Source organism: Equus caballus, chromosome 5 (genome assembly GCF_041296265.1).
Source record: "Equus caballus isolate H_3958 breed thoroughbred chromosome 5, TB-T2T, whole genome shotgun sequence".
Lineage (NCBI taxonomy): Eukaryota > Metazoa > Chordata > Mammalia > Perissodactyla > Equidae > Equus > Equus caballus.
Genome location: NC_091688.1, coordinates 38042535 through 38186713, shown reverse-complemented (window position 1 = coordinate 38186713; position 144179 = coordinate 38042535). Strand labels below are relative to the sequence as shown.

At 38.0% G+C, this 144179-nt stretch overlaps 3 protein-coding genes, 1 long non-coding RNA gene and 2 pseudogenes across 6 annotated transcripts; 4 read left to right on the top strand and 2 right to left on the bottom strand.

The window, feature by feature from the left end:
- The first annotated feature begins 1452 nt into the window (after positions 1 to 1452).
- On the top strand, positions 1453 to 4910 carry LOC100054950 (T-cell surface glycoprotein CD1a-like). Its single transcript, XM_070269014.1, has 6 exons — positions 1453 to 1640; positions 1998 to 2264; positions 2971 to 3249; positions 3462 to 3740; positions 4079 to 4169; positions 4336 to 4910. The coding sequence occupies exons 2-6, from the start codon at positions 2177 to 2179 to the stop codon at positions 4376 to 4378; spliced, it is 780 nt and encodes a 259-aa protein (XP_070125115.1). The 5' UTR covers positions 1453 to 1640; positions 1998 to 2176; the 3' UTR covers positions 4379 to 4910.
- Positions 4911 to 46882: 41972 nt separating this feature from the next.
- On the top strand, positions 46883 to 55372 carry CD1A2 (CD1a2 molecule). 2 transcript variants are annotated; one of them, XM_023640255.2, is made up of 6 exons: positions 46883 to 47081; positions 51657 to 51923; positions 52619 to 52897; positions 53115 to 53393; positions 53727 to 53817; positions 53988 to 55372. In XM_023640255.2, the coding sequence occupies exons 2-6, from the start codon at positions 51836 to 51838 to the stop codon at positions 54028 to 54030; spliced, it is 780 nt and encodes a 259-aa protein (XP_023496023.1). In that variant the 5' UTR covers positions 46883 to 47081; positions 51657 to 51835; the 3' UTR covers positions 54031 to 55372. The 2 variants fall into 2 exon arrangements, with proteins under 2 accessions (XP_023496023.1, NP_001239236.1); NM_001252307.1 differs by lacking the exon at positions 46883 to 47081 and adding an exon at positions 51261 to 51321 and having other exon boundaries at positions 53988 to 54030.
- Positions 55373 to 58639: 3267 nt separating this feature from the next.
- On the bottom strand, positions 58640 to 124131 carry LOC111773504 (uncharacterized). 2 transcript variants are annotated; one of them, XR_011438663.1, is made up of 4 exons: positions 123998 to 124127; positions 104996 to 105253; positions 92486 to 92634; positions 58640 to 60732 (listed from the first exon to the last, which is right to left on the bottom strand). It is a non-coding gene; the product is annotated as an uncharacterized lncRNA (long non-coding RNA). The 2 variants fall into 2 exon arrangements; XR_011438664.1 differs by lacking the exon at positions 104996 to 105253 and having other exon boundaries at positions 123998 to 124131.
- On the top strand, positions 85621 to 88249 carry LOC100055080 (T-cell surface glycoprotein CD1a-like; annotated as a pseudogene).
- On the bottom strand, positions 114903 to 115374 carry LOC100055174 (deoxycytidylate deaminase pseudogene; annotated as a pseudogene).
- A 12923-nt stretch (positions 124132 to 137054) lies between the features above and the next one.
- On the top strand, positions 137055 to 139879 carry CD1A3 (CD1a3 molecule). Its single transcript, NM_001252306.1, is given in 6 exon segments — positions 137055 to 137115; positions 137484 to 137750; positions 138460 to 138738; positions 138956 to 139234; positions 139576 to 139666; positions 139837 to 139879. Coding segments are annotated over 6 exon segments (1020 nt in total).
- The last annotated feature ends 4300 nt before the right edge of the window (positions 139880 to 144179 follow it).

Genomic DNA, 144179 nt, shown 5'->3' with positions numbered 1-144179 from the left:
AACAGTCCAAATGCATTTATCCAGATGATACAAAGCACAGAAAAATATTTAAGAGCCTTTAAATAGTTATAAACACAATGAAAGAGGAAGGTCAGCATGTCCAGCAGAGACCAGCTTATGAAAAGACAAGCACAGAACATCCAAGCAGGACCAATAAGAAGGGAATTTGGATAAATGACTCTAGAATACTTTATTAACTTCACTTCCCACCAGTTCTCACTAGTTTCTTGTCATAAGGAATAGATTTACAGCAGGGTCCTCTGTGTAAACTCCATGTTTGTTAGCGTATGATTTCATCCGAATTAAAACTGAATAAGATTCTAATTTCACCAAATAGGGTTGCAAATAATGCTTTTTGATGTCTTCAAAAATTTTTATGTTTAGGATCCTCATAATTCTAAAAAATAATTGGATGCCTGAACTGAATTTATTCAGTCGTTCAAAGCTATTCATTGAGCACCTACTGCTTGCCAGGCACTCTCTTAGACGTTGGGGATCCAGTACACTAGGAGTATTGATCTAACACCCCCAGACAACCACTTAAGTCAAGAATCTGAGTGGACAAACTTCGGTTAAGGGTCACCACTTTAGAAAGTATTGCTTCAAGTAGGCAGTCTTTCTCTAGAGAGTGTAAACATTATGAGAAAACTCAGCAAACCAAGATTTATAATTCTCAGTTTAAGTGTTTTTCTTCCCAAGTAGACTAAAAGCTCTTTGGATAAAGTGATCGCATTGTCAATGACCACATGGTCATGACTATAGCAAGAAGGTTGGATCCAGCAGGTGCTAAGTGAATGACTGGTGAGTGAATATATATTACTGCAAGTCAAACGGAGGGTTTTTTTTCTTCATGTTTTTCAATGTTCCTGTTGTCTCTGTGGTGGCTACTGGTTCTTCCCTAAGAAGAATGGAGAATTGGTGGTACTTTATATTGTTTCACAGGGCAATCATATGGATTCTGACAAAGAAAATAAAACAACATATGAGAAGTCAGAAAAGCAAATGGGGTGGGGTGGGAGTGCCACAGGGGAAGAAAATATTTGGGGAGTATTCAAAAGGGCAGGAGAAGGACAGAGGGACAGAAATGAGCAGGAGCATGAGAAGATGAGGTAGGTGCTGGGAAGCAACTTAGTTTTATGCTTTTATTGTATGAGTGAGAAAAAAAGCCCTAGAAGTAAAGCGACTTTTCAATGCCACACAAGACTTGTTTCACAGAGTTGATTTGGGGGAAGGTGAACATGATGGAAGCTCTTGTCTCTTCTTGAGAGAAGCTGGAAGCCAGAGAGGAGAGTCAGAATTATAGGGGGAGTGAGTCTGAGTAGGCAGTCCACAGAACTGGGAGGACAAATGAGATTCTGAGTAGGTGGTCCAGAGAACTTAAAGGGGAAATGAGAGTCTGAATGAGTGGCCCAGGTTTTAGGGAAGGAGTAGATTTTCTTCATTGCAGACAACGATTCAAGGAAAGGTTTCTCTGTTGGTAGGAGAAGGAAGTCATAATAGAGGTATTGCAGGGTAGGCTTGTTTAGAACAGAAATCAAAGACCAACTTTTTTGAGAGAAACAAATAACATCTGCAAGTAAAATATGTTCCTGCAACTTCCATTGCTAGCAGTTCTCCTCTCAGATGTTGACAGTAAAATGGTAAGAACTCTGGCAACTGCCCATTTGGGTGCAAGAGGGTCTGTGTGTATGTGTGTGTGTGTGTGTGTGTGTGTATGTATTCATGTGTTTATATGTAGTAGATTTTCCCCAGCATATACCTGGAGAGTGAGAATGTCAGTTTTGTTCCATTCTAAGTGTCCCTGACCAGGTCCCTGTGCTCTTCTAAAGGTTGAATATAAAGTGTGGGGCCCTAGGGTATGAAAATGTCTCCTGAGATCACTATGTCTTCCTTTTCCTTCAGATTCTGAGTTTTCTTCTCTGTTACCTTGTTTTCTCCATTCTCTCTCCTTCCCAATGTCTGTTTTTGCCCTCATTTTTTCTGTTCCTTTTCCACAGACTTCCAGGAGCCAGTCTCCTTCCAAATCATCCAGACTTCATCCTTTTACAACCGTTCCTCAGTACAAAAACTGGGCTCAGGTTGGTTGAGTGACTTGCAAACTCATGGATGGGATGGCAACTCTGGCACTATTATTTTCCTGTGGCCCTGGTCCAAGGGCAACTTCAGCAATGAAGAGATGATGGAAGTGGAAAAGTTATGCCATATGTTCTCTGTTCGAGTAATTCAGGCAGTTCACAACCATGCCAATCAATGGAAGCTTGCATGTGAGTTAGGTTCCCTCCATGAGGAGTGGGGATATGAGTGGGAGGTGTGTGTGTCTTAATGAGATTTTTATTCCTCTTATTCCCCTCTATTCTGAAGCATACAACTCCCCTTCATAAAACTGCAATTATATGCTTTTGGGCAGGAGGTATAACCCAGACCCTGATGCTTCAAAAGCTTCAAGTCTCCTGCTGCTTACAAACTCCTCTCTCATTGACTGCAGGCTGGTGCCTTATATTTTCTATTAGCAGTCTCTTGTGACCATGCCTTTCCCTGGCCTTCAACCAGGTACTCTCAGCTTCTTCACTTTTTGATTGATTCCTTAAAGTGTGATTTTTCTCCCCCATTCCATCTCTTCAGCAATTTTTGTTGATATATTCATTGTAACCTATTGCATTCCATTCATTCTAGATTATTATAATGCCAACTCTCTCACACTCAGTCCTACCTTATTCTCTTACCTACCCTGTCTATGTTGCCTTCTTTGAACAATTTGGCCACTTCTTCATGGAAGTCATTTGTCTTTTGTCTCTTCCTCTATCTCCAGCTACCACTAATTCCTCTTTGTCTGAGCCTCTGCTAAAACTAAACTTTGCTCCATTCCCTCAAATCTTCTAAACTTCTCCCTTCTGCTCATATCATCTTTTACTTCCATTCCTTTCATTTTTCACTTCCTCTTTCCACTAATTCTCAACCCCTCTTCCCCAGATCCTTTTGAGGTACAGACAGCAGCAGGTTGTGAGCTGAGCTTTCAAGAAGCCTCAATAGGCTTCATGCAGGTTGCTTATCAAGGATCAGATTTCATGAGCTTCCAGAACAAGTCATGGTTGCCATCTCCAAAGGGTGGAAGTAGGGCTCAGGATGTCGGCAGACTATTCAATTCACATAAAGTTGACCTGCAAATAACAGACAGATTCCTCAGTGACACCTGCCCACGTCTCCTTCTGGGAATTCTTGGTGCGGGGAAGGCAGATCTCCAGCGACAAGGTCAGTCCTGTGCCGTTCCTCCAAGGCTTCTTTATTCTGAAATCATACTTTTTCATCATTCCCTTCCCAAGAAGGTGCCAAGAGGGAAAGGGAATAATGGATGACAGATTCCTAGGGGTGGGAAAGATGTGTCTGTCTAAACTGATGTGAAGATCTGAACCTCTAAATCTGTGTTAGAGTTCTCATCTGAATATCTTTCCTGTCCTCTGCAGTAAAACCAGAGGCCTGGCTGTCCACTGGCCCCAGTCCTGGTCCTGGCCATGTGATGCTGGTTTGTCACATCTCTGGCTTCCACCCAAAGCCCATTTGGGTGATGTGGATGCAGGGTGAGCAGGAGTATCCGGGCACTCAGCAAAGTGACACCTTGCCCAATGCTGATGGAACATGGTATCTTCAGAAGTCCTTGGATGTGGAAGCCGTTGAGACAGCTGGCCTGTCTTGCCATGTGAGACACAGCAGTCTAGGAGGCCAGGACATCATCATCTACTGGGGTAAGAAAGAACTGGGGCCCAAGCTGTGGATGGGAGTAGGTGGTCTTCAAATAGAGCAGGAGAACCAGATGAAAAATTTGGGATTCTAGGGACTTCAGACCCAAAAGAAATAAAAACAAGTTATCCCAGAAATATAAAAGTGGAAAATGAGGGACCTGCTGATGTAGGAGGACATTGAAGGTTAAATGAAGGATTCATCTCTGAAAAGGGATGAGTGAAGAGATAGGAAGAAAGGAGACTGGTGGGGATGACACACAAATGAACAAAGGAAGGTAAGGGAAATGCAGTAAAATGGGGTGGATTTGAAATGACACCCTTGTATGCTTCTAAATCCACAGAACATCACAACTCCTTGGGCTGGATCTTCTTGGGAGTGATAGTGTCCCTGGTACTTCTGACGGGTCTTGCATTTTGGCTTAGGAAGCGCTGGTAAGTTCTTTGTATCCCTCCTTCCTGCCCTTTGCCCCACTCCCTGCCTGTCTTCTCATCTTTTTGTTTTCTTTCTCCTTAGTCTCCCTCCCAGTCCCCTTCCTTCTTACTGCTCACTTCTCACCTCCACCTTCTGCACAGTGACTTCCATATCTGTTGTTGTCAGGACACACTGTGAACCTCCAAGCAATCTTATCCTTTTGGAATGAGATCCCTGCAGCCCAGGTGCTCAGGATGTACTTAAATCTGACAAGGTGATGACATCCGCTCAACTCTTCCTATACAACATTTTTTGTTCCTTTTTATTTCTGCTTAATGATCAGTTGTCAGTATAAGCTAGATGTAATTTTGCAGGATTTGTTTTTCTGACCTGGGTTCTGGGACTTAAAATTCATATTATAATTGTGAATGGATAAGATCTCAGCAACACCTGCATATTCAAATATTAGTGGGTCCTCAGGCCCATTTCAGATGCCACTTCCTCCAGAGGGCCTTCCCTGATGCATAAGTGTAAGTAGTCTCTGCCTTGTCTGATCTCCCAGTGCACTTGAACTGTACTTTGCCAAATCTAATCCTCACTTCCTGCCCTTTGTTGCAGGTATTTAAATCCCTTTGCCCCTTATAATTTTGAAGCTTTTTGAGAGCAAAGTCCATGTCTTTTTAGTATTTATATCCTTGGCCAGTTGTCTTATTTGCATGAAATATGTTCTCAATAAAAATCTGTGTTGAATTTACAGAAAATTTGCAGTCTTTTCTTATTCTTTCATTCCTGACATGTCAGTAGTAGTTAAGACATTTGATAGTTTTGTTAAAAGTCTTCTCACTTGGCCAAAGGAATCAGACTTTCCTTATTCCTTAGTGACTTCCTTGAGGCCCTGAGGAGAAACACAAAGTTGCCTTTGACCATTCTTACTATTTAACTATAGAGACCTATTGGAGTGAAACAATTGGTCCCAATATTCTAAACAAAAAGAAGAAAGCAGGCTGTAAGTCCTTGCTATTCAGTGTGGTTCAGGGACATGCAGCAGAGTTATCATCTTCCAGCTTCTTAGAAATATAGAATATTTGGTCTCAGACCTACTGAATCAAGGTTTACATTTATCAAAATCAACAGGGGATTCATAAGTGCATTAAAATTTGAGAAACACTGATATAGGTGATGCCTGAGAGGTAGTAGTGCAAGTGTCTCATGGAAGAAACACAAAAAAGATTAAGAAAAGAGGACAAGAACTTGTCAGCTTTGCATAGAACCCACGTGATTTTTGATTGGATAACTCCATCCTTATTTGTAGTCCTGGACTCTGACCAACCTAAAGCAATCATGAGAAAACATCTTTGACAGTGTAGCAGGCTAAAGAATGAACAGGTAACCAATAATTGAAGTCAAATTATGATATAGATCCCACTTGTCATTGCTCAGAATGATGGCTCAGGACTAGGCACCAGCTCTAAGGTGGCACAGTTTATATGAAGCCTGATTCTTGTGTTTGATGGTAGAGGAAAGAGATGCTCTATCTTGTCCTGGATGTTATGGTCTGGGGTATAAGCTATGAAATGACACGGCAATTAAGTAATCCAAATTAAACAATTAAATTATCCAAATGCAAGACTTATTCTGTGAATTTCCTCTTGACACAATAAGTTTGTTCATTCATTCATTCATCTCATGTTCACTGTTTCTTATTGGTATGGTAAACATATTCACTGACACTGATTTCAAATATATGAGAAGCAGCTGTGTTTGCAGGTGTTTAAAATACAATGAATAATTTCTCCTTCCATGCTTGATCCTTTTTTGATGTCTATATTTAATCACCCAGAGTCAAACCTCAGAGATCTTCATAGCCTTTCTTTCCCAGCTTTTCTGTTTTCCTTGTTGTTCTCTGTAAAATCTCTGAAAATTATTTCTTCCTTTCCCTATTGGTAAGTTTAACAACCTCAGCATAGGATAAATATAGAGCTTTCCTCTCTTCTAGCATACATTACTGTTGGTTTCCTAAACAAACACTCTCCCTCAGCCACAGTGGGAATGGTTAGGGGATAGAAGTTTCTGCTCCTGAGAATCTCCTCAAGAAAGGATCAAGACCCTGGTATAAAATGTGAAGTAGGTTTGTTATTAGACTTGAAGAAAACAGGAAATATAAGCTTCCTGGGATTTTGCAATTAGAAGGAATTGACTGTATTATCAGAATTAGTCCAGGGAAGTTTAGCACCAAGAAACCAGTTCTACAAGAAATGCTGAAGGGACTAATTTAAGTGGGAAAGAGAAACCACAAATAGGGATACAAAAATTATCAAAAATAATTTTTAAAAAACCAGGCAATAAAATCACTGGTAAAGGCAAAAATATAATGAAGGTAGCAGATCAACTACCTGTGAAGATAATATGAAGACTAAAAGACAAAAATACTAAAATTAGCTATTTCAATGATAAGAGGGTAATGGATAGATAGACACAAAACAAGAGATTAGATATGACATGAAAAACATAAAATGTGGGAGGAGGGGAGTAAAAGAGTAGAACTTTTAGAAAGAGGTCAAGCTAAAGAGACTATGAACTCAATAAATATTACTATATACATAGAATATTATATAGGAACTTCATGATAATCACAAACCAGAAACCTATAATAAGTAAACAAATAAATAAGAGGAAAGAAATATTACTAAAGAAAGCCATCAAACCATAAGGGAAGAGAGCATGAGAAGAAGAAAGGAACAGAGAAGAACTACTAAAACACCCAGAAAAAAAGTAACAAAGTGGCAATAAATACATATTTATTAATAGTTACAATGAATGTTAATGGATTAAATGCTCCAATCAAAAGGCACAGGGTGGCTGATTGAATGAAAAAACAAGATCCATATATATGCTGCATACAAGAGACACTCTTCAGACCTAAAGACACTCACAAACTGAAAGTGAAAAGATGGAAAAATATACTCCATGCAAATAACAAAGAAAAGAAAGTGGGTGTAGCAATACTATATCAGGCAAAATATTCTTTCAAACAAAAAGAGGTAACAACTGACAAAGAAGGGCACTACATAATGATAAAGGGAACAATCCAACGAGAAGATATAACACTTGTAAATATCTATGCACCCAACAGAGAAGCACCTAAATATATAAAGCATTCACTAACAGACATAAAAGGAGAAATAGACAGTAACAGAATAATAGTAGGAGACTTTAACACTTGACTTACTCCAATGGATAGATCATCCAAACATAAGATCAATAAGGAAACACTGGCCTTAAAGGACACATTAGACCAGATGCACTTAGTGGATATATATAGAGCATTCCATCCAAAAATTGGAGATTACCCATTCTTTTCAAATATGCATGGAACATTCTCCAGAATTGATCACATATTAGGCCACAAAACATGTCTCAATAAATTTAGGAAGATAGAAATAATACCATGCATCTTTTCTGACCACAAAGGTATGAAACTAGAAATCAACTACAGGAAGAAAACCAGAAAAGCCATAAATATGTGGAGATTAAACAAAATGCTACTGAACAATGATTGAGTCAATGAAGAAATCAAAGGAGAAATCAAAAAATATCTGGAGACTAAAGAAAATGAAAATACTACATGCCAGAATCTATGGCATACAGTAAAAGTGGTTGTAAGAAGGAGGTTTATAGCAATTCAGGCCCACCTCAACAAATAAGAAAAATCCCAAATAAACAATCTAAAAGTGCATCTAAGGGTACTGGAAAAAGAAGGACAAACAAAGCTCCAAATGAGCAGAAGGAAGGAAATAATAAAAGTCAGAGTAGAGATAAACAAAATAGAGACAAAAACAATAGAAAAAATTAATGAAACCAAGAGCTGATTCATTGAAAAGATACACAAAATTGACAAACCTTTAGCTAGGCTCACCAAGAAAAAAAGAGAGAGGGCTCAAATAAATAAAATCAGAAATGAAAGAGGAGAAATTACAATGGACACCTCAGAAATACAAAAGGTTATAAGAGAATACTATGAAAAGCTATAAGCCAAGAAAATTGGATAATCCAGATGAAATGCATCAATTCTTAGAATCATACAACATTCCAAAACTGGACCAAGAAGAAGTAGAGAATTTGAATAGACCAATCACCAGTAAGGAGATCAAAGCTGTAATAAAAAACCTTCCAAAACATAAAAGTCCAGGACCAGAAGGCTTCTGCTGTGAATTCTACCAAACATTCAAAGATGACTTAATACCTATTCTTCTCAAACTCTTCCAAAAAATTGAAGAGCAAGGGAAACTTCCTAACTCATTCTACAAAGCCAACATTATCCTGACACCAAAACCAGACAAAAACAACACAAAAAAGAAAATTACAGGCCAATATCACTGATGAACATTGATGCAAAAATCATCAACAAAATACTAGTAAGTTGAATACAACAATACGCTAAAAAGATCATACATCATGATCAAATGAGTATTATTCCAGGGGTGCAGGGATGGCTCAACATCTGCAAATAATCAATGTGATACATCACATTACCAAAGTGAAGAATAAAAATCACATGATCATCTCAATAGATGCAGAGAAAGCATTTGATAAGATACAGCATTGATTTATGATAAAAAAAACTTCTAAATAAAATGGGTATAGAAGGAAAATACCTTAAGATAATAAAGGCCATATGTGACAAACCCACAGTTAATATAATTCTCAATGGAGAAAAATTGAAAGCTACACCTCTAAGAGCAGGAACCAGAAAAGGATACCCACTTTCACCACTCTTAGTTAACACAGTATGGAAGACTTAGCCAGAGCAATAAGGCAAGAAAAAGAAATAAAAGGGATCCAAATTGGAAAAGAAGAAGTGAAGCTGTCACTATTTGCAGATGACATGATGTTATATATAGAAAACCCCAAAGAATCCACAAAAAAAACTTCTGGAAATAATAAATGAATACAGTCAAGTCTCAGGATACAAAATCAACAGACAAAAAACAGTTGTGTTTCTATGCACTAACAATGAAGTAGCAGAAATAGAAATTAAAAATACAATCCTGTTTACAACTGCAACAAAAGGAATAAAATACCTAGGAATAAACTTAACCAAAGAAGTGAAAGATCTGTACACTGAAAATTATAAAACATTGTGGAAAGAAAGTGAAGATGACACAAAGAAATGGAAAGATATTCAGTGCTCTTGGATTGGAAGAATTAACATAGTTAAAATGTCCATACTTCCTAAAGCAATCTACAGATTCAATGCAATCTCTATTTAAATTCCAACAACTGTTTTCACAGAAGTAGGAAAAAGAATCCTAAAATTTATATGGAGCAACAAAAAACCCTGAATAGCCAAAGAAATCCTGATGAAAGAACAAAGTTGAAGTTATCACACTCTCTGATTCCAAAATATACTACAAAGCTATAGTAACCAAAACAGCATGGTACTAACACAAAAATGGACACACAGATCAATGGAACAGAATCAAGAGCCCAGAAATAAATGCACACATTTATGTACAGCTAATTTTCGACAGGGATCCAACAACATATGATGGAGAAAGAACAATGGAGAAAGGAGAGTCTCTTCAATAAATGGTGTTGGGACAACTGGACAGCCACATGCAAAAGAATGAAAATAGACTATTATCTTACACCATGCACAAAAATCAACTCAAAATGGATTAAAGACTTGAATATAAGACCTGAAACCATGAAACTTCTAGAAGAAAACATAGACAGTACACTCTTTAACATTGGTCTTGCACACATATTTTCATACACCTGTGTCCCATCTCCTGATTACTTGATATAAAGATAACGTGATCAAGTCAAAAGATGAGAATTTTTAAAATATGAAATTGTGTTGAATAGTAAAAATGTGTAACTTAGTATTTGACATTTTTATAACTTAATTAGTTTTTGTTGTTCTAAACTTTTTAATGGAATGTAAGATTTTTCTGTTTAAGGAAATTTGGACATGTGACCAGAAGGCTACAGTCAGCTTTGTAAATGAGAGATTTAACACATCATTGCATCATCACCTTTATAAATATGTTCATTATTTATAATCATGACATTATGAATTCTTTACTTTTTAATTATTATAATTGTTCATAGTGATCTTTAAAATAAACCTTTTTCTTATTCACACATAAGAAGTTTAACCAACTAAGCCTACAGCAAGCTGGAAGTATATAGGAAGCTTCTCAGTTCTAGGAAGAAGGATTAAAAGAGAATTTGTAAGCGCAGGGATGCATCAATCCAGTGAAAACCAAGGGAAGGGAAATTTCTTCTTAAAAGAGATCTGGCCACATCAACAAACAAACCTATGTTCATCACAGGCATGAGTAAGAGATTAAAAGTAATTTTAGCAAGAATAAAGGAAAAACCAATCAACATCATGTGTCAAGAAAATTAGTGTCAGCCATTTTCTTTAAAATTCGTGTTCTCTGTGATGTTAGTTTGGGGGCTAGCAAGAGTCACTGGTGAATTTGATAATTGATGTGGTTTATAAGTTTCAGAAATAATTTATTTGTGCTTTGTTCGATTTTCTGTGGTGATCTGTAAATTCGTTACCTCAGGATTTAAAATGGGAAGAAGACATGGACTATGAACAAAGTGTGTATATGCACTCACACACTTCTGCTTTCTGCTTTCCTTTAATTTTAATTATTCTGAGATTTTTAAACAACGATCACTAAGGATTAATTTTTGCAATCTTATTATCATGCATTATCTTTACATAGGTGAGCACACAATCTCTTTTTGTGGTCCATAAATGATTCTAAAGTAACACGTACAGGAGAATTTAGAGGTTTAAATCATTTATTTGTAAACAAGACAGACTAAAAACATAAGAGCTAAGATTTTAATTTAAGAAGCTAGAAAAACAACAACAAAATCAATGAAAATTTAGAAGTTAGAAAGTTAATTTGAAAGCACTAAAATTTAAAATAAAAAGCAAAGCAAAAAATTTATAAGAGTGACTGACAACACTACAGGCAAACTTTTGAAGAAAATCTATAAAAATATAAAAACCTCTCTCAGAAGTGATCAAAAGACTCATATTATTAGAAAAAGAGATATAGATAAGCAATATACAGATTAAAATAAGAGAATGGTATATATAATTAACATAAACACATCTGTTATAGATAAAAAAAATTAAAGAATCATAGGTGAGGAAGAAATTCTGAATATCTAACTAATTGTTGAGGGAAATGAAGAAGTAGTCAATTTTACTAGTTACACAAGGTCCCAGGTGTAGATTACATGGAGCAGCAGATAATCATATTTCATATGCATTGTTCCAGGTACAGAAAAAGCTAGAAAAGAATCCCAACTAATTTTATGAGGCAAAATTTTCATCACACCCTAGCCAGCAACAACTCTTCAAGAAAAAGCAAAACAAAAATTAAAATAATAGCTATCAGCTAATCTCATTTATGTATATTTACTCAGAAATTAAGTATATAGACTCAAATAAAATATTTACAAACAAAATCCAGCACCAAATGAAGTGAGATTTCTCCATAGACTGCAAAGATTGTCTACCACTAGAAATCTCTTGGGACCGGACTGGTGGTGCAGCGGTTAAGTTCTCACGTTCTACTTCTGTGGCCCAGGGTTGGCCAGTTCAGGTCCTGAGTGCGGACCTATGCACCACTTGTCAAGCTATGCTGTGGCAGTTGTCCCACATACAAAGTAGAGGAAGATGGGCATGGATATTATCTCAGGGCCAGTCTTCCTCAGCAAAAAGAGGAGGATTGGTGGCAGATGTTAGCTCAGGGCTAATCTTCCTCAAAAAAATAAAATTTCTTAAGAAAATTACTTCTTTTGACAGATTCAAGAAATAAAATCTTATAACCATCTCTAGAGTTACAGAAAAAGAATTTGACACATATAAATGTTTATTCTGACAAAACATTACCAATTCGGAATAGAAGAAAACTCCCACTGTATGGTCAAATGTGGCGACAAACAACCTACAAGACATGTGGTTAATTCTGAAGCTTTAAAGTATTCCAGTGAAAATCAAGAACAAGATGTCTGACTACTGTAGTCATCACTATTCAATAGAATACAAAAAGTCCTAGTTAATCCAGTAAGGCCAGAAAAATAAGGAGGTATGAAAATAGATACTAAAGAAAAAGTTATCATTCTTTGCAGCTTTTATGATTGTATACAAGAAAATTTTTGTTTTTAAAGATTTTATGATGTCCTTTTTCTCCCCAACGCCCCCCGGTACATAGTTGTATATTCTTCGTTGTGGATTCTTCTAGTTGTGGTATGTGGGACGCTGCCTCAGCGTGGTTTGATGAGCAGTGCCATGTCGGCGCCCAGGATTCGAACCAACGAAACACTGGGCCGCCTGCAGCGGAGCGCACGAACTTAACCACTTGGTCACGGGGCCAGCCCCTGTATACAAGAAAATTTTAAAAATTAACAAAATATTGGGAATAATAAAAGAGCTCAGGAATTTATCTAGTTATAAATTTAACATATAAATAAAACTATAAGATTTCAAGGGAATAGATATTTTTTTCAGATGATAGGATTTCGGCATAGAAAACTGATAGAATAAAAAGCAGGGGGCTGGCCCCATGGCCAAGTGATTAAGTTCACGTGCTCCACTTCAGTGGCCCAGGGTTTTGCAGGTTCAGATCCTGGGCACAGACATGGCACCGCTCATCAAGCCATGCTGAGGCAGTGTCCCACATAGCACAACTAGAAGGACCTACAACTGGAATATACAACTATCTACTGAGGGTTTTGGGGAGAAGAAGAAAAACAAAAGAAAAGTAGATTAGCAACAGATGTTAGCTCAGGTGCCAATCATGGAAAAAAAAAAATAGAGGTACCAAGAAAATTTAGCAAATTATCTAGACACAAACTGAATATGAAAAAATCAACAACCCTGTTTTATACAAGTAATGAACAAAAAAATCAGATATTATTTATAATAGCAACAAAGCCTTTAAAATAGCTAAAGAAAGAATATACAAGAATTCTATAGAGAAATTCTAAGTACTGTTAAAGATCATAAAACTATTTCTGATGAATTGGAGTTGTATGGAGGAGTTATAAAAAAATTATAATTTTAAAACACTTCTATAATTTCAGTAAACTCCTATTTGAAATTCTAGCTGGATTTTGGAGGTACTTAGTAAACTTATGTTTTATATTATGTGGAAAAATAAATGACTATGAATATCTAAACCATTTTTGAAAGAGACAAGCAAAGGTTTATTCACAATAGAATAAAGTCCTAAATGCAAAAGATGATGTTACAAAGTCAGTAGCACAGAATATAGCAGAATATCTTTATAACCTATTACTGGGGACTTATTTCTTCAACTAAATTCCCAAATTGAAAGCTCTGGAGCCGGGGGGCAGCATAGACTGTTCTAATGTTTTGCATAACGTTTCTGAATCACAAACTGTATGAAATTGATTTTCTTTGCAAAAAAATAATTCAATTAAATCAAAAGTAAAAATTATTGAATTTCATTTTATAAAATTAAGGCTTTCTCTTCAATAAAGCATACACTGAGCAAAATTAATGGGCAAAAATTTGAGAGAAATACTTGAAATTCTAAAAATAAAATGCATATGTGTATTTTATACATATATACACAGAATAATAATGGAAAATTTTAAAGTGTGCTGAATAAAATACATTAACAAATGAAGCATACATATAATACCTACTTCTGAAATTAAAGTTGTATCAAACTCACTGGTAATTAGCAAAATGTAAATTTAGACCAGATCTCATTTTACATCCATAAATCAGCAAAATCAGAAAGCTGCAGAAGCCCAGTGTTTGCAGGAATGTGGAATAGGTGGAAATCCCCCTGCATTGAGGGTGGTGAAAGATTCTGGAGAGTTTATGGCAGCATCTTGTCAGATGATGTACATGTTGAGCCTGCAATCCCAGTGCTCAATATGCATAACAGTAAATATTCACCCAGCTCCAGAGGGAACATGTATAAAGATGTCTATCACAGCATTTTTATGGTAGTGAGACATTGGAAGAATGCTAGATGTTCATCCCTATGGCAATCCATAAGTAAAATGCGGTAGATGCCCACTATCAGCACAAATAATCAATAATCAATCTATAAATCAAAACCCAGTGGCCGGCCCTGTCAGGCCACGTTGAGGCGGTGTCCCATATGCCACAACTAGAATGACCTGCAACTAAGATATACAACTATGTACCAGGGGGGATTTGGGGAGATAAAGCATAAAAAAAAAAAAAAAAAGGATTGGCTACAGTTGTTAGCTTAGGTGCCATTCTAAAAAAAAAAGATCAAAACCCAGGTGAGTTTATTATATGAGCAAATCTGACAGCCATATAGTTTAGGGGAATGACCTTCCCTAGGGAAGAAAGCACTCAGGAGAAGAGAGGGGTACAGTATGGTTATACAGCATTTTGGAAGATGGAACATACATCAAGTATGACTGGATATCTCATTTTCCTATACTCACAAGATGTTTTGCTAGCACAGCAGATCAATGGTCACAAGATGAACACAGCAGGTCAGTTTGACTCCTAGTTTCTTGGAAGAAATGCTTATCTTTAAAGAGATGATGATATGGGGGGAGGCATATGTCCCTATCAATAAAGCCATCATTCTTTGCTTTGGGATATTGTAAATGTTTAAAGCATATGTACAATGCATGCTCGAGGGGCCACGTCAGGTCATTCAGGAAAAACAAGTTCAGATTAAATTAGTTTTAACCCAAATGACTTCCTCATATACCTCAATATATATACCCTTCTTTTAGCTTTTCTTTTATTCATCAACACTATGGGATTCTATGCGGCAGGTAGAAACAATAGATTAGACATGGAGTACTATGAAAGGCTTTTAAAAGAGTGCTGAATGAGATACATTAATAGATGAAGCATACAATATAATACCTATGGTGGAAAGTAAGTGTACACATCAAACAACACTACATTTTATAAGAACACATAGAATCAGAAGGATAGGATAAATTTTTATATTTTAGCACTGGGTGACAGTAGAGATTGAAACAAAGTTTCAGCATTCTAGTTATTACTAAAAAATTAGAAATCCCCCAAATCATCAAGCAGTTTACAAAACCATCCTTAAATTCACAATAACTTGTTACCTCGAAAAATAACTGAAAATTACTTACAAAAACATGCACATAATATTAAAAATATATCAGTTATAACCAGGAATATAATCCAAGGGAATATATGGTTGGCAAAATATGATGAAGCTAAGAATGGAGTAAATTAAAAAGAGTGTTATGATACCCTATACACTGGCTATATGTGGGTTGCAAATTATTAGAGGAATATAAGATGATTAAGACAGGATAAATTACATAGTCACAGTGTCTAGAAGATATAGACAAATAAGCATTTCAGAAAATGTATATCTATTCCTGGTCTTGAGGATACAGAGAAATTTGTCCCAACAGTTTTTTTTTTTTATTAAAGATATTTTTATTTGTCTATTTTTAGTAAATAGTTATACTTGAATATCACTATTTATTAATATTTTGTTACTTCCCATATACATTATTGCTTGTTTTTTTTTTTATTAATGTTATGATAGATTACAACCTTGTGAGATTTCAGTTGTACATTTTTGTTAGTCATGTTGTGGGTACACCACTTCCCCCTTTGTGCCCTCCCCCCACCCCCCCTTTTCCCTGGTAACCACCGATCAGATCTCCATATCAATATACTAATTTCCACCTATGAGTGGAGTCATATAGAGTTCGTCTTTCTCTGACTGGCTTATTTCGCTTAACATAATACCCTCGAGGTCCATCCACGTTGTTGTGAATGGGTCAATTTTGTCTTTTTTTATGGCTGAGTAGTATTCCATTGTGTATATATACCACATCTTCTTTATCCAATCATCAGTTTCTGGGCATGTAGGTTGGTTCCACGTCTTGGCTATTGTAAATAATGCTGCAATGAACATAGGGGTGCAACGGACTCTTGAGATTTCTGATATCAGGTTCTTAGGATAGATACCCAGTAATGGGATGGCTGGGTCATAGGGTATTTCTATTTTTAACTTTTTGAGAAATCTCCATACTGTTTTCCATAGTGGCTGTACCAGTTTGCATTCCCACCAACAGTGTATGAGGGTTCCTTTTTCTCCACAACCTCTCCATCATTTGTCACTCTTGGTTTTGGATGTTTTTGCCAATCTAATGGGTGTAAGGTGATATCTTAGTGTAGTTTTGATTTGCATTTCCCTGATGATTAGCGATGATGAACATCTTTTCATGTGTCTATTGGCCATATTCATATCTTCTTTTGAGAAATGTCTGTTCATGTCCTCTGCCCATTTTTTGATCGGGTTGTTTGTTTTTTTGTTGTTAAGCAGTGTGAGTTCTTTGTATATTATGGAGATTAACCCTTTGTCGGATAAGTGGCTTGTGAATATTTTTTCCCAATTAGTGAGCTGTTTTTTTGTTTCAATTCTGTTTTCCCTTGCCTTGAAGAAGCTCTTTAGTCTGATGAAGTCCCATTTGTTTATTCTTTCTATTGTTTCCCTCAACTGAGGAGTTACAGTGTCCGAAAAGATTCTTTTGAAACTGATGTCAAAGAGTGTACTGCCTATATTCTCTTCCAAAAGACTTATTGTCTCAGGCCTAATCTTTAGGTCTTTGATCCATTTTGAGTTTATTTTGGTGTGTGGTGAAAAAGAATGGTCAATTTTCAATCTTTTGCATGTGGCTGTCCAGTTTTCCCAGCACCATTTGTTGAAGAGACTTTCTTTTCTCCATTGTAGGCCCTCTGCTCCTTTGTCGAAGATTAGCTGTCCATAGATGTGTGGTTTTATCTCTGGGCTTTCAATTCTGTTCCATTGATCTGTGGACCTGTTTTTGTACCAGTACCATGCTGTTTTGATCACTGTAGCTTTGTAGTATGTTTTGAAATCGGGGATTGTGATTCCGCCGGCTTTGTTTTTCTTGCTCAGGATTGCTTTAGCAATTCGCGGTCTTTTGTTGCCCCATATGAATTTTAGGATTGTTTGTTCAATATCTGTGAAGAATGTTCTTGGGATTCTGATTGGGATAGCATTGAATCTGTAGATTGCTTTAGGTAGTATGGACATTTTAACTATGTTTATTCTTCCAATCCATGTGCAAGGAATGTCTTTCCATCTCTTTATGTCATCGTCAATTTCTTTCAAGAAAGTCTTGTAGTTTTCATTGTATAGATCCTTCACTTCCTTGGTTAAGTTTATCCCAAGGTATTTTATTCTTTTCTTTGTGATTGTGAATGGGATTGAGTTCTTGAGTTCTTTTTCTGTTAGTTCATTGTTAGTGTATAGAAATGCTACCGATTTATGCACGTTAATTTTATACCCTGCTACTTTGCTGTAGTTGTTGATTATTTCTAATAGTTTTTCTGTGGATTCTTTGAGGTTTTCTATATATAAGATCATGTCATCTGCAAACAACGAGAGTTTTACTTCTTGGTTACCTATTTGGATTCCTTTTATTTCTTTTTCCTGCCGAATTGCTCTGGCCAGCACCTCCAGTACTATGTTGAATAGGAGTGGTGAAAGTGGGCACCCTTGTCTTGTTCCTGTCCTCAGAGGGATGGCTTTCAGTTTTTGTCCATTGACTATCATGTTGGCTGTGGGTCTATCATATATGGCCTTTATTATGTTGAGGTACTTTCCTTCTATACCCATTTTACTGAGGGTTTTTATCATAAATGGGTGTTGGATCTTGTCAAATGCTTTCTCTGCATCTATTGAGATGATCATGTGGTTTTTGTTTTTCATTTTGTTGATGTAGTGTATCACGTTGATTGACTTGCGGATGTTGAACCATCCCTGTGTCCCTGGTATAAATCCCACTTGATCATGGTGTATAATCTTTTTGATGTATTGCTGTAATCGGTTTGCCAAAATTTTGTTGAGGATTTTTGCATCTATGTTCATCAGTGATATCGGCCTGTAGTTCTCCTTCTTTGTGTTGTCCTTGTCAGGTTTGGGGATCAGGGTGATGTTGGCTTCATAGAATGTGTTAGGCAGTTCTCCATCTTTCTCAATTTTCTGGAACAGTTTGAGGAGAATAGGTATTAAGTCTTCTTTGAATGTTTGGTAGAATTCTCCAGAGAAGCCGTCTGGTCCTGGACTCTTATTTTTGGGGAGGTTTTTGATTACCGTTTCTATTTCCTTACTTGTGATTGGCCTATTCAGATTCTCCATTTCTTCCTGATTCAGTTTGGGGAGATTGTAGGTGTCTAGGAATTTGTCCATTTCTTCCAGGTTGTTCAATTTGTTGGCATATAGTTTTTCATAGTATTCTCTTATGATCTCTTGTATTTCATTGGTATCTGTTGTGATTTCTCCTCTGTCATTCCTAATTTTATTAATTTGCGATTTCTCTCTTCTTTTCTTGGTGAGTCTGGCTAGGGGTTTGTCAATTTTGTTAATTCTTTCGAAGAACCAACTCTTTGTTTCATTGATCCTTTCTATTGTCTTTTTTGTTTCAATATCGTTTATTTCTGCTCTTATTTTTATTATTTCCCTCCTTCTACTGACTCTGGGCTTTGTTTGTTCTTCTTTTTCTAGTTCTGTTAGGTGTCGTTTGACGTTGCTTATGTGAGCTTTTTCTTGTTTAGTGAGGTGAGCCTGTATTGCGATGAATTTCCCTCTTAGGACTGCTTTTGCTGCATCCCAAATGATTCGGTATGTCGTGTTCTCATTTTCATTAGTCTCCAGATAAAATTTGATTTCTTCTTTAATTTCTTCAATGATCCATTGTTTGTTGAGAAGCATGTTGTTTAGTCTCCACATTTTTGCACCTTTCTCTGCTTTTTTCTTGTAGTTGATTTCTAGTTTAATCGCATTATGATCAGAAAAGATGCTTGATATTATTTCAACTCTCTTGTATTTATTGATGTTTGCTTTGGTTCCCAAAATATGGTCAATCCTTGAGAATGTTCCATGTGCACTTGAGAAGAATGTGTAACCTGCTGTTTTTGGATGAAGTGTTCTATATATATCTATTAAGTCCATCTGGTCTAATTTTTCATTTAATTCTATTATTTCCTTGTTGATTTTCTGTCTGGATGTTCTGTCCATTGGTGTTAATGGTGTGTTGAGGTCCCCTACTATTATTGTATTGTTGTTGATGTCTTCTTTTAGTTCTATTAAGAGTTGCTTTACAAATTTTGGTGCTCCTGTGTTGGGTGCGTATATATTTATAAGTGTTAAGTCTTCTTGGTGGAGAGTCCCTTTTATCATTATATACTGTCCCTCTTTATCTTTCTTTATCTGTTTTGCTTTGAAATCTACCTTGTCTGATATTAGTATAGCGACACCTGCTTTCTTTTGTTCATTATTAGCTTGGAGTATTGTTCTCCATCCCTTCACTCTGAGTCTGTGTTTGTCTTTGGGGCTGAGGTGTGTTTCCTGGAGGCAGCATATTGTTGGATCTTGTTCTTTGATCCATCCTGCCACTCTGTGTCTTTTGATTGGGGAGTTCAATCCATTTACATTTAGAGTGATTATTGAGATGTGGGGGCCTACCACTACCATTTTGTGTCTTGTTTTCCAGTTTTCTTCAATTTCCTTTGTTTCTCATCCCATGGTTTAATCTGTTCTGATGTAGAGCTGCTACGCTCTGTTGTTGACCTTCTACTTATCTCCTCTGCTCTTGGTTTTGTAGCCCCTTTCCTTTTTTGGATTTTTCAGGAATGAGGGTTTTCCTGAGGATTTCCTGAAGAGGAGGTTTTGTGGCAATGAACTCCCTTAATTTTTGTCTATCTGTGAAAGTTTTTATTTCTCCATCGTATTTGAAGGATATTTTTGCTGGGTAGAGAATTCTCGGCTGTAGATTTTTGTCCTTCAGATTTTTGAATATATCATTCCACTCTCTTCTCGCCTGTAAAGTTTCTGCTGAGAAATCTGCTGATAGCCTGATGGGGGTTCCTTTGTAGGTTAGTTTCTTTTGCCTGGCTGTCCTTAGTATTTTCTCCTTGTCGTTGACTTTTGCTAGCTTCACTACTATATGGCGTGGAGTTGGTCTTCTTGCATTGATAAAGTTTGGAGATCTATTGGCTTCTGTCACCTGAAGATCCATCTCCCTCACCAGATTTGGGAAGTTCTCAGCCATTATTTCTTTGAATAGGCTTTCTGCCCCTTTCTCCTTCTCTTCTCCCTCTGGTATAACTATAATCCTTACGTTGCATCTCCTAATTGTGTCTGATAATTCTCAGAGAGTTTCTTCATTTCTTTTTAGTCTTGCTTCTCTCTCCTCCTCTGCTTGCAGCAATTCTATATTGCCATCTTCCAAATTGCTAATTCTTTCCTCCATATTATCGGCCCTACTGTTCAGAGCATCTAGATTTTTCTTAATCTCCTCTATTGTGTTCTTCATTTCCAATATTTCTGTTTGGTTCTTCTTTATCGTATCAAACTCTTTTGTGACATAGCTCCTCGACTCGTTGAGTTGTCGGTCAGAATTCTCTCTTAACTCATTGAGAATTTTAATGATGGCTGTTTTGAAGTCATCATCATTTAGGTTATATATCTCATTTTCTTTGGGATTGTTTTCTGTGTATTTGTTACTTTCTTTCTGTTCTGGAGATTTAATGTATTTTTTCATATTGCTTGATGTTGTTGATTTGTGCCTCCGCATGGAGATAGAGTTTAGTTGCTCCTTTCACTTGTTTCAGCTGCTGCGGTGGGGGAGCAGCTGTTTATACTGCACCAACCAGGAACCCTGTCCGCAGTTGCTAACTGGGCCTGGGCCCCTCCTCGTAGCCACAGTGGTCCTTTGGATTCCCTCCTCTGCCGTGGGGGCTGTCACAGGGGGGCTTCAGGCTGCTGGTGCCTACTGTTGCAGCCCACCTAGATGTGCTCTCTCCTTGGGGTCTGCAATGGTGTTATGGGCTTTTCCAGCGGCCAGGGGTGGGATCACTTATATTTGTTGCTCCGTTGCTGTCGGCACCCACAAAATCTCACTTGTCCTCTATGGGTCGCAGGAGAGCTATTGGCATCTTCTACAGTCTGTGGTTAGTTCACCTAGCTATGCTGCTTTTGCCCTGGGGTCTTCCAGCCTTGTGGCTGGCGGCTGGGTGCCTTCTACTGGTGCTGTGCAGAGGCTTTCCCTAAGGCTGCTGTGAGCCTGTAGGGTTTCCCCCTAGGCTACGAAGCTGGGTCTCTGGAACTCCCCCCAGCCCCAGTCCTCTCCGAGATCTCCGGCTATCCCTAGTCCCACGGGGTGGGCAACGGCAGCTGGGGGTCGCCCCGCCCTCTGGGATTCTCTCTGGGCCTCTCCCGGAGCCGTGAATGCTGGGCGTGGCCCCTCTGCTAATGGCAGACAGAGAGTTTTGTCTGCTGCCCGGGCGGAACTCCCGCGCTTCCCGTCCGGGTCGCAGAGCCGGCCTTTGAAACTTCCCCCAGCCCCGGTCCTCTCCGAGATCTCTGGCAATCCCTACTTCCACAGGGCAGGCAACGGCAGCTGGGAGACCTCTGTACCCTCAGCGACTCTCTCTGGGACCCTCCGGGCGCCGTGAACACCAGGCGGGGTCTCCCCGCCAATGGCGGGGAGAGACTCTCCCCACGGGTTCAGGTGTGCAACTCCAAAGTTTCCCTCTGCGTTTAGGAGTAATTGCGGGGGGTTTAGGTAGGGTTCTGGTCACCTGTTTCCACCGTCACTCCTCTGTTGTGTGCTCGCTCCTGCCCTGGATGTGTGTAGATCCTCTGGGGGCGTCCGTTGGAAGAAAGCCGCTTGCGGGTACTAGGCTGCTCGTCGGGATCGGGGAGTTTTCACCTATTTCCACATCCTCCTGGAGGAAAGTCCGTCCGCCTTCCGATGTATAGTCACGTGGGTATCTCAGACGTCCTGAGATGCTGTCTGGATATCCTTTGTCAAGTGATAAGTGTCCAAATAAAAATCTTGTCCCAACAGTTTTTATAAAAAAGAAACTAGGGGCCAGCCCGTGGCCTAATGGTTAAGTTTGCATGCTCTGCTTTGCACTGTCCGGGTTTCGCCAGTTTGGATCATGGGCACGGACATGGCACCATTCATCAAGCCACGCTGAGGTGGCATCCCACATAGCAGAACTAGAAGGACCTAAAACTAGAATATACAGCTGTGTACTGAGGAGCTTTGGGGAGAAGAAGAAAAAGAAGGAAAAAAAAGAAGATTGGTAACAAGTGCCAATCTTTAAAAAAAATTAAGAAACTATTTGGTTCAGTGAACAATGTTTTTCTGGAAGTTCATTCAGTAAATTTTACCAGGTTCACAGGCCTGTTTGTTTTAAGTCTCTTTTTTCTCTTTTAGGCAATTTTTTTTAAGATTTTATTTTTTTCCTTTTTCTTCCCAAAGCCCCCCAGTACATAGTTGTATATTCTTCATTGTGGGTCCTTCTAGTTGTGGCATGTGGGACGCTGCCTCAGTGTGGTTTGATGAGCAGTGCCACGTCCGTGCCCAGGATCTGAACCAACGAAACACTGGACCGCCTGCAGCAGAGCACGCAAACTTAACCACTCGGCCGCGGGGGCAGCCCCCTGTTTGTTTTAAGTCTCGTAAAGTAAGGTGATTACATCAGCCTAAAGTAAAAAATGACGAAAATAACTATGCAACACAACATGATCTGGTCCCATGGGCAGCTCTCTGATGTTCTGGCAAACTCAAGGGGAGAATTTACATTATCTATAGGAATGAATAGACTCTAAGTCTCCCATAAATATTGCTTATATAGAACTAACATAATTCATTTGGAACTGCAGCAACTTTTCCATTATGAATTCTAACATACACCTTATACACAAAAATTTTATATTATCTGTTCAATGCAGAGCAGTAACTTTAAAAATCAGTTGACCTGTGGGTGGAATTGGCAATTGAAAATTTCCTGTGGCTTTTGGAAATCTGCTCAAGAACTCTTGCTTGAATCTCAGGTTTGCTCCCAGGAGGCTGATAACACCCATAGAAAGTACCAAGATTCTTCTTGAGATATAATTTTGATTCTGTTCTTGGACAGAGGCACTTGTTGGCCTAAGTACAAATCTTTCCATACCTAATAGACAATCAATTCTACCTCAGAGAGAATGTCAGATAAGACTTTAGACAGGAAAACATTTCAAACAAGTATGAGCCCTAATTTGGGTACAAAGTGTCCTGAGAAAACCACCTATGTCTTTGAGTTTTAAACAATGTCATTTCCAGATTAAACATTCAAGTGAGACTGGTTACCAACTATACACCGATATACCGAAATGGATAGAAAAATTGCCAAATGCGGTTATACCCCTGGGTATCCCCCAAAATCTATTGTACACTTCCTCTAGAACAAATCAACCCTACAATTACTAGCTGTGCATAATAAAAGCTACATCTTATTTTTAGCTGATTGTGGTTATGTGACTGCAGTCTGACCAATGGAGTATATGATTTCTGGGAAGTGGATCTGAAACAGTGGGAGGTGGAAAATAGAAATACCGTACAATCCAGCTATCCCACTACTGGGTATTTGTCCAAAGAATATGAAATCAACAATTGAAAGAGATTTATGCATCCCTATGTTCATCACAGTATTATTCATAATAGCCAAGACATGGAAGCAACCCAAGTGCCCATTAACAAATGAATGGATAAAGAAGGTATGATATATGTATATACTATGGAATATTACTCAGCCACAAAAAAAGACAGAATTGTGCCATTTGTGACAACATAGATGGACCTCTAAGGAGAACAGATTAGTGGTTACCAGAGGAGAAGGGAGTTGGGAGATCACAAAAGGGAAAAAGGGGTTCAGGTATATGTTGATGGATAAATCTAGACTATTGGTGGTGAACATGATACATTCTATACAGAAACTGAAATATAATAATACACACCTGAAATTTACACAATGCAATAACCCAATATGACCTCAATAAAAAAATACTCCCTTCTAGACTTTTCATTTTAATTTTTCTTGGCCAATTCCCTCCTTCTATTACTACTCATGTAAAAGTTCACATGGATTTATTATTGGAATACAAGGAGACAACACAAGCACACACTTTGCTGTCTGTGCATGGAGCAGAATAACAGTCACTGACAATCTTTGAAAGAAGTGATGTGATTGGTCACTGATGTCATTGATTATTGACTGCACATTTGTTATTTCCTTAGTGATTCATGGAATGAAGAGCTATTAGTAAAGCTTGCACTTTATTCAATTACCAACATTTAATACACCTGGTAACTGAAATTATTTAAATAAACCGTGGTAACTGAAATTTGTGTACATTGAAATTTTGCAAAGCAAGAACTACTTATATTAGAAAAAAGAAGACTGCATTGATTGTGGATCCCTAGGAATCAGTTTTATGTTTGCTTCTGCCAAGTAATGGCTTGGAACCACTTTTTTCCCTAATTGTAAGATATTTGACATTTAAAAGACATGACAGAAATGACAATAAATTTAAAATTTAAAAAGCAGACAAACTACTGGAAAGACCCTATCATTCAGAAAATAAAGTAATTTTTAAATCATCTGGCTGTCATTATTCTAAAATATTTTTCCCGTATATATTTATCTTCATGCTTTACGATGGTTTCTTTATGTGATAATGATTTTGTAACGTCATTTTCTCTGGAGAACATGAAAAGATAATTCATACTCCAGCACGTGTTGATCAAAATTATCTTTTTATTGATGGCTTAGGAAAACTTTTTTGGGTTTTACAATTTAGAACTACTGTCAAATTAATAGTCAGAAACTTCATTACATTGGAGTCAGGAGGCCGAAAGGGGGAGCTCTCACACCCAAAGTGATAGTGGAGACCAACAAAAAGAACGACTTCCTCTTCTTGATTGGTAAGAAGCTCGGTCAATGAAAAGTCATTATACATCAAAATCTCAATTCCTCCAGTGGACGCTTTGTTTACAATAGCACTCCCAACTCCCTCTTACTTTCTATAAAAGAGTTTCTTTTTTCTTGCAGCTGAGGGACTTGCACATGGCTCCCCATGGTCGCAGTGCTCAAACTGCAGTTCTCTGCTAATTATGAATAAATCTATTTTTGCCAGAAAATTAACTGGCTGGCTGTTTGCGTAGGTCAGCACTATCAATGTAAATTATTTATTATTTTATTGAATTATAATTTTTTAATTTCATTGAGGTTACATTGGCTTATAACATTATGTAAATTTCAGGTGTACATCATTTTATTTCAGCTTCTGTATAGACTGTGTCCTGTTCACTACCAAAAGTCTGTTTTCCATCCATCACCATACATATGTGCTCCTTTGCTCCTTTTGCCCTCCCCCTACTCCCTTCCCCTCTGATGACCAACAATCTGTTCTCCATAACTACGTATTTATTTGTTTATCTTCCACATATGAGTGAAATCATATGGTATTTGTTTTCCTCTGCTTGACATTTCACTTAGCATAATACCCTCAAGGTCCATCCACCTTGTTGCAAATGGCACAATTTCATCTTTTTTATGGTTTAGTACAATTCCATTGTACACATGTATACCACATCTTTATCCATTCATCCATTGATGGGCACTTCAATTGCTTCCACATCTTGCCTATTGTATATAACGCTGCAATAAACATAGGGATGTAAATATCTTTCTGAATTAGTGTTTTCATGTTTTTGGGATAAATACCCAGAAGTGGAATAGCTGTATCTTATGGTATTTCCATTTTTAATTTTTGGGGAAATCTCCATACTGTTTTCCATAGCAGCTGCACCAGTTTGCATTCCCATGAGCAGTGCATGAGGGGTCCCTTTTATCCACATCCTCTCCAACCCTTGTTGTTTCTTGTCTTGTTAATTATAGCTATTCTGATGCGTGTGAGGTGATATCACATTAAAGTTTTGATTTGCATTTCCAGAATAGTTAGTGATGTTGAACCTCATTTCATGTGGCTGTTGGCCATCTATATATCTTCTTTGGAAAAATGTCTCTTCATATCTTCTGCCAATTTTTTGATTAGGTTGTTCATTTTGTTGTTGTTGAATTGTATGAGTTTTTTCTATATTTTTGAAACTAGCTCCTTGTAGGATATATGGCTTGCAAATACTTTCTCCCTTTTGGCGAGTTGTCTTTTTGTTTTGTTTATGGTTTCTTTTGCCATGCAGAAGCTTTTTATTTCGATGTAGTCCAATTTGTTTATTTTCTCTTTTGTTTCCCTTGCCTAAGGAGACATGATATTCAAAAAGATACTGCTAAGACTGATGTCAAAGAGTGTACTGCCTGTCTTTTCTTCTAGGTGTATTATGGTTTCCCATCTTACGTTCAAGTCTTTAATTTATTTTGAGTCAATTTTTGTGTATGGTGTAAAATAATGGTCTACTTTTATTTTTTTGCATGTGGCTGTCCAGTTTTCCCAACACCACTCATCGAAGTACTTTTCTTTCTCCATTGTATGTTCTTGCTTCCTTTGTCAAAATTAGCTGTCCATAAAGGTATGGTTTTATTTCTGGCCTTTCAGTTCTGTTTCTTTGATCTGTTTGTCTGTTTTTCTGTCAGTACCATGCTGTTTTGGTTACTGTAGCTTTGTAGTACCTTTCAAAATCAGGGAGTATGATACCTTCACTTTTGTTTTCTCAGTGTTGCTTTGGCTACTCATTATCATTTTTGGTTGCATGTAAATGTTAGGATCTCCTTAGTATCTTGTGAGATCAGTGTACGCATTTATAAATAATTTTTTAAAACTATAGGTTCCCTGTATATCTATGTTTTTGTAGTATGTTTTTCTTATGTCTTAGCTTCTATCTAGCAAAAATCATCTTACCCGTTTTCATATATTTATGCACAGAGATCAAAGGGTCATGTGATAAGGCAATGCTTTAGGTTTCGATACTTAGCCAAGGCGGTGAGCAGTGCTCTGAATGAATGGATAAGGAGATTAGGTAGGAGTGATGATGAGATAGACAGGAGGCCCTGGGAACTCAGATCAAGGGTAAGTAGAGAACCATATGGAGACATACAAAAGTAAAAAATGAGGCCCAGAAAACAGAGAAAGAAAAGACTATGTAAATAATGATGAATGTGAACACACACCACATCAAAAAATATTAAAAGTGAAGAACTTGAGAATATCAAGTTTTTTCAATCCAATCATTTCACAGTGGGGGAAATGGAAACCTAGAGTGGTAATCAATGTATTCTAGTAAATAGTCCATCTAGCAATGTATCCTAACCTTCAGAATGGGACCCTTTCTAGAGTTGTAGATGTAAGAGGGAAGGAGGACACAGAATAGAGGCAGGCACTGCTGCTGGAAGCCAGAAAGGGGAGAGAAAAACTGGGAGAATCGCTGACTGGGAAATGAAAGGCCCAGTAAAAAGTGTGTGATTGTGGGAAGCAGTGGGGTTTCTTAAATAGAGAAGTGAGCAGATGGTGAGGTTTCTGCTGTCAGAGAGGGGGATGATGAAGTGTGAAACTGTGTGGGGTGGGGACATGACATCAGAGATCTGAGGAGGGCTCTCTCTCTCTAAGGGGAAAAAATCACCCACTGAGGTGAACTTGGGGGAGTGATAAGAGCCTAGGCAAAGGTGAACATGAGGATACCCTTGACCTGAGCACCAATGGGGCAAAGAGAGGGAGCTGGAGAAGGCTGGTGACAGAGGAAGAGCACTGGCCTCGCCCAGGATACCCAGGACCCATTACTCAGACTGGATTCTAGTCATAGGATGTCCTACCCATCTCACATTAATTTTTGGGGATTGTGTGTTTCTAGATGGCATATATAAACATCTCCTTCTCTCCCCATTGTGTTTTATATAAATTTCAGATTCTTGGATCTATATTCATAAGCATTCACTAGTACAAATAGTTTGTCAATTTCCCTTCTCATGGAACCTATTCCATTCTATCTCCCCTACCCGTTTTGTTGGGGATTGAGATATATGAGCCAATAAAACTGACTTCCTTAGGATTTTGGTTTATTTTTCATGGAAGTAAGTGAAATATTTTAGTCACAATCTTGACACAGTCAGGTTTACATTTTAGTATCAACTCTGCAGCAGAGTGTTGAATAGATAAGGAGAGGATTTGAATTGTGATGTACTGCTAAAGGATTGTGGCAGTAATCTAGGTCACACATGGTGAAAGCAGAACTATGTCACTGAGGTAAGAGGAAGAGGCACATTTTACAAGTTATGGAGAGAAATGTCATGGTGACATGGCGACATGCATTTTCTGACTACCATAATCCAATACAGTTGTTCACTACACAGAAATTTAGCCATCAGATTGAAAAACATGCTGCTCTTTCAAGACTTCAAATTATGGACACCCCAGGAGTTAGACAGTCAACATGCCTCCCTAAAGAATATTGTTCTGAACAGGTTTGTCTCTGGACGCTGTATTCTCGACACTGAAATGGCAATTATCACAACACATTTTAATTCTTGGCTTAAATACACTTCTTCTGTAGTTTAAAGCTCCTTGATAGAAGTGAAAACATTGTCAGTCTCTCTACGTACCTACTAAGATCCTTAGTACTAAGTGCGAAATGTGAAACATAACGGGAGGACTAAAGTCTTTAAAACAGAGCCCGAATTTCATAAGGAAATGAAACGTCTGTATTTCCTGATTGGGCAGAGCATCAACATTTGAACTGAGTCAAGACATAAATATTTTGAGAATACTCCAAGAAAGTTGCAACTCATTACAGTGTCAAACTTTTGTCCCCCTCTAGCTAGCCTTAGCAACCACTTATGTTTGGCCAAGATTAGCTCTCTCAAGCCAACCACAATTAACATTTTTTGTAATGCAAACCTCTCTCTTTTGCCTTTAAAGACCCCTGCCCCTTACTCCCTAGCAGGACACTATTTGGGTTGCTATGGAATGGGTGTATCCCAAATTACAATTTGTTAATCCCAAATTAAATGTCTCCCTGTCTCTTATCTTGACTCTTTATTTTTAAGTTAACATACATGGTGCCAGAAGCAAGACCTGATTTGATCTCACCTTTGTGGACTGGTGTCCCCTGAAACCTTGTACTATACCTACCTGAGACTGTTACACTCACCATTTCCATGGATTGCTGTCTCTTTTGATCACGAGCCCTCTCAGGCTCTGATCTTTCTCCATTTGGTCAAAGTCAGTGCCTTTTTTTTGGAATTTGGGGTGACTGCACAGCAAACCATTGCCTCAGTGACCACGGCTTTTTCAGCTCAAGGTCATTGTTGTAAGAAGGGCTTCCCTTGACAGGGAGATTTTCCCTGATTAGTGAGTACTCTGACATAATTAAAGAGTTCCCCTATTATCATTCTTATTGTCTTTTATATTTGTGTGGATGATAAGTTTAGCACATTCATTACATGGGAAGGAGGCAACATATATAGTACAACATTTTATACTTGCTGAATTTCTGTTCATGATGGTGTTCAGTTTGGCATGGCACATGTAAGGGCACTTGATCTGGCTTATTCTCCACTGTCCTCTAAGGGAATAGGTCATCACTGTACCCATTTGGCATTCTGTTTTACCCAGTCACTACAATCATGTTTTGTGCATTCACGATTCAGGCTCTGATCTTTTGGATCTTAGCTTCTCTGTGCTGATAAGAAGGCTACTGCCATGATATACTCAGGTCATTTTAGTTACCCCCATTTTTGCAGGAATTCACTCATGCTGGGTTCACTCAGCTCGCTCCCTTCTGACCTCCACCTTGGGTCCGTGAACCTGCAGGCACCCACTGGACCCCACCACTGCTGCCAAAGTGAACCCAAGCCATTCAATGATATCTGAATTTAGCCATTTAGCTAACTAACTTTCAGTGTTTATTTGTTCCAATATAAATATTTTAAAGTCTACAGATTTCTCTTGAAACACCAATTCATGCAAAAATAAAGGGAATTTCAAGAGGGATTTCAATACAATTCTTGCAAATATTAGTAAGTCCAGTACCAAAATATCAATGTAGATATAAAGATTTCAGCAACAAAATAAAAATATTAATCTAGTTAAACTATATGGAATATTTTATTGTTATTCAATCCTAAATTCTTATAAATTTTCCGTATAATTTCTCCTTTGACTAATGAATTCCTAAGAAGTATGTTTTTAAATCAAGTATATGGAGATTTAAATATTTATCTTTTTCTCTGGTGACGTGCTTTGATTCCTTTCTCTTTATCTTTTCTGTATCTACTATTGTTTTCTTTTGTAGTTATCATGAGGCTTACATAAAACCCGCTTAGAGTTGTAACAGTCTATGCAGAATAATCTGCTCATAATCTTATCAGGATTTCTGTGTATTTAACAAATTGCTTTTCTTTTGCTTATTTTCAGATTCTCTCCTTGTCTTATCTTTTGACAATTTAATAACAATGTATTTTGGTGTAGGTCCCATTTGATAATCTCTTTGTGCTTCCTGGATCTAGATGTCTGTTTCTTTCCCCAGGTTAAGGAAGTTTTTTGTTATTATTTCTTTCAAAAAGCTTTCTGCCCCCTTTTCTCTCTCTTCTCCTTTTGGGACCCCTATAATGCATATATTGCTCTGCTTGATTATATCCCATAAGTGTCTTAAGCTATCTTAGCTCTTTTTCATTCTGTTTCTCTCCATGTCTCTTATCTTCTCTTTTAAAGTTTTCTATTTTGTTTCTCTTTATTGTATTCTGGAAAAATGCCTCAGAAATATTTTCCTTTTCTCTAAATCACTCTTCAACTATCTCTGTTATGTATTCAATGCCCTTGTGGAGTTTATTATGTAATCAACTTATTTTTAATTTATAGATGTCCATTTCTGGTAGTTTCTTTTTGTACAGTTGTCTTTGTAGTTGCATCCTTAATTTATTTAAAATTCCACATAACTATTACACACGGTCTCTCCCACAGTCACATTTTAGTCCTAGTTAATCTATATATGTTGTTTCTCATCTTTTCTGGCATAATGGTTTGGTAATCTTTATTTGAAATCATAATTGTTTTGAATCTATGTGAGTTTAGTTGGCCTAATTTGGCAAAGATTTTTCTAAAGAGAATTTGCTTTGGCTCTGACCTCTGTAGAGGTGTACACTCAGAGTGTGTGTTTAACACTTGGCTTTACACTTCCTTGTTGTTTCGAGGACTAATATGCCCATAACAAAGTTCCAGTTGAAATTAGTCTCAGGGCAGCCATGCCCTGCTCTGCTCCTGCATCTCTCGGCTGGCTCCCTTATATTCTTGATTCCCTACTCATCCAGTTCTAACTCACCTGGCATTAGCACTGACTTCTTTGGCTTGAACTCTATGTCCCTAAGGCCAAGTCCCTAGCAACTCACTTGCTGTCTCCCATACTCTTCCTCTGCAGCAGCTCCAAGCTCAGTTCTCGTTGGATTTTTATTTGTTACACGTTTTGTTTGTTTGATTTTGAAGAAATGGAGTTAGAGGTATCTTAGCTTTTCTGAGTCATAGCCCCAAGGGACATGTTTCATCTGTGTTCTATTTGTAAACTAGGAGCTCCTACTTTCATGATAGTAAAATGGAATGCTAGATTCCATGCTGAGTTTTAAGATAACCACATTTTTTCCTTCTTTCTTTTCTTTTTACCCAGCAGTAGATAATTATGAGAAGAAACAAATCAGTTATAAACAAAATGAAGAAACCATGATCTTATTTGCAATTCGGCTACAATTCAACAACTATAAACAACTTTCTGGCTGGGCTATAAAAGAATGTAGAAGATCTTTGTTCTCATGGTAACACCGAGAATATCCGATATTATAAAACTTGTACTTATTTATGAAACCATTGAAGAGAGGTAGATGCAAGAAAACCCCAGATGGACTGATTTTTAAGAGAGAAGCCTTGTATACATGACTATTAAGCGGTTGTAGTTACTGGAGGAAACAGTGGAGAAAAAAGCCTGCCGAGCCTGAGAAGATGAAAGATTGGCAATGGTGGGGACAGGCTGGAGAGATTGGAATGTAGAAGACACCCAAATGCAGGAATAATTTACTTGGCCTAACAGTTCTCCCTGGCTTCCCACTCCATTTTGCTGAGAAAACTGCAGTGATAGATGAGAATGAATTATTGGAGAATGCATGAGACTGGACAATGCATTGTATGCTCTAGTCTCATGTATTCTCATAGTGCTCAGAAACAAAGGGCTCTTCTACCACTGATTCAAAAGATGAAACTGAGGTCCAACTCCCACAAAGCTCCCAGATTAACCATTGATAAGATCATAAAAATCAGACTTGGATAAGAATAGCTGTGGGACCAGGAAGAAGGCTAACCAGAGATGAAGTCAGTTTAAAAGTTGCTGCCTTGGCCAAGATTAACTTGATATTTGGTGAATTCTGGGTAATCACTCTCTCCTTTTAGCAGCCATGCAGTGGAAAGAGATTGCACACTCTTGGAAATAAAAACAAAGCAAAAGAGTTGTGTAATTAAATCTCCACTATTATCTACATACAATAGCCAATATGTCATAAATCATTGTGAGATATGTGTGGAAAATGGGACATGAAGAAAATCAAGAAATCCAAAAAAAAAAAAAAAAAAAAAAAACATATCCACAAATAAACTATGTGCAGGAACTTGCAGAAAATGAGGTTAAAACTATTATGATGAATATATTTGGCTTATGGCGCTGGCTTGGGCTAACTCTTTCCTTCAAGTAAGGATTACTGCTCCTCTCAAAGTGGCTGACACCAGCTGACTTTTTCTCTTTCCAGGTTTCAGTAAAGACTCCATTTGCTTGGACATTAAGGTCTAGAGGTGGTGATAGCTCTGCTGTCACCAGCTTCAAGTTACTTCATTGGAGGTTCCCCTACACTTTGTAAATAGTCTTTTCATAAATAAAACCTATTTCCACTTTCAAAAAATATATACTTATTTGGGAATATATAAGTAAAGATAAAAAGAATGGGTAAACATATGGGAAATCTCATAGAATGTATGAACATTTAAAATATGCAAAAGTCATAGAATGTGTCCTGAAAAACACAAACATACTGAATCACCTCAACAGCAGAGTAAACACCACAGAAGAAAAAGTCAGTTATCTTGAAGAAAGGGCAATAGAAATTATCTAAAATAAAACATTTCAAAAACAGACGGAAATGTTAAAATACCTGAACAGTGTGACTATGACTTGTATCATAATTGGATTGGGAAAGAACAATTATCTTTAGAAATAATAGCCAAATATTCCCCAAAGTGAATGAAAAATATCAATTCACAAATTCAAAAATCCTAGTAAATCCCAAGCAGAATAAATTCAAAAGAAACTACACCAATGCATGTCATAGCAGAAATGCTAAACACAAAAGATAAAGAGAAAATCCTAAAAGCAGCCATGGTAAAAGACACAGAAATACAGGGGAACCATGATAAGAATGGCAATTGCCTTCTCATCAGAAATATAAACTCGAGGGTAGTGGAATGACTTCTTCTAAGTGTTGAGAAAAAAATAAATAGAACTGTCAACTTAGAATTCTATATCCAGCAAAAATATCCTTCAGAAATTAAGACATTTTCTGATAAATGAGATCTGAGAGGATTTGTTGTCTGTAGACCTACTAAGAAATGCTGCAGTAAGTTCTTCAGGTTAAAGAGAAATAATACAGGTTGTAAACTCAAATATATAAGAGAGACTGAAGAGATCTGGGAATAGTAAGTAAGAATATTCCCTAATGAAAAAATGATCAGTTCATAAAGAAGGCATAAATGTTCTAACTGTTAATGTATCTAATAACAGAATTTCAAAATTCATGACAGAAAGATCTTCAGAATTAAAGGGGAAAACAGGCAAGTTACAATCATGATTTGATATTTTAACACACCTCTTCTTAGCAACTGATGAAAAAAGTGAACAAAAATGATTAAGGACATAGAAAATTTGAGCAAAACTATAACAAGCTAATATACACATATTTAACATTACACCTTACAAATTCTGAAAATATTTTTTCCAGCACACATGAAACATTTATCGTTGTAGACTATATACCATGCCATAAAGATGTCTCAATAAATATCTGAACATTGAAATCTCTCAGAATATTCTCCTATCACAATGGAACTGAATTTGGAATCATAAATAATAAGACATATAGAAAATATCCAAATCCTTGAAAATTAAACAGCACAATTTTGAATAATACATGGGTTCATGAAGAATTCAAAAGAGAGATTAGAAAACAATTTGAAGCAAATGATAATCAATACACAGCATATCAAAATATGTGAGATATTTTAAAAGTGGTGCAAAGCAATGAGCAACCTCAAAGTTCAAATATTTATGTTAAAAAAACAACAATAAAGATGGTTTAAAATCAGTGATCTAAGTTTTGACCTTAAGAAGCAATGCTAAAAGGACAAAGTAAACCTGGTATAAGTAGAAAATAATACTAAAGATATAGAAGAGATCAATAAATCATAAAGCAAATAGAGAAAATCAATAAAGCCAAATGTTTGTTTTTGAAAATACTAGTAAAATTGATAGATCCTTACCAAAAATGATCACAAAAAAAAGAGAGGTTCTGTATTTCTTCTTGATTCAGTTTTGGCAGGTTGTATGATTCTAAGAATTTATCCATGTCTTCTAGGTTATTCAATTTGTTGGTATAGCATTTCATAGTATTTTCTTATAATCCTTTGCATTTCTGAGGTGTCTGTTGTAATTTCTCCTCTTTCATTTATGATTTTAGTTAATTGAGCCTTCTCTAGTTTTTTCTTAGTGAGTTTGGCTAAGGATTTGTCAATTTTGTTTATCTTTGCAAAGAACCAGCTCTTTGTTTCATTGATTCTTTCTATTGTTTCTATTTCATTTATTTCTGCTCTGGTTTTTTTTATTATTTTCTTTCTTCTAATGACTTGGGCTTTGTTTGTTCTTTTTCTACTTCCTTTATATACAGTGTAAAGTTGTTTATTTGAGATTTTTCTTGTTTCTTAAGGTAGGGCTGTATTGCTATAAACCTCCCTCTTAGTACCACTTTTGTGTTTACCTTTGCATTTGTCTCTTGTTATTTTTTTATTTCTCCTTTGATTTCTTCTTTCATCCAATAGTTGTCTAGTAGCATGCTGTTTAGTCTTCACATATGTGTGACTTTTACCTTTTTCCTTTTGGGTGATTTCTAGTTTCATAGCATTGTGGCCAGAAAAGATGCATGATATGATTTCAATCTTCCTAAGTTTATTGAGGCTTGCTTTTTTTTCCCAACATATGGCCTATTTTTGTGAAGGTTCCAAGTGCACTTGAGAAAAATGTGTATTCAGTTGTTTTTGGATGGAATATTCTCCATGAATTCAAAACATACTACAAAGCCATAGTAATCAAAGCAGCATGGTACTGGCAGAAGAATAGACACACAGATCAATGGAACAGAATTAAGAGCCCAGAAATAAGCCCATGCATCTACAGACAGCAAATCTTCAACAAAGGGGCCAAGAACATACAATGGAGCAAGGAAAATCTCTTCAATAAATGATGTTGGGAAAACTGGACATTCACACACAAAAGAATGAAATTAGATGATTATCTTACACTATACAAAAAAATTAACTCAGAATGGATTAAAGACTTGAATGTAAGATCTGAAACCATAAAACTCTTAGAAGAAAACCTAGGCAGTACACTCTTTGACATGTTTTAGCTGTATCTTTTTGAATACCATGTCTACTCAGACAAGGAAAACATAAGAAAAAATAAACAAATGGGATGACATCAGATTAAGAATCTTCTGCACAGCAAAGCAAACCATCAACAAAATGAAAAGATGACCCACCAACTGGAAGGAAATATTTGCAAATCATATGTCTGACAAGGGAGTAATTTCCAAAATATACAAAGAACTCATACAAATTAATAACAAAAAAATGAACAGTGCAATCAAATATGGGCAGAGGATATAAGAAGATGTAAACAGACATTTTTCCAAAGAAGATATACAGATGGCCAACAGGCACATGAAAAGATGCTCAGCAGCACTAATTATTAATAAAATGTAAATCAAAACTACAATGAGATATCACCTCATACCCATCAGAATGGCTATAATTAATAAGACAAGAAATGACACCCATTAGAGATGATGTATAGAAAAGGGAACCCTCATACTCTACTGGTGGGAATGCAAACTGGTGCAGCCAATATGGAAAGCAATGTGGAGATATTTCAAAAAATTAAAAAAGACAAATACCACCTGATCCAGCTGCTGCACTAATGGGTATTTATCCAGAGAACGTGATAGCAATAATTCAAAAAGATACATGTACCCTTATGTTCATCACAGCATTATTCACAATAGCCAAGACATGGAAGCAACCCAAGTGCCCATCAATGGATGAATGGATAAAGAAGATGTGGTATATATATTATATATATATACACAACAGAACACTACTCATCCATAAAAAAGACAAAATTTTGCCATTTGCAACCACATGGATGAAGCTTGAAGTTATTATGCTAAGTGAAATAGGTCAGACAGAGAAAGACAGATACCATACGATTTCACTCACATGTGGATGGTAAACAAACAAATACATTGATAAGGAGAACAGATTGGTGGTTACCAGAAAGTAAGGGGGTTGGGAGAGGGCGAAAATGGTAAAGGGGCACCCATGTATAGTGACAGATAAAACCTAGACCATAGGTGGTGAATATGATGCAGTCTATATAGAAAATGAAGTATAATAATGTACTCCTGAAAAGTACACAATGCTATAAGCCAATAGGACCTCAATAAAATAAATTTAAAAAATAAAACAGAATTTTTAGCAAAAATATAAAAGAAAAAAGAGAAAAAAACAAATTATCAGTATTAAGAATAAAAAAGGCATATTACCACAATCCTATCATTAAGGGCTAAGTTGGGACTATTATGAAAAACTTTATGCCAATACATTCGAAATGTATATTAAAAGCAAAAGTTTCCTTGAGAAATCCAGTTTACTGTAACTAAGATAAGAAGAAAGAGACTATCTGAATAGCTCTGTACTAAAAATAGTTTGCTATTATTATTTTAAATGTTAAATATAAAAAATAAAATATGGTAAATAAAAATCTGTAATAACATATATTTTAAATTCATTTTTTAAGATCCTCCTACAAAGAAGGATCTTGACTCAGAAGATTTACTGAATTCCATCAACATTTAAAGTAGAAGAATTACCAATCTTCCATAAAATCTTTCAGAAGGCACAGGAGAGGACAGAACTTCCCAATTTACTTTATGAGGCCAGCATATCCAGAACACCAAAAACTTACCAACAAACTACAAGACAAGAAAATTATACAACAACATTTCTCATAAACTTAGATACAAACATCCTTAACAAAATTGAATAAAATCTAACAGTGTATAAAAAGCTTATTATATGATCACCGTGTGGGATTTATCCCAGGTAAGGGAGATTGGCTTAATATTTGAAAATCAACATAATTTACTACATTAACAAAATCTAAGAGAATAATCATATTATCGTCTCAACAGATACAAATAAAGTATTTGAAACATTCAACACTGCTTCATGACAAATACTCCGAGTAAACTAGGAATAAAAGAGAACTTTCTCAATTGGATAAAGGGCATCAACAAAAACCTACAACTAAGATCATGTTAAACGATGACATTGTATGCTCTTCTTATAAGATTCAGGGCCAAAGGTTTAAGCCAGGGGCTGGCCCCGTGGCCGAGTGGTTAAGTCCACGCGCTCCGCTACAGGCAGCCCAGTGTTTCATTGGTTCGAATCCTGGGCACGGACACGACACTGCTCCTCAAACCACGCTGAGGCAGCATCCCACATGCCACAACAAGAAGGACCCACAACGAAGAATACACAACTATGTACAGAGGGGCTCTGGGGAGAGAAAGAAAAAAAAAAAAAGAAATAGTAGTTAAAAAAAAAAAGATTTAAACCAAAGATGTCTGTGCTCACCATTTATATTCTGCATTGTACTGGCGGTTCCTAACTTATTAATTAAGAATTTATAAGACAAAAGAAAGAAATTAGAGCCATAAAGATTACAAAACAAGAAGCCTAACTATCTTCACTTATAGGCGACGTGCTAGTCTCCCTAACATAGAACATTTGCTCCTGTTCTAGCCTTTTTTCTCCGTTCAGAGTCTGCTGGGTTAGTACACAGTTTGCAAAGTTTGTGGAGAAGCCAAACTAGCAATATAATAAACTAATGCAGGAAAAAAGGAAAATCATAGGACATCTCATTAAAATTGGATCAATGAGCTAAGCTATTTTTGTTTTATCTAAATTTTTAAATAAATATGATTAGCAAAACCAACATGAAATAAAATTTATAGTGGTTAAAACTGCATATATTAACATTTAAATCTGTATATTTCAATCTGGGAAAATTGCATTTTGGCAGAAATAATGACTACAAAGGAAAACACAAAAGGAAAACCTCTACAGGTAAAATTCAACATTTGATTTGCCAATTAGTTTTTACATGCATATTTTTTTCACATAAAAAATTGATGCCAATGAATATACTTTTAATAAAATATAAGTAGAATTGGGAAAAATAGAAATTAATTATTTGTGTGTTTAGAATAATAGAATTAAATTGGCTTAATGGAATTTACTTGATATATTTTCTCATAGATACTTTCATTTGGAGATTTAAACAGAGTTGTCACCTGACTAGTTACCCCGAGGAACTCAAGGGTGGGTTTGGACATTTTACTTCCTTTTTTTTTTTTTTTGAGGAAGATTAGCCCTGAGCTAACTACTGCCAATCCTCCTGTTTTTCCTGAGGAAGACTGGCCCTGAGCTAACATCCGTGACCATCTTCCTCTACTTTATATGTGGAACACCTACCACAGCATGGCTTTTTGCCAAGGGGTGCCATGTCCGCACCAGGATGCGAACCAGCAAACACCGGGCCGCCAAGAAGCAGAACGTGTGAACTGAACCTCTGCGCCACCGGGCTGGCCCAGGTTTGGATATTTTAAATTTTACCAAATGGTTCTTTTCCTTTTATGTTAAAGTGATGCAATCACTAACCACCCTGAACCAGATCAAGCCTCACCATGATAGCTAGGCCTATGATCTTTGCCTTATTTTTAATGCTGAGATCTTTCCAGGAGGAGCTTAGGCCTTGTTACCATAAGCTGCAGTGTATGTGGAAGCATGTTTTCCAACTGAGCCTGCACAAGAGAACCCCCACCCCCTTGAATATTCATTCCTCATCCAAAATAAATGTCCCTGCCTTCCTTTGTCTGGGGATGCCATGACTCTGGAAATAATTCCTCATGGTCTCCTATTTGCTCCAAACTGGCAAAACCCTGGGCCTCCAAAGTAGGGCCTGTGAACTTAACCACTCAGCCATGGGTCCGGCCCCAAGACAACTACTTCTGGTGTAGAGTCTGATTTAACTACAAGGAGGGAACCCACTTCAATTTTGATAAAAGGGTCACTCCCAACAGCTGGAAAAATTAGGATTTTTAGATGACAAATACAATATAGAGATCTCATTTAAGGCTGGCTGTAAGTATGAGAAAAAATATGGGAAACGTAGCCCAGAATCAGATAAAATCCTCCACTTACAGCTGTGTCTTCCTACAAAGCTCCCCACATCAATGAAGTTTACTTACAAGGTACCAAGTGGAGCTTGCCTGCTCTTCTTACAGTGGTGGGTTAAGATAAGGGTCCTAAGAGATGATCAGCTGTTACTGCAGGTGACCGTCAGCATCAGGTGTGGCGTTTTCAATTCAGAATGGAGTGAAACTGAGCAACAGAATTTCCAGAGGAAGAGCTGTAACTTGATGCTTGCAAATGTCTGTATTTCACCCATAGGTGTCACTGGGAGTTAAACGGTTACTGAACAATTGTGGCATATTGAAGTTTTCCTATGAAAAAATAATTGATTTTGTGTGTATATTATATTTTTTTGGTCACTTGTACATAAAAACCTATTGGTATAGACATCTCTTGTGTCCTGCCTCACATCTTCTCAGCTCACTTCCCCCCCCAGCCATTGCTAAGGCAACTGGTAACAGAACCTGACTTCTGCTGCACTGCTTATCTTTTGCATTTTTACATGACGGCTTTTCTCAGGATGTGGTTGGGACACCTGTGAGAAGCTGCTTATCACTGTGGGTGCTCAAAACTGCAAGGGTGGAGCATTTAACACTAGTGCAACAATCCTTGACTGTGAGGGGTGGGGGATCATGGACATGTGATCCCTCAGTGGACAACGCTGAAGCACAACCTGCACGGTTCATCAGAGGGTTCCAATGGGGTCAGATCCTGGTTTTCCATAGTGCTGACCACTCTGATAACAGACCTTTGTACTGGCTTTCTATACTTTCCTGTTTTGCTCTACCCAGAGTCTCACTCCTAATACCTGGTGTCATGTCCCCACAATGAAGTCTTACCTATAAAGCTCCCCAAGTCAATATAGTTTACTTTGACTTTCTCTCCTTTCCTGTTTTAGAGTCTGCTTTCTGGAAGGAACCTAAGCATAACTCACTACCCTGAGAAAGAATGTTTTCCGCACCCAGAAGTCTCCCTCTTGGCTCCACTTCCCAGTTAACGTTCTTTTAAAGGTAACATTTTCTTTTTTTTCCTTTTCTTTTTGCTGATAAAGACTCTCCCTGAGCTAACATCTGTTGTAAATCTTCCTCTTTTTTTGTTTTTTGGGGAAGATTGGCCCTGAGCTAACATCTGTGCCAATCTTCCTCTAGTCCGTATGTGGTTTGCTGCCAGAGCGTGGCTGACAAGTGAGTCTGTGCCTGGGATCCAAACCTGCCCAACATAACCACAACACCACAGGGCCGCCCCATAAAGACAACATTCTTATCTCTAACACCATAGATTAGTTTTGATTCTGTTTTTCATATGACTAGAATCATACACAAAGTCCTATTTTGAATCTCCTTTCTTTCATTCAACATTTTTTCAGCAAGATTTATCTGTGTCGTTGCATGTAGCAGCAGGTCATTGTTTTTCATTGCTGTGTAATATTCCATCGTGTGAATAAAGCACAGTTTATCTATTCTACTATGGATGCACATTTGAATTGTTCCAAGACTTTAGCTATTTTGAATAATGCTGCTTTGAGCCTTTTTTTTCATGTCTTTTTGTGAACAGAAACACTCATTTCTCTTGGGAATATACATAGAAATGGAAATGCAGGGTCATTATTATACATGTTTTTTCACATTTAATACATACTGACAAACTTGCTTTCCTAGTAATTATACCAATCTACCTTCTGTGTTCTCCACATCTGCACCCATATTTCATATTATTAGCCCTTTAACTTTTAGCCATTCTGGTGGGGGTTTAGTGTATGCAATTGTTGTTTTAGTTCGTTCAACCCTGTTTACTAGTGGCACTTAACATATTTTCATATGGTTATTAGCCATTTATATACACTCTTTGTGAAGTAATAGTTTAAGTTTTATCTATTTGTGTGTGGGTGGCTTGGGAGGGGGGTCAGTGTTTTTCTTATTGATTTGTAGTCCTTTATAATTTTGAGATACTAGTCCTGTGTTGGGTATGTGTATTGTGAATATTTTCTACCAGTATTTGGTTTACTTTTCACTCTCTTAGAGTTGTATTTTGATGAGAAGTTTTTCTTTTTAATAGGACACAGTTTGTCAATGTCTTTCTTTATAACTATTGTTATCTACTCCTGTAAACTTTTTACTCCTACTCTAAAGTTGTGAGATATTCTCTTTAATCTGTGTTTCTCAAACTTGAGTGGGCATCAGAATCATCTAGAAGGCTTTTAAAGCGCAGATTGTTGGGGAGTACCTCTAGAGTGTCTAATTCTGTAGGTAAGGGAAGTGGTCCAACAATTTGCATTTCTTACAACTTCCAGACGACGCTGAGTCTGCTGGTCTGGGGATCACGTTTTGAAAACCACTGTACTGTTTTAACTTTGAGAAGCTTAACTATTTTATTTTTTAGTTTTAGATCTACAATATCTGGACTTTATTTTGTGATGGGAAGGAATAGGGATAAATTTTGCTTGTTTTTTTTTGCTGAGGAAGATTCACCTTGAGATAACATCTGTTGCCAATCTTCCTCTTTTTGCTTGAGGAAGATTTGCCCTGAGCTAACAGAAAATGCCAGTTTTTGTAGGCGGGTTACCACTGCAGCATGGCCACTGACAAATCGTGTAGGTCAGTGCCAGGGAACCAAAGCCAGGCACTGAAGCGGAGCACACCAAACTTAACCAAGAGGCCACAGGGCCAGCCCAAATTTTATTTTTTTCAATATTTGTCAATTAACTAATAAGAGTGAAGAAATTCTTTAAGTGCAGCTTGTGAAAGAAGAGGAAAAATAGGGGCCAGCCTGGTTGCATAATGGTTAATTTCTCACACTCTGCCTCAATGGCCCAGGGTTCGTGTGTTCAGATCCTGGGCATGGACCGGCACACCACTCATCAAACCATGCTGTGGCTGTGTCCTACATACAAAATAGCGGAATACTGGAACAGATGTTGGTTCAATGACAATCTTCCTCAAACAAAAGAGGAAGATTGGCAACAGATGTTAGCTCAGTGTTACTCTTCCTCAACAGCAACAACAACAAAAAAAACGAGGAAAAAGAAAATGTTTCTCTCTGGCTTAATAAAGAAAAATCTGAATTATTTATACATTTTAGAAAACAGTCATGTCAACTTAAATATAAATACTGGAGTAACAATTATTCATAAGAAAACAATACAGACTTACAAACTTTTTGGAAGTTAAGGTTACTTTCATAAGCCATAGGAAAAGTCTCTGAATCTAGATGTCTATGAGACACTTCTTTAAAAAAAAAATATCTTTGAAAGTCAAGAAGGTTTTGAAAAGTGAAAGAAGTGAAATGATGAAGATTTTGAAAAGTGCAAATATCCAGTGTTATGGGATAAATAATGTCTTCTTAAAATACATATGTTGTAGCCTTAACTCCCAATATCTCAGAATGTGACTGACTTTGGAGATTGGGTCTTTACTGTGGCACTTAAATTAAAATGAGCCTGTTAGGGTGGGCCTTCATCCAATTGGAACGGTATTATTATAAGAAGAGGAAATTGGGACACACAAAGAGACACCAGGGGTGCATGTGCACAGAAGAAAGATGATGTGAGGATACGGCAAGATGATGGGCATCTACAAGCCAAAGAGAGAGGCCTCAGGAGAAACGAAACCTACTGACAGCTTGATCTTGGACTTCTGGCCTCTAGAACTGTGAGAAATAAATTTTTGTCATTTGAGGCACCCAGTCTGTGGTACTTGTTATGGCAACCCTAGCAAACCAATGCTTCCCATGTTGGCAACGTTTTCTTCTGGATGATTAGTCATTAAGCAAGGTAGCAAAGTAAACAAGCATATAACAGGCGTTGCAGGATAATAATTAAACATTTTGGCAGCATTTTCAGAACATATTAGGGAAAATCAAAGTATTCTTAAATTACTTTTTGTAGAGGATGCTTTTAAGGAGAACTTTGAGTAAATGTGTAGCAGAGTTTCTTCGCCTACTTCTTATCTGATAAAGAGGGCCCTGACAAAATAAAGCAGAAAAAATATCAATATTGAATGTAAATGGTCCACAAAGAGCTACCTACTAGGTGTGTTAATTATTCTCCTTATTATCTGACGATTGCTAGAACAGGTGAGAACTATTACGCAGTATAACCAAGAGAATGTTCTCTGACTGTCTGAGAATTCCCATCAGCTTCTCACTGAGGAGTTAGGAGAAATTGATCTAACACACAAGTTCAGTTTCAATCTTTTTTGATATCTTCATAAATTTCTGAATTAAAAACAACTTGAAATATTCTCATGGGTATATAGTCTCACTTCCTCCGTCCTATCTGATAATTGCAGCCAATATTCTGGTGCTCAGAGTGACCATGGCCATGTAAGCAGCACAAATATAGATACAAAGGATTTAATGAGGCTCATTTGATCCCTGTGCTTTTTCTTGCAAGATGTTTATCCCACTCGACATTTATAGTTCATTATATGTTTCATTCTCCAGAGTTTGAGCTTCTATCTTTCTCCTCTTTGTAATCTTAGGGTTTAGCACAGCCCTTGGTTTATAGTATTGTAGGCTAGAAAGAAATTTTCTTCTACCCTTCTAGGTTCTCCTTTCTGGTTTAAGAATTAAATTGATATGTGACAATTTAACAGGAGAAAATCAAACAAAGTTTAATAGCATGTATACATGAAAGGAACTCAGGAAAACTGAGTAACTCACTGAAATAGCCAAAGCCACCACCTTAAATACCATCTTCAGCTAAAGACAGAAGAGGATGTTAGGGTACTGGTTTGGGACTTCAGAGGGGAGGAAGGCAATTCACATGGAGATAGAAAGGCAAATGTTTGGCAAACCAATGTTTGCAATGCCATGCAGAGACAATGGGACATGGAGATGTCTCTGATGTCCCTGCTATCTTCCCCCCAACTCTTTACCCATATTCTTTGTGGATGTCCCTGGCATAACCTCTGTTCCTACTATAGGCCATTTATCTAAATTGTTTTAGGCAAGTGAAGGGGGAGGTAACAGGAAAAATTTTCTGAGTCTTTTGTTTCTTAAAAATAATACTTATTTAATTAATTAATTTATTTGTTTATTTATTTATTTAGTTTATGAGGAAGATTAGCCCTGAGCTAACATCTGTGCCCATCTTCCTCTACTTTATATGTGGGATGCCTACCACAGCATGGCTTGCCAAGCGGTGCCATGTCCGTAACTGGGATCCGAACTGGCAAACCCCGTGCTGCCAAAGTGGAGTGTGTGCACTTAACCGCTGAGCCACCAGGCTGGCCCCCAAAATAATGCTTATTTTAAAGAGACACATTATGGGGTGGAAATTTTGTTCCCCTTCAGTAGACATTGATGGAATTATTACTTATGAAATCATTGAAATCTAAGAAAAAGGAACTTTGCTTAAAACTGATGTATATTCTAATTTACTTAAATATTTGAGTTACTTTCTTCTCTATGAAAAATGAAGGTTATTTTCCATAAAGATTAATTTGCTTTGGAGCATTTGTCTTTCCTGAATCTAAAGATTTGTAGTTTTCTTATTTTTGGAAAATTCTCAGCCATTATTTCTCCAAATATTTCCTCTTCTCCTTATGTGTTTTATCTCCTAATGAAATTCCTATTGGGCTTATATCACATTTCATTTTAGTCATCATATCTCTTAGCTTCTTTTTTCATAACAACAGCCCTTTAGTTCTGTATTGCCTTATAAGAAATTCTTCAGATCTTCCAACTTAGAAATACTTTTAAATTGCTTCCTCTATTTGTTGCTTAATCCACTCATTGAGTTTTTAATTACAATGATTAGAGTCTTTATAACCAAAGGGTTAAGTTGCTATTAAAAAATATGCCCAGTATTTTTTGATCATGTTTCTTTCTTTTCTGGTATTATTGCTTCTTATGTCTTTAAGCTTTTAAAATATAATTTTCTCTAAGTGTAATTTCTTGAGAGTTTAACTTATTGGTTGTTTTTCTGCCAACTGTCCTTCATGATGAATTATTTCTCTCTGCGTTCTCTAATTTTGGATTGTGACTTCATATTAGGAAGGGCTTTATGGGTGGGAATCCTTAGCAGCTTGTGTTGAGGGTGCTTCTCTTCAGATTAACTTGCTTTAAATTTCACTAGGTGTTTCAGAGGTATTATAAAGTTGGAATCACATTGTATTTTAATCTATTGGATTATGTGTTCCAGGATCACACAAGTAGAATATTTTCAACTTCAGTTTCAGACTTGTGATTAGTAATTCTCAGAAGGAGAAACAAACAAAAACCAAACCAACATTCAGTGAATACACAGATAGACAAGCTTCCTCCCATGTACCGTCGGGTGGATATTTTCTTGGACTAGATGAGAGTGTAGAAGAACCCTCATCTTTCTCCTTGTTTGGCTGAACTAAGGCCTTATCTCCTGATCCAAACCACTACAATAGCCAAACCTACAGGGAACCCACATAACACCACTTATGCCCAAGTGTCATTTCATGCTTGCTTCTCTGGGTTTCCATTTATTTTTTTTGATCCCTAGAGTTTCCCTTATTTTGTTGTGAATGCAGCTCTGCATTTGAAAAGTTAAAAGACACTTTTTTATGTTGCATTCCTGTGTGTTTGTATTATCTGTCTTTTCAGGTTATGTAGTGTGCCATCTTGCCAGAAATAGAATCCATAACTATGTTTTAGGTATTTACATACAGGAACCCAAGGGTCATATGAGAAAATGAAGCTTTAGCGCTGAACGTCGTCTTCAGCTGAGACGAAGCCCAAGTGGAGAATAACTGTGAAGACATGGAAGAGTAAGGAGTAAAGAGGGGGAAGCATAGAGGGGAAATAGAGGAACACATGGGTGGGAGGGAATGGGAGCCCATAGAAGTAATACACACAGAATGTCAGAACCAACAGTGATAGTAGAAAATCAGTTCTTTCAACTCAGTTCTTTTACAGATAAGGAAACTGAGGCCAGAATGCTGATATGATTTCTCCAATTCACTGCATCCAGGAGTGTGCCATCCAGGAATTCATCTTGACCCTCAGACCAAAGCTCATTTTACTGCAGGAGATTTGCTGTGAGTAGCAGGAGGCAGACAGACCAGATGCAGGAAGAGCTTCTGGAAGCCAGAAAGGTGAGAGAAAGACATGAAGCAGAGTATGAGGGAAAATGAGAAGCTTAGTCAAAGGCACATGGTTACAAAAGCAGAGGATTTCTTTAGCTGGGAAGTTGAGGTTTCTGTTGATGGTGAGGGGGGATGTCAAATGAGTGTGTGGGACTGTGTGAGGGGAGTTCACATCCGGTTTCTGAGGAGAGCTTTACTGAAGAGGGAGGGATTCAATAGCTGTGATGGTGTTTGGGGAAGGAATAAATAAGAGCTGTTAGAAAGACTATAAGAAAGCTTGTGGCCTGAGCACCAACGAATGAAGAGGGACCCAGGGAGTTCTGCTGACACAAGGAAGAATGCTGGACTCCCCTAGGAAGGCTGGGATACTCTGCCTGATTGAGTTCTAATCAAGGTATGTCTCACTCATACCAGTTTTCTCTTCTGGGGTTTCTTATGTCTGAGAAAACATGATTGTCAGTGACCTGTATAGCCATCTCCTTCTCTCCCAGGTCTTTGTTTTTCTAAATCCTTGTTTCTGGTCACCTCCTCTTGTCCCCATTTAATCTCTTGATTTTTGCCTTCAGTTTTGCTTTTTCTCAACTCTCCCAGTTCTTAGTATCCCTGAGCTCCCAAAAACCTATTTCCTTTCTTCTTTATTTTGTCCTTCTTCCACTATAGCCTAGTCTGTGCTCAGGATTGGGGCTGGCTGGGAAAGCTTTAGATCCACAGTGGGATAATTACTCAAGTACCAGGTGCTTCCTGCATCCCTGGTCAGGATTAACTGCCCACAGAGCTGAGCTGAAGAAACTTGCGGCTCTTTCCATTTCTCTCTCCAACCTTCTTCCTCCTCCCTCTATCCTCCTCTTCTTCCTCCTCAGGAAGACGGAGATCCTCTTAGGTGACTGTGGGCTTCACTTCCCTTAGTTTTCATGTATGCTTAATATTTTTGGTCCTAATTCAGACATCTTGTGTAGAATAATAGACATTGAGGTAAACAGTATTTCTGCGGGGGGTTCTGGAAGTGGGTGTGCCTTTTCTTTTGCTAGGCGTTGAGCGTGGGGTTTGAATCAATCTTGTCAGGAGTTAACTGGGTTTGTGTTTCATTGCTGTTTCAAGGGTCTTCAAATTCCTCCAGCATTACTTTGTTTGCAGGGAGGGGCTGTTTGCCAGAGGGTTTTTCTTTTTTAAAGATTGGCACCTGAGCTAACATCTGTTGCCAATTGTTTTTTTTTTTTTTTCCTTCTTATTCTCCCCAAAGCCTCCCAGTACATAGTTGTATATTCTAGTTGTAGGTCCCTGCAGTTAGGCCAGAGGATTTTTCTTTAATGTCTGTTTCACTCTCAGGTTTGGGTGCGTCCTTTGTGCTGTTCCTCAAGAGGAATTATCTCCATACTCTTGCTCCTCTTCCAGCAGTGATGGCTCCTGTGACTTGATACTTGCTAACCTGCTTAGGAGAGGGAGTAAGGGCATTATCTTTACTCTGGTTCAGTCTCATTCTCAGGCAGGTGCTTTGTTTTTTAGGATTTGTGATGGAGCCTTTAAGAGTTCCTCCCTTTCTCTCAGCAGTAAGGAACCTCTAACAGTGTAGGACAGGACATTTTACTGTCCCTTCCCCATTTTTCCCCTTCTCCCAGATTCAGTGCGTCTTCACCTGTGCCCTGAAGGCAAGAGGACTTTCTGTGCTTCCCCTCCAGATTAAGGGTTCTTTTCTGTGTGGCAGAGAGGGGAGGACCTGGTTGGGACTTCTTGCCTTTCTCATGAAGTAGCTGGTCTCATACCTCAGGCTTTTGAAGCTGAGTACCTGAGGGTTACTGAACATATTCAATAAGAAGATGATTGACTTTCAATCTGGTTCCCAGAAGAAACATAGATGAATCTTGTCGACTTTCTGTTTCCTTGTTTGTTGACCAATACCAATGCTCTGAGAGATGACTCAGGGGTCAAGAGGAGCCGTGAAGTTGTTTTACAGAAGCAAGAGTATGTCTTCAGAGAAGTTGCGGTGACTGGATTACCAGCCCCCAGATACCAATGATGTCCAGAAGTCAGATTGCCTAAAGCCTTTTCTGGAGCGAAAGAATGTTGATGCCTTTTGTTTCTCCAAAACTACTCCTGACAAGCCCCTTAACTCTATCATACCTCTCTACGTTCTTCTCTTGATAAGGCGTATTTGAGAGAATTCATCCTCCCACTTTCTCATTTTGGCATATTCAAGTAAAACCTTTCTCCATCTCCAAGCACCAATGGCTCAGTGATTGGTTTACTGCACATTGGGCACACAAACTTGAGATTAAAAAGTTTGGTATCACTTGCACCAAAAGAAAAGATTTCTCTGGTCTACATGCTTGACTCCAATGTTTCAGGAGCCCCTGGTGAGGTCTATGGAAAAAAGCCTGGAGATATAAGTAAATTTCCTGTCTCTGAGACTCTCAGGGGTACTATAACTCATGTTAGCCTTCAGTAATTTGTTAATAATTTTAGCTGAATTATTCTTACTGGCTTGTATAGCATCTGGCATCTGTCCCAAGTCAGCAAGGATTTGCATCCCAAATTTTCTTGAAGGAGTCTGTTTTTCCTTAGATTCTGGGTTGTTTCCCTTAATAGTTCAGCTCTTTGATGGATTCAAGAAAGGTTGTGATTTTGATTATCCAGCTTTTTAAGATTGTAAGTATGGAAGTGAAGTTCTTTCTATGTTCTAACCTTAACTTTCCAAAAAATTATCATCTTCCTGAAATTAGGCTGAGATAATTTCTGTTTACTTGTAAACCAAGAAATAACAAAATAAACAGCCCAAATACATTTATCCAGATGATACAAAGTGCAAATAAATATTTAAGAGCCTTTAAACAGTTATAAACTCCATGAAAGAGGAAGGTTGGCGTGTACACAGAGACCAGATCATGATAAGATAAGCACAAAACATTCAAGCAGAACCAATGAGAAAGGAATCTTGGATAAATAATTCCCGAATACTCTACTAACTTTGCTTCCAACAAGTTTTCACTGCTCCCTTACTATAAGTAATAAGAGATTCAGAGCAGCACCCTCTGTGTAAACACCATGTTTTTTAGCATGTACTTCCATCCTAAATAAAACTGTATAAGATTTTCATTTCAACAAGTAGGAATACAAGTAACGCTTTCTAATATCTTAAAATTTTTTTTGTTGAAGATCTCCATAATTTAAAAAAATAATTGGATGTCTGAACTGAATTCATCCAATCATTCAAAAATACTCATTTGAGTACCTACCACTTGCCAGACACTCAGTTAGATGTTGGGGATCCAGCACAATAGAAGTATTGACATAACACCCAAGCCAACCACTGAAGTGAAGATTCTGAGGGTTGCCAATTTAGAAAATACTGTTTCAAGCTCGATTGCTTTTGTCTAGTCTATACATTACAGGAAAACGCAACACACCAAGATTTATCGTTCTTCATTTAACTGTTTTTCTTCCCAAGTAGAAAAAAAGCTCCTTGAGTAAAGTGATCGCATTGTCAACCATTGTATAGTCATGACTGTAGCAAGATGCTTAGATCCAGCAGGTGCTGAGTGACAATTTGGTGAGCAAACATATATCAATGCAAGTTAAAGTGAGGGGCTTTTTCTTTCTGTGTTTCAATGTTCCTGTTGTCTCTGTGATGGCTACTGGTTTTTCCCTATGAATAATGGAGAATTGGTGATAATTTATTCTGTTACACAGGGCAATCATAGGGATTCTGATAAAGCGAATAAGGCAACCAATGAGAAGTCAGAGATGTGAATGAAGTGGGGTCGGGGTGAGAGAGGGGAAGAAAATATTTGGGGAATATTCAAAAGAGCAAGAGAAGGGGACCAGCTCAGTGGCACAATAGTTAAGTTCACATGTTCTGCTTTGACAGCCCAGGGTTCACTGGTTTGGATCCCGGGTGTGGACCTATGCACTGCTTGTCAAGCCATGCTGTGGCAGGCATCCCACATAAAATAGAGGAAGATGGGAACAGATATTAGCTCAGGGCCAGTCTTCCTCAGAAAAAAGGGGAGGATTGATGGTAGATGTTAGCTCAGGGCTAATCTTCCTCAAAAAAAAAAAAAAAAAGAAAGAAAAAAAAGGGCAGGAGAAGGACAGAGTGACAGAAAAGAGCAGGGGCACGAGAAGATTAGGTAGGGTGCTGGGAAGCCACTTAGTTTTATGCTTTTATTGTATGAGTGAGATCAAAAGGCCCTAGAGGTAAAGTGACTTTTCAATGCCATAAAAGATTGTTTCACAGCAACTGAATTAGGGAGAGGTAAACAGGAGAGAAGCCGGAAACCAGAGAGGAGAGTCAGAACTGGAGGGGCCATGAGTCTGAGTAGGCGGTCCACAGAACTGAAGGGGAAATGAGGTTCTGAGTAGGCGGTCCACAGAACTGGAGGGGAAATGAGAGTCCAAATAGGTGGCCCAGGGTTTAGGGAAGGAGCAGATTTTCTTTGTTGCAGGCGGTGATGAAAGGAAAGCTTTTTCTGTTGGAAGAAGAAGGAAGTGAGAATATAGGCATTGTGGGGTAGGTTTGTTTAGAACAGAAATCAAAGATCAACTTTTCTGAAAGAAAGAAAGAACATCGGCAAATGAAATGCTGTTCCTGCAATTTCTATTGCTAGCAGTTCTCCTCCCAGGTGGTGACAATAAAGATGGTAAGAACTCTGGCAAATGCCCATTGGGTGCAAGAGGGTTTCTCTGTGTGAGTGTATGTTTGTTTGTGTGTGTGTGGTGGGTTTTCCCAAGAATATACCTGCAGAAGGAGAGTGTCAGCCTTGTTCCATTCTGAGTGTCCCTGACCAGGTCTCATGCTCTTCTGAAGTTTGAATATAAAGCGTGGGGCCCTGGAGCAGGCAAATGTCTGCTGAGATAACTATGGTTTCCCTTTCCTTCAGATTCTGAGTTTCTCTCTCTGGCATCTTTCTTTCTCTATTCTCTCTCCTTTCCAATTCCTGATTTAGTCCTCATTTTATCTGTTCTTTTGCCACAGATTTCCAGGAGCCCATCTCCTTCCAAATCATCCAGATCTCATCCTTTTACAACCGTTCCTGGGTACAAACTCTGGGTTCAGGTTGGTTGGGTGAGTTGCAGGTTCACGGGTGGAAGACCAACCCTGGCGGTATCATTTTCCTGTGGCCCTGGTCCAAGGGCAACTTCAGCAATGAGGAAATGATGGAATTGGAAAATTTTTTTCGTGGCACCGTCACTGGAATTCATTGGGCATTTCACAACCTTGCTAGTGAATGGCAGCTTGCATGTGAGTTCAGTTCCCTTCATGGGGCGTGGGGATATTGGCGGGAGGTGTGTTTGTGTTTCAATGAGTTTCTTATTCCTCTAGGAAACTGCCTGCATTTATCTCTGAACCTTATCGCCCCTCATCATAAAATTGCAATTATACACTTTGGGCCGGGACTATTGAGATCTTGATTCTTCAAAAGCTTCAATTCTTTTGTTACTTGCAAACACCTCTCTCATTGACTGCAGGCTTTTCCCCTATTACTTTCCATTAGTGGTCTCCTGTGACCACCCCTTTCCCTCGCCTGCAACCAGGTACTTGGAGCTTCCTCACTCTTTGATTGACTCCTTAAAGGATGATTTTCTCCCCTATTCCATCTCTTCAGGAATCTCTGTTGATATATTCATTGTAACCGGTTGGATTCCATTCACCCTAAATTATTATAATGCTAACTCTGTCACACCGAGTCCTACCTTATTCTCTGCCCAGGCCATTCATGTTGCCTTCTTTGAACAATTTGTCCCTTCCTCATGTCATTCATCTCTTCCTTCATATCCAACTACCAACAATTCCTGTTTTACTTAACTTCTGATCAAACCTAACTTTGCTCCATAACCTCAAATCTCCTAAACTTCTCCCTTCTGTTTCTACTATCTTTTGTTTCCACTCTTTTCATTATTCTGTCTTCCCTCTAATTCACAACCCCTTTTCTCCAGATCCCTTTGAGGTACAGATGGTAGGAGGCTGTGAGATGCACTTTGGGAGAGGCTCAGTAGGCTTCCTACGGATTGCTTATCAAGGATCAGATTTCCTCATCTTCCAGAACAATTCATGGTGGCCATCTCCAACTGGTGGAAGCAGGGCTCAGCATGCCTCCACACTATTCAACGGGGATATAGTCATCCTGGAATCAATAGACAGGCTCCTCAGTGACACCTGCCCACGTTTCCTGTTGGGTCTTCTTGATGCAGGAAAGGCATATCTCGGGCGACAAGGTCAGTCATGCACCCTTCCTCCAAGAATTCTGTATTGTAAGATCACACTTTCCTATCATCCCCTTCCCACCTTCCTAAGAAGGAGTCAAGAGGGAAGGGAATAATGAGTGACAAGTTCCTAGAGATGGGAAAGATATGTCTGTCTAAACTGATGTGAAGATTTGAACCTGTAAGTCTGTCTTAGTGTTCATGTGAATATCTTTCCTGTCCTCTGCAGTAAAACCAGAGGCCTGGCTGTCCTCTGGTCCCAGCCCTCATCCTGGCCATCTGATGCTGCTTTGTCATGTCTCTGGCTTCTACCCAAAGCCTATTTGGGTGATGTGGATGCTGGGTGACCAGGAGCATCCAGGCACTCAGCAACGTGACATCTTGCCCAATGCTGATGGGACATGGTATCTTCGGAAGTCCTTGGATGTGAAAGCCATTGAGACAGCTGGCCTGTCTTGCCGGGTGAGACACAGCAGTCTAGGAGGCCAGGACATGATCCTCTACTGGGGTAAGAAAGAACTTGGGCCCAAGCCGGGAATGAGAATAGGTGGTCCACAAGCAGAGCAGAACATCCAGAAGAAAATTTTGGGATTCCAGGGTCTTCAGACCCAAAAGAAATAAAAGTTATCCAAGAAATATACAAAAGGAAAATGAGGGATGTACAGATGTAGGAGGATGTGGAGGGTTAGATGAAGCTTTCATCTCTGAAAAGAATGAGAGAGGAAATAAGAAAAGGAGATTGGTAAGGCAGACATTCAAATGAACAAAGGAAAGCCATGGAAATGCAGCAAAAGGGAGGGTAGATTTGAAATGACGTTCTTGTGTGCACCCAAATCCACAGAGCATCACATCTCCACGGGCTTAATCTTCTTGGCAGTAATAGTGGCCCTGGTGCTTCTGACAGGTCTTGCATTTTGGCTTAGGAAGCGCTGGTGAGTTCTTTGTATCCATCCTTCCTGCTCTTTTCCCCACTCCCCACTTGTCTTCCCATCTTTTTTGTGTTCTCTCTCTTCAGTTCTCCTCCTCTCAGTCCCTTCCCTTCTTACTCCTTACTTCTCACCTCCAGCTCACGCAGAGTGATTTCCGTCTCTGTTCTTATTAGGATACGCCATCAACTTCAAAGAACTCTTCTCCCTTTGGACTGAGATCCCTGCAGCCCAGGACATATCTAAACCCAACATGGTGATGAAGTCCTTTCAACTCTTCTTGTACAACATTTTTTGTTGTTGCTTATTTTGCTTAATGATCCATTGTGAATACAAGCTAAATTTAATTTTACAGGATTTGTTGTTCTGACTTGGATTCTAGGAATTTAAAACTCAAATTATAACTCTGAATGGATAAGGTCTTAGCAAACTCCACATATTCAAATATTAATGAGTCATCAAGTCTATTTAAGATGTCACTTCCTCCAGAGGGTCTTCTCTGACTTATGAGTGGAAGCTGTCTCCACTTTGTCTGAACTCCCAGCGAAGTTGAACTGTACTTTGCCAAATTTACTCCTTACTTCCTGCCCTTTGTTGCAGCTATTTGGAAACTTTTTCCCCTTATAATTTTTAAACTTTTTGAGAGCAAGTCCACGTCTTTTTAATATGTGCAACCTTGCCAAAGAATATTACCTGCATATAATATATGCACAATAAAAAAATCTATGTTGAATTTATCCCAAATTTATGATCTTTTCTTATTCTCTTCTTTCCTGACAAGTTTGTAGTTGTTGAGACTTTTGGTGCTCTTGTTAAAGTCTCCTCACTTGGCCAAAATCTTCACACTTTCCTAGTTCCTTAGTGACTTCTCTGAGTCCCTGAGGAGAAATACAGTGTTGCCTCTGACTGTTCTTATTATTGAACTATAGGGACATATTGGAGTGAAAATATTTCTCCAAATATTCTGAACAAAATGAGGAAGGCAGGATTTAGGCCCTTGCTATTCAGTGTGGTTCAGGGACACGTAGCAGCGTTGTCAGCTGGGAACTTTTTAGAAATATATTGTCTTGGAGCTCACCTCAGACCTACTGAATCATAATTTGCATTTATCAACATCAGCAGGGGATTCATAAGTTCATTAAATTTTGAGAAACACTGATATAGGTGATGCCTGAGAGGTGGTAGTGCAAGAGTGTTACTGAAGAGAAAAGAAGATGGTGAAGAAAAGAGAACAAGAGTTGATCCTCAGGATTGAAGTGAAATCAATGCAAGGAGACCACATACAGTACATTCTCGTTATTCATGGCTGTTGTGTTAAAGTCACTGGGAACACAGTGTTAGTGAATAGGGAGCCATCATTCCTGTGAGAAATACAGGGTTATGTTCCTGTGAGCCTCTGGTCACAACATTTGTGTCAACTGATGAATACATAGCCTTATTTTGTGTGTATTTCTGTTTAAAGACAATTTATTTAATAAATATGTATTTCCAAATAATATATTTATTATATGCATTATTCCTTTATAATAAAACACGAACCAAGAAGTGTTTATTTTCCTCATCCTGTGTAATGTGATGGTAAATTTATTTTACTTTCAGCCACATAGGTGTGCTGTCCACCATATTTTTAAAACAAACAAACATAAAATTCTCATCATCTCATGAATCCACAAATCTAGCTCCTTTCCCTTCTTTCCATAGCTTCATTATACCATTATAAATATTACTTTAACACTTTCTGGAGTAGCTCCACATACAGATCAGCGAATTTCCTCTTCCTTTTTCCAGAGTTACTGCGTTGTTGATTCATTAACACCAGATTTATGGCCCACAGCACTGCAACTCATGTGAGAGCAAAATTTATCTACACATGCATCTTCTCCATAAGGTTTATCACAGGCTTCTTGTGCTTGGGAACACTAGACAGCACTTCAGCACTATGCTTCACAGCCATTTGAAACAGAAATATCCCTCAACTAAGAGCACTAAATGCAGAAAATGTGTCACTCAACAGACTGTAAAAAGGACAATTGTTTACAGCGTGAGAGCAGAAACGAGAAGACAAAGCACCACCTTGTTCGACCTCAGCTGGAAATGTATGAGGAGAGTGACAAATTTCGAGCACTCTGCTCATGTCTATCAACGATGTGAAAGTGTTGTGAGTAATTATTTGAGAGTTACAAATACATTTTAACAGGTAGGCTAATCACAAATACAGAATTCATGAATAACGAAGACCAAATCTTTGTGACTAATGACCCCTAAAGGCAGTGAGTTGAGATATCCATGGCTAGACTTCAATTACTTTAGATTCATTAATTAATTCAACAAATAATCCTTCAGCACTTACTATGCAGCAGGAACATATTGCATATAAAGTAGGGGGAAGAGAAAGATCATCACTATCTTTTGACCTTGAAATTTTACCTTCCTCATTTGATTCTACAGTTTACTGTTTTCATGGTTTGTGGTTTCTATCTTAGTTCCTTAGTACAGCAACTTATTTAGGTTAAACTGGGGGAAAGGGACTTCACTCTAGTTTGTTTAGGGAGCTGATAATGGGAACCGAGGGCAAGGAGAACATCCAGAGGGATCAAGTGCAGGTGGCAGCAGTTGCACATGTGGCAATTTTGGGAAAATAAAGTTGAGATGGAAGAGCGGGAAAGGTGAAAAATGTGGGACCGAGGAGAGCAAACAGTAGACTGTGCAGTCTTCCTACCTGGATTAGACTGGTTGGTTGCTTCTCTAGGCTCCAATCTACACTGCCACCCTTGCATATCTCCCATGTGATTTTGGTTGGTCAACTGCATCATCCTCTGTAGTCCCAGGCTCTGATCAGCCTAAGGCAATCATGTGACAGCATCCTTGACAACTGAATAGGCTAAAGGATGCACAGTTAACCTCTAATTTAAGCCATATCATGATACAGATCCCACTTATCCTGGCTTAGAGTGATGGCTCCGGGCTAGGCACCTGCTCTAAGGTGGCACAGTTTATATGAAACCTGATTCTTGTTTGAATGTAGGGGAAAGAGATGCTCTCTCTTGTCCTGTCTGTTATGGAATGGGGTATAAACCATATAATGCCATGGCGATGACAGTTAAATAATCAAAATGCAAGACGGTTTCCATGAATTTCAACCTGACACGATAAGTTTGTTCATTCATTCATCATACATTCAGTGTTTCCTATTTGTACAGTAAACTGATTCACTGTAATTTATTCCAAAACAAATAAGAAGCAGCTGTGTCTCCAGGTATTTAAAATATAATGAATAATCTCTTCCTCCAAGCTCATTCCTTTTTTGATGTCTTTATTTAATCACCCAGACTCAAACTTCAACATTTACCAAGTTATTCTCCACAAAATCTCTGACAATCATTCCTTCCTTTCCCTATTTGTAGGTTACACAACCTCAACATAGGATAAAAATAGAGCTTCCCCCTTTCCTAGTATGGATTCCTGTTGGTTTCCAAAACAAACTCTGCTCAGCCACAGTGGGTTTACATTTAGGGGACAGAAGTTTCCGCTCCCACGAATCTCCTCAAGAGAGGATATGGATCCTAGTAGAAAATGTCAGGCAGTTTTGTAAGTGGTCTTAGAAGAAAATAGAAGCTGAAACATAAGCCTCCTGAGATTTCGCAATTGGAAGCAGTCAGCTGTATTGTCAGAGTTAGTAGTCAGTGCAGTGAAGTGGGTAAGTAGATTAATGACAAAGCCTCTCCATTTGTGAGAACATGTAAAGTGCTGGGTATGGCACCCACCCACCTGTGTCCCTTCTCCTGTCAGTGGATATAAAAGTAACTTGATCAAGTAGAAAGATGGCATTTTTTAAAAAGTAAAATTTTGTTGAATAGTTACAGAATGTAACTTAATATTTTATGTTTTTCTAATTTACTAATTAGATTTTAATTTTGTTCTAAACTTTTTAATGGCATCCAAAAGATTTTTTTCAAGGAAATGCAAACATTTGACCAGATGTCTATAGTCAGCTTTGCAAATGAGAGTAGATTTAATACGTCCTTGCATCATAACATTTGTAAATATTTGTTTACTGTTTATAATCATTTAATTATGAATTTCTTATTTTTATTGCTCATAGCGATTTTTAAGAAAATATTTTTCTTATTCACACATTAGAAAAGGTTTAACTGATAAAGTCTATAGCAAGTTGGAAATTTATAGGAAATTTCTCGCTTCTAGAAAAAAGAATTAAAAGAGAATTTTGAGTGCAGGGATGCAAAATTTCAGTAAAAAACCAGGGAAGTGAAATTTCTTCTTAAAAGACACCTGGCCACATCTACATATTTTTTTATCACAGGCAGGAGTAAGAGATTATGGGGAATTTTAGCAGAAATAAAGGGGAAAAAATCTATATCACGTATCAAGAAAATTATTATTAGCCGTTTTTACTTTGAAGTTCTTGTTCTCTGTGATGTTACTTTGGGGGCAGAAACATTCATTGGTGAATTTGATCATTGATGCGGTCCATCAGTTTCAGAACTGATTTATTTCCGCCTTGTTCAATTTTCTGTGGAGACCTGTAAATTCATACCTCAGTATTTAAAATGGGAAGCAGACCTGGACTGTGAACAAAGTGCATATCTGCACTCACACACTTCTACTTTCTACTTTCATTTTATTTTAACTATTCTGAGATTTTTAAACAATGGTCACTAGCATTAGTTTTTGCCATCTTATTATCATGCATCATTTACGTAGGTGAGCACATATTCTATTTTTCTGGTATATAACTAATTCTAAATAAAATGTAGGGGAATTTATAGCATGAAAACATTTATTTTTAAACAAGACAGACTAGAAACACACGAGCTGAGATTTTAATTGAAGAAGCTAGAAAAAGAACAATACAATCAGTAAAAAATTAGAAGATAGAAAATAAAAACACTGAAAGTTAAAATAAAAAGCAAAACAAAAAATTGATGAAGGTGATTGACATCACTAAAGGGTGGTTTTTTGAGAAAATTAATAAAAATATTTAAATCTCACAGAACTGATCAAAAAGTAATATTCTTAGACAAGCAGATACATTGCAGATAAGCAACATACAAATTAAAATAAGAAAATGCTGTATATAATTAATATGAACACATTTGTTTTAGATAAAGCTTCATTAAAAAAATTCTAGAACAGAGAGAAAATCTGAACATATGAATAATTGTTAAGGAAAATGAAGAAGTAGTCAAAGTTACTAATTGTTCAAGATCATAGGTCCAGAGTACATGGAGCAGCAGATAATCAAATTTCACATACCTCGTTTCGGGTAGAGAAAAAGATGGAAAAGAATCTCAACTAACTTTATGAGGCAAAATTTTCATGACATCCAACCAACAAAAATTCCTCCAGAAAAAATTAAAACAAATATTAAAATAGTAATTATTAGGTAGTTTAATTTATGCAGATATACTCAGAAATAATGTATATAGACTCAAATAAAATATTTACAAACAAAAACCAGCACCAGATTAAGTGAGATTTATCCAGAAAATGCAAAGATTGTTTACCATTAAACATTTCTTAATTGAATCACTTACTTCGACAGATTAGAGATTAAAACCGTGTAATCATCTCCAGAGTTACAGAAAAATTATTTGATGTATTTAAATGTCCATTCTGATAAAACATTACCAAGTCAGAATAGAAGGAAACTCACACTGTCTGGTCAAATGTAGCTACAAACAACCTACATGACATATATTGATTTTGAAGCTTTAAAGCATCCAGGGAAAATCAAGAACAAGATGTCTCTCTACAACAGTCATCGCTCTTCACCAGAAAACTAAAAGTGCTAGTCAATCCAGTAAGCCCAGAAAAATAAAGAGGTGTGAAAATAGATATTAAGGAAAAAATGATCATATTTGGAAATTTTATGATTGTATACAAGAAAATAAAAAATCATCAAAATATGGAGAATAGCAAAAGAACTCATAACTTATCTAGTTATGAATTTAACATATAGATAAAAACTGTAAGGATTTCAAGGGAATAGGTATTTTTTTCAGATGAAATGATTTCTACCTAGAAAATGAATAAAATAAGAAACAAACCTTTGAACTACAATGAAAAATTAGCAAGATATCAAGAACAAACTAAATATTAAAAAGTTCATAGCCCTCTTTTACAAAAGCAACAAACAAAAGAAAATAAGATACCATTAATAACAGGAACAAAGTCTATAAAATAGCTAAAATTTAGCTAAAGAAAGGATATACAAGAATTCTACAGACAAATCCTAGAAACTTTTAAAATTCGGAAGAGTGTTTCTGATAATTAGAGTTGTATGGAAAGAGCTATTATCATAAAAATTATAACGAAAAAATATAGTATATCTTCAATAAAAACCTAATTAAAATTCCAGCTGGATTGTGAAGATCTTTAGTAAACATATTTTTTATATTATATGGAAGAACAAATGACTAAAAATATTTAAATCATTTTTGAAAGACACAAGCAAAGTTTTATTCAGAAAGGAATAAATTCCTAAATGCAAAAGATAATACTACAAAGTTAGTAACATATAATGTAGCAGAATAGCTTTATAACCAATTAGTGGGGAATTACTTCTTTAACTAAATTCCCAAATTGGAAACTCCAGAGCCTTGAGGAGAAATGGCCCATGGTGGGTCATTCTCCACACCCTGCATACATGTACACAGCTCTGGTTACACAGTGGGCCCCTGAGGGTGATCGCGCCCCTCACTACTTGCCTTGACCCTGACGGGCTTGGCCCCTCCCAGGGTGCTCTAACATTTAGTCAGTTCCCGCAGGCACAAGGATTCTGGGTTCTTCAGCTCTTGCAGGACAAGAGAAGGCTTATTCAGGTGCAGGGCAGCATAGACTATTCCACTGTTTTGCATATTGTTGCTTCTGAACCACAAACCATAAAACCGATGGGTTTTGCTGAAAAAGAATAATAAAATTAAGTTAAACTAAAAGTAAATATTGCTGAATTTTGCTTTATAAAATTAAGGCTTCCTCTTCAATAAAGTATACACTGTAGAAAATGAGTGAAAAAATGAGAGAAGTATTTGAAATTCTAAAAGTAAAATGTGGATACATATTTTATACGTATATACACAGAGTAATAGGGAAAGGTTTAAATGAGTGCTGAATGAAATGCATTAATAAATGAAGCATACCTATAATAGCTTTTGTTGAAATGAAAGTTTTACTCAAATTCGTTCGTAATTAGAGAAATGCAAATTAAGACAGGATCACATTTTACCCCACCAAAGTGGCAAAATCAGAAAGCTACAGCAGCCCTGTGTTTACAGGGATGTGGGATGGGGGGCAATCCCCATGCATTGTTGGTGGTGAAGTAATTCTTAAGATTTTGTGGCAGTATCTTGTCTAGTGATGTACATGTTGACCCCACTTTCTTACTTCTAAATACACACAACAGAAAACATTTACCCCGCTCCAGAGAGAACATATATAAAGATGTTTATCACAGTGTGTTTGCGGTAGTGAGGTTTTAGAAGCATGCCAGATGTTCATCCTTATCAGAATACATAAGCAAATGTAGTAGATGCCCACTATGGAATTCTGTACAGCAGGCAGAAACAAGCAAGTAGACACAGAATAATATGGAAGGTCTTTAAAAGAGTGCTGAATAGGGGGCTGGCCAGGTGGTGCAGTGGTTAAGTGTGAACGTTCTGCTTCAGTGGCCCGAGGTTCCCCGGTTTGGATTCCAGGTGCAGACAAGGCACAGCTTCGCATGCCATGTTGTGGTAGGCATCCCACGTATAAAGTAGAGGAAGATGGGCACAGACGTTAGCTCAGGGCCAGTCTTCCTCAGCAAAAAGAGGAGGATTGGCAGTAGTTAGCTCAGGGCTAATCTTCCTCAAAAAAAAAAAAAAAGAGTGCTGAATGAAATACATTAATAAAAGAAGCATAGTATAACCTTTTATGGAAATTAAAATTGTGCACATCAAACATCACCATACTTTATAAGAACACATAGAAACAGAAGGATAACACATTAGAAGGAGGTAATGAAAAGGAAATAGGGATAAAAAAATAAACCAAACAGTTTGCAGAGGAGGGGTGCTCAGATAAAATGATATCCATGAGCCTGTACATGGAGGAGAATGACTAACTCAACAATCTGTACTTAAGATTCCAAAGGCAGAACACAACACAACAAAGCAAAAATTGGAAAATGTTTTTAATTATGCTCTATAGAAGCAAGAGATTGAATTGAGATAAGGCGTTGCACCTCAGAAGTACCGTCTCAGAGAAAAATCATAAAAATATATAATGCTATATAAAATACTTTAATTTGTAAGCACAGAGTCAAAATGCCTGCAGTATCAAGGCCTGCTGGTTGCAAATGTCAGGAGTTTGATAATCATCAAAGTGTGCCGATAGGGATAAACGTCTATATTTTACCACTGGGTAACAGTAGAGATTAAAACAAAGTTTCAGCACCCTAATTGTTGCTAGAAAATTAGGAGTTTCCCAAATCATCAAGCAGCTTACAAACCCATGCCGAAATTCACAATAACTTTTTAGCTCTAAAAATAATTGAAAATTACATACAGAAACAAGCACATAATATTAAAAATATAGCAATAATAATATGGCAGGTAAAAAATGATGAAGCCAAGAACGGAGTAAATTTTAAAAAGTGTCATGATATCCTATACACGGGCTATATGTGGGTTGCAAATTATTAGAGGAATGTAAGAGGGTTAAGACAGGATTAGTTACATATTCACAGTGTCTAGATGACATAGACAAATAAGTGGTTCAGGAAAAGTGTATCTATTCCTGATCCTGAGGCCACAAAGAAATTTTTCGCATCAGTTCTCATAAAAAAGAAACTATTTGGTTCAGTGAACAACATTCTCATGAAAGTTCATTCAGTAAATTTCACTAGGTTCACAGCACTGTTTGTTTTAAGTCTCTTAAGGAAAGGTGATTATATTAGTAACAAATGGGTAAAAATAACTACACAACACGGCACGATCTGGTCCTGTGTGCAGCTCTCTGATGTTCTGGCAAACTCAAGGGGAGATTTTACATTATCTATAGGAATGAACAGACTCTAGGTCTCCCATAAATATTGTTTATGTTGAACTAATATAATTATTTTTGAGAAGCAGTGACTTTTAGATTATGTGCTTTAACATATATCTTATGTACCACAGTTTTATACTATCTGTTAAACGCAGAGCAGTAACTTTAATAACCAGTTGAGCTGTGGGTGGAATTGGAAACTGGAAATTGCTTGTGGTTTTGGAGATCTACTCAAGAACTGTTGCTTGGATCTCAGGTTGGCTCAGAAGAGGCTAATAAAACCCTTAGAGAGTACCAGGATTCCTCTTGAGATATAATTTTGATTCTGTCCTAAGACATAAGCACTTCTTGGCCTACCCACCACTACTTCCATCCCCAGTGCATAACCAAGTCTACCCCAGAGAGAATGTCAGATATGACTTTTGACAGGAAAACACTTAAAATAAGCATGAGCACTAATTTTCATATAAAGTGTCCTGAGATAAGCACCTATGGGCTTTGAGCTTTGAACAATGTTATTTCCAGGATACCTATTCAAGTGAAACTGGTTGCCAGCAATGCACTGATGTACCTAAATGGATAGATGAATTGCCAAATGGAGCTATACCACTGATTGTCTCCCAGAATATATTTTCCACTTCCTCTGGAGTAAATCAATCCACCAATTATTAGCTGGGCAGAATAAAAGCTATATCTCTTAGGCACCTTTTTGGCTAGTTGTGGTTATGTGACTGCAGTTGACCAATGCAGTGTACGACTTCTGCAAAGTGGGTCTGAAGCAGTGGGAGGTGGGTGTGTTCAGCTTCCTCCTTTCTCCTTATTGCTGTATAAAAAGTGAGTTTGACAGAAGGACCTCTGGCAACCATCTCAGACTATGGGATGATCTTCGGAATGAAGAGCAAGCATAGTAAAGACCACGACAAAACAAAAAATACAGACAACCCCCAAAACCAAAAAGGAAACTGGGAACCAAGTCCCTGACCAATGAAATACTAGAACAACCCTGAATTGCCTACTTCCAGTCTCTTCACAAGACAGAGAAATTCAAATTTTTGTCACTTGCAGCCAAACTTGATCCCAACGAGTCCAGGTTGTTGCCCGAATATCGATTAAAGGTTGACAGCTTTGGTTCAAGAAATGTTGGCCTGTAGCTCTTGGGTTTTCTCATTGCAATGACCTATATGGATTATTTATTTTTTGTTAAACTAAATCAAATTTTTGACAATGACACCCATGTTATCTCTATCATTATCTCATGTTATCATGTTATCTCAGTGCAAATGGCCTTTGGCTTTAGAAATTAGGGCATGACCACATCAGTTTTGACTTTGGTGGTGTGCAGTGGCCTCTATGGTTCAACATGAGAGATTTTTCTATGTTGTGCAGAGGCCGCTTTCCTGCTGTAGCCTGGCCAGACAGCTGTAAGATTTTGCACCTGTTGTTTATTTGAGGTTTTCACTGTGACAGATTACAGCTGCTCACGATGGCTTTGTCCAAATCAAGTGGCTGTTTTTATATAAATGAGTGTCTTATGTCAATTTCTGAGGAAACAGACTCAGATGGACATCTGCATGTGGAACATTCATTAGGGATGCTCCCAGGAACAACACCTGTAAAAGAGAGAGGGAAGCAGGGCTGAGCAGAGGGAGAAGTTGAACTGTGACGCAGTTGAGGATTTAATCAAGTTCATAGACTATTCTGGAGCTAGGATGGCCCTTCAAAGATTCGCTACAACAAGTAGTGGGGCATTACCTTTTTACTCCCACATTTGATGTGTGCTCTCCCCAGGGAAGGAGCATTCCCTGGCACAAAGCATCTCTCTTTCACTGGAGACAATTCCTGGAGACCTGTCTGTGAGCAGTCAGCAGCCAGTACACTCCTAAGCTGAGTGAATGAGCCTATTTGTCTTGAAGGGCCCATCTTGGTGGCTGACCACAGCATCTGCTAGAGCAAGAGTGTGTTCTTATGGAAGAAGAGATTTATTTGCTAGGCCTTAAATAAATGCACAGGCCTCACAAATAAATCTGCTATTGAAAACACAGGCCACAAGACCAAAGCAAATCCTAAGCAATGTGCATGCCATTCTATAAGCACTGACCTTCAACTAGGCTGCCTCAGCAGCAATGGGTGAGGCAAAGATTCTGTTAAAGGAATCAGAGAGCTCTTAGAAATGGATTATTTTAAAACATTAGGCAGAAAAACAATTAGCACCAGTTTTTTACTTGGCTTTCAGTCTAGACTAGGTATGCAGCCTAAATGAGATGCCCCAAATTTAGTTCCTCTTCTACATTATTTTGAGGTGGCTTAATGGTCAAGAAGGAGACCTGTGAAGAAACTAACTTTGAATTCACGTGGCTTGTACACATGCTCAGTTCAATTCGTCTTCACCAGCTCTGTTATTTCCTAGGTATCCGAAACACAAATTGTGGCTTCACTCATGGAAGGATGATAAGTTTAATTCATAAATAATTAAAAAAGAAACACAGGTTTTCTGCTTCTAGAAATTGTAGCCGACCTAATTTGGATCAACTCTCTTGTCAAGAACAACTAGAAAAAGCAAGAAAAATATAAAACAAAATCTGCCTCAAGGCAATGAAGAACCTACAAAGAAGAGATAAATTACTGGGTCAATATCTGGGAGAAGACAAATTCGCAAAGGTGAGCTCTGTATTTGGAACTATTTTTCCTCTAAGGGCATCTGCTAATTCCAAGAGAGGCAGCTACGGAAACTGACAAGCTAAGTAAAGCTTTCAGCAGACTCATAAATCTTCAAAGATATCATCGGTGCATGAATTTTGGTTTCCAGCCTAGAGGTCTGCATCCTAGGAGGAAGTGTGAAGCAGAATGAGAATAACCTTTGCAGAAACTGTAGCTAAGTTTCAAATTATCTTAGTCTCTGAAATTAATAAAGTAATTTTGTATTGCTAATATCCTTAAATGATTCTGGAGGAAGATGACATTATTCTCAGCCCCAAACCATTTCTAGAGTTTTAAAAAATAAATGATCAACATTCAAAATCCAAAACAGAGACAAAAACAAAACAAACACCACCTGGAAACATAAAGAGACAAGGTAAAATGAACCAAAATTTAAAGAATAAAAGGGGAACAGAGAGTAGACGCAGACTTACCTGGGTCCTAGATAATTGAGTTATCAGGTACAGACTTTAAAATAAGCAGACTTAACATGCTCAAAGAGATTAAAAAAAGATTAAAAATTTTGGCTGAGAAATGGAAGCTATAAAGAATGAACAAATGCAAATTCGTTAATAGAGAAATAAAATAATAGCAACCAAAAATATGGATGGATGTAAGAGCAGATAAGACTCTACTAAGAGAGAATTTGTTTACTGGAAGACAAATTAGAAAATATATCCAGAATGAATTTTGGAGAGACAATAGTTTGGACAGCATAGAAAAGTCAAAGCATGCAATTGAGGGGCTATCATGTAAAAGTCAAATGCATGTAGTTGGAGTCACAAAATGACAGAAATGAGGACGGAACAGATAATGCTTGTGATGAAATACTGGCTGAGAACTTTCTGAAAGAGAAAATCAAGTTCAAAATTTCCAGTGAATCAGGGCAAAATGAATAAAATGTAATACAAAGTACATCATCATAAAACTACTGAAAACCAAAGACAATATGAATGTGTTAAAAATAGCCAGAGACAAGAGACACATTTCCTAGAGAGGAGCAATAATTAGACTAATATCTGACTTCTCAAAAAAAAACCCAACACAACAAAGGGGCCAGAAATTAACGTAATATTGGTTTTGGCATGCTAACATAATGAAAGTGAAGATCTAGAATTCTATATTTCTTGAAAATATACGTCACAATTGAAGGTAAATACGTTTTTTTTAGACAGGGAAAAACTGGAATAATTTGTCACCATACAAGAAAATGAATAAGGGTATTCTTTAGGGAGAAGGTAAACTATTGCAAAGCGATAGAAACACTAATTATAATGTTGGACGTCAGGATAGAGGTTATGTTTAGGGATGAGAGATGGAGTAATTTTGGGTGGGGCATAAGGAGTCTTCTGAGGCGCTAGTGATATTCTACTGCTTGACTTGAATTGCATGACACAGGTGTGTTCTTTTTGTGATAACTCAGGGATCTTTATAATTATTATTGTACACTTTTTTGAATGCTCAATGCACTTCACTAGAAAGTTTAAGTAAAGATCGGTTTTGAAACATTTATTGCACACAAATTTTTTTGATTGGTGAAAAAATAACTAGATTCTGGTTGCTTTAAAAAAAACCTCTTATGTATTATTATTTAATTTATATTAAATTCTTTAGGAATGAAAAAATCATCTGATGAATGAGAATGAGTAAAAGATCATCAGGATTATCATGTTAAGAGCAAAAGAAAATGAAAAATCCTTAATGATACTTGAACACATAAGTATTCAAAATAGAAATATGATTAAAGTATATAACTATGAAGGCTGTGGGACTATGACTATATGAAAATATTGACATGCTGTGATTGAACATATAATATGGATGATTCAGTTTTGGCAGGACAAAGTCAAGCATTCAGAGCACCATCCAAGACAATGTATTAGTATTCTCTTCACTTGGCAAGTTCTACTGCAAATTATGCCAACATTATGGCAGAACATTTATGTAGAAATCTATCATTAATAACAAATAATAGCATTAGTAACAAATAACAATAACACACTACTTAGAGAATGAAATACAAAGCTGAACAATTAATATTATCACAGATGTGATGACTTAAGTAATGTTAAATAAGGTAGGAAATGCTAAATATTTTCCTCTAAGGATTGATAACATAGCCTCAGATATAAGCCAGGTAAAACAAATAATTATTAAATTTGTGTACTTCCAAATTTACATATTTCCACATAAGACAATTTTGTGTGTTGAAGAATTTTCCCAGTACTTGAAATGAAAGGAAAAGAATTATATAAAGCATTCAAAGGCAAGTTACAAAAGCTGAATACAGACAAAAATGCTTTGAAGAGTCAGACATATGACAACACCACCATACATGAAAAATATGACCAACAACATTTGAAAATCCTCGAAAAATTCTATGGCATTCTACATTCTTTGGTCTGTGCACATTCTTTTTTTAAAATCTTGGTAGTACAAGATATACTACAAGTCTATTTTTAAATAGTTTTAAGAAATGTCATACAAGAATAATATTATTACTTTTCAGTCTTAATACAAATTTGGAGTGTATTGAAAATATAATAAATTTAAATTTTATAATAAATTTAAAATTAAAACCATTGTTGTTGTTTTCTAAAATATTTTATCAAGGTAACATTCATTTTTAACATTATGTAAATTTCAGGTGTGTATCATTATATTTCAATTTCTGTGTAGATTTCAATACCTCCCAAAGTCTAATTGTTATCAATCACCATATACAGGTGCCCTTATACTCCTTTTACCCTCCCCCCTTCCTCTCTGGAACCACCAATCTATTCTCTGCTTCTTTGGGTTTCTTCATTGCTGTCGTTTTTTATCTCTTCCCCATAAGTGAAATTATACAGTGTGTGACTTCTCCATCTGATTTATTTTGCTTACCATAATGCCCTTAAGGTCTATCTATGTTGTTGCAAATGGCCAGACTTCATCCTTTTTATGGCCAAGTAGTATTCCATTCTATGTATATATACCTCATCTTTATCCATTCATCCTTTCATGGGCACCTAGGTTGCTTCCAAGTCTTGTATTGTGAATAATGCTGCAATAAACATAGGAGTGCATATATCTTTACACGTTCATATTTTCATGTTCTTTGGATAAATACTCAGCATTGGAATAGCTGGATCATATGGTAGTTTTATTCTTAATTTTTGGGGGAATCTCCGTACTGTTTTTTATACTGGCTGCACCAGTTTGCCTTCTCACCAGCAGTGAATGAAAGTTCCCTTTTCTCCATATCCTCTCCAGCACTTGTTATTTCTTGTCTTGTTAATTATAGCCATTCTAACAGGTGTGAGGTGACGTCTCATTGTAGTTTTGATTTGCATTTCCCTAATAATTAGTGATGTTGAATATATTTTCATGTGACTGCTGGCCATCTGTATAACTTCTTTGGAAAAGTGTCTGTTCAGATCTTTTGTCTATTTTTTTTGTTGTGTTGTTAGTTCTTTTGCTGTTGCGACGTATGACTTCTTTATATATTTTGGGTGTTAACCCCTTATCAGATATATGGTTTGCAAATATCTTCTCCAAATTTTTAGGTTGTCTTTTTGTTTTGTTGATGGTTTCCTTTGCTGTGCAGAAGATTTTTAGTTTGATGTATTCTCATTTGTTTTTTTTCCTATTATTTCCCTTGCCTGATCAGATATGGTACTTCAAAATATGCTGCGAAGACTGATGTTGAAGAGTGTACTGCCTATGTTTTCTTCTAGAAGTTTCATGGTTTCTGATCTTATATTCAAGTCTTCAATCCATTTTGATTTAATTTTTGTGTGTAGTGTAAGATAATGGTCAACTTTCATTCTTTTCCATGTGGCTGTCCAGTTTTCCCAACAGCATTTGTTGAAGAGACTTTCCTTTCTCCATAATATGTTCTTGGCTCCCTTGTTGAAAATTAGCTGTCCATTAGATGTGTGGGTTTATTTCTGGGCCCTCTATTCTGTTCCATTGATCTGTGTGTCTGTTTTTATGCCAGTATCACTTCTATAGCTGTTTTCGTTTCTATAGCTTTGTAGTATATTTTGAAATCAGGGAGTGTGATACCTCCAGCTTTATTTTTTTCCCTCAGGATTTTTTGGTTATTTGGGATCTGTTGTTTTATATGAATTTTAAGCTTCTTCTATTTCTGTGAAAAATGTCATTGGAACTTTGATAGGGATTGCACTGAATCTGTATTTTGCTTTAGGACGTATGGACGTTTTAACTATGTTAATTCTTCCAATACAAGAGCACAGAATATCTTTCAATTTCTTTGTGTATTCTTCAATTTCTTCCAGCAATGTTGTACAGTTTCCAGTGTACAGTTCTTTTATCTCTTTGGTTAAATTTATTCCTAGGCATTTTATTCTTTTTGTTGCAATTTTAAAGGGGATTCTGTTCTTAACTTCTCTTTCTGCTACTTTGCTGTTAGTGTGTATAAACAAAGTGATTTTGTATGTTGATTTTGTATCTTTAAACTACTGTATTCATTTATTATTTCTAAAAGTTTTTTGTGCATTCTTTAAGGTTTTCTATATACAAAATCATGTTATCTGCAAATAGTGACAGTTTTACTTCTTACTTGCCAATTGGATCCCTTTTATTTCTTTTTCTTGCCTGATTGCTCTGGCTAAGTCTTCCAATACTATTTTAAATAAGAGTGGTGACAGTGGGCATCTTTGTCTGGTTCCTGTTCTTAAAGGAATAGCTTTCAGTGTTTCTCCATTGAGAATGACATTATCTGTCAGTCTGTCATATATGACCTTTATTATGTTGAGGTACTTTCCTTCTATACCCATTTTATTTAGAGTGTTTATAGTAAATGGATACTGTATCTTGTCAAATGCTTTCTCTGCATCTATTGAGATGATCATGTGATTTTTATTCTTCATTTTGTTAATGTAGTTCATCATGTTGATTGATTTGAGGATGTTGAATCGTCCCTCAAACCCTGGAATAAGTCCCACTTGATCATGATGTGTGATCTTTTTAATGTATTGCTGTGTTCAACTGGAGAGTATTTTGTTGAAGACATTTGCTTCGATGTTCATCAGTGATACTGGCCTGTAATTTTATTTTTGTGTTATCCATGTCTGGCTTTGGGATCAGGGTAATTTTGGCTTTGTAGAATGTGTTAGGAAGCTTCCCCTCTTCTCAATTTTTTGGAGCAGTTTGAGACAGATAGGTATTAAGTCTTCTTTGAATGTTTGGTAGAATTCACCAGGGAAGCCATCTGGTCCTGGACTCTTACTTTTTGGGAGGTTTTTGATTACTTTTTTGAAATCCTTACTGGAGATTGGTCCATTCAGATTCTCTATTTCTTCTTGATTCAGTTTTGGAAGATTGTATGATTCTAAGAATTTATGCATTTCTTCTAGATTATTCAACCTGTTGGTGTATAGCTTTTCATAGTATTCTCTTATATTCTTTTGTATTTCTGAGGTGTCCATTGTAATTTCTCCTCTTTTGTTTCCGATTTTAATTATTTGAGCCTTCTCTCTTTTTCTCTTGGTGAGTCTAGTTAAAGTTTTGTCAACTTTGTTTATCATTTCAACGAGCCAGCTCTTTGTTTCATGAATTTTTTCTATTGTTTTTTGTCTCTATTTCACTTATTTCTGCTCTGATTTTTATTATTTCCTTCTTTCTACTGATTTTGGGCTTTCTTTGTTTTTACTATTTCCTTCCTTCTACTGATTTTGGGCTTTCTTTGTTCCTCTTTCTCCAGTTCCTTTAGGTGCTCTGGTTTATTTGAGATTTTTCTTATCTGTTTGCGTAGGCCTGCATTGCTATAAACTTCCCTCTTAGAACTGCTTCTACTGTATCCCATAAGTTTTGTCATGCCATATTTTCATTTTCTTTTGTCTCCAGGTGATTTTTGATTTCTCCTTTGATTTCTTCATCAACTCAATAGTTGTTCAGTTCCATTTTGTTTAATCTCCACATGTTTGTGGCTTTTCTGATTTTCTTCCTGGAGTTGATTTCTAGTTTCATACTGTTGTGGTTAGAAAAGATGTTAGTATTATTTCAGTCTTCTTAAATTTATTGAGACTTGTTTTGTGGCTTAATAGTTGATCTATTCTGGAGAATGTTCCATGTGCATTTGAAAAGAATGTGTATTCTGTGGTTTTTGGATTGAATGTTCTGTATTTATCTACTAAGTCCATGTGGTCTAAAACATCATTTAAGGTCAATGTTTCCTCATTGATCTTCTGTTTGTATGATCTATCCTTTGGAGTGAGTGAAATGTTAAAGTCCTCTACCGTTATTGTCTTACTGTCTATTTCTCCTTTTATGTCTGTTAATAATTGCTTTATATTTTTAGGTGATCTTATCTTCAGTGCATAGATACTCACAAGTGTTATATCCTCTTGTTGGATTGTTCCCTTTATCATTATATAGTGCTCTTCTTGTCTCTTGTTACAGCTTTTGTTTTAAAGTCTATTTTGTCTGATATAAGTATTGCTACCCCAATTTTCTTTTATTGTCATTTGCATGGAGTCTCTTTATCCATCTCTCACTTTCAGATTGTGAGTGTCTTTACGTCTGAAATGTGTCTCTTGTATGCAGCATATATATGGGTTTTGTTTCTTTATCCAATCAACCGCCATATGCCTTTTCATCGGAACATTTAGTCCATTGACATTTAAAATAGCTATTGATAAGAAGTACTTATTGCCATTTTGTTGCTTATTTTTTCCGGACGTTTTACTAGTTCTTCTCTGTTCTTTTCTTCTTCACTTACTCCCTTCCCTTGTGGTTTGATGGCTTTCTTTAGTATTATGTTTGGGTTCCTTTCTCTTAATTTTTTGTGTATTTATTATAGGTTTCTGGTTTGTGATTACCATGAGGTTCATAAATAATCATCTGTGTATATAGCAATCTATATTAAGTTGATTGTTTCTTAAGTTTGACCTTCTTCTAAAAGCTCTACTCTTTTACTGCCCTCCTCTCATATTTTATGTTTTTGATATCACATCTAACCTCTTCTTTCTGCATGTGTTTCCATTACACTCTTATCATGGAAATAGATCAATTTAGTACTTTTGCCTTTGACCTTCATATTAGCTTCATGGGTGGTTGATCTGTCACCTTTACTGTAGATTTCCCTTTACCAGTGATTTTATTGTTTTGGTTTTGTTTTTAATAATTTTCTTATTCCTGTTGTCGTCTTTTCTTTTCCAACTAAATAAGTACCTTTGCATTTTTGTAAGGCTGCTTTCTCGGTGATAAACTCCTTTAGTTTTTGCTTGTCTGGGAAATTCTTTTCTCTCCTTTCATTCTGAATGTTAAACTTATTGTGTAGAGTATTTTTGGCTGTAGGTTTTTCTTTTCAGTAGTTTAAATATCTTGTTCCACTCCCTTCTAGCCTGTAAGGTTTCTGCAGAGGAGCCAGCTGATAGCCTTATGGCAATTCCTTTGTGTGTAACTTGTTGCCTTTCTCTTGTGGCTTTTAGGATTCTCTCTTTATCTTTAATTCTTGACGTTTTAATTATAATGTGTCTTGGTGTGGGCCTCTTTGGGTTTATCTTGTTTGGTGCTTTCTGTGCTTCCTTTACCTAGATGTCTGTTTCCTTCCTTAGGTTAGGAAAATTTTCAGCTATTATTTCTTTCAATAGATTCTCTACCCCTTTGTCTCTCTCTTCTCCTTCTGGGACTCCTATAACATGGATGTTAGGACATTTGATTTTGTCCCTCTGGTCCCTTAGGCTGTCCTCATTCTTTTTAGTTCTTTTTTCTTTTATCTGTTCAGCTTGGGTGATTGCCTCTAGTCTTTCATCCAGCTCACTGATCCATTCTTCTGTATCATCTACTCTGCTATTGAGTGTCTCTAATGAATTTTTCATTTCCAGTATTGCATTCTTCATGTCTGATTGGTTCTTTTTTTATGTTTTCCACTTCTTTGTTGAAGTTCTCACTGAGTTCATTCATTCTTCTCCCAAGATCAGTGAGCATCCTTATAACTATTAGTTTGTACTCTTTTATCAGGTAGATTGTTTATCTCTGTTTGGCTTAGTTCTTTTACTGAGGATTTGTCCTGTTTCCTTATTTAGAATGTATTTCTTTGTCTCCTCATTTTGCCTCTTTCTCTGTGCTTATATCTATGTTTTAGGTGGATCAGCTACATCTCCCAATTTTGGAGAGGTGGCTTTATGTAAGAGATGCCTTATGAGGCCCAGAAGTGTACTTTTTTTTTTTGTCACCTGTTCTTTATGTTCCAGGAGTGTCCCCTGTGTGGGCTTTGTGTGTCCTTCTGTTGTGGCATGGTTGTTCTTACTGCAGGTGCATGGGGAGGCTAGGCTGTCCCCCTGCCTAGTTGATTGTAATGCTTAGCTGTGTGCAGCTGCTATGGTCCCTTCAGTCACTTTATCAGGCATAGGGAGCCACAGCACAGTTGGCTGCAAAGTCTAATCACACATTCCTGGTGCATTTTTTCTGTTAAGCGTGTAGGCCCCCAGTGTGACTGGTTTTTAGGCTCAGAGGCTTACAATTGCCGTAGACCTCCAGCTTGCAAGGTGGTTTTCAGCTCTCTCAGGAGTGCAGCTAAGTGGGGCTGACCCCAGGTATGAGAGCACCCAATTGTTTCAGGCTTTGGAAGTGGGGGCTGATCCCCTACATGGCTGTTTGAGAAGCACAAATTGCTACAACTGACAAGCCTCACCACATGCAGGGCCTTACACCCTATCAACACAGTCTTACCCCTTACGCCTGCCCTGACTCACTGAAGCAGACCCAGTTGCACCACTGCAGAGGCCCCACACACTCCACCAGTGCAGGCCCACCATTCACACATGCTCTGCCCTGCAAAGGCAGACTCACTCAGCTGGCTGCAGAGGTTCCTGGCACCGCAGCTAGGCGGTCCCACTAGTTTCACAAGGGCTTGATTTTGGGTGGGCTTCCTGCCCTGGCTGAGCTGGATTAAATTGGTGCTCTAGTGGGTAGGGCAGATCCTGGGCCAACAAGCCAAGGGAAGAACTCCAAAGGTGTCTGCCAGTGTCTGTGTCAACATGCCTGTACTAGTTCACAATAATGGCTGCTGCCAATGTCTCAGTCCCTGGGAAGGTGATCCCTGCCTGGGGAGGTCTCACCTCTCACTGAGATCTCCCAGAGCCTATCAAGTGAGTCTCTTTTCACCAAAGGACTGTACACCTTTCTTTCTTGTGATTTTAGGCTGCTTTCTGAAATGGGTGAATTTTTGCATGGACTCTTTAAAAGCATGCTTTTGTCCCCTTATGTCCAATAGTTTTTCTGGGAGTATTCTCAGTTGCTAATAGTCAGCAAAGCCAGATATTATGACACTTGTCTTGGTTGTGCTGAGTCTGAAAGCTGCTTATTTTGGTAAATTTACCCCACTCAGATCCCCCACTCCTCCGGGAAAGCTTCATACCTCAACATCGCTCCTGGTTAGCCATGAAGTGCTACAACTAAAAGATAGCTTTTCCCTCTCCAGTAAGGAATTTCTGCCTCTTCCACTTCAGTCAGCACTGTCCCTTGTTGTGGGGGTTATTTTATCCAGTTTCACTTCTCTCTTGGGCTAATTGTTTCAAGAGTAGTTGTAAATTTGTTGTGTCCATGGGAGGAGGTGAGTTCAGAGCCCACCTACATAGTCATCTTGACACCAGATCTGAGTTCTTAACAATCTTAACAAATTTTCCCAAGGAACAAGAAGGCCTCCAGGAAGAACGAACACCTGTAGGATAGTAATCGTCAAGGACAGAAGAAAAGAACAATGAGGGGCCCTGGAGTCCACCATGCCTGAAGGTCAACATTTCTAAAACCCTTCCTTGTTGCCCATTTTCCCTGTATAACTGCTTCAAGATTCTGTAATTCTTTAGGATGTTTTTTTTCAGACACTAGTCTGCCATCTTCCACTATGCTGGCCAATCAAATAAATTCTTTCTTTCTTGATCTCTAACTCATGGTGATTAATTGGTTCAGATGATGGTGAGCAGAGTGAGCCCATTGCTCAGTAACAAATTTCTGGTTACCCAGATGGGATATGCTTCTGCCTATGGTTACTCAACTTGGAGGAGGCTGCTTCAGGATTTTCCCAGCAACTACTGGGTGGCTTTTTCCACCTGGAAAAGCCCTCTTGTGGCCTCCTCCATTGCCAACTGCCTCTAATGCTTCAGTGATTAAGAAATGAAGGACTGGATCATGAACTGATTAGCTTGCATCTGGAGCTAGGTAAGTCATCCGGGAGTGCACTCCTGGGTACTATATGCCTTTTTCCTTGTCCAGGGGCCTTGGTCATGCCAAAGTCCATCTGTTTTAGGCACTGTTGTTGAGGGATAAAGGAGAGTAGTCTGCCTAGCATATTATCTGGAAGACTACTTTCTGGTTTCCTTGTGGTGCACGTGCCTATATGTTCTTTTCTCCTGAATGTGTGTGTTGGTCCACTGGTCTGTGTGCCAGTTTTTCTCTTTGTCAGAATCCTATAGCATACCTCTAATGCCTGTTTCATCATTTGTGGGGATGTGAAGTCTGTGACCTTTTCTTTCGAGTGTCAAGCAGAATTGTACCCCTCAATGCAGACACTGCTGTTTGTGTGTCCTCTATCTTAATAACCCTTGGGAAGAAGCTATTAGAGCATGGCCTGACCATCTTTTCCCCCCTTTGTTTGTCTTGTCTGGCACTTTCTTTGCTGTTATTTTGTGAAAGTTAAGTTAGGGCTTAAAGTAAGTGGGACTTAAACTTTCTGCAAAATAGAAGATTTAAAAACTTTCTGCCAGGCACCTGACACTTACAGGGGCATTGGGCAATTAGATCTTTACCCCACCTTAAACCATTTCCTCTTGCCTCTTTGGCTTGTTTAGCACTGGTGTGGGAACTGTGTACTCAGTTGGAGTGGTATTTGGACAAGTCCTATAGTTATCCGGATGCGTGGAGTCAAGCCCTGCACCCTTCTTCAGGTCTGTTAATTGTTGGACACAAGCTTTATTCCCACGGGTTCCACTTCATCCATCCCAAGAAGAAGCCCATTAGGATGCATACTGATCAATTGGACTGATTTCAGATATGGGTCCCTGACAGAGAAAAAGATGATCTTTTACTGTATTGTAGCCTGGCCCCAGTATACACTAGGCTCAGGAGAAAAGTGGCCCACAAATGGGGCGCTCAGTTATGATACCATCTTACAGCTAGAAATGTTCTGCAAGAAGGAAGGAAAGAAGGGTTAAATCCCCTCCATTCAAGCATTTATGCTGCTATATCTAGACCAGGTAAAAGGGGAAATGAACCTAACGGCCACATAATAGTGCAAAGACCTCTTGTCATGTTGGAGGGACTGAAAGAGGTTGAGGATTTGATGGTCCTGCAAACTCTAAACCTTCCAACAACACTCCAGTTCCTCTTCCTCCTCCGTCTTTCTTGGGACCACAATTTCAAGAAGGGGAAATGCCTGAGGGATACTCTCCCTCTCAAACTCAGCAAGGTATCCAATTAAGTCAGGGGGCCCTTCCTGGGGCAGAGCAGTTTCTGCTGTGGCAGTATCCCATAGGCATAAACGCACAGGGGCAACCAGCTGGCTTTGTTTGGGTACACTCTCCTTTCTCCACTTTCGACCTCTTTAATTGGAAATATAATAATCCACCATACCATGAGGACTCCCAAAAGATGACTGACTTGTTTTCTTCTGTCTTTTTCATGTATCACCTCATGTAGGCAGATACATTTATTTTGATGAACATACTCCTCACGGGGGTGAAACACAGATGGTAATAGACAAAGCTAGGGAAGACGCGAACAGGCTCCATATAGCTGACCTCAATGGTACCTAGAGAGGCCACTGCCATCATTCCTATTACCAAGGTGGCCTAGGATCCCAATGAGGCAGCAGGAAGGGGTAGGTTGGAGCACTACAGAAGGTGCATCCTGGCAGGGCTAAAAACAGGGATCCCTAAGCAGAAAAGTAAAGTACAAGGAATCCAGCAAAAACCTGGTGAAGATCCTTTTGAATTCTTTGAACGCATACAACAGGCTTATAGATGTTACACAGATGCTGACCCCGAGGCCCCAGAGAACATATGAATGGTCAATATGACCTTCATAGGACAAAGCACTCCTGATATCTGGAAGAAATTGTGAAAGCTTGATGGGGCATTGGGCATGAATCCCTCCCAGCTGTTAAATATTACTTTCAAGGTGTATAACAACAGAGAGCACAAAACAAAGGAAGAGGATGTAAAACAGAGCACTGTCCTCCTTACAGCTGCTCTGACTGGGAGGGGAGCTATTCCCAGAAGCAAGACTCCTGATTGGAGGAATGGAGGTAAGCATCCTTTGGGAAAGAACCAGTGTAGCTACTGCAAAGAAGGACACCAAAGAGAGAGTACCCTGAGAAGGGAAAGGGAAGTGTTGATGGTAAGAGGAGAAGGATAATTCAAATGGCTGGCAGGACTGGAGATTCAGATGGAGAGTGAAGGTGCCTGGGGACTCAACTGGACTTTCATCATGCCATCCTCATTTCCCCACAAGAGCTTCAAGTACAACTGAAAGTGGGGAACCAGCTTTTTTGATCTATTTTTTTTTGATAGATACAGGAACCAATTATTTGGTTTTGAACCCTAAATTAACACAAGACAGCAAGATCCAGTCTGGTGACCAGAATATCAGGAGAAGTTCAACCATGGTCTTTTCTCCAAATTCTAGAATGTCAAGTTGGAGACAAGATATTGCAGCACAGGTTTTTTTTGTTTTTGTTTTTTTTTTAAATCTAAACCTGAATGCTGTATTTCACCCCTGGAACGAGACCTTTTACATAAACTGAATGCACAAGTGACTTCACTCCAAGCCAGTTAGAGGTGCAAGTGCCACCAGAACAATCCTTACAGTTCCAGATGGCCCTGCTAGGCATTCCAAAACCACTGCCAGACCAGTTTTTACTGGAAATTCTCAAGGAGGTAAGATAGGATGTGTGGACAGATGGGACACCTGAGAAGGCAAAGAATGTCCAGCCAATACACATACCAATGAAAATCCCCAAAATAAAACCTAACCTGAGGCAATATCTGCTAAAGCAGGAGACTCAGAAGGGCATTCAACTCATTGTGTAGAAATTCCTGGCATCAGGGATTAATCAGACCTTGCCAGTCACCATATAATATTCCTATTCTCCTGGTCAAGAAACCCAATTCAGGTGAATATTGGCTTGTCCAGGACCTTTGTGCTATAAATAAGGTCGTTTAGGACTTACACCTTGTGGTGTCCAACCCTTACAGATTGCTAACCAATATTCCTGGTGAATGCGGCCAGTTTTCAGCTTGAGACTTAAAAGACGCACTCTTCTGCATAGCACTCATGGAAAAATCACAACAGCTCTATGCCCTTGAATGGTATGACCTAGACACTCAGGCCACTCAACAATATTTTCAGACATTGCTCTCCCAGGGCTCCAAAACTTCCCCTATACTATTCAGGGAGGCCCTAGGTAAAGATCTGGGTCACTTACAATTACAAGAAGGATTGCTGCTACAGTATGTGGATGACATATTGATAGCAGTATCTGGCCAATACAATAAAGACCTTAAATAATTTGGCTGAATGTGGATACAAGTTCTAGCAAAAGAAAGCACAGATCTGAAAGCAAAAATTCTGTACTTAGGATTTACATTATCGAAAGGCCAGAGGGAACTGTTGCCAGACCAAAAGAAAGCTATAGCATGCCTAACTTCTCCCACCACCCAGTGACAGCTATGAGGATTCTTGGGCATGGCTGGTTTCTGTCAGATCTGGATTCCTAACTATGGACTCATACTGAAACCCCACTATGAGGCTCTAAAAAGGCTAGACTTGGAATCACTGGAGTGGACAAAGAAATATCAGGTGGCTTTTCATACCATTAAGACAAAGCCAATTTCAGCCCAAGACTTGGGGCTCCCTAACATGGACAAGCCCTTCAACTGATATGTACATGAAAGGCAGGGAATAAGCTTGGGGGTTTCAACTCAAAAACTGGGCTTATTTTTCCAAGCAATTGGATCAGACTGTCAAAGCCTGGACTGCCTGCCTCAGGGTAGTGGCTGCTACCCACAACAACTTTCAGGAAGCTGAAAAATTCATCCTGGGCCAACCCACTAAAGTATATGTGCCACCTCAAATACTCACATTATTGGAACAAAAAGGAGGATACTGGCTCACTTCAGGAAGGATGGGCAAATATCAAGCAATCCTTTTGGACAATCCAAATGTGCAGATTAAAATATCATCCTCCCCAAACCCAATCACCTTGCTCTTTAGTGAGACATCAGAAGCCTTAGAACATGACTGCTTACAAGTTATTGAGACAGTGTATTCTTGCTGACCTGATTTGTTGGACTGTCCTCTGGAAGAATTGGACTTGGAAGTCTTCACAGATGGCAGCAGCTTCATGGATCAAGGTAAGAGATGTGCAGGGTGTATGGTGGTAACCTTACAAGAGACTTTAGAAAGTAAAGTCTTGTCCCCAGTGATTCCCTTGGCTCAAAAGGCAGAAATCATTGCCCTTACTCTGGCTCTACATCTAGCTTGAGGTGAAAGAATAAATATACACACAGATTCCCATTATACCTTTGACATACTTTATGCTCATGGGGCAATCTGGAAAGAAAGGGGACTCAAGAGTAGGGAAAAAGGAAATCAGACATGGCCCTGAAATCCTAGAACTGCTTGATGCCATTAACGAGCCTACTCGGGTAGCTATCATGCATTGCCCTGGCCACTAGAGGGAGAATACCCCTGTTGCCCAAGGATAAAGACTAGTTGACCAAGTGCCCAAAGGAGCTGCCAAGACAGTGACCCCTGCAATGAGGGGATCCCTCCTGCCACAGGTAAACCTTACTGATTACAAGTCGATGTATTCCTTAAAGGATAAAGAAGGAGCTGAAGAGTAAGGATACTACATTGAATACCCAGGAGGTTGGAAAGGGGATGCCTGCAGAGTGATTCCAGTAACTGAGGCCCTCTTATATGCTCTCTTGAGAAAAGTATATGAGAGCATGCATTATGAAAGAGATGCTACCCCCCAATGAGTTCAGAAGTACATCATAGGGCCTCACCTGCAAAAGACTATACAACGGGGTACCAAAAATTACATAATCTGTGCAAAGAACAACCACAAGACAGCTTCCAGTCCCCCACATCTGGGCACTCAACATAAAGGAAATTGGTCTACTGAAGACTGGCAAAAGACTTTACCCAGATGCCCTGGGCAACTGGGAATTTCAGGTTTTCATTAGTGTTCGTTGGCACTTTTACTGGGTGGGTAGAATCCTTTCCCATTCAGACTGAGAAAGTATGAGAATTCACTGAGGTTTTGCTAAAAGAAATCACCCCCAGACTTAGTCTGCCTAACACCCTGCAGAGTGATAATGGCCCAGCTTTTTTCTGCCAAATAACTCAACAAGTGTCCAGAAGCTTAGCCATCTGAAGGATACTACACTCAGCTTGGAGAACTCAACTGGAAAGAGAGAAAATGAATCACATCTTAAAGAAAGCCACTGCCAAAATCTGTCAGGAAACACAACTAATGGTTTGGGATAAGGCGCTGCCCCTTGCCCTGCTACAGGTTAGAGTGTCTCCCTGAAGCAGACTTAAATTGAGGCCTTTTGAAATTCTGTATGGGAGACCCTTTCAGGCATCTTCCCTTGGGACTGAATCTCTGGACATTTTAAGAAACGTCATGATTGCTAACTATGTTAAATCATTAAGCTCTGAATTAACTTCTACCCATAAGTTTGCTTCTCATAGGTCTTCATATCCGTCTGATGTCCCTCCATCTGATGTCCCTCTACACGCCTTCTGATCAGGTGATCATGTTCTGCTGAAAACATGGCAAGACCAGGGACCCGAAACCAGTTGTCACCCAAAGGGACAGGCCCCTTTGAGATTCTTCTCATCACTCATCTATCTGTAAAACTTGTAGGCCTGAAACTCTGAATACATTACTCCTGGATCAAAGCAGCCTCAAAATTCCAGAAAAGTATCCTACTGTATCAAGGGATAAGTGGGTGGCAGAACTCCTTTGAGAGTTAAAATATGTCTTTAAAAAAGGAAACATTGATCTAATCCTTCTTCTCACAGTTATATTGTCATGGAAAGGTAATGCCCTGGTTTGAATCACCCAGGCCATTACTTCCTCTACTGAAGTTACAAATTGCTGAGTCTGTCACCCAAAATCCTCTTCTGTCCTATAACATGGGGATCCCTTAGTTTGACCAGTACATGACTTGCCCTTTCTTCCCTCAGGGTGGACCAGAAAGCCAGTCCCTAGAGGATTATATATAGTGTATGAATAGCACAATTCTCTACTGAAAAACAGGAACATTTCCATGACCATAGGATTATGGGTTACTATTGACAGGAGGAAACAATGAGAGGCCCTGGAGTCTGTTATGCTTGAAGGCCAACATTTCTAAGCCCCCTCCTTATTGCCCATTTTCCCTATATAACTGCCTCAAGATTCTGTAATTCTTTAAGACGGTTTTTTTAAACATTAGTCTGCCATCTTCCAATTATTCTGGCTAATGGAATAAATGCTTCCTTTCTCGACCTCTAATTCGTTGTTATTCATTGGCTCAGATTGCCGCAAGCAAAGCAAGCCCTTTGCTCTATAACACACTCTCCTTGTTTTTTGGTGTGTCTATTTAACAATTTTTTATCAGAATGCAGACATCTTGTTTAGAATAATAGGCACTGAGGTAAACAGTATTTTTGAGGGGAGTCTGGAAGCGGGCATGTCTTTTCTTTTGCTAAGCAGAGGGTGAGGTTTGAATCAGACTAGTCAAGACTTAACCGGGGTTGTATTTTGTTGTTGTTTCAACAGTCTTCAAATTCATTCAACATTACTTTGTTTGTAGGGAGGAGCTGTTTGTCAGAGGGCTTCTCTTAATATCAGCTTCACTGTCAGGTTTTGGTGTGTCCTTTGTGCTGTGCCTCAAGAAGAATTAGCTGCACACTCTTGCTCCTCTTCCAGCAGTGACTGCTCCCGTGACTCCATGCTGGCTAATCTGCTTGGGAGAGGGGTTAGGAGTTTTGTTTCAGTTCAGTCTCATTCTTAGGCAAGTGCTTTGTTGCTTAGGTAGGGATTGGGCCTTTAAGAGTTCCTGCCTTTCTCTCCGCAGTATGGAACCTCTAATAGTCTAGGACAAGATGTTTTACTGTCCCTTCCCCATTTTTCCCCTTCCCCCAGCTGCAGGGTATCTTCACCTGTGCCCTGAAGGCAAGAGGGCTTTTCTGCCCTTCTCCTACCAGGTTAAGGGGTTTTTCTGTGTAGGAGATAGGGGAGAAAGGTCTGGTAGGGACTTCCTGCCCTTCTCATGAGGCAGCTGCTTTCACACCTCAGGCTTGCACCACAGGAAAGGATTTCTCTGGGCTACATCCTTGACTCTGATCTTTCAGCAGCCCCTGGTGAGGTCGATGGAAAAAAGCCTAATGATGAAAGTGAATTTCCTGTGTCTGTGACTCTCAGACTTTCCATGTATTCCTGCTAGATTTTAGTAATTTGTTAGCAATTATAGTTGAGTTATTCTTACCAGCTTGTATAGCCTCTGACATCCGTCCCAAGTCAGAAGAATTTGCATCTCCTTTTCCTTGGAGGAGTCTGCCTTTCCTCGGGTTCTGGATTTTTGGTTGCCCTGATATTTCATCTCTTTAATGGATTCAAGAAAAGTTGTGAATTTGATTACCTAGCTTTTCAAAAATTGTAAGTACGGTAGTGAAGCTCTTTCCAGCTTTCTATGTTCTAATTATAACTTTCAAAAAATTATTTTCTTGCTTAAATTAGCCTGCGATAATTTCTATTTACTTGTAAACCAAGATTAATGGAAAAAAAAGACCAAATACATTTATCCAGATGATAGAAAGCACAAACAAATATTTAAGAGACTTTAGACAACTATAAACACCATGAAAGCAGAAGGTCAACATGTCCAGCGGAGACCAGCTTATATAAGACTAGTGTGGAACATCCAAGGATGACCAATAAGAAGGGAATCCTGGATAAATGACTCCAGAAAAATCTATTAACTTCACTTCCTACAAGTTGTCACTGGTTTCTTGTCATAAGTAATAGGAGATTTACAGCAGGACCCTCTGAGTAAGCTTCATGTTTATTAACATGTACTTTCATCCTAAAAAAACCAGTATAAGTGTCTAATTTCACCAAGTAGGGCTATGATTAACACTTTCTGATGTCTTAAAAATTTTTTTGTTGAAGCTCTCCATAATCTTAAAAAATAATTGGCTGTCTGAACCAAATTCATTCAATCATTCAAAAATATTTATTGAGTGCCTGTCACCCACTGGTTGGTGCAAGGATGGTTTTGGAAGCATTTAACTGTTTTTCCAAATTGTTTTTTTCCCTTTTACTATGTTAAGGAGATACAGTCACCAACCACCCTGAACCAGACCAAGCCTCCCCACAAGAGCTAAGCCTATGACCTTTGCCTTAATTAATTAATTTTTTTTTTTGAGGTAACATCTGCTGCCCATCCTCCTCTTTTTGCTGAGAAAGATTGGCCCTGAGCTAACATCTGTGCCCATCTTTCTCTATTTTATATGAGGGATGCCTACCACAGCATGGCTTGATAAGCGGTGCATAGGTCTGCACCCGGGACCCAAACCGGCAAGCCCAGGGCTGCCAAAGAGGAAGGTGCGAACTTAACTGCCGCTCTACTGGGTCAGCCCCACCTCTGCCTTATTTTAAATGCTAAGATCTCTCCAGGTGGAGCTTAGGCCTTATTACCAAAACCTGCAGTGTATGTGGAAATGTGTTTTCTAACGGAGCCTGTGCAAGCAAATACCCACCTCTCCTTTTGGAATATTCATTCCTCATCTGAAATAGAAGGTCCCTGCTTCCCTTTGTTTGAGGATGCTGTGACTCTGGAAATGATTCCTCATGGTCTCCTATTTGCTGCAAATATACTTTACTTTGTGTGACAACAACTTCTGGTGGAAAGTCTGATTTAACTTTCCAGGAGGGAACCCATTTTGGTTTCAGTAACACACCTACCACTTGCCAGGCACTCTGTTAGATGTTGGGGGTCCAGTGCAATAGGGGTATGGATCTAAGACCCCAAGCCAACCACTGAAGTCACAATTCTGGCTGGAAAAACATCAGTTAAGGGTTGCCACTTTAGAAGTTACTGTTTCAAGCTTGCTTGTTTAGACAGAATCCGTACATTAGAAGATAATTCAGCGCTCCAAGATTTATAGCTCTAAGCTTAAATGTTTTCCTTCCCAAGTATACTAAAACCTCCTTGAATAAAGTGATCATATTGTCAACCACTGTATAGTCATGAGTGTGGCAAGATCCTTGATCTAGCAGGTGTTAAGTGACTGGTGAGTGAATATATATCAATGCAAGCTAAACAGAAGGGATTTTCCTCTAGGTGTTTCAGCGTTTCTATGGTCTCTGTGATGGCTACTGGTTTTTCCCTAAGAATAATGGAGAATTGGTGGTAATTTATACTGTTACACAGGGCAATCATAGGGGTTCTGACAAAACAAAGAAAGCAACCAATGAGAAGTCAGAGATGTGAATGAGGTAAGTAGAGACGAGATGGGAAAAGATTATTTGGGGAATATTCAAAAGGGAAAGAAAAGGACAGACTGACAGAAAAGAGCAGGGACATGAGAAGATTATGTAGGTTGATGGGAGGCGACGTAGCTTAATGCTTTTATTGTATGAGTGAGAAAAAAATAGGCCTTAGAAATAAAATGGCTTTTTTCAATGGCGCATAAGACTTGTTCCATAGTAATTAAATTAGGGGAAGGTAAGCAGGATGAAAGCTGGCTATAAGGAGAGAAGCTGGAAGCCAGAAAGGAGAGTCAGAAGAGGAGGGGCCATGAGTGTGAGTAGGTGGTCCAGAGAAATGGAGAAGAAATGAGGTTCTGCGTAGGCTGTCCACAGAACTAGAAAAGAAATGAGAATCTGAATAGGTGGCCCAGGGTTTAGGGAAGGAATAGATTTTCTTCTTTGCAGACAGTGAGGAAAGGAAAGGTTTTTCTCTTGGTAGAAGGAAATCAGAATAGAGATATTGTGGGGTAGGTTTGCTTAGAACAGAAATAAAAGGCCCACTTTTCTGAGAGAAAGAAAGAACATCTGCAAATGAAATGTTGTTCCTGCAACTTCCATTGCTAGCAGTTCTCCTCCAAGGTAGTGACAATAAAGATAGTAAGAACTCTGGCAACTTCCCAGTTGGGTGCAAGAGGGTCTGTGTGTGTGTGTGTGCGTGTATGAGTGTATGTGTTTGTGTGTTTATGTGTGGTGGGTTTTGCCTGGCATGTACCTGGAGAGTGAGAGTGTCAGCTTTTTCCATTCTGAGTGTCTCTGACCAGGTCCCTGTGCTCTTCTGAAGGTTGAATATAAGGCTGGGGCCCTGGGGCCAGCAAATGTCTCCTGAGATAACTATGGCTTCCCTTTCCCTCAGATTCTGAGTGTCCCTCTCTGGCACCTTTCTTTCCACATTCTCTCTCCTTCCCAATGACTCTTTCCTGTTCCTCTTGTTTGTGGTTTTCAGGAGCAATGTCCTTCCAAATCCTCCAGATCTCATCCTTTTGCAACTGCTGCTGTGTACACAACTGGGCTCAAGTTGGTTGAGTGAGTTGCAGACTCGTGGCTGTGAGAGCAACTCTGGCACTGTCTATTTCTTATGGCCCTGGTCCAAGGGCATTTCAGCAATGAGGAGATCACAAAACTGGAAAATTTATTTTGTATGTTCTCCGTTGGATTTCTTCAGGCATTTCACATCCATGCCAGTCAACTGCAGCGTGAATGTGAGTTCAGTTCCCACCACAGTGAATGGGGACATTGATGGCATGTGTGTGTCTGTCTCAATGAGTGTCTCGTTCCTCTAGGAGACAGCCTCCACTGACTTCTGAAACTTACCTTTCCCCATATAAAACTGCAATTGCACACTTTCGGGCAAAGAGTGTAATCCAGATCTTGATTCTTCAAAAGGTTCAAGTCTTCTGTTACAAACTCCTCTCTCATTGATTGCAGGCTTGTGCTTTATTATCTTCCATTAGTGGTTTCTTGTGACCAACACTTTCCCTGGCCTCCAACCAGATACCCTTGGCTTCCTTGTTCTTTGCTTGACTTATTAAAGTGTGATTTTTATCCCCCACCCATCTCTTCAGCAATCTCTATCAATAAATTCACTGTAACCTATTGCATTCCATTCACCCTAGATCCTTATAATGCCAACTCTCTCACACTCAGTCCTACCTTATTCTCTGCTTATGCTATTCATGTTGCCTTCTTTGAACAATTTGCCACTTCCTCTTGTCATGCATCTCTTCCTCCATCTCCAACTACCAACAATTCCCCTTTTAACATAACTTCTGATAATACCAAACTTTGTTACATTCCCTCAAATTTCCTAAACTTCTCCCTTCTGTTTCTATTGTCTTTTGCTTCTGCTCATGTCATTTTATCTTTTTTACTCCCTCTTTCATCTAATTCACAATCCCTCTTCCCCAGATCCCTTTGAGGGACAGACAGCAGCAGGCTGTCAGCTGCACTTTGAGGAAACCTCAGTAGGCTTCATGCATGTTGCTTACCAAGGATCAGATTTCCTGAGTTTACAGAACAATTCATGGTTGCCATTGCCACAGGGTGGAAGCAGGGCTCAGCATGTCTGGAGACTACTCAATTGGGACCATGTGACCCTGGAAATAATCCACAGGCTCCTCATGACACCTGCCCATGATTCCTCTTGGGACTTCTCCATGAAGGGAAGGCAGATCTCCAGTGACAAGATCAGTGCTGCACTCTCCCTCAAGAATTTCCCATTTTAAAATCATACCTTGCCACATCCCATCCCCACCTTCCTGATAAGGAGCCAAGAGGGAGAGAGAATAACAGGCAACAGATTCTTGCAGTGGGAAATATGTGTCTACCTAAACTGATGTGAAGATCTGAACCTCTAAATCTGTGTTAGAGTCTTCATCTGAATATCTTTCCTGTCCTCTGCAGTAAGGTCAGAGGCCTGGCTGTCTATTGGCCCCAGTCCTGATTCCGGTTATCTGATGCTAGTTTATCACATCTGTGGCTTCTACCCAAAGCCTATTTGGGTGATGTGGATGTAGAGTGAGCTGGAGCATCTGGACACTCAGTGAAGTAACATCTTGCCCGATGCAGATGGTACATGGTATCTTTGGAAGTCCTTGGATGTGGAAGCCATTGAGGCAGCTAACCTGTCTTGCCAGGTGAGACACAGAAGTCTAGGAGGGCAGGACATGATCCTCTACTGGGGTAAGAAAGAACTAGGGCCCGAGCTGCGAGTGGGAGTAGGTGGTCCTGAAACGGAGCAGGAGAGCCAGATGAGCAATTTGAGATTCTAAGGGTTTCATCTCAAAAAGGAATAAAAATAGGTAATTCAAGAAATAGAAGAGTTGAAAATGAGGGACCCATAGATGTAAGAGACTGTGGAGAGTTAGATGAAGGATTCATCTCTGTAGAGGGACGAGAGAAGAAATAGGAAGAAAGGATATTGGTCAGGCAGACACTCAAATGAACAAAGAAAGATCCAGGAAATGCAGCAAAACAAGTTGTGAATTTGAAATGACACCTTTGTGTGCACCCAAATCTACAGAACATCACAACCCCATGGGCTTGATCTTCTGAGCACTGATAGGGCCCCTGGTACTTCTGACAGGTTTTGCATTTTGGCTTAGGAAAGCTAATGAGTTCTTGTATCCATCCTTCCTGTGCTTTTATCCATTCCCCACTTTCTTCTAATCTTTTTTGTTTTCTCTCTCTTCAGTCCTCCTCCCCTCCAGTTCCCTTCCTCTCCTCTCTTCTCACCTCCACCTCACGCAGACTGACTTCTGTCTCTGTTCTTATCAACTCACCCTGTGAAATTCCAAACATTATTCTCCTTAGGAATGAGATCCCAGCAGTCCAGGGACCCAAATGCAGCATGATGATGATTTCTATTCAAGTCTTCTTGTACAAGTCTGTTGCGGTTGTTTATTTCTGCCTAACAATCAGTTGTCAATATAAGCTAACTGTAATTTTGCAAGATTTGTTGTTCTGATCTGGGATCTTGGACTTTCAAACTCGAATTATAATTCTGAATGGATGAGGTCCCAGTAACCACCACATATTCAAATATTAATGAGTTATAGGTGAATTTCAGATGTCACGTCCTCCGGAGAGCCTTCCCCGGTTTACAAATGAAACCAGTCTCTGCCTTGTCTGAACTCCCAGCACACTTGAACTGTACTTTGCCAGATCTAATCTTCACTTTCTGACCTTTGATGCAGCTATTTAGATCCCTTTTCCCCTTATAATTTTTAAACTTCTTAAGAACAAAGTCCACATCTTTTTATTATTTGTATCCTTGGCAAACTGTCTTACCTGCATGTAACATGTTCACAATAAAGACTTGTGTAGAATTTATGCCAAATATATAGTCTTTTCTTATTCTTTTCCTTCCTAACATGCTTGCATTAGTTGAGACATTCAACGCTCTTCTTGTTAAATGTATTCTAATGTGGGCAAGTGACTCATTCTTTCCTACTTCCTTAGTGACTTCTCTGAGCCCCTGAGGAGAAACACCATTTTGCCTCTGACCTTTCTTTTTACTTAACTGTAGAGACCTCACAGAATGAAACTATTGCTCAAGGTATTCTAAACAGAAAGAGGAAGGCAGCGCGGAGGCCGTTGCTTTCATTGTGGTTGAGGGACACACGGCAGAGTTATTACCTCAGTGCTTGTTAGAAATATAGAATCTTGGGCCTCAGACTTACAGAATCACAATTTGCATTTATCAAAATCAGCAGAGGATTCATAGGTGTATTAAAATTTGAGAAGCACTGATATAGGTGATGCCTGAGAGGCAGTAGTGTAAGTGTGTCACTGAAGAGAAAAGAAGATGGTCAAGAAAAGAGAAGAAGAGTGTTGATCTGCAGGATTGAAGTGAGGTCAAGGCAAAGAGAGAACATACAGTACATTCTTGCTGTTCATGGCTGTTGTGTTAAAGTCACTGGGAACACTGAGTTAGTGAATATTGACCCATTGCTCATGAGGAGAAAACAGGGTTAGGTTCCTGGGAGTTTCTGGTCACAACATTTGTGTCAACTGATGAATGCATACATCTTATTTTATGTATATTTCTGTTTAAAAACACCTTATTTAGGGGCTGGCCCCATGGCCGAGTGGTTGGGTTTGCATGCTCCACTGCAGGCAGCCCAGTGTTTCGTTGTTTCAAGTCCTGGGTGCAGACATGGCACTGCTCATCCAGCCACGCTGGGGTTGCGTCCCACATGCAGCAGCTGGAGGGACCCACAGCTAGGAGTATGCAACTATGTGCCAGGGGACTTTGGGGAGAAAAAGGAAAAAAGCCAAAATCTTTAAAAACACCTTATTTAGTATATGTATATTTCCAATAATCTGTGTATTATTCACAGTATTTCTTTATAATAAAGCACTAGCCAAGAAGCTTTTAACATTTTCCCCACCCTGCATAACATGATGGTAAGTTTCTTAACTTTCATCCACACAGCTGTGCTGTCCCTTATGTTTTAAAAAATAAACAATCAAACCAACAAACAAAATGAATCCACAAATCTGGCTACTTTTCCATCTTTCCATAGCTTCATCATAGCATTATAGATATTACTTTAGCATTCTCTCGACTAACTCCACATACAGATCGGCAAATTTCCTCCTCCTTTTTCTGGAGTTACTGCATTGTTGATTCATTAACACTGAACTCATGGCCCACAACTCTATAACTCATGCCTGAAGAAGGCTTATCTACACGTGAATCTTCTCCATAAGCCGTGTCATGGCCTTCTCACGCTTAGGAACACGCTTAGTCATCACTTCAGCACTATGCTTCAGGGTCATTTTAAACAGCAAAATCACCAAGAGTATGAAAATGCAAAAAATGTGCACTAAATAAACCCTGAAAAGGACACTTGTTTACACTGTGAGAATCAAAATAAGAAGGCAAAGTGGCACTTTGTTCAACCTCAGCCTGAAAAGTACTAGTTGGGGACTCAAATTTTGTGCCACTCTGCACATGCCTATGAATGACTGAAAGGGTTATGAGTAATTAGTTTGGGGTCACAGATAATATTTAACAGTGAATTAGCAAGTACAGATTTGGGAATAATGAAGATCGACTGTTTCTTATGAAGGACCCCAAAAGACAGTGTCAGTTGAGATATTTATGGCTAAATATCAATTACTTTAGGATTCAGTGACCAATTCTGTAATTAATTCTTAAGGAGTTACTATGCAGAAGGGACGTATTATTGAGTGTAAAGTAGTAGAGGTGAGAAAGATAATCATTTTCTTGTGAGCTTGAAAATTTTCCTTCCTAATTTGGTATTACAGTTTACTGTTTTAATTGTTTGTTGTTACTCTGTGTGTGTGTGTGTTTTGCTTAGGAAGAGTCACCCTGAGTTAACGTCTGTGCTCATCTTCCTCTATTTTTCATGTGAGTCACCACCACAGCATGGCCACTGATGAGTGGTGTAGGTCCATGCCTGGGAACTGAACCTGGGCTGCCAAAGTGGAGCAAGCCAGATTTACCACTAGGCCACAGGACTGGCCTCTTGTTGTTTCTGTCGTGCTTTCTTAGTACGGCAATTTATTTGAGTTGAACTAGCAAAAAGGGTCTTCACTCTAATTTGTTTAGGGAGCTGAGAAAGGGTGCACAGGGCAAGGAGAGGGACCAAATGCCGGTGGCAGCAAGTTCACATGAGGAAATATTTGGACAATAAAGTGGAGATTGGAGACGAGGTAAAGGTGAAAACTGTGGGATGTGGGAGAGCAAACAGTGGGACTGCTGCAGTCTTCCTACCTGGATTAGACTGGTTGATTGCTTCCCCAAGCTCCAGTCTACCTTATCACTCTCTCTAACAGCAGCCATGAGATTTTTTGTTGGTTGACTCCATCCTCATCTGTAGTCCTGGACTCTGATTAGCCTAAGGCAATCCTGACAAAGAATCACTGATGATGTGATAGGCTAAAAGATGAACAGGTAACTAATAGTTTAAGCCAAATTGTGATACAGGTCCCACTTAGCCTTGCTCAGAGTGATGGCTCGGGGCTAGGCACCTGTTCTAAGAGGACAGAGTTTACATGAAACCTCATGCCTGTGTTTAATGGTAGGAGAAAGAGATGCTCTCTTGTCCTCGATGTTATGGTGTGGGGTATAAACCATGAAATGCCATGGCAATGACAGTTATATTATCAAAATGCAAGACATTTTTAGTCAATTTCCTTCTGAAACAGTAAGTTTGTTCACTCATTCATTCATTCATCACATATTCAGCTTTTCCTATTTGTATGGTAAACATATTCCCTGCAATTGATTCCAGTATGTATGAGAAGCTGCTGTGTCTCCAGATTTTTAAAATAAAATGAATAATCTCTTCCTCCAAGCTCGCTGCTTTGTGTCTTTTTTTTTGGTGGGAAAGATTGGCCCTGAGCTAATACTGTGCCAATCTTCCTCCATTCTACATGTGGGATGCCACCACAGCATGGCTTGATGAGTGGAGTGTAGGTCGGTGCCCGGGATCCCAACTGCAAACCTCAGGCTACCAAAGTGGAACGTGTGAACCTAACCACTAAGCCACTGGGCCAGCCCTTCATTCTTTATTTGATGTCTGTATTTTCTCACTCAGAGTCCAACTTCAGAAATCTTTGTGGCCTTTCTTTCCCTGCTTTTCTGTCTACCAGGTTATTCTTTATGAAAACACTGAAAATTTCTTTGTTTCCCTACTTGTAGGTTTAAAAACCTCAACATAGAAAAAATATAGAGCTTTCTTCTTTCCCAGTAGGCATTCCTGTTGGTTTCCAAAACAAATCCTCTGCCTCAGCCACAGTGGGCCCATGTTTAGGGGATAGAAGTTTCTGCTCCTGAGAACCTCCTTAAGAAAGGCTCGAGACCTTAGTATAAAATGTGAGGCAGAGTGGTAACTGGACTTGAAGAAAACAGAAGCTGAAATATAAGCTTACCGGGATTTTGCAAGTGGAAGGAGTTGGCTGTATTCTCAGAATTAGTAGGCAGTGAAGGGAAGTGGGCAAGTGGGTTGATGACAGAGCCCCTCCACTTGTGAGAACGTGCAAGGTGCCGGGTATTGAGCCACACACCTGTGTCCCTTCTCCTGTCAATGGATATAAAAGTAACTTGATCAAGTAGAAAGATAAAATTTTTTAAAAAGTGAAATTTTGTTGAATACTAAAAGCGTGTAACTTAATATTTGATGTTTTTCTGAGTTATTAATTTTATTTAAATTTTGTTCTAAATATTTTAATGGCATGTAGGAGACTTTGTTTTTTAAAGGAAATTCAGACATATGACCGGATGGCTACAGTCTGCTTTGTAAATGAGAGAAGATTTAACACATCACTACATCATCACACTGATATTTATATTTACAGTTACTATTTATAATCATTTAATTTTGAATTCTTCAGTTATTAACTATTTTAATTGTTAGTACTGATCTTTAAAAAAATCTTTTTCTTATTCACACATGAGAAGAAGTTTAACTGACCAAGTGCACAGAAAGCTGCGAGTTTCTATGAAAGTTATCAGCTCTAGAAAGAAGGATTAAAAGAGAATTTTTGAGTGCAGGGATGCACAATTTCAGCAAAAAGCAAGCGAAAGGAAATTTGGCCACATGTACAGACAAATATATGTTTCATCACAGGTAGGAGAAAGAGATTAAGAGGAATTTTAGCAAGAATAAGGAAAAACCAACCTATACCATATATCAAGAAAGTTAGCATTAGCCATTTTTGCTTTGCAATTCATTTTCTGTGGGATTTTAGCACGGGGGCTAGAAACATTTATTGGTGAATTAGATAATTGATGTGGTCTATAAGTTTTCAAAATGATTTATTTATGCTTTGTTTATTTTCTGTGATGATTTGTAAATTTAGTACGTCAGTATTTAAAACAGGAAGCAGACGTGGACTATAAACAAATTGTGTGTCTGCACTCACATATTTCTGCCTTTGTTTCATTTTAATTATTCTGAGATTTTTTTTTAAAGACTTTATTTTATTTTTTTCCTTTTTCACCCCAAAGCCCCCTGGTACATAGTTGTATATTCTTCGTTGTGGGTCCTTCTAGTTGTGGCATGTGGGACGCTGCCTTAGCATGGTTTGATGAGCAGTGCCATGTCCACGCCCAAGATTTGAACCAACGAAACCCTGGGCTGCCTGCAGCAGAGCGCGAGAACTTAACCACTCGGCCACAGGGCCAGCCCCTATTCTGAGATTTTTAAACAGTGTTTGCTAAGGGTTAGTTACTGCATCTTTTTTTTTAGATTTTTTAAAATTTTCCCTTTTATTCTCCCAAAGCCGCCTGGTACATAGTTGTCTATTTTCAGCTGTGGCTCCTTCTAGTTGTGGCATGTGGGATGCCGCCTCAGCATGGCTTGGTGAGCGGTGCCATGTCTGCGCCCAGGATTTGAACTGGTGAAACCCTGGGCCACCAAAGCAGAGTGTGTGAACTTAACCGCCTGGCCAGGGGCCTGGCCCCAGTTGCTGCAATCTCATTACCATGCATTGCTTTTCCATAGGTGAGCATGTATTCTTTTTTCTGGTTAATAAGTGATTCTAAAACGACATGCATAGAGGAATTTATAGCTTTAAAAGAATTTATTTGTCTACGAGCCTGACCAAAAATGTACAGCTAAGATTTTAATTGAGGAAGCTAGAAAAAAGAACAACAAAACCAATGAAAATTTAGAAGGTGGAAAATTAAAAGCACTAAAATTTAAAATAAAAAGCAAAACAAAACATTGATAAAGGTGACTGACAACACTAAAGCCTGGCTTTTTGAGAAAACTAATAAAAATATAAAAAACTTTTCTCAGAATTGATCAAAAGAGTAATAAATATTGGAAAGTAGACATATTACAGATAAGTAATGTACAGATTAAAATAAGAAAATGATATATAAAATTAAGATCAACACATTTTTTACAGATAAAATTTTATTCAAAAAATTCTAGAAAAGACAAAAGATCTGAATTTACAAGTAATTTTTAAAGAAAATGAACAAATAGTCAAAGTTACTAGTTGCACAAGGTCCTAGGTCCAGACCACATGGAGCAGCAGATAATGATATTTCATACACATTGTTCCAGGCAGAGAAGATGGAAAACCATCCTAACAAATTTTATAAGGCAACATTTTCATGACACCTAATCCGGCAAAAATTCCTCCAGAAAAAAACAAAACAAATATTAAAATAGTAATTATCAGCTAATCTCATTTATGTATGTTTACTCAGAAATTATGTATATAGACTCAAATAAAATATTTGCAAACAAAACCCAGCATCAAATGAAGTGGGATTTATCCATAGAATGCAAGAATTGTTTACCGTTAAAAAATCTCTTAATAGAATCACTTTCTTCAACAAATTATGATTAAAACCATATTATCATCTCCAGAGTTACAGAAGAATCATTTGATGTATTTAAATGTCCATTCTGATAAAATGTTACCAACTCGGGATAGAAGGAAACTCCCACTGTCAAATGTAGCCACAAACAACCTACATGAGCTATTTTTAATTTTGAAGCTTTAAAGCATTTCAGTGAAAATCAAGAATGAGATGTCTGTCTACTATAGTCATCACTATTCAATAGAACACTAAAGTCCTTGTTGATACAGTAAGGCAAGAAACATAAGGAGGTATGAAAACAGAAATAAAGAAAACATCATAATTATTTTCAGAATGTATGATTGTATACAAGAAAATAAAAAATAAACAAAGTATTGGGAATAACAAAAGAGCTCATAACTTATCTAGTTATCAATTTAACATATAAATAAAATTGTAAGGATTTCAAGGAAATAGGTTTTTTTCCAGATGATTTCTACCTAGAAAACTAATGGAACTAGCATGAAAATTTAGCAAGCTATCTAAACACAATTAAATATTAAAAAATCCACAGCCCTTTTTATACAAGCAACAAGCAAAGAAAATAAAATAAGATAGCATTTATAATAGCAAAGAAATCTAGAGCTGGCCCGGTGGCACAGCGGTTAAGTGCACACGTTCCCGCTTCAGTGGCCCGTGGTTTGCCAGTTCGGATCCCGGGTGCAGACATGGCACTGCTTGGTAAGCCATGCTGTGGTAGGTGTCCCATATATAAAATAGAGGAAGATGGGCATGGATGTTAGCTCAGGGCTAGTCTTCCTCAAAAAAAAAAAAAAAAATCTATAAAATAGCTAAAAATTAGCTAAACAATATACAAAAATTCTACAGAGAAATGATGTGGGAAGCATTCCCTGACTCTAGTTACCATTGTATTCTGACAAGACCTGGCAATGGAAGGAGAATCGTGCAAGGCACTTCTCCAGGGAACATAATTCTTTAGGCAGAATCCATCGTCCTTCCAAGTTTGCTGGTTAATTGGATGATCAAGAAGTATCTATATATTATTCTTGACCTTCTGCTTTCTGTTAAAATGTTATAGAGGTTCTCTCCTAAAAGCGATAAATAATCAATAATTGATGAGTAGAAGGGCCGAGGGGTGCAGGGATGTCCCTCGGTGAAGAATGGCCGGCCGACACCCCTGATATTTTCTGAATTATATGCATGCTTTCTATCAAGGTTATGTCTATAAGTATTTCTGTTTTTTGTTCTTGAAGGTATATAGTTTAGCTTAGCTTTTCAGCCCTTTACTTTGCTAACAAAATGATATTTTCTCTGGCAGTGTGCTTAAGGGACTGTTAGCTCCACAATCTAAAAGACAAAGGAATGCTTTCACCCCCTAAAGGGCGAGGGAATGTAAAGATGTTTAACTGCCCGCTGAGAATGCAGATAGCCCTGGGGATAAGACACCCCGGAGTCGCCTTTTGTTCCCATTAACCATCTACACTAATGACGTAAATGATTGAGGGAGGCAGGGATGGCTCCCCCAGGATGTAAACAGACGGACTGCTGTCCTGGCCGGAGGCCTGGACCTTCTCTCTTTGATTTAACTTTACCATGAATTACAACAGATGTCTAGGTACCTATCTCTTTTAGCTTAGAGACAACAAACACTAGTTAATTGCGGAGAAGACTACCATTAACCTTATGCTCTATAGATTAGAATGCTAATAAATATTCTTGTGCTCGTTTTTTACTTCCTTATCTCTCTGAGAATATTTGTAGAGCTATTTCTGTACTAATCCTGAAAAATATAAAAACAACACTTGTGCACAGTAAAGTGGGACTTGCTAACACCAACCCAAGTCTCACATCCTCTTTATTTTTCCCCTCATTTCACCGATGCGGTCTCTCCCGCGGGAACCTGGACTCTGCCGAGGCTGGACCCTGGCAAGAAATTCTAAATACTATTCAAGATCATTAAAGTGTTTCTGATTAATCGGAGTTGGATTGAAAGAGTTATTATTATAAAAAGACTGTAATCCTTTAAAAATTATTCTGTAATTTCATTAAATTCCTAATTGAAATTTCAGCTGGACTTTGGAAGTACTTAGTAAACTTTTTTTTACTATTTGAAGGAATAAATTACTATAAATATTTAAACCACTTTTGAAAGTGATGAGCAATGGTTTATTCACAATGGAATAAAATCTTAAATGTAAAAGATAATACTACAAAGTTAGTAGCATATAATGTAACAGACTACCTTTATGACCTATTAGTGGGGGATTATTCCTTAAACTAAAAGCCCAGTTGGAGACTCTAGAGCCTTGGGGAGAAATGGCCTATGGTGGGTTATTCCTCCCACCCTCTAAACACATATACACAGTTCCAGCTGAACAGTGGGTCTCTGAGGGTGCTGATGCCTCCTGCTCCTGATCTTTACCCCTGAGGCCTTGGCCTCTCCCAGAGGCCTGTAACTAAATTGGTTCCTGTAGGGACAGGGGTCCTGGCTTCTCCACCCCTTGAAAGACAAGAGTGGGCATGTCCATGTGGGAGAAGGGCAGGAGATTCTACTGTTTTACTGTTTTGCATACGAGTGCTTCTAAATCACAAACTGTATACAATTGAGTTTTTGCAAAAAAAAAAAATAATTAAATTTAATTAAAAGTAAAAATTGTTGAATTCTGCTTTATAAAATTAAGGCTTTCTCTTCAAAAAATATACACTGAACAAAATTGATACATGAAAAATTGAGAGAAGTATTTGGAAGTCTAAAATTATATTTGTGTATTTTATACCTATATACACAAAGTAATATAGGAAGGTTTAAAATAATGCAGAATAAAGTGAATTAATAAATGAAACAGATATGTAATACCCTCTGTTGAAATTAAAGTTGTATCAAACACATTGTTAATTAGAGAAATGCAAATTAAGACTATATCTTTTTTTTTTTTTTTAAGATTTTATTTTTCTCCTTTTTCTCCCCAAAGCCCCCAGGTACATAGTTGTATATTTCGTTGTGGGTCCTTCTAGTTGTGGCATGTGGGACGCTGCCTCAGCGTGGTCTGATGAGCAATGCCATGTCTGCGCCCAGGATTCGAACCAACGAAACACTGGGCCGCCTGCAGCGGAGCGCGCGAACTTAACCACTCGGCCACGGGGCCAGCCCCAAGACTATATCTTTTTACAACACCAAATTGGCAAAATCAGAAAGCTCCAGAAGCCCAGTGTTTGCAAGGAAGTGGGATAAGTGGTAATCCCCAGGCATTGACGGTGGTGAAGTAATTCTGGAGAGTTTGCAGCAGTATCTTATCTAATGATGTACATGTTGACCCTGCAATCTCACTTCTGAATATTCATAACAGAAAATATTTAACCAGATCCAGAGGGAACATGTATAAGAATGTTTATCACAGCATTTTTATGGTAGTGAGGTGTTGGAAGCACGCTAGATGTTCATCCCTATGGCAAGACATAAGTAAAATGTGGTAGATGAACACTGTCAACTCAAATAATCAATAATCAATCTATAAATCAAAGTTGGAGTGAGTTTATTATATGAGGCAATCTGAGGACTATATAGTCTGGGAGAATGACCTTCACCAGAGAAGGAAGTACTCCAGAGAAGAGAGCTGTGCAGCATGGTATTATACTATTTTGGAACAAGGAATATATATCAAATATGACGGGAATCTCTTTTTATACTACAATCATGAGATATTTTGCTAGCGCAGCAGGTCAGTGGTCACAAGATGTACACATAGGGTCAGTGGTCACCAGATGTACAACAGGTCAGTTTGATCCTTAGTTTCCTGGAAGAAATGTTCATCTTTAAACAGATGCTGATAGGGAGGGAGGAACACACTGCTATCTTTAAAGGTATCATTCCTTCCTTCTTTGGGATATTGTAAATGTTTAAAGCAGTTGTATGATGCATGCTTAACAGGCCATATCAGGTCATTCTGGAAAAACAAGATCAGGCCCCAAATTAATTGAAACCAAATGGCTTCTTCATATACCTCAATATATTAACTTCTCTGATTGCTTTTCATTTATTCATCAACACTATGGGATTCTATGTAGCACGTAGAAACAAGAGACTAGACACAGAGTAACATGAAAGGTCTTTAAAAGAGTACTGAATCAAATAGACTAATAAATGAAGCATACAGTATAATACCTTTGTGGAAATTAAAGTTGTATGCATCAAACACCACCACGTTTTATAAGAACACATAGAAACAGAAGGATAATACATTAATACATCAGAATGTGGTGAAGAGAAGGAAATGAGGATAAATAAATGAATCAAACAGTTTGCAGAGGAGGTCTGTTCAGACCAAATGATATCCATGAGCCTATAAATGGAAGAGAATGATTAACTCAACAATCTGCCATTAAGATTCCAAGCATAAAACATAGTACCATAAAGCAAAAGTTGAAAAATGTCTTTTAGCTGGTTGTGGTTATGTCACTGCAGTCGACCAATGGAGGGTACAACTTCTGCAAAGTGGATCTGAAGCAGTGGGAGGTGGATGTGCTCAGCTTCCTCCTTTCTCCTTATTGCTGGCTAAAAGGTGGATTTGATGGAAGGACCTCTGGCAAGCATCTCAGACTATGACTATGAGATGACCTTTGGAATGAGGACCAAGCATGGTAAAGACCATAAAAAAACAAACAAAACAAAAATTATCGAAAAAAAAAAAAGAGGAAACTGGGAAGTGATTCCTGATAAATGGAATGCCAGAACAGTTCTGAATTGCCTACTTCCAGTCTCTTCACAAGACATAGAAATATATATACATAACCACATCTTTTTAAAGATATTGTTCATTTGAATCTTCTGTTACTTGCAGCCAAACTTGATCCTAAGGAATCCAGGATGTTAGCTGAATGTCAATTAAAGGTTGACAGCTTTGGTTAGAGAAATGTTGAGCTGTAGCTCTTTATTTTCCTCATTTTAATGACCAGTATGGATTATTTATTTTTCACTAAGGCTAAATCAAATTTTTGACAATGACACCCATATTATCTCTATATAAATTCATTATTATCTGTATATTTTCTAAAGCAAGGGAAAAAATGTAACCACCCATTCCAAAATTTATATGAAAAGAAACATATTAGAAATCAGAGTGAATTTCTGGGAAAATAGTAAAGTGAAACATTTCATAACTCATTTCACTGAGATAAATCCAAAGTACAAAATGTAACTTCATCTATATTGGATCTAGGGAAGCGTTGTGACTTAAAACAAAAATGAAAGAAGCTATAATAAAGGTTGGAATAAATTTTTAGCATACATTTTCACTAATTTGGATAAGATGAAAGGTTGGTGACTGTACTTTAGGAGAGTAAGTTCAGGTCAGGATAGAATTAACAACGGCTACTGGAGCCTTTGTTAGAAAACAACTATGAAGAAAAAATGTAGAAATGGAAAATAAATTAATATGTAAGATACTTTTAGTAGAGTCAAAGCAAATGGCCTGTTTGGTTTTAGAAACTAGGGCAAGACCACACTAGTTTTGACCTTGTTGGTGTGCAGTGGCCTGTATGGTTCAACATGATTGGTTTCTATATGCTGTGCAGTGACCTCTTTACTGCTGTGGCCTGGACAGGCAATTGTAGGACTTTTCACCTAGTGTCCATTTGAAGTTTTTACTGTGGCAGATTGCTGCTGCTCAGGAAGGCTTTCTCCAAGCCAATTGGCTGTTTTTATATAGAGGTGTGTCTTAGGTCAGTTTTTAAAGAAACAGACTCGGATGGACATCTACATGTAGGACATTTATTAAGGAGTGCTCTCAGGAACAAGACGTAGAAGAGAGAGGGAAGCAAGACTTAGAAGAGGGAGAGGTTGAACTGTGATACAGCTGCTGCGGAGGATTTAATTAAGCTCACAGAGAGTTGTGGAAATTGGATGCCCTTCAGACATTTCCCTAAACAAGTAATGGGGCTATATCTTTTTACTCCCACATTTGAGGTGTACTCTCCCCAGGGAACGGACACTCCCTTGGACAAAGCAACCTTTTCCCACTGAATTCAATTCCTGGAGAGGGACCTATCTGTGAGCAGTCAATAGCTAATAGTCCTCTATGCTGAGGGGATGAGCATATTTGTCCTGAAGAGGTTATACTGGTGGCTGGCCATAGCATCTTCCAGAGCAAGAATGTGTTCCTATGGAAGTAGAGATTAATTTTTGGCCCTTAAATAAAGGCACAAGCCTCACACACAAAGTCAGTATTGCAAACACAGACCACAAGGGCAAACACAGGCCACAAGGCCAAACCCATCTTTGGCAATGTGCATGAGATTCTGTAAGCACTGACCTTCAACCAGGCTGCCTCAGCAGCAATGGCTGAGGCAAAGATCCTGTTAAAGGAATCAGAGAGCTCTTAGATATGTATTATTTTAAGACATTAGGCAGAAAAACAATTAGTTCCAGTGTTTGACTTGGCTTTCTGTCTACACTAGGTATGAAGCCTAGATGAGATGCCCCAAATTTCGTTCATTTCCTCTATTATTTTGAACTGACCTCATATTTAAGAAAGAGATCTGTGAAGAAACTAACCTTGAATTCACATGACAAGTACAGAGGCTCAGGAGTCACTTCTCACTATACAGTCTGGGTTTGTCTATACCAGCTGTGTTATTGCCTAGATTTCTGAGAAAAAAATTGTGGCTTCTCATATGAAAGGATGGTAAGTTTTATTAATAAACAATTAAAAAAGAAACAGAAGGGCTTCTGCTCCTAGGAATGGTGGACTACTTTATTTGGACCAACTCTCTTGTCAAAGACAACTAGCAAAAGCAAGAAAAACATAAAATAAAATCTGCATCAAGGCAATGAAGAATCACCAAAGAAGAGATGAAAGACTGGGTCAATATCTGGGAGAAGACTGAAACTCACAGAGGTGAGCCCTGCATTTGGGGCTGCTTTTCTCCTAGGAGCATCTCTTCATTCCATGAAAGACAGCCGAAGAGACTCAGAGGCTAAGTAAAGCTTTCAGCAGACTCATAAATCTTCAAAGATATCTTTGGGGCCTGAGTTTTGATTTGCGGCCTTAAAGGGCTGCAACCCAGAAATAATGTGATGAAGAAGGAGAGTAAACTTTGCAGAGACTATAACTTAGTTTCGAATTACCTTTATCTCTGAAAATATTAAGATAATTTTGTATTTCAAATGCCCTTAAAATGATTCTGAAGGAAGATAACATTATCCTAAGCCACAAATCATTTCTACATTTTTTAAATGTGAATGATCAACACTCAAAAACAAAGACAAAAACAAAAATATACAAACAGAATACCACCCCAAAACATAAAGAGACATGGTGAAATGAGCAAAAATTTTAAAAAAGGACAACAGAAGACAGACACAGACTTACCAAGGTCCTATATAATGAAGTTATCAGGTACAGACTTAAAAATAAATAGGCCTAACATGCTCAAAGAGATAAAAATAAGATTGAGAATATTGGCAGAGAAATGGAAGCTATAAAGAAAGAACAAATGGAAATTCTTTAATAAGATCATAGTGGCTAAAAAAAACAAATGGATAGGTGTTATAGCAGATAAGACTCCACTGGAAAGAAAATTTGTGAACTAGAAGATAGATTAGAAGAATATATCCAGAATAAATTTTGGAGGGAATTTTGGAAAATATAATAAAGACAAATATGCAATTGAGGGAATACCATGAAGATGTCAAACGTATGTGTAGTTGGAGTCACTAAATAACAACAAAAAGAATGAAGTAGATAACTGTTGAGATGAAATAATGGCTGAAAACACTCTAAAATAGAAAATGAGGTTCGAAAATTCCAATGAAATAGGGCAAAATGAACAAAAAGTAAGTCATACCAAGTATATCCTAGTAAAACTACTGAAAACCAAAAACAATGAGAATATATTAAAAAAGACAGAGACAAGAGACTAATTTGCCAAAGAGGAGCAATGATTAGAGGAATATATCACTTCCAAAACAAACCCAATTCAGCCAAAAATTAATAGAATGTTGATTTCAGCATGCTAAGACAATAAAACTAAAAACCTAGAACTCTATACTCAGTGGAAAAAATCCATCAAATCTGAAGGTAAATACTTATTTTTAGACAAGGAAACCCTGGAATAGTTTGTTACCATACAAAAAAATGATGAAGGGAATTGTTTAGAGAGAAGGCAAACTATTACAAAAGCTTAGAAAACCTGATTATGATGTTGGAAGTTAGGATAGAGGTGATTGAGGGAGGAAAGATGGAGTAATTCTGAGAGTGGCATAAGGAGTCTTCTGGGGTGCTGGTGCTACTCTACTTTTGACCTGAATTGCATAACACAGGTGTGTTCTTTTTGTGGTAATTCAATGAAATTTGTAATTATGATTATGACTGTGTACTTTTTTGAATGCTCATTATACTTTCATAAAAAGTTCAGGTAAAGGTAGGAGGTTTTGAAACATTTATTGCACACAATTTTTTTCAACTGGTGAAAAAATAACTAGATCCTGGTTACTGTTTTTAAAAAACCTCATATGTATTATTATTATTATTTAATTTATACTGAAATTCTTTAGGAATGGAAAAATTCATCTGATAAATGAGAATGAGGAAAAGATCAGCAGAGCTATCATATGTTAATAGCAAAAAGAAGTGACAATACCTGAATCCACAATAGGTATTTAAAAACGAAATATGATTAAATTATCTAAGTATGAATGCTATGGAACTACGACTATGTGAAAATATTGACCTGTTGTGAATAAACATATAATATGGGTGATTCAGCTTTTAGCAGGACAAAGGCCAGCATTTAGAGCACTGTCCATGAAAATGTATTAGTATTCTCTTCGTTTGCCAAATGCTACAGCAAATAATGCCAACATTACTGCAGTATATTTAAGCAGAAGATTAACATTAACAACAAAATAATACAACACATTATTCAGGGAATGAAATACAAAACCAGGCAATTAAGATTATCGTAGATGTGATGAATCAAATAATTTTAAATAAGGTTAGAAATATTAAATATTTTCCTCTGTTTTGATAATATAGCCTCAGATATAAGACAGGTAAACAAACAATTACTAAATGTATGTGTTTCCAAATGTGTGTATTTCCACATAAAACATTTTTTGTGTTTGAAGAATTTTCCCCATATATGAAATGAACGTAAAATAATTAAATCATTCATAGACAAGTTACAAAAGCTGAATACACGCAAAATGATTTGAAGAGTCACACGTACAACAGTACCACCATGCATGGAAAATATAACTGACTATATCTGAAAATCCTTGAAAGTATTCTATGGCATTCTATAGTCTTTGATCTGTGCACATTCTTTTTAAAATTTTGGTAGTAAAAGACACAGTAGAAGTCTATCTTTAAATAGCTCTTAAAAATATCATACAAGAACAGTATTCTTGCTTGTCAGTCTCAACAAAACATTGACATGTGCTGAAAAAACAAAATTAAAATCATTGTTGACATGATGAAGAAGTTGAGCTAATACCATCATGGGACTAGGAATTCAATTTGTATAATCTGCAATACTTCTTTAGAAATTTTGAAGATATTAATAAAATTCGGATTCTAGAAACAAGCCAAATATATACTTCCAAAAGTATCCTTTAAGTTGATGTGCTTAGCACTAGCTTGGCATGATTAGTAAAATTCATACCATAAGCAGAATGATATTAGAATCTCAATTGAATGTACTTAATTCCTTACAATCCCTTACAGGATAAGGATTCTTCAAAGAAAAAAGAAATGATGATGTCAATAAGAAGATAGCACTAACGCTAAAAATTTCACTTTTTTGATTTTGACTCCAAATCTTATGATAAAGTCAGTCTTTGCTTTGCATAATAGTGTGGGACTGTAAAAGTTGACCATGCAAGGGAACCTTAATAATCAATGGGAAAAACTCTGATCATTTTGCCACCTTTTTTGTCAAAACATTCAAAACCTTCTTACTGCTGGTAATAAATACATAAGAAATTTAAAAAATAGTAAAAGTCATATTAATTTATCGTATTGTCACTTAAACCAACAGAAACATCCAGAATTGAAGTGCTTTATTTCTTTGTAAAAATTTAAAACAGTGGTTTGAGCAGTGCTTACCTTAGTCTCATTGTATAACTTAAAGATACAGAGTATCTTTCCTATGCATTGGTGACTTTTCATACTCCAAGTTTGAGAGAGCTCTCAACATTTCATGCTTTGAGTTTTTGATGCTGAGGAATATCTCTGAGAGTTCCTTGAATGTGAAGTTTTATGCTGGTGTCACTTCATCTGGGACACCTTCATTCTTTTTGTGACAATCACTTTCCACATGTATGTTGATAAGTTTGCCTTCACCAAGTTCTTCTAGGTTCATACCTATAATTTGTCGAACAATGGCAGTATCAACATTCCAAAGGTCAGCCATTTCTTCTACAACTGCATTTACATTCAATTCACACCTTACTTCCAGCTTTTTCATTGTTATCTTAGATAGCCAATTCCCTTTTTCTGTTACTATTCATGTAAAAGGTCACAGGGATTTATTATTGGAACACAAGGAAACAACACAAGTACACTCTTTGCTGTCTGTGCAGGAACAGACTAATAGTCACTGACAAACTTTGAAAGAAGTGATGTGATTAGTCACTGATGTCTTTGGTTACAACTGCACATTTATTATTTCCATAGTGATTCATGAAATGAAGAGCTAGTAGTAAAGTCTGTACTTTATTCAATTACTAACATTTAATATACTGTGGCAACTGAAATTTCAGCCATACTATTGGGGGATTGGTGTTATTTAAGTAAACCAGGGTAAATGAAATTTTAATATTGAAATTGTGCAAAGCAAAGACTGCCAGTATTCAAAAGAAGAACATTGTATTGATCATGGATCTCTAGAAATCAGTTTTGTGTTTGTTTATACCAAGTGACCAGCTTAGAACTACTTTTTTTTCAATTGTAAGATACTGAACATTTAAGACATGACAGAAATGACAATAAATTTCAAATTTTAAAAAGATGACAAACTACCAAAAGAGCACATCATTCAGAAAAATAAGATAATTTTTAAATTAACTACCTGTTATTTCTCTAAAATACTTTCTCCCTATATGTTTATCTGCACGCTTTTTGATGGTCTCTTTATATGATAATGACTTTGCAACATCATTTTTCACTATAGACCATGAAAAAATAATCCAGTCTGTCCTGTAGCATAAGTTGATCAAAATTATTTTTCTTTTTTAAGTTTTGATTAGAAAAACTTTTTTTGGCTTTACAATTTATTACTACTGTCAAATTAATAAACAGAAACTTCATAGGATTGGAGTTGGGAGGTCCAAATCAGGGAGCTGTACACCCAAGGGATGGTACCATCCAACGGAAAGAAGAAAGACTTCCACCTCTTGATTGGCATGAGGCTCAGCCAATGAGAGACTGTCACAATTCAGCCAATGAAAACCCACCGCTCATCAAACTCTCAATTCCTCCAATGGACTCTTTGTTTACAACAGCCTTCCTAACTTCTTCTTCCCCTTCATAAAAGAATTTATCCTTTCTTGCTGAGGGTCTTTCATGTGGCTCACCACCGTTGGAGACTCCAAATTGCAATTCTCTGCTGATAATGAATAAATTCATTTTTGCTGGGGAAATAACTAGCTGTCTGTTTAAGATCAACACAATTAATGTAAATTATCTGTTTATTTTACAGTTTTATTATGTTTTTTACTATTTTATTATTTTACTGTTTTATTTTTATTATTTTTAAATTTTATTGAGGTCACATTGGTTTATATCATATAAGTTTCAGGTATATATCCTTACATTTTGGCTTCTGTATGGACTGCATCGTTTTCACCACCAAAGGGCTACTTTATATCCAACACTAAACATATGTGCCCCTTTATACCTTTTTCTCACCTGTCACCCCCTTCCCTTCTGGTAACCACAAATCTGTTCTCTATACCTGTTTGTTTCTTTTTAAAATTACTTTATTGAGGTCATATTGGTTTACAACATTGTGTAAATTTCAGTTGTACATAGTTGTATTTCAGCTTCTATATAGACTGCATCATATTCACAACCAATAGTGTATTTTTTATCTATCACCATAAATATGCTCCCCTTTACCCTTTTGCCTTCCCCCTACTCCTTCCCTTCTAGTAACCGCCAAGCTTTTCTCTTTATCTATGTGTTTGTTTATCTTCCACATATGAGTGAAATCATATGGTATTTGTCTTTCTTCATCTGACTTATTTTGCTTAGCATAATACCCTCAAGTTCCATCATGTTGTCACACATGGCAAGATTTCATCCTTTTTATGATTGAGTAGTATTCCATTGTGTGTGTATATATATATATATATATATCATATCTTCTGTATCCATTCATTCATTGATGTCCCTTTGGGTTGCTTCCAAGTCACTTCACAGTGGGGGAAACTGAGATCTGGACTATTAATCAATGAATTCTAGTAAATGGTCTATCTAGGAGCATATTCTTGCCGTCAGGATGGGACTTTTTCCATAGTTGGAGATATTAGAAGGAGGAGGACACAGAATGGAGGCAAGGATGGCTGCTGGAAGCTAGAAAAGGCAGAGAATACTGGAAGAAGAGCTGACAAGGAAATGAAAGGCCAAGTAAAAACCAAATGGTTGTGGGGATTCTCAAATAGGGAAGTGAGCAGAGGGTGAGGTTTCTGCTGGCAGAGTGGAGGGTGATAGAGTGTGAAACTGTCTGTGGTGGGGGCATGACATTGGGGTTCTGAGGCGAGCTCTCTCTCTAGGAGGACAAAAATCACTCACTGAGGTCAACTTGGGAGAGTGCCAGATAAGGCCAGGTAAAGGTAAAGATGAGGATACCTGTGGCCTGAGCACCAATGAAGTAAACAGAGGGAGCCAGAGAAAGGCTGGTGACAGAGGAAGAGGACTAGGCTCCCCTAGCATACCCAGGACCCTTTAGTCAGGCTGGATTCTAATCACAGGATGTACCACCCACCTCAGATTATTCTTTTGTGATTGTGTGTGTTTAGAGGGCCTATATAACCACTTCCTTCTCTACTTATTGCCTTTTATATAAAGTTCAGATTCTTGAATCTATGTAAGTATTCACCAGTACAAATAGTTTGTCAATTTCCCTTCTCATGGAACCCACTCCTCTCAATCCCCATACTCTTTTTGTTGTGGATTGAGATATAGGAGCCAATAAAATCGGCTCCTTTAGGAGTTTGGTTACATTTCATTAAAGTATTGGAAATATTTTAATCATGAGCTTGACATGGTCAAGTGTACATTTTATGAAGCAACTCTGCAGCAGAGTGCTGAATAGATATGGAGAGGATTTGAATTGTGGTGTACAGTTAAGGGATTGTGGCAGTAGTCTAGATCACACATGATGAAAGCAGAACTATATGTCGGTGAGGTTAGAGAAGAAGAGACAGATTTTGCAAATTATGGAGAGAAATGACATGGTAGGATGAATTTTCTGACTACCATAGTCCAATACAGTTGTTCACTATACAGAAGTTTAGCTCTCGGGTTGAAAAGCATGCTGCTCTTTCAAGACTTCAAATTATGAACACCCCGTGGGTTAGGTAGTCAACATGCCTTCCTAGAGAATATTGTTCTGAATAGGGTTGTATCTGAGATTCTAGACACTGAAATGGCAATTATCACAATGCATTTTAATTCTTGGCTTAGATACACTTCTGTAGTTTAAAGATTCTTGATAGAAGTGAATACATTGTCAGTCTCTCTATGTACCTACTAAGATCCTTAATACTAAGTGTGAAATGTGAAGCATAATGGGGTCACTATGGGCTTTAAAATGCAGCCAGCATTCCATAAGGAAATGAAACTTAAGCATGTCCTGATTGGGCAGAATATGAACTTTTGAAGCGAGTCAAGACACAAATATTCTGAGAATGTTGCAAGAAACTTGAAACTCATTACAGTGTCAGACTTTGGCCTCCCTGTAGCTAGCTTTAGCAATAAATTATATTTAGCCAAGATTAACTTTCTGCTGCTAACTCCAATTAACATTCTTTGTAATGCAAAACTCTCTCTTTTGCCTTTAAAAGCCCCTGCCTCTTACTCCCTAGCAAGACACTATTTGGGTTGCGACTGGAATGGATGTATCCCAAATTGCAATTTGTTAATCCCCAAATAAATGTCTTTCTGCCTCTCATTTTGACTCTTTAGTTTTTGGTTAACATACTTCATGCCAGAAGCAGGACCCTATGTGATCTCACCTTTGTGAACTGGTGTCCCCTGAAACCCTGTGCCAGATCTACATGAGCCTGTTACACTCACCATTTCCATGGATCACAGACTCTTTTGATCATAAGAGCTCTCCCAGGTTCTGGACTTTTCTCCATTTGGTCAAGGTCAATGCCTTTTTTTTCAGATTGGGGGCAACTGCCCAGGAGACCATTATATGAGTGCCAGCATGGCTTTTTCAGCTCAAGGTCATTGTCTCAGGAGGGGCTTCCCTTGACATTGTTTTTTTCCCCTGATTGGTGAGTACTCTGACATAATTTAAGGGTCTCCCAGTTGTCATTCTTATTGTCATTCTTGTTGCATGATTTTCTTTAACGTGGGTCATCCAGTTTCTAAAGTTACCTGAGAAGTTCCTCCCTTGGGAACTCCAGCTGGTTTTATGTTTAAGACTTATGATCCCTTCTCTTGTAAATCTCTTTCTCAATGGACCAAAATTACTAAGGATAATTAAAATTACAATGGCCAGTAGAAGGAAAGGTCTAATTAGATAAGATCATTTAAAAGGTGTGCTTAAAAGCAAAGGTTTCAAAATTCCAAAAGAGCTTCTTAATTGAAAGCTTCATTGCTAAAAGGTAATGAAAAATTAAAGATATAAGAGGTATCTAAAAGAAAAGACTACATAACTCTTAACAAAATTCTGCCAAGTTAGTGGCCGTACAGACATCTTCATATCTACTCTCCTAGGAGGACCCCGGTATGGGTATGGGCTCCCCTCCAGTTGATGTCTCTGAGAGTTTTCTTGGTAAAGTGTTACATTATTCCTTTAAATGATCTAGGGAAAACCAAAACCAGAATTGATGGGGTTTCTTAATACAGCCAGGAATATTTACTGTTTGTACTCACTAAAACGTAGTAGGATGTTTGAAAGGATTTAATAACATTATAGTCAGAAATTTGACAAAATTAGAAGCTGATATTTAGAGCCTGATAGGAATTTTTTAGGCTTTTCCCCCTAAGCTAAAATAAAGCTATACACTCAGAGGGAAAGCAGAAAATTGAGAATAACGTAGTTGGATGGGTGGATCATCTTATGATGTCATTTATGTTACATCTTAGAAATCTTTTTGAAACTGGAAATGCAACTCTACAGACAGTTCAGTTTCTACCCACTCCTTTTCACCAGTTCTTAATTTATAAAAAAGCTCTATTCGATGTCTTAAAAACAAACAATTAGCATATAAATTGAGTATACTCTCAAAAATGTAATAGAAACCAACTCAAATGAATTTTTTATAATTTTCTCATTATTGATTCTTGTGTTTTTTTTTATTTTTTTAAGATTGGCACCTGTGCTAACATCTGTTGCCAATCTTCTTCTTTTTCTTTTTCTTCTGCCCGAAGTGCCCCAGTACGTAGCTGTATATTCTAGTTGTGAGTGCCTCTGGTTGTGCTATGTGGGATGCTGCCTCAGCATTGCCTGATGAGTGGTGCCATGTCCATGCCCAGGATCTAAACCAACAAAACTCTGGGCCACCGAAGTGGAGCATGCGAACCCAACACCTGGCCATGGGGCCAGCCCCTCAAATGAATTTCAGGATCACGTGTTCTAGGAAAATACTTGATATCAAAGCTAATTTATTTGTTGGGTTAATTAAAATAGGCTCGACTTTAGAGTTACCAGTATTATATACAAACTTTTGTTCTATTTAGGACTACTAAAAGTCAAACAAATTCATAGTACCTCTGTTACAAAATTTGTCAGCAAAAAAATTGATGGCCGACCTTTTTCTAACATGTCATGAAGTTTTTGTAGGTAATCTAAACATAGTTATTTGGAACAAGTAAATTAAATAGATGAAAGGTTTTTAGGTGAATTTTTTAACAATAATTATGTGTTGTTTTATGTGTCCTTAAAAACTTCAAAACATTTTGGTAACTTGTAATCTTAGAGTTTTGCTAACTTAGATAGGAATTTATTATCCAGATCATTTCCAAATAATATAAAATATTAGACATTAATTACTAAACATACATTTATCTTCTTTTGGCTTCTTATTACAAAAAGAAACCTAAAAGATGTTTGAGTCTATTAGTAAACATGTCTTATGCCACATTGAAAAATCTATAGTATGAGGAAATGTATGTTTTCAGTAAAAAATGTACAAATGATGAAGGTGCTTTTGTTAGAAAAGTCAATTTGTCCTAAAATAAAACTGGTTATGGGAAACAGGAAAGGACCAATTCTAATTATAAGAAGGAACGTTATATAAGGTTTATGAAAAAGGAGCCCTGAGAAAAAAAGTTTTATGTTAAGTCAAGCTGGCTAAGATTGAAATGAATTTAATGAAGTAAATGAGTTTTAATGTCAAAAATAAGCTGGTTCAAAATTAGAATTTGGTTTTCTCTGTGTTATTAGGACAAGGCTTTTTTGGCTTTTATTTTTTATTTTTATTTTTAAATATTGGCCCTAGGTTAACATCTGTTGTCACTCTTATTTATTTCTTTATTTTTTTTCTTCTCCCCAAGCCCCCGGTACATAGTTGTATATTCTGGTTGTAGGTCCTTCTAGTTGTGCCATGTGGGCTGCCACCTCTGCACGGCCTGATGAGCAGTGCTAGCTCTGCACCCAGAATCTGAACCAGCAAAACCCTGAGCCACCAAAGAGGAGCAGGTGCACTTAAACGCTCAGCCATGGGATCAGCCCTTTCTTTTGGCTTTTAGTCTGCTCTTGATAAAGAGATTATGAAAGGTTTTATTTTTTTACCTTTGGATGGTATTCCTAAAAGGCGGAGATTTTATGTTTTATCAAAGTAATTTCCTGTTTTGTTTTTATCAGGTCTTTAATTATAAGAGCTAAGATTTTTCTTACAACCATTTAACATTTCATATTTGCCTAAAGGTCTAATTGCCACCATGGTTAAATGGATAACTGACTACCATTTCACAGTGACATATGATTCTATTTGACCAAGTGTTTTAAAGGCTTTTTTGATATTTTTGACAAACTTCCAAAATCAGATTCTAAATGGAGTGCTTTTTTTGTTTTTTGACCTGGATTTCAAAAGATTTGTTAAACTAAATAGAGTTATTTGATATGTTAAATTACATGGGAAGTATTATTAAAAAAATCACATTAAGCCTTCTTTATGTAGTATTTACACATGTATATAAATATTCTAAAAATTATGTGAAATTCCTAAAAATCTATGTCCTGGTATAATGTTATTAGTCATAACTCTAGGTATTATCTTAAAATATTATGTGACACAAATAACAAAATTTATTTGTCAATTGCATTATGATGAACCAATTTTGAATTTTTTATTATTTAATATTACTGTGATGCTTTTGCAAAAATACATTAAGCAGAGCAAGTATTAATTACATGGGACTTCATGAGCTGGGGGATGCTCTAATGTTTTGTTTTTTCAGATTTAAAGAACGCTTTTCTCTTTGGTAAGATAATTTTGTGAACAAAGATGAAACATTTACTTTTTCTCTCTACCTGATCCCTGCAAAATTCAGACACTCTTGCTTATATAAATAATCAAGTCAAGTTTTAGCAGTAACAAATTAGTTTTAATGTGACAATCTTTGATTAAAAAATGAAGGTAATTATATAGAAAAGAATTGTGTTAGCTTCTTTGTAGATATTCATTTCTAGTTTTGTTAATAGTCTTTGAGATTTCATTATATACCTGTAGACCAAACTTCCCTGGCCTAAGATTCCTTTGGTGTCACTGGCAGTTTGCAGTGCTCCCTTTGAAAAACATAAACTCACTCAACATGAGATAATCACTGGCAGACCAATGTGTATTGGTACACAACCTTCAGCTAATCCCTTGTTATCTTATGTTAGTATGACCAGCCGCTGTGAATCTCTAATGTCTTATGCTCAAGCCTATCATTAACAGGATAAAAAAAGCTTTCCAGGATTCTAATTTAAAGGACCCTGTTGGTCACAGTCTAGAACCTCCTGACTGGATATTCTGGAAACATCATCAGAGGAAGACGTCCCTTGAGCCCTGTAGGAAAGTATCTTGCCAATTGCTCCTGACTGCTGAAAATGCTGCAGAACTACAAGGCATTGAACCTTGGAGATACATCTTACAGCTAAAGAAGGCTCCACCTGACATTCAGTCCTGTATAAATGCTGGAGACCTACAAATCAAATTGACTAGGAATAGAAATAGCTGACATCTGAGGTCAAGAGATTTCCTGAGATTTGAGGCTAGGCCAGTACAGACATAGACACCACTCTAACCTCATTATTGACCCTCTTTACAATAGACTTTATCACACTGATAAATTTATTGAGCATTATGATAATAATTCAACATTCTTGCTAAGAAAGACCCACTTAGTTTACCGATGGTTTCAGAATGTCACTTAATGAATTTTTTATATGTTTATTATTGGAATATTGCTATGTGTACTTGTATTTAAACTTTTTATGCTATTAATCACTCATATCTGCTCCAGAACTTAAAGAAACACCAGGGTTATGGTCTCTAATTGTATCAAAATGATAAATAAACTTATCCACATGAACCTTCAGCTAACTGGATAAAATTCCCACATGTAAACTGCCTAAGAGTCATTTCCTGACTGCCCCCTTCTTGCTCAAATGTGGCCTATCCCTTATGACACTGACTCCTTGGAATAACCACTAAAAATAGGAAAAAAATTCCCCAATGTAGGACATAACTTTCTGGGACAGGTCCATCCTAGTAATGTTGGACTAAAAAGTCAATGGTTCATCAGTGATGATTTCAGAGAAAAACCCCAATTGAAAGGAGGAAATATGAAATGTGGAACAAAATGGGGTCATTTAGGTAGACGAGCTTAAAATAGAGTTGGGAAGCCATTAAGGAAACGAGTCTTAGGCAAGTCGTCATTGGGCAGAACAAGCATTTTTGAACTGAGTTAATACAAATATTCTGAGAATGTTGCAAGAAACCTGCAATATGTCACAGTGATGGACTTTTGCCTCCCCCTAGCTAGCCTTGGCAATCAATTATGTTTAGCCAAAACTAGCTTTCTGCCTCCAATCCCAATTAACATACTTTGTAATGCAAACCTCTCTCTTTTGACTTTAAAGGCCCCTGCCTCTTACTCTCTAGCAGGACACTACTTGAGTTGCTATGGGAATCTGTGTACCCTGAATTGCAACTTTTTAATCCCAAAATAAATGTCTCTCTGCCTCTCATTTTGGCTCTTTATTCTTAGGTTAGTACAGCGCGTGTTCAGTGATTTTGTTGGTAAATGAATTTATGAATTAAACTCAATAGGTAGGATTACTCTATATTTTTCATGGTCCTATGCATCTGGCATGGCTGCAATTTTAACTCTAAAGATAATGAAAGGCTGGCTGTAGTTTATACTATTGCTTGGGGAAATCATAGGTGATCTGAAAAGCAAGTATTCATTTGTCCTTCCAGCTCTTGTAGCAGTAAAGAGCAGCTAGAGAAATGCAGCAGATGACAGATAGCTGGTGCCCTTCTACAGAATCATGGCATTCCAGCAAGCCAAGATACAAAAGGGGGAAGCACCCTCATCACACAGATGGCCCTGTGTGACAGGCCATCTACAGGCTCCTTTATTTTAAACTCTAAATCAATAGTGTAAGCAGAAGTCAATTTTATGTGACAGGAGAGATAGGAAGATTTGAGGCTTTATAGTTTTTAGATGTCTACCTTTGCTGTACTAACTAGTAAAAAGTTATGTGTAACTTCAAGATGAAAGACATTAGCAGCTTCTTAGAAGAGAGTAATCCCAATCTTCTGGATATTTAATGAGATGTAATTCACTGAAGCTCCTGACTTGGTCTACTGCCAAATGAATCAAAAGCAATCTTGCTGCACTTCAGTGTGAAGTTCCTGAATGTAACCACAGCCATGTCAAATATGAACCTCACAGCTGTTGTCTCATAACTATCACGGTATTTATCAGACATGAAAATAACTTCTTTTATACCTGTCTGGATGATAAGTTTAACACACTCATTGCATAGGGACAAGGTGACATGTATAGTACATCCTTTTATACTTGATGAATTTCTGTTCATGACGACATTCAGTTTGGCACGGCACATGTACAGGTATTTGGTATCTGGCTTACTCTCTGCTGTCCTCTAAGGGAAGAGGTCATCACTGTACCCATTTGGTATTCTGTTGTACCCAGTCCCTACAATCATGTTTTATGCATTCATGATTCAGGCTCTGATCTTTTGGATCTTTGCTTCTCTGTGCCAATAAGAAGCGCACTGCCATGAAATATTTAGGTCATTATGGTCACCCCCTTTTTGCAGGACTGTACTCATTCTGGATTGACTCAGCTGACCCCCCCCCCCCCCCATTCTCCCATCCTTGGTCCATTTGCCTGCAGGCCTCTACTGGACCCCACCATTACTGCCTAAGTGAACCAAGCCATTCAATTATTTCTGAAATTAGCCATTTAGCTCACTAATATTCAGAGTTTCTTTGTTCCAATATAAGCATGTTAAAGTCTACAGATTTCCCTTGAAATACCACTTTGTGAAAATGGAGGGAATTTCAAGGGGGATTTCAAAACAATTCTCATGATTATTAGTAAATACGGTAGCCAAAAAATCAAAATAGATATAAAAGATTTGAGCAACAAAATAAAAATATTAATCTATTTAACCTATATAGAATCTTTTACTGTTATTCAATCCTAAATTGTTGTAAATTTTCAGCATAATTTCTCCTTTGACTAATGAATTTCTTAGAAATATGCTTTTAAACCAAGCCTGTCAAGATTTAAATATTTGTCTTTTTCTCTAGTGGTGTGCTTTGATTCCTTTCTCTTTACTTTTTGTGTATCTACTATTATTTTCTTTTGTAGTTACCATGAGTCTTACATAAAACACCTTAAAGTTATAGCAGTTTATGTTAAATAATCTGCTTATAGTATTATGAGGATTTCTGTGTATTTAACGAATTGCTTTTTTTCTTTTTGCTTCTTTTCAGCTTTTCTCCTTGTCTTTACTTTTGACAATTTAACAACAATGTATTTTGGTGTAGGTCTCTTTGGATTTATCTTATTTGATAATCTCTTTGTGCTTCTTGGATCTGGATGTCTGTTTCTTTCCCCAGGTTAAGGAAGTTTTTAGCTGTTATTTCTTTGGAAAAGCTTTCTGCCCCCTTTTCTTTCTCTCCTCATTTTGGAACCCCTATAATGCATATGTCAGTCTGCTTGATTGTGTCCCATAAGTGTCTTAAGCTATCTTTACTCTTTTTCATTCTGTTTTTCTCCATAGCTCTTATTCATTCTTTTACAATTTTCCATTTCTTTATTTCTCTTTATTGTATTTTGGAAAAATCCCTCAGAAATATCTTCCTTTTCTCTAAATCACTTTTCAACTATCTCTATTATGCTATTTAATGCATCCATGGAGTTCATTATATCATCAACTTATTTTTAATTTATAGATGTCCACTTCTGATAGTTTCTTTTTCTAATGCTATCTTTGTAGTTGGATCCTCAATTTATTTAAAAATCCATATAGTTATTATATATGGTCTCTCCCACAATCACAATATTTTAGTCCTGGGTAATCTACATATGTTGTTTCTCATCTCTACTGGCATAATGGTTTGCTAATCTTTATTTCAAATAATAATTGTTTTGAATCCATATGAGTTTAGTTGGCCTAATTTGGCAAAGATTTTTTCCAAAGAGAGTTTGCTTTTGCTCTGATCTCTGTAAAGGTTTACACTCAGAGTGTGTGTTTAAGATTTAGCTTTCTACTTCCTCGTTGTTTCAAGGACTAATATGCCTATAACAAAGCTCCAATGGAAATTAGTCTCAACACAACCACACCCTGTTCTGCTCCTGCATCTCTATCCTGGCATCCTGACATTCATGATTCCCTCCTCATCCATTTCCAACTTTCCTGGAATTAGCAGTCTATGTCTTTGGCTTGAACACTATGCCCCTAAAGCCAAGTTTCTAGCAACTCAAGTTCTGTCTCCCATACTCTTCTTCTGCAGCAGCTCCAAGCTCAATTCTTGTTGATTTTTTATTTGTTACACATTTTGTTTATTTGTTTACTTTGGAAGAAATAGAGTTAGAGGTATTTTAACTTCTGTGAGTCATATCCCCAAAGGACATGTTTCATCTGTGTTCTATTTGTAAAATAGAGCCCCTAGGCTCATAATAGAAAAATGGAGCACTAGATTCCACATTGAGTTTCAACATAATTACATTTTTTTCTTCTTTCTCTTTCTTTTACCCAGCACTAGATAATTATGAGGAGAAAAGGATCAGTTATAGACAAAGTGAAGAAACTATGATTTTCTTTGCAATTTGGCTATAATTCAACAATAATAAACAATTTCCTGGCTGGGATATAAAAGAGTGTAGGAGAGGGGCTGGCCTGGTGGGGCATCAGTTAAGTACACACGTTCCACTTTGGCAGCCCAGGGTTCGCTGGTTCGGATCCCGGGTGCGGACATGGCACCTCTTGGCAGGTCATGCTGTGGTAGGCATCCCACATAGAAAGTAGAGGAAGATGGGCATGGATGTGAGCTGAAGGCCAGTTTTCCTCAGCAAAAAGAGGAGGATTGGCAGCACACGTTAGCTCAGGGCTAATCTTCCTCAAAAATAAAAAACACAGTGTAGGAGATATTTATTCTCATGGTAACACCAAAATTTTTAGATATTGTAAAACTTGCATTTATCTATGAAACTATTGAAGAGAGATAGACACACACACATACAAAAACCCAGATGGACTTATTTTTCAGAGAGGAGTCCTTTATACATGACTATCAAGCAGTGGAAGTTACTAGAGGCAACAGTGGAAAAGAAAGGCTGCCAAGACTGAGATACATGAGTGATTGGCAATGGTGGCCAGGCTGGAGAGATAGGATTCTAGAAGATTCCCAAATGCAACAATACTTTACTTGACCTAACACTTCTCCCTGGCTTCCCACTCCTTTTAGCTGAGAAAAGGGGAGTGATGGTGAGGCTAGCGTATTCTCTGGTTTCATGCGTTCTCATAGTGCCTAGAAACAAAGGGCTCTTCTGCCACTGATTCAAAAGACAAAACTGAGGTCCAACTCCCACCAGTCTCCAGGATTAAGCATTGATAAGATCCAAGAAATTAGATTTGGACAAGAACAGCTGTAGCACTGGGAGGAAGGTTAGCCAGAGCTCAGGTCAATTTAAAAAAATTACTGCCCGCACCAAGATTAACTTGAGAGTTAGTGAAAGCAGAAAAATTACCTCTCACTTTAGCAGCTATACACTGGAAAGAGACTGCACACTCTTAGTAATAAAAACAAAGCAAAAGGGTTGTATAATAAAATCCCTACTATTATCTAGATACAATGTTCAATACAACATAAATCATTGTGAGTTAAGAAAGGAAAATGGGACACACAGAAAATCAAAAAATCAAAATACAGACTCATAGATAAACCAGATACTGGAACTAGCAGAAAAGGAAGTTAAAACTGGTATTATGAATATATTTGGCTTGTGGCACTGGCCCTGGTTAGCTTTGTCCCTCAAGTAAAGATTACAGCTCCTCTCAAAGTGGCTGAGTCTACGTGACTCTTTATCTTTCCAGGTTCCAGTAATGACTCCCTTTACTTGCCTTTACTTGTCCATTAAGGCCTATAGGTGGTGATAGCTTTGCTGCTACTAGCTCCAGGTTACTTCACTTGAGGTTCCCCTACACCTTCTCAATAGTCCTTTCATAAATGAAACTCTTTCCATTTTATATATATAGATAGATATAAATACATATACACCTATATATATTTGGAAATTTATAAGAAAAGATACAAAGAGTGTGTAAACATATGGGGAATCTCATAGACTATATCAAAGTTTAAAATACACAAAAGTCATGGAATATGTTCTGAAAGACAAAAACATATTTGGTGACCTCAATGGCAGAATAAACACTGCAGAAGAAAAAGTCAGTGATCTTGAAGAAAAGGCAATAGAAATTATCTAAAATAAAACATTGAGAAAAAATACTGAAATACTAAAATAACTGTTTATAACTTGAGTCATAATAATTGGATTGGGGAAGAAAAAGTATTTTTAGAAATAATAGCCAAAAATTCCCCAAAGTGGATGAAAAATATCAGTTCACAAATTAAAAAATCCAAGTAAATCTCAAGCAGGGTAAATTCAAAAGAAACTACACCAATGCACATCATAGACAAAATGCTGGAAACCAAAGATAAAGAGAAGATCCTTAAAGCAGTCACATGCAGGGGAACAAAGGTAAAAATGGCATTTGCCTTCTCATTAGAAATACCAGCTAGGAGCTGGCCCAGTGGCGCAGCAGTTAAGTGTGCACATTCTGCTTCAGCAGCCTGGGGATCACCGGTTCAAATCCCAGGTGCAGACATGGCACCACTTGGCATGCCATGCTGTGGTAGGTGTCCCATGTATAAAGTAGAGGAAGATGGGCACAGATGTTAGTTCAGGGCAGCCTTCCTCAGAAAAAAGAGGAGGATTGGCAGCAGTTAGTTCAGGGCTAATCCTCCTCAAAGAAAAAAAAAAAGAAATACAAGCTAGAAGGTAATGGAATCATTTCTTCTAAGTTGAATAAAAAACAAACAATACTGTCTATTTATAATTCTTATCCAGCAAAACTATCCTTCATCAATTAAGATGAAATAAGAATATTTTCTGATAAATGAAATCTGAGAGAAATTTTTGTCTGTGGACCTACTGACAAATACTACATACAGTAAGTCCATTAGGATAAAGAAAAATAATGCAAGTTGTAAACTCAGATATACAAGAGGGAATGAAGAGGTCTTGGAATAGTAAATAAGGGGAATATTTTATAATGAAAAAAGGATCAGTTCATAAAGAAAGCATAAAAATTCTGTTAATGCATCTAATAACAGAATTTCAAAATTCATGATGGAAAGAGCTTTAGAATAAAAGGGGGAAATAAACAAATTACAATTATGATTGGAGATTTTAATGCACTTTTTCCTAGGATTTAAGGAAATAAGTGAACAAAAATGAATAAGGACATAGAAAATTAGAACAACAGTATAACATAACCTAATATACACCTATTGAACATTACACCTTATAAATTCTAAATATGTTTTTTTTCCAGCTCACACGAAACATTTGTCATTGTGACCATATGCTAGGGTATAAAGAGGTCTCAGTAAATATCATAAGATTGGAATCACTTGGTATATTTTCTGATCACAATGGAATTGATTTTGGAACCATGAATAATAAGACATCTAGAAAATATCCAAATATTTGAAAATTAAGCAGCACAATTTCAAATAATAGATGACTTAATGAAAGAGTCAAAAGAGAGATTAGAAAATAATTTGAGCCAAATTATAACAAAAAAACAGCACATCAAATTATGTGAGATGCTTTAAAAGTGGTGAAAAGTGAAGAGAAATATCAGAGTTCAAATGCTTTTATTAAATAACAATGGTAAGATGGTTTAAAATTAGTGATCTAAGCTTCCACCTTAAGAAGCAACACAAAAAGAACAAAGTAAACCCAGTGTAAGTTGAAAATAATAATAAAAATAAAGAAGAGATCAATAAAACAGAAAAAAAACATAGAGAAAATCAACAAAGCCAAATGTTTGTTTTTGAAAAGGCTAATAAAATTGATAGATCCTTAGCAAGAAGGATCAAGAAAAAAAAAAAAAAGAGATTCTCTATTTCTCCTTGATTCAGTTTTGGGAAGTTGTATGATTCTAGGAATTTAACTATGTCTTCTATGTTATCCAATTTGTTAGTGTACAGCTATTCATAGTATTCTCTTATAATCCTTTGTATTTCTATGGTTTCTGTTTTAATTTCTCCTCTATCATTTCTGATTTTATTTAACTGAATCTTCTCTCTTTTTTTCTTAGTGAGTCTGGCTAAGGGTTAGCCAATTTTGTTTATCTTCTCAAAGAACCAGCACTTAGTTACATTGATCCTCTCTATTATTTTTTCAGTCTCTATTTTGCTTATCTCTGCTTTGATTGTTATTATTTCCTTCCCTCTACTGACTTTGGGCTTTGTCTGTTTTTCTTTTTCTAGTTCTCTTAGGTATTAATAGTGTAAAGTTGTCTGTGATTTTTCTTGTTTTTTGAGGTAGGCCTGTATTGCCATATATTTCCCTGTTAGTACCACTTTTGCTACATCCCATGAGTTGTGGGATGTTGTTTTAATTTTCATTTGTCCCCAGGTGTTTTTTGATTTCTTCCTTGATTTCTTTATTGATCCAATAGTTGTTCTGTAGCATTTTGTTGAATATCCACGTCTGTGACTTTTCCAGCTTTTTTCTTGTAGTTTATTTCTACTTTCATACCATCGTGATCAGAAAAGGTGCTTGATATACTTTTGATCTTCTTAAATTTATTGAAGCTTGCTTTGTTTCCCAAAATATGGTCTACCTTTGGGACTGTTCCATGTGCACTTGAGAAGAATGTGTATTCTGCTGTTTTTGGTTGGAATATTCTCCCTCAATTCAAAATATACTTCAAAACTTAATAATCAAAACAGCATGGTATTCACACAAAAAACAGAAACTCAGATGAACAGAATAGAATTGAGAGTACCAAAATAAACCCACACATCTATGGGCAGCTTATCTTTGACAAAGGGGCCAAGAACATAGAAGAGGGAAAGGAAAGTCTTGTCAATAAATGGTGTTGGGAAAACTGAATAGCCACATGCAAAAGAATAAAAGTAGACCATTATCTTACACCATACACAAAAATTAATTCAAAATGGATTAAAGACTTGAATGTAATATCTGAAACCATAAAATTCCTAGTAGAAAATGCAGCCAGTATGCCCTTTGACATCAGTCTTAGCAGTATCTTTTCAAATATCCTGTCTACTCAGGCAAGAGAAAAAAGGGAAAAACTAAACAAATAGGACTACATCAGATTTAAAACCTTCTGCACAGCAAAGGAAAACATCAACAAAATGAAATGACAACCCACCAACTGGGAGAAAATATTTGCAAATCATATATATCGCAAGAGGTTAATTTTCAAGATGTATAAAGAACTCTTGTAACTAAACAACAAAAAACAAAACAAAATCAAAAAATGGGCAGAGGGGGGCTGGCCCAGTGGCACAGCAGTTAAATTCACACGTTCTGCTTCAGCAGCCTGGGGTTCCCTGGTTCAGATCCCGGGTGCTTGGCAAGCCATGCTGTGGCAGGCATCTCATGTATAAAGTAGAGGAAGATGGACACGGATGTTAGCTCAGGGCCAGTCTTCCTCAGCAAAAATAGGAGGATTGCTGGCAGATGTTAGCTCAGGGCTAATCCTCCTAAAAAAAAAAAAAAAAACTTACAAGGAATTACAAGTCAAGAAAATTATACACCAACTTTGCCTATAAACTTAGACACAGAAATCTTTAACAAAATTGAATAAAATCTTGCAGTGCATAAAAGGTTTATTATGTGATGATCATATGGGGTTTATCCCAGATAAGGAAGATTGGCTTAATATATGAAAATCAAAAATAATTCACTAACAAAATATAAGAGAATAATCACAATATTATCTCAACAGATACAAATAAAATGTTTGAAACATTCAACATCACATTGTGACAAATACTCCAAGTAAACTAAGAATGAAAGGGTACTTTCTCAAATTGTTAAAGGGCATCAACAAAAACTTACAGCTAACATCATACAAAATGGTGACATTATAGGCTTTTCTTGTAAGATTGGAAAAAAGGTAAGGATGTCTGGCTCATCATTTGTATTCAGCATTCTACTGGAGGCCTCAACCTTATTAATTAAGATTAAGGTTAATAAATAAGAATTAGTAAGGCAAAAGAAAGAAATTAAGGACATAAAGATAGTAAAGCAAGAAGCCTAACTGTCTTTATTTGTAGGTGACATGATAGTCTCTATAACAGAGAACATTTGCTCCTCTTCTAGCCTTTTCTCTCAGTCCAGAGCCTGCCTAGTTAGCAGACAGTTTGCAAAGTTTGTGGAAGAACCAAATTAGCAATATAAGAAACCACTCTGGGAAATAGGAATAGCATAGAACATCTCATTGAAATTGCATCAATGAGCTAAACTATTTTTGCTTTATCTAAATTTTTAAATAAATATGAATAGCAGCAAAACCAACACAATAAAATTTATCATGGCTAAAACTGCATATAATAACATTTAGCTCTGTACAACTCAATCTGGGAAAACTGCATTTTGGTAGAAATAATGGCTACAAAAGAAAACTCACAGACGCAAAACTTTACAGGTAAAAGTCAACATTTGATTTGTGAATTCGTTTGTACAGGGATAATTTTTTCATATAAAAAATTGATGCCAATGAATATACTTTTTTTTTTTTTTTTTTTAGGAAGATTAGCCCCGAGCTAACTACTCCCAATCGTCCTCTTTTTGCTGAGGAAGACTGGCCCTGAGCTAACGTCCATGCCCGTCTTCTTCTACTTTCCATGTGGGACGCCTACCACAGCATGGCTTTTTGCCAAGCAGTGCCATGTCTGCACCTGGGATCCGAACCGGCGAACCCCAGTCCGCAGAGAATCAGAACGCGCGAATTTAACCGCTGCGCCACGGGCCAGCCCTGAATATACTTTTAATAATATATAAATAAAATTGGGAAAAATAGAAATTAATTATTTGTGGTTTTAGGATAATAGAATTAAATTTGCATAATGGAGTTTACTTGGTAAAGTATCTCATAATACTTTAATTTGGAGATTTAAGTAGACTCCCAAAAGTTGGAGATATTGGGATTTTTAGATTATAAATGCAATATAGAGATCTCATTTGAGGCTGACTGTAACTATGGAAAACATAAGCACAGATTCAGATAAAATCATCCACTTACAGCAAAGTCTTACTACAAAGCTCCCCACATCTAAAGAGTTTACTTACAGGGTTCCAAATTGAGTTTGCCTGCTCTTCTTAAAGTGGTGGGTTAAGATCAGGATCCCAACAGATGAACAGCTGTTACTGCAGGTGACTGTCCACATCAGGCACTGGGTTTCTCATTCAGAATGGAGTGAAACTGAGCAACAAAATTTTCAGAGGAAGAGCTGAACTTGATGCTTGCGAATGTCTCTATTTCACCACTAGGTGTCACTGGGAGCTAAACAGTTCCTGAACAGACTGGGAAATTGAGGTTTAACAGATACTGGCAAACTGACTTTCATAGTAGTTATACCAATCTATCTTCCATCTTCTCCGCATTCTCACACATATTTGATATTATTAACTCTTCATTTTTAGCCACTCTAGTGAGGGTGTAGTTTATCCAACTGTTGTTTTAGTTTATATTTCCCTCTTAATTAATGGTACTTAAAATATTTTCATATGTCTATTAGCCATTTAGATACACTCTTTATGAATTACTAGTTTAAGTTTTTATCTATTTGTGTGTATGTGTGGCATGGAGGAGGTCAGTCTTTTTCTTGCTCATTTGAAGTTCTTTATAATTTCTGGATACTAGTCATTTGTTCCATATATCTATTGTGAATATTTTTTATCAGTCTGGTTTACTTTTCACTTTCTTAAAGTAGTATTTTGATGAACAGTTTTTCTTTTTAATGTGATACAGTTTATTGATATTTTTCTTTATGGCTATTGTGTTCCACTCCTGTAAATTACTTATTCCTAATCCCAGGTCATGAGACATTCCCTTTGATCTGTGGTTCTCAGACTTGAGTGGGCATCAGAATCATCTGGAAGGCTTTTAAAGCACAGATTGTTGGGACATATTTCCAGATTGTCTAATTTTTTAGGTCAGGGAAGAGGTCCAAGAATTTGCATTTCTTATGTCTTCCAGATGCGCTGATTCTTATAGTCTAGGGTTCACATTTGAAAACAACTGTACTATTTTAACTTCGAGAAGCTTATCTATTTTATCTTTTACATTTAGATCTGCAATATACCTGACTTGATTTTCATGTATGGTGCGAAATAGGGGGAAAATTTTACTTTTTCAATGTTAGTTAATTGACTAATACCACTAATAAGCAGTCCAATTATGTTGTAATTTGTGTCCATATACCTGGATCTGTTTCTACACTCCTTATTCTATTCTTTTCTTCTATAATCCCTTCTTGCGCTACTGCAATGCAATACAAAATGTTAATTAATTTAGATTTATGATAAATCTTGATGATCACTGGAGTTACTCTTCCTACTTTCTTCATCTTACTCAAGTGCAGCTCATGAAACAAGGGGAAACGTAAAATGTTTCTCTTTGGGCTTAATAAAGAAAAATCAGCATTATTCGTACATTCTAGGAAACACATCAATTTAAATATAAATGCTAGGACAACAATTATTACTAGTAAAATAAGACAGAATCACAGACTTTTTGGGTGTTAAAGGTTACTTTTGTAAGCCATAGCAACATTCTCTAGAGTCTAGATGTCAATGACACTCCTCTATTAAAAAAAAACACATTTAAGGGACTGGCCTGGTGGCGCAGTGGTTAAGTTCGCACATTCTGCTTCTCGGTGGCCTGGGGTTCGCCGGTTCAGATCCCAGGTGCGGACATGGTACCGCTCGGCAAAAGCTGTGCTGTGGTAGGTGTCCCATGTATAAAGTAGAGGAAGATGGGCATGGACGTTAGCGCAGGGCCAGTCTTCCTCAGCAAAAACAGGAGGATTGGCAGTAGTTAGCTCAGGGCTAATCTTCCTCAAAAAACAAACAAACAAACCACATTTGAAACTCAAGATGATTTTGAAAAATGAAAATAGCCAGTGTTATGAGCTGAACTGTTTCACCCTAAAATTCATATGTTGAAGTGCTAACCCCCAGTATCTCAGAATGTGACTGTATTCAGAGATAGGGCTTTTAAAGAGGCAACTCAATTAAAATGAACCCCTTAGGGTGGGTCCTAATCCAGTCTGAATGGTATCCTTATAAGAGGAGGAAATTTGGAAACACAAAGAGACACCAGCTGTGCACTTGCGCGGGGGAAGATGTGAGGACACAATGATTAGACGGGCATCTGCGAGCCAAAGAGAGAGGCCTCAGGAGAAACCAAACCTGCTGACACCTTGATCTTGGACTTCTGGCCTCTAGAACCATGAGAAATAAATTTTTGTTGCTTGAGTCGCTCAGTCTGTGCTACTTTTTATGGCAACCCTAGCAAACTAATGCATTCCATGATGGCAACATTTTCTTCTAGATGATCAGTCATTAAGCAAACTAGCAAAGTAAATAAGCACGCAAGAGGCAATGGAGGATAATAACTAAACATTTAGGGAGCATTTTCAGAACATGTTAGGGAAAATCAAATTCTCCTTAAAATGGTTTTTGTAGAGGATACGTTTAAGGAGAAGTTTGAGTAAATGCATAGCAAAGAGTGTCTTCACCTTCTTTCCACCTGATAAGAAAGCCTTGATAAAGTAAACCAGAAGAGAAAGCAATATTAAATGTCCAAGGAGCTGGCCTCATGGCCAAGTGGTTGAGTTCATGTGCCCGGCTTCGGCTGCCAGGGTTTTCGCTGGTTCTGATCCTGGGTGCAGACATAGCACTTCTCATCAGGCCGTGCTGAGGTGGTGTTCCACATAGCACGACCAGAGGTATTTGCAACTAGAGTATACAATTATATACTGGGGGTCTTTGGGGAGAAGAAGAAAAAAAGTAAAATGTAAATGGTCCTGGAAGAGGCATCTACCAGGTGTGTTAATTTATCCTTATCTAGTGATTGCTAGAACAAGTGAGAACTATTAATATGGCCAGGAGAATGTCCTATGACTATCCAAGAATTCTCATCAGTTTCTTATTAAGCAGTTAGGAGAAGCTGACATCTAACACACAAGGTGGTGTATTTGGTGGTCACTATGTGTGTTCTGTTTCAATCCTTTTTGATATCCTTATAAATTTCTGAATTAAAAACCACTTGAAATTTTCTCCTTGATGTATAGTCTCACTGCCTTGGTCCTACCTGATTCTTGCAGCCAATATCCTGCTCTTCAGAGTGAGCAAGTCCACAAGCAGTGCAAAATTAGATACAACAGATTTAATGAGGTTCATTTGATCCCTATACTTTGTCTCAGAAGAGAATTATCACACTCTACATTTATGGTTGGTTATGTTTTATTCTATACAGTTTGAACTTCTTTCTATTCTTTGCAATCTTAGTGTTTAACACAACCCTTGGTGTTTAGTAGTGTAGACATGGAAAAAATTTTCCTCTATCCTTCTAGGTTCTTCTGGCTAGTCTAAGAATTAAATAGACATGGGACAGAATAACAGGGGAAAATCAAAGTTTAATAACGTGTATACATGGGGAACACGGGATAATGGAGTAACTCACCAAAATGGCCAAAGCTACCACCTTAAATATCATCTTCAGCTAAAGACCAAAGAGGATGTTGGTGGTAGTGGTTTAGCACTTCAAAGGGGAAGAAGGTACTTTACATGGACATGTAAAAGCAGATGTTTCGTAACCTATGGATGGCCACAACAAAATGAGTAACATATGCCAAGGTTTCTAAAAGGGAGCTGGGAGGTCATTAAGGAAATGGGGCTTATGCACACACACCACGTTTCTACCCAGATGAAATGTAACTTTTGAATTGTGCTTCATTGTTGTCATCTTGACCTTCATAAAAGAAATATGCTCACTCCCATAGATAAGAACTTTTTGTCTTAGGGGTGGCCTTGGCAACCAATCACATATAGCCAAGAAGCAGTAGCTGTGGTCAACACCAATTAAAAATTTTGCAAAACTACCTATGTAATTTGTCCCTTTTTGCCTTTATAAACCCTTGTTTCCTTTATCTTCCTTGGCATGCAATTTGGGTTTCTGCCTCAATCCGTGTCTCCCAAATTGCAATTCTAATTGCCCAAATAAATAGTTGCTGCTTAAGTTGTAATGATTTTTTTCTTAGTTGATAAAAACAACGTTTGCCAGGCCTTGCAGAGACAATGTGACATGGAGAGGAGTCTGATCTGGGCCCTGTTGTCTCCCCCCACCACACTTAGACCATATTCTTTGTAGATATCTCTAGTGATAGCTCTGTTCCTGTCTAAATTCTTTTAGGCAGTTAACGGGGAGGTAACAAGAAAAACTTTCTGAGTCATTTGTTTTTAAAAAATAATACTCATGTTAAAGAGACACATTTTGGGGTGGTAAATTTTGTTCCCCTTCAGTGGACATTGACGGAATTATTACTTAAGAAATAATTGAAATCTAAGAAAAAAGAACTTTGGTTTATTGACTTATAAGTTACCTAGATCTTTGAGTTGCTTTCTTCTCTATGGAAAATGAAGATTATATTCAAATCCATTAATTTGGCTTGCAGATTTATATTTTCCTGAATCTAAAGATTTATGGTTTTCATTAATTCTAGAAAATTCTCAGTGATTTTTTTTTTTAAAGATTTTTTTTATTTTTTCCTTTTTCTCCCCAAAGCCCCCCGGTACATAGTTGTGTATTCTTCGTTGTGGCATGTGGGACGCTGCCTCAGCGTGGTCTGATGAGCAGTGCCATGTCCGCGCCCAGGATTCGAACTAACAAAACACTGGGCCGCCTGCAGAGGAGCGCGCGAACTTAACCACTCGGCCACGGGGCCAGCCCCTCTCAGTGATTATTTTTTCAAATATTTCCTCCTCTCCTTGTGTGCTCCATCTCCTAATGAAATTCCTAGTGGGCTTATTCAGATTTCATTTTAGTCTTCAGGCCTCTTAACTTCTTTTTTCATATTCACAGCTCTTCAGCTCTGCATTGCATTATAAGATATTCTTCAACTCTCTCAATTTAGAAATATTTTTAAATTACGTATTTGTTGCCTAATACACCCATTGAGTTTTTAATTATGGTGACTGCAGTTTTTATTTCTACAGACTTAATTTGCTATTAAAAATTTACCTGGTATTTTTTGATCATGTCTCTTTCTTCTGGTATTATTTCTTTTTATTTTTTTAAGCCTTTAAAATATCATTTCCTCTATGTGTGATTTCTTGAGGGTCTACCCTATTGTTTGTTTGTCTGCCAACTTTCCTTCACGATGAATTATTTTTTCTGTGTTCTCTGATTTTTGATTGTGCCCTCATATTAAGAAAGACTTTATGTGTGAGAATCATTTACAGCTTGTATCAAGGGTGATTCCTTGAGATTAACTTGGCTTTAAATTTCACTAAGTGTCACAGATGTATTACATACCGGAATCACCGTTTATTTTCATTTACTGGATTGTGTATTCCAGGATCACACAAGTAGAATATTTTTTTACTCTAATCTCAGATTTGTGACTAGTAATTCTCAGAATGAGAAACAAACAAAAACCAAACCAACATTTACTGAATACAGAGACAGACAAGCTTCCTCTCTTGTATAATTGGGTAAATCTTCTCTTGAGTTAGAGGAAAATGTAGCAGAAGCCTCAGTTTCATCTTTCTCCTTGTTTGCCTGGTCTCAAGACATTATCTCCTGATCCAAGTGACCACAATAGGCAAACCCCTAGGGAACCCATACAATACCTCCTATGCCCAAGTGTCAGTTCCTGCTTGCATCTCTGGCTTCCCATTTCTTCTTTGTTTTGTTCCCTAGAGAGTTTCCCTTATTTTGTTGTGAATGCACCTCTGTATTTAAAAAGAAAGACATTTTTACCTTGCATTTCTGGATGTTGTATTATGTTTTTTCAAGTTATGTAGTGTACCATCTTGCCAGAAATAGAATCTGATGCGGGGTCGGTGAGCCGAGGAGTCGAAAGAAAGATTTCTTTAGACTCTTAAGATCTGGCAGTAGTGCTCTTTTATTTAGAGAATAGTATAGAATAGCATGAGGACAGGACCCATGGGCAGGCAGAGCTGGTGCCTGGGGACAGGACCCACGGGCAGTCAGAGCTCCTGCTGCTGCCCCCAGTTGAGGGTTAGGGCTAATTTTATAAGGCATAGGTATATGATTCATCTCTTTACAAGACAAAGGAAAGAACATGAAAAAAAGTTAAAATGGTATCAGTGCGGGTGGGGTCTGGTCATTGGGTGATCCCATGACTTTTAGACAAGAATCAAATCGGATTAAGTAAAGGTTAGAAAGGTTAGACGCCACCACCCTAAACCAGTTACATGAGATTGCCAGACAGCAACCAACTTAAGTTCTTGCCTTCCCCATTAAGAGCTTCTAGAGATAAGACCATTCCCCCTTCTTCCTGGCACAGAGAGGGAGGCATCTTCACAGATAGAGGTTTCCCTTAGAAATGTAAATGTTTCCCAACAAAGGGGCAAAACAAATTCCACTCCTTGGAGCCTGAATCTCATCTGTAGTTTTAAAACTAACCAGCCTAAAAATCCTCATCATGAGCCATTTTAAAATTAAGCAGCCTAAAAATCCTCATCAGAATCCATAACTGTGTCTTATATATTTACACCCAGGAACCCAAGGATCATGTGATAAAATGAAGCTATAGGTTTTAATGTCAGTCAGGGAAGAGGGATTGAGATGAGATTGAATAGATAGGGAGTATGAGAAAACAGAGAGGAGGACCTGGGAGCTGAGATGAAGGCTAAGTGGAGAATGACTGAGAAGACATGGAGGAGTGAGAAAGAAAGAGGGAGAAGCAGAGTGGGGAACGAGAACACACAAGTGGGAAGGAACAGGAGTCCATAGAAGTAAGACACACAGAACATTAGAGCCAAAAGTGATAGTAGAAAGTACTCAGTTCTTTCAACCCAGTCATTTTACATATAAAGAAACTGATGCCAGTGTGCTGATATGATTTCTCCAATTCACTGCATCCACCAAGTGTCCCATCTAGAAACTCATCTTGACTCTCAGTCCAAAGCTCTTTTTACTGCAAGAGATTTGCTGTGAAAGGCAAGAAACAAACATGCCAGATGCAGGAAGAGCTGCTGGAAGCCAGAAAGGTGAAAAATTTGAAGCAGAGCGAAAGGGAAAATGAGAAGCTCAGTAAAAGGCATATGGTTTTAAGAGCGGTAGATTTCTCTAGCTGGGAAGTTGAGGTTTTTATTGGTGGTGAGGGGGATGTCAGATGAGTATGTGAGACTGATACTGGCTCAACAAGGTTAACACAAGGGAAGCCATATTGTAGAAAAGAAACCGTGTTGTCACTTGGAATGACTTCTGATTAACTAACTCTGACTCACCAGCCCTTTTGAATCTTTGCATTAGTTTGCCTAGATAAGTAAGAGTCTGTCTCCCAGGGATTTGCAGTCTCTGTAGATTTTATGGCCCCTCCCAGCTGCAATAAGATGATAACTTTGTTCTTTTGAGTTCCTTTGGAATGTGATGACCCCCAGGTGGAGAATCTATGGTAATAGCCATCATCAATGACCACAGAAAGATCAGGGTATAGGGCATTGCTCCAGTCTCTGATGTATATCCAGTAAAACAAAAGATTATCAGAAACTAAGACCAGATGTCTATCCCCACTGGGAGATCAGATGGAAACTCCACCAAGAGATCACATGGAGGCCCCACCCAGAGACCAGCCCAATATATAACTGGTCTGTAGTCTTTGTACTGTAAGATGGTTCTTTTGGACATTAATGAGCTATCTTCTCTTTTGCTGGCAAGTGTAATAAAAAAAACCTCTTTCTCTCCTTTCACCTTATCTCTTGACTATTGGCAGGTCTTGCAGTGGATAGATGACTCCCCCTTGGGTGGTAACAGGACTGCATGGGGAGGGGAGTTCACATCTGGGTTTCTGAGGAGAGTTTCACAGAATAAGGAGGAATTCAGGAAGTGTTATCGTGGTTGGGGAAGGAATAAGTAAAAGCTGTTAGAAAGAACATAAGCAAGCTTGTGGCCTGAGCACCAATGAATCAAGAAGAGGGAGCCAGGGAATTCTAGTGACACGGGGAAGAATGCTGGACTCCCCTAGGATAGCTGGGTACCCTGCCTGCTTGAGTTTTAATTAGAGTATATCTCACCCATACCAGGTTTCTTCTCTGGGGTTTCCTATGTCTGGGAGCACTCAATTACCAGTGACCTATATAGCCATCTCTTTCTCTCTCAGACTTTTTTTTAGTCCTGGTCCTGGTCACCTTCCTGAGTCTCCATTTTGTCTCTTGATTTTTGCCTCCAATTCTGCTCTTTCTCAGCTCTCCCAGTTCTTAGTATCTCTCAACTCCCAAGCAGCTCCTAAGAAGCCTCTTTCCTGTCTCCTCTTTCAGATCCTGTACATCATCTAATATTGCCATGTGTGCACTCAAAGGTGGGGCTGGCTGGGAAAGCTTCAGAGCCACGGTGAGATCATGACTCAAGTACAAGCTGCTTCCTGCATCCCTGATCAGGATTAACTCTGCCCACAGGAGCTGAGCTGAAGAAACTTGTGGCTCTGCTCCATTTCCCTTTGCAATACTACTGGTCCTCCTTCTCAGCCTCTTCTTCCTCCTCCTTTCCTACTTCCATCCTCTTTCTCCTTCTGCTTCCCTACTTATTATTCTGCTTCCCTCCTCCTCTCTTTCTCTTCTGTCACCTCCACCTGTTTGATTCTTAGTCCCCCCCCCCCCCCCCCGCATCTGTTATGCCCTTGGTGTCTCTGACCATCTCCCAAGCCTTTGGTCCCAGAATTCTATTACTCATTTAGTTACTCTTCCTTCTCTTTCCTACGCAAACCCAAACTGCCTCCTCCTTACTTACCCCACTCCACATTCAGGGGTATAAGTACTAGCGGGTACATAATTTTTGTTGCTCAGTGCAAAATGAAAATGTGGGGACATATTTAAAAAGTAAAAACAAAAAAAATGCTTTTAAAGGTACTAAAATATAAACCTTTTTCTGTTCTTTTGGTGTCTCTCTCTCTCTTTTTCAACCTTTGTGGTGTTTTGTGTTGTTATTCTTTTGTTGTTATTTCTTTGTTTTAATTTGCTAATGTCACCCATCCTTGGGCATAGTAACTCACAGGGCAAGTGAAGACCCTCTTAGGTAACTGTAGGCTCTACTCTCCTTGTTTTTGTCTGTGTGTGTGTTTAATAATATTTGGTCAAAAGGCATACATCTTGTGTAGAAGAATAGACACTGAGGTAAACAGTATGTTTGAGGGGCTCTGGAAGTGGGCATGACTTTTCTTTTGCTAAGCATTGAGTGTGGGGTTTGAATCAATCTAGTCAGGAGTTAACTGGGTTTGTGTTTTGTGATTGTTTGAACAGCCTTCAAATGACTCTAGTATTACTTTGTCAGAAGGGCTGTTTGCCAGAGGGTTTTTCTTAATGTCTGCTTCCCTCTCAGGTTTTGGTGCATCCTTTGTGCTGTGCCTCAAGAAGAATTATCTCCATATTCTTGCTCCTCTTCCAGCAGTGCTGGCTCCTGTGACTTGACACTTACTAACCTGCTTGGAAGAGGGAGTAGGGGCATTATCTTTGTTCTGATTCAGTCTCATTAGCAGGTAGGAGCTTTTTTTTAAGGTTTGGATTGGGCCTTTAAGAGTTCTTGCCTTTCTCTCCGCAGTATGGAACCTTTAATAGTCTAGGACAGGACGTTTTACTGTCCTTTCCCCATTCTTCCCCTTCCCCCAGCTGCAGGGCATCTTCACCTGTGGCCTGAAGGCAAGAGGGCTTTTTGCCTTTCCCCCACCAGGTTAAGATTTTTTTCTGTGTGGGAGATAGGGGAGAAAGATCTGGTAGGGACTTCCTGCCCTTCTCAGTCTGTAGCTGTTCTCATACCTCGGGCTTGCACCGTGAGAAAGAATTTCTCGGGCCTACATCCTTGACTCTAATTTTTCAGGAGCCCCTGGTGAGGTCTATGGAATAAGCCTAGAGATACAAGTGAGTTTTCTCTTTGACTCTCAGGTGTTCTTTATACTCATTTTAGTCTTTAGTAATTTGTTAACAATTTTAGCTGAATTATTCTTACTGGCTTGTATAACATCTGGCATCTCTTCCAAGTCAGAAAGTTTTGCGGTCCCCGGGTCTTTGGAGGAGTCTATCATTCCTTAGATTCTGGGTTAATTGGTTGCCCTGATATTTCAGGTCTCTTATTGATTCATGAAAAGTTGTGATTTTGATTATCCAGCTTTTTAAAATTGTAAGTATGGGAGTAAAGCTCTTTCCAGCTTTCTATGTTCTAATCTTAACTTTCCAAAAAAATACTTTCTTCCTTACATAAGCCTGAGATCATTTCTATTTACTTTATAACTAGGAAATAACAAAATAAAAAGCCCAAATGATACTGGATCAATACAAGGTTGACATAAGGGAAGTCATATTGTGGAAAATAAGACACATTGTAACTTGGAATGACTTCTGATTAACTAACGCTGACTCACTAGCCCTTTTGAATCTTTGCTTTAGTTTGCCTAGATAAGTAAGAATCTGTCTCCCAGGGATTTGCAGTCTCTGTAGATTTTATGGCCCCTCCCAGCTGTGATAAGATGATAACTTTGTTCTTTTGAGTTCCTTAGGAATATGATGATCCTCTGGCAGAGAGTCTATGCTGATAGCCATCATGAATGACAGCAGAAGTTCAGGTACAAGGCATTGCTCCAGTCTCTGATGCATATCTAGTAAAACAAAGGATTATCAGGAACTAAGACCAGATATCTGCCCCCATCCAGAGACCAGCTGCCTCCCTCACCTGGAAATCAGCTCATATATAACTGGCCTGTAGTTTTTGTTCTGTAAGATGGTTCCTTCTAGACATTAGCTGGCCATCTTCCCTTTTGCCAGCAAGAAGTAATAATAAGTCCTTTCTTCTACCACCTTGCCTCTTGACAATTGGTGTGTCTTATGGCGGGCAGACGACAGCCCCCCAACCTTGGCGGTAGCACAAACACATTTATCCAGAAGATACAAAGCACAGGCAAATACTTAAGGGCCTTTAAATAGTTATAAACACCATGAAAGAGGATTGTGGTCACATCTGACAGAGACCAGGTTATGATAAGATAAGCACAAAATCTCCAAGCAGGACCAATATGAAGGGAATCTTAGACAAATGATCCTAGAATACTCTATCAACTTCACTTCCCACAAATTCTCACTGGTTTCTTGTTATAAGTGATAGGAGATTTACAGCTGGGCCCTCTGTGTAAACTTCATGTTTATTAGCACATGCTTTCATCCTAAATAAAACTGCAAAATTGCCTAATTTCATCAAGTAGGGTTACAAGTAACACTTTCTGATGTTTTAAAAAATGTTCACGTTGAACATCTACATAACTTAAAAAAATAATTGGATGCCTGAACCAAATTAATTTAATCATTCAAAACTATTCATTGAGCACTTGCCACTTGCCAGGAAATCTGTTAGATGTTGGAGATCCAGTACAATAGGGGTATAGATGTAACACCCCAAGCCAACCACTGAAGTCAAGATCTTGAGTGGACAAAAATCAGTTAAGGGTTGCCACTTTAGAAATTATTGTTTCAAGCATGCTTGTTTTTGTCTAAAAAGTCTATACATTATAAGAAAACTCAGCACTCAAAGATTTATAATTCTTGGTTTAAGTATTTTTCTTCCCAATGACAAATTAGAAATGGCAAGCAATAGGATACATTTACATTGTAAAGGAAATCTCCGTCTGTAAAGGTGTCTCCCTCTCTGTACCAGGAAGGAAGGATAACCTTACCTCTAGAAACTCTCATCAATGCGGAAGGAAAGGACTCAAGTCTGCATAATAACCTGACTCTTGTTTACTGTACCTGTGTGGTAATCTCCCATGATCGACTCTCCTTCCACCCCAAAAATCCTTCTTTGTCTTGAGCTGAAGATGATATTTAAGGTGGTGGCTTCAGCTGTTTTGTGAGGTGCTCAGGTTGCCTCAGCCTCCCCCACGTATGCATGTTATAAAGCTTTGTTTAACTTTCTCCTGTTAGTCTGTCTCATGTGAATTTAATTTATTCTCCTGCCAGAAGAACCCAGTGTGGGTAGAGGAAATGTCTTCCACCCCTACACCATCAATTGGTGCAATTGCTGTGCCCCAACAGAGCAGTCTCATGACTATTGTAAAAGGGACATTTCAATCATATGTGAAACATCCTCTTTGAGGGTATATAACCACTCTGTACACCCCATTTCTTTGGAGCCCTTTCTTCCTTCAGGAAGGAAGGCCCTGGGCTATGGTCCTCACATTTTGGCTCAGAATAAACTCACCCCAATTTTCATCTATAGATTAGTTATGGATTATTTGTGTCAACACCAAGTAGACTAAAATCTCCTTGAGTAAAGTGATCTTGTTGTCAACCACTGTATGGCCATGAGCATAGCAAGCTGTTTGGATCCAAGCAGGTGCTAAGTGACGGTTAGGTGAGTAAATCTTTATCAATGCAACTCAAACAGAGGGAGTACTTCTTCATGTGATTCAATATTCCAGTGGTCTCTATGATGAATACTGGTTCTTCCCTAAAAATAATGGAGAATTGGTGGTAATTTATATTGTGACACAGTATAGTCATAGTGGATACTGATAAAGCAAATAAAGCAAGCAATGAGAAGTCAGAGATGTGATTGAGGAGGGGTTGTGGGACAGGGGAAGAGAATATTCAAAAGGGTATGAGAAGGGCAGAGTGACAGAAAAGAGCAGGGGCATGAGAAGACTAGGTATGGTGCTGGGAAGCCACTTAGTTTCATGCTTTTATTGTATGAGTGAGAAAGAAAAGACCCTAGAGGTAAAGTGACTTTTCAACATCACACAAGACTTAATCCACAGCAATTGAATCAGGAGAAGGTGAACAGGATAGAAGCTGTTGCAAGCATAGAAGCTGGCAGCCAGAGAGGTGATTCAGAACTGGAGGGGCCACGAGTCTGAATAGGCAGTCCACAGAACTGAAGGGGAAATGACATTCTGAGTAGGCGGTCCACAGAACTAAAGGGGAAATAAGAGTCTGAATAGGTGGTCCAGGGTTTAGGGAAGGAGTATATTTTCTCTTTGCAGATCATGAGGAAAGGAAAGGTTTTTCTGGTGGTAGGAGAAGGAAGTCAGAATAGAGGTATTGTGGGGTAGGTTTGTTTAGAACAGAAATCAAAGACCAAATTTTCTGAGAGAAAGAAAGAACATCTGCAAATGAAATGCTGTTCCTACAACTTGTATTGCTAGCAGTTCTCCTCCCAGCTGGTGACAATAAAGATGGTAAGAACTCTGGCAACTGCCCAGTTGGATGCAAGATGATGTGTGTGTGTGTGTGTGTGTGTGTGTGTGTGTGCGTGTGTGTGTCTGTGTGTGTCTGTGTGTAGGGAGTGGGTTTTCCCCAGCATATATCTGGAGGGTGAGAGTGTTAGCCTGGTTCCATTCTGAGGATCCTTTACCAGATCCCTGTGCTCTTGTGATAGTTGAACATAAAGCGCAGGGCCTTGTGGCAGGCAAATGTCTCCTGAGATAACTATGGCTCCACTTTCCTTTGGATTCTGAGTTTCCTCTCTCTGGCATCTTTCTTTCTCCTTTCTCTCTCCTTCCCAATGCCTGTTTTTGTCCTCATTTTATCTATTCCTTCCCCACAGACTTCCAGGAACTAGTCTCCTTCCAAATCATCCAAATCTTATCTTTCTACAACAATTCCTGGGTACAAAGTCTGTGCTCAGGTTGGTTGGGTGAGTTGCAGACTCATGAGTGGGACAGTAACTGTGGCAACACCATTTTCCTGTGGCCCTGGTCCAAGGGCAACTTCAGCAATAAAGAGTGGATGGAAGTGGAAAGATTAATCCATATGTTCTTCACTGGAATTCCTCGGGCATTTCACAACCATGCCAGTCAATGGCAGCTTGAATGTGAGTTGAGTTCTCTCCATGGGGAGTGGGGATATGGAGGGAGGTGGGTGAGTATCTCAATGAGTTTCTTATTCCTCTAAGAAACAGCCTCCATTCATTTCTGAACATTACCTCCCTTTATGATAAGATATCAATTATACACTTTTGGACAGGTAGTATAATCCACACCCTGATTCTTCAAAAGTTTCAAGTCTTCTGTTACTTACAAACTCCTCTCATTGCCTGTAGGCTTGTGCCCTAATAACTTCTGTTAGTGATTTTCTCTGGTCATCCTTTTCCCTGGCCTCCAACCAGATACTCTCAACTTCCTCACTCTTTGATTGACTCCTTAAAGTGTGATATTCTCCTCCATTCCATCTCTTCAGCAACGTCTGTCAATACATTCATTGTAATCTATTGCATTTCTTTCACCCTAGATTACTAAAATGGGAACACTTTCAGACTCAATCTTATCTTACTTTCTTGCCCACATCATTCATGTTGCCTTCTTTGAACAATTTGGCCCCTTCCTCATGTCATTCCTCTCTTCTTCCAACTCCAACTACTACCAATTCCCCTTATAATGAAAATCTGATCAAACCAAACTTTGCTCTATATCCTTAAATCTCCTATGCTTTTTCCTTCTTTTTCTTTTGTCTTTTGTTTGTACTCATTTTATGTTATCCTGTTTACTTCCTCTTTCCTCTAATTCACAACCCTTCTTCCCCAGATCCCTTTGAGTTACAGATAGCAGGAGGCTGTGAGCTGCACTTTGGGGGAGCCTCAGTAGGCTTCCTACGGATTGCTTATCAAGGATCAGATTTCCTGAGCTTGCAGGACACTTCGTGGTTGCCATCTCCAAAGGGTGGAAGTAGGGCTCAGCAAGTCTCCAAACTATTCAATTTGGACACAGTCTTCCTGAGAATAAAACATAGGATGGTCACTGACACCTGCCCACGTTTCCTCTTGAGTCTTCTTGATGCAGGGAAGGCAGATCTCCAGCAACAAGGTCAGTTTTGCACTCTTATCCAAGAATTCTCCATTCTCAAATCACACGTTCCACTCATCTCCTAACCCTTCCTAAGAAGGAACCAAGAGGAAGAGGGAATAATGGGTGACAGATTCCTAGAGGTGGGAAAGGTATGTCTATCTAAACTGATGTGAAGATCTGAACCTCTAAGTCTGTGTTAGAGTTCTCGTCTGAATATGTTTCCTGTTCTCCGCAGTACAGCCAGAGGCCTGGCTGTCCAGTGGCCCCAGTTCCGGCCCTGGCCGCCTGATGCTGATTTGTCATGTCTCCGGCTTCCACCCGAAGCCCATTTGGGTGATGTGGATGAAAGGTGAGCAGGGGCATCCAGGCACTCAGCAAAGTGATGTCTTGCCCAATGCTGATGGAACATGGTATCTTCGGAAGTCCTTGGATGTGGAAACCAGTAAGACAGCTGGCCTGTCTTGCCGGGTAAGACACAGCAGTCTAGGAGGCCAGGACATCATCCTCTCCTGGGGTAAGAATGAAGTGGGGCCCAATCTGGGTATGGGAGTAGATGTTTCTCAAGGAAAGCAGGAGAGCCAGATGAAAACTTTGGGATTTTAGGGACTTCAGGCCCACAAGAAGTCAAAGTAAGTTATCGAAGAAATAAATAAGTGGAAAATGAGGGACCTGCCAGTAGAGGAGGATGTTGAGGGTTAGATGAAGGATCTATCTCTAAAGAGAGATGAGGGAAGAAATAGGAAGAAGGGAAATTTGGTGAGGCAGACAGTCAAATTAACAAAGGAAAATGAGGGAAATGCAGTAAAATAGAGGGTAGATTTGAAATGACACTTTTCTGTGCACCCAAACCCACAGAACGCCACAGCTCCATGGGCTGGATCTTCTTGGCGGTGATAGTGCCCCTAGTGCTTCTGGCAGGTCTTGCGTTTTGGCTTAGGAAGCTCTGGTGAGTCCTTTGTATCCATCCTTCATGCTCTCTTCCCTATTCCCGACTTGTCTTCCCTTTTTTTTTGGTTTTCTCTCTCCTCAGTTTTCCTCCTTCCAGTCCCCTTCCTTCTTACTCCTCACTTCTTACCTCCACCTCATGCACGTGTCGTCCATCTCTGTTCTTATTAGGATACACAGTGAACTTCCAAGAACTCTTCTCCCTTTGGAATGAGATCCCTGCAGCCCAGAGTTTATCTAAATCCAATACAATGATGATGTCCTTTCAACTCTCTTTGTAAAACTTTTGTTATTGTTTATTTCTGCTTAATGATCAGTTGTCAACATAAGATAAAAGTAATTTTGCAAGATTTGTTGTTCTGCCCTGGGTTCTGGGACTTTAAAACTGAAATTGTAACTCTTAATGGATGAGATGCTAGCAACCTCCACATATTCATATATTAGTGGGTCCTCAGGCCCATTTCAGATGCCAACTCCTCCAGAGGGCCTTCCCTGATTCACAAGTGGAAGCTGTCGCTGCCTTCTCTGAACTCCCAGTGCACTTGAACTGTAATTTGCCATATCTGCTCCTCACTTCCTGCCCTGTGTTGCAGCTATTTAGATCCTTTTCCCCTTATAATTTTAAAGCTTTTTGAGAGCAAAGTCCACGTCTTTCTAATATTAGTATCTAGGCAAAGTGTCTTACACACATGAATTATGTTCTCAATAAAAATATTTGTTGAATTTATGCCAAATTTATAGACTTTTCTTATTCTTTTCCTTACTGACATCTTTGTAGTAGTTGAGACATTTGATGCTCTTCCTGTTAAAAGTCTTCTCACTTGGCCAAGGGACTCACACTTTCCTAGTTCCTTAGTGACTTCTCTGAGCCCCTGAGGAGAAACACAGTGTTCCCTCTGACCGTTCTTATTATTTAACTGTAGAGACCTATTGGAGTGAACCTATTGCTCCCAGTATTCTAAACAAAAAGTGTAAGGCAGGGTGTAGGCCCCACTATTCAGTGTGGTTCAGGAACACACAGCAGAGTTATCACCTTGGAGCTTGTTAGACATACAGAATCTTGGGTCTCAGACTTAGTGAATCATAATTCACATTTATTAAAGTCAGCAGGGGATTCACAGGTGCATTAAAACTTGAGAATCACTGATATAGGCAATGCCAGAGGGGTAGTAGCACAAGTGTATCAGTGAAGAGAAAAGAAGATGGTCAAGAAAAGAGAGCAAGACTGTTGATCCTCAGGATTGAAGTGAGAGCAGGGCAAGGAGAGAACATACAGTACATTCTGGCTATTCGTGGCTGTTGTATTAAAGTCACTGGCAACACCAAGTTAGTGAATATATTGAGCCATTGCTCCCAGGGGAAATATAGGGTTAGGTTCCTGTGAGCCTCTGGTCACAAGATTTGTGTCAACTGATGAATATATAACCTTGTTTTATGTGCGTTTCTGTTTAAAGATCTTTTATTAAATATATATATTTCCAAATAATTTATGTATATTATGTATTATTTCTTTATAAGAAAACACTAGCCGAGAAGTATTTAATGTTTTCCCCACCCTGGGTAATGTGATACTAAATTTCTTGGGTTTTCATCCACACAGCTGTACTGTCCACTATGTTTTTAAAAACAAATAAACAAACAAAAAATGGTCATCATCTCATGAATTCACAAATTTAGCTCCTTTTCTATCTTTTCATAGCTTCATCATAGCCTTATAGATATTATCTTACCACTCTCTGGGATGGCTTCACATACAGATCAGCCAATTTCCTCTTTCTTTCTTGGAGTTACTGAATTGTTGATTCATTAACACTGAACTCATGGCCCACAACTCTATAACTCATGACTGAAAAAAGATTGTCTACATGTGCATTTTCTCCATAAGCCATATCACAGTCTTCTTGTGCTTAGGAACACTAGACAATACTTCAGCTCTATGTTTCTGGGCCATTTTAAACTGCAAAATCTCTCAACCAAGAGCAAAAAAATGCAGAAAATTGGTACCAGTAGACCACAAAAAGAGCATTTGTTTACAGTGTGAGAACAGAAACAAGAAAGCAGAGTGCTATCTTGTTCGACCTCAGCTGGAAATGTGTGAGGAGGGTGAAAAATTTGGCACCACTCTGTACATGTCCTTGAATGACTATGAAAGTGTTGTAAGGAATTATTTGGATGTTACAAACAAATTTCAGCAGGGAGGCCAATTAGCAAATACAGAATTCATGAGTAATGAAGATCTACTCTTTATGACTAATAACCCTAAATGGCAGTGTGAGTGGAGATATCCACGGCTAGATTTCAATTACTTTAGGAATGATTTATTAATCACCAAATAGTTCTTATGCACTTACTGTGCAGCACAGATTTATTGAGTATAAAGTAGTGGGGAAGAGAAAGATGATCACTACCTTCTGAGCTAGAAAATTTTGCTTCCTAATTCAGTTCTATAGTTTACTGTTTTCACTGTTTGTTGTTTCTTTCTTAGTTTCTTAGTGCAGCAATTTATTTGGGTTGATCTAGGGGAAAGGGACTTCACTGGTATTTGTTTAGGGAGCTGAGAAAGGGGGCTCAGGGCAAGGAGAACATCCAGAGGGACCAAATGCAGATGGTAGCAGCCTCACATGTGTAAACTTTTGGAAAATTAAGTTGAGATTAGAGTGACAGGAAAGGTGAAAGCTATGGAACGGGGGAGAGCAAAGAGTGGGACCACCACAATCTTCCTACCTGAATTAACTGGTTGAATATTTCTCTAGGCTCCAATCTACCTTGTCACCCTGACATAGCAGCCATGTGGTATCTGGTTGTTTGATTCCATCCTCATCTGTAGTCCTGGACTGCAATCAGCCTAAGGCAATCGTGAGAAAGTATCCTTGAAAATGTGATAGGTTAAAGGATGAATGGGTAACCAACAATTTAAGCCAAATCAGAATATAGATCCCACTTATGCTTGGGGAGAGTTATGGCTCAGGGCTAGGCACCTCCTGTAAAGTGGCACAGTTTATATGAAGCTTGATTCTTCTGTTTGATGGTAGGGGAATGAGATGCTCTCTCTTGTCCTGGATGCTATGGTATGGGGTATAAACTGTGAAATGCCATGGCAATGATAGTAAAATAATTTAAATGCAAGAAATTTTCTGTGCATTTCCTCCTGACACAATAAGGTTGTTTGTTCATTCATTGATTCATTCATTCTTCACACGTTCAGCTTTTATTATTTGTATGTTAAACATATTCACTGGGATTCGTCCCAAAATGTACGAGAAGCAGCTGTGTCTCCAGGTATTTAAAACACAGTGAATAATCTCTTCCTCCAAGCTCATTCCTTTTTTGATGTCTATATTTACTCATCCAGAGTCAAACTTCAGAGAACATTATAGCCTTTCTTTCCCTGCTTTTTTGGTTACCAATTATTCTCTATAAAATTTCTGAAAATTATTTCTTCCTTTCCCTATTGGTAGGTTTAACAACCTCAACATAGGACAAATACAGAGATTTTCTCTCTCTTAGTACACATTCCTGTTGGTTTTTTAAGCAAACACTCTGCCTCAGCCACAATGGACTCTTGTTTAAGGGACAGAAGTTTCTGTTACCAAGAACCTACTTAAGAAAGGATCTAGACCCTAGTACAAAATGTGTGGCAATTGTGGTAGTTGGACCTGGAAGAAAATAGAAGCTGAAATATAAGCCTCCTGGGATTTCACAATTGGAAAGAGTTGCCTGTACTGTCAGAATTAATCGTCAGTGCAGGGAACTGGGTAAGTGGATTGATGACAAAGATGCTCCATTTGTGAGAACATGTAAGGTCCTCGGTATTGTGCCCACCAACCTGTGTCCCATCTCCTGATTACATGGTGTAAAAGTAACCTGATCAAGTTGAAAGATGAGATTTTTTAAAATATGAAGTTATGTTGAATGTAAAAGGATGTACCTTAGTATTTGATGTTTTTCTAATTTATTAATTAGAATTTAACTTTGTTCTAAACTTTTTAATGACACATAAAGGATTTTTTTTAAGGAAATTCAGACATGTGACCAAATGGCTATAGTCAGCCATTTGTAAATGAGAGATTTCACACATCACTGCATCATCACATTTATAAATATTTATGTTTAATATTTATAATTATTGATTTATGAATTCTTTAGTTATTTTAATTGCTTACATGAACTTTAAAAAGATCATTTTCTTATTCATACAAAAAGAGTTTAATTTACGAAGTCTACAGTAGGCTGAAAGTTTAGAAGAAATTTATCAGTTTTAGAAAAAAGGATAAAAAGAGAATTTGTGAGTTCAGGCATGCAAAATTCCAGGGAAAAACAAGGGAGGGGAGATTTCTTCTTCAAAGAGACCTCGCCAGGTCTACACACAAACATATTTTTCATCACAGTCATGAGTAAGAGATTAGGAGGAATTTTAGCAAGAATAAAGGAAAAACCAATCTATATCGTGTAGCAAGCAAATTAGTATTATGCATTTTTACTTTGAAACTCATTTTCTGTGTGATGTTAGTTTG

Bases quoted from the DNA above. Each gene is read 5' to 3' on its own strand.
- LOC100054950 (XM_070269014.1), top strand. From the start codon at position 2,177: ATGATGGAAGTGGAAAAGTTATGCCATATGTTCTCTGTTCGAGTAATT. The intron at 2,265-2,970 runs GTGAGTTAGGTT...CCTCTTCCCCAG, and splicing joins CAATCAATGGAAGCTTGCAT to ATCCTTTTGAGGTACAGACA. The intron at 4,170-4,335 runs GTAAGTTCTTTG...TGTTGTTGTCAG, and splicing joins TTTTGGCTTAGGAAGCGCTG to GACACACTGTGAACCTCCAA.
- CD1A2 (NM_001252307.1), top strand. From the start codon at position 51,261: ATGCTGTTCCTGCAATTTCTATTGCTAGCAGTTCTCCTCCCAGGTGGT. The intron at 51,322-51,656 runs GTAAGAACTCTG...CTTTTGCCACAG, and splicing joins AGGTGGTGACAATAAAGATG to ATTTCCAGGAGCCCATCTCC. The intron at 52,898-53,114 runs GTCAGTCATGCA...TGTCCTCTGCAG, and splicing joins GGCATATCTCGGGCGACAAG to TAAAACCAGAGGCCTGGCTG.